Source organism: Lampetra fluviatilis, chromosome 3 (assembly GCF_964198595.1).
Source record: "Lampetra fluviatilis chromosome 3, kcLamFluv1.1, whole genome shotgun sequence".
Taxonomy (NCBI): Eukaryota; Metazoa; Chordata; class Hyperoartia; order Petromyzontiformes; family Petromyzontidae; genus Lampetra; species Lampetra fluviatilis.
Genome location: NC_136277.1, coordinates 24,733,851 through 24,878,029, shown reverse-complemented (window position 1 = coordinate 24,878,029; position 144,179 = coordinate 24,733,851). Strand labels below are relative to the sequence as shown.

General features: G+C 45.3%; 2 protein-coding genes across 3 annotated transcripts in view; both read right to left on the bottom strand.

Annotated features, from left to right (window-relative positions):
* Positions 1 to 9,311, bottom strand: part of LOC144955708 (CREB-regulated transcription coactivator 1-like) — a 22,167-nt gene extending 12,856 nt beyond the window's left edge. For both annotated transcript variants that reach the window (XM_078885863.1, XM_078885859.1), the window contains exons 1-4: positions 8,436 to 9,311; positions 5,697 to 5,801; positions 3,096 to 3,227; positions 304 to 368 (exon numbers count right to left, since the gene is read on the bottom strand). In XM_078885863.1, coding sequence (XP_078741989.1) covers positions 304 to 368; positions 3,096 to 3,227; positions 5,697 to 5,801; positions 8,436 to 8,549 — 416 coding nt within the window. In that variant the 5' untranslated portion in view covers positions 8,550 to 9,311. The remainder of the gene's footprint in view (positions 1 to 303; positions 369 to 3,095; positions 3,228 to 5,696; positions 5,802 to 8,435) is intronic.
* A 13,611-nt stretch (positions 9,312 to 22,922) lies between these two features.
* On the bottom strand, positions 22,923 to 133,801 carry LOC144955698 (ras GTPase-activating-like protein IQGAP1). The gene is made up of 38 exons (XM_078885849.1): positions 133,669 to 133,801; positions 128,922 to 129,021; positions 122,826 to 122,982; positions 120,175 to 120,252; positions 118,945 to 119,021; positions 116,511 to 116,578; positions 115,330 to 115,443; positions 112,718 to 112,896; positions 110,284 to 110,377; positions 109,734 to 109,897; positions 109,107 to 109,194; positions 106,865 to 107,022; positions 103,100 to 103,260; positions 101,813 to 101,937; positions 99,505 to 99,668; positions 97,079 to 97,169; positions 96,052 to 96,228; positions 94,153 to 94,304; positions 90,567 to 90,737; positions 88,865 to 88,948; positions 88,506 to 88,577; positions 87,273 to 87,342; positions 83,765 to 83,973; positions 82,883 to 83,035; positions 78,783 to 78,946; positions 76,355 to 76,579; positions 74,602 to 74,742; positions 72,258 to 72,342; positions 70,089 to 70,324; positions 64,728 to 64,860; positions 62,555 to 62,657; positions 56,679 to 56,811; positions 47,614 to 47,701; positions 40,169 to 40,381; positions 27,550 to 27,716; positions 26,822 to 26,950; positions 24,297 to 24,405; positions 22,923 to 23,421 (listed from the first exon to the last, which is right to left on the bottom strand). Exons 1-38 carry the CDS (start codon positions 133,715 to 133,717, stop codon positions 23,308 to 23,310), a joined length of 4,995 nt encoding a protein of 1,664 aa, XP_078741975.1. The 5' UTR covers positions 133,718 to 133,801; the 3' UTR covers positions 22,923 to 23,307.
* Between the last annotated feature and the right edge of the window lie 10,378 nt (positions 133,802 to 144,179).

Genomic DNA, 144,179 nt, shown 5'->3' with positions numbered 1-144,179 from the left:
TAACAGAACTGGCAAGTAACTTTGCATGCATGACATTATTGCAGCCTTTGGAACGAGCGTTTATTCATGAAACCATGCATCTATTCATCCCCGAATGGAAACTTTTTGTCAGAATTTTCATTCACGTCTCTCTTATGCATTATTTTTTCTATTAAACGCGATATCTTCAACAACAAAAAATTGTAAAATACCCCCAATTTTAAAATAACCAAAGCAATTATCAACATAGTACCGTTTGTTCCAAGTCACTTCTTACGTATTTACATATGAAGGGTACATTGGGAAAATGTGAAACGTGCTTACCTCCTCCAGCTGGACGTGTCTGGTGGTGGGGACAGATAAACTGAGCCATATGGCGAACTGTCGATGTAAAAATCAAGGTCAAGGAATACGCAATCTATAAACAGGCTTTGACATAAAAAGTCACATTAAGGACATTGGCAGCATGAACAGAAAAAGGTCCGGAGCAAATTATACGAAAAGTTTTTTTCTATTTTTGCATACACCGCTTTATGGCGTACTGTAATTTTCACAAAAGAGCAAAGTGGACAACAACGTTGAGAATGAAAGCTGTGTGCAAAGGGGATATTTTTGGGGGGGTGGTGGGTGGGAGAAGGCTTATCTACAAGATCCAGCCATGTCCAGACCGCTGTGCAATGGGGAGACCATATTCAAATGGCAAACAATCTGTGTGTGAGGCACAAACACGCACCCAGCTCAAGATAGCCCAATGAGAATGCCGCAATGGCTTACTACAAAGCATAATTTACAAGGCTCATTGACATGTGGATCCTGACAAAAGTTTTCCATTTTTATTTCACTAGTCTGCAGTGTACCTGTATGTTATCCAAACACAACCGTTTAAACACGTACACAGAGTACCAAGTCTTGTCAATTTATATTCTACGAATTTGTTAATAAATTATATTTGCATAGAATTTTTGTAAACATAAAACAGCATTTTCAAGAACTGATATAAAGTGAATTTTTCATGGGTTTTTGGGCAAAAATATTAAAAAGCCTTTAAAGTTAAAGCTAATACTTTTTCCTGCCAAAAGTAAGCGGGAAACAGCTGCCCAAAAATACAGTACTGTACTGTATAAATTTACAGAAAGTAAAAAAAACATGGAAATAAAGTCCTGCTGGTCAAAAAGTCCACTCATCTTACTCCGTTTAGTGAAAATTGTTTATATTTTCCTTGAAACATACATAAAGCATGCATAACGACAGAGTAGACGATTCAAGATCGAAACATCAAAAGGGCACATGTCTTTAGAATATCCAAATATGCCACAGCATGCCATTTCACTAATATTTACAATACTGTACTACAGCTAACCCAAACCTAAACACACGACCAAATGAAGAACACACTTAACATTAACTTAGTACATAAGCAAATGTCGACAACTGTGAATCATCAACAAACTTGCACGTCTTAAAAGATGGATGTATGTTCGATTAAACATGAGACAGAAACACATTTTAATTGTCTAAACAATGTAACACATTACTGTTTGGTTCTTTCGGTAATGTAACACATTTCCAATATTGCCTGGAAAATATTCGTCTATTGTTTTAACAAAGGGAAAACTCTCATTCTGATTTCATCCCTCATGGCCAAATGGTAGACGAGCATTCCAACAAGATACATGACTAATAGGCAAATACTATTGGGGATCTTGCTATTCACTGTTTATGAAACTGTGTTGATATACAAGTCACAGGAATATTCAGCAAAATGGCGATTGCACAGCATCTTACACAGACAGTACTATGTAATGATTTTAAGAAGGTTCCAGCAAAGCAAAGGCCATTTTACTATGTAACCTTTGGAAGCGTTTAATATTTAATGAGTGCGAGTGCAGTGGGCAGCATGAAAAGAGTTTACAGTTATAAGCAGTCCCTAGGCTTAAGTTGCATCATTCTACGCGAGCCAAGAGTTTCAGGCTAAAAGGACCAAAATAATATTTAAATACAAAAGAAAGACAAAGCTGTTATGTAATCATTTCCATTGGATCTCATTTATACAAGAATTAGTGCGGTACTTATGAAGATGCACAGAGAAATACTGGTAGCTCCTTCTTGCAACAGACCATCAAATGCTGTCACTGCACGGCAAGACGCGACTGCCAAAAAGCTGCTTTAGATTCTAAAAGCAATTCCCGGAAAACCAGATCAAGCCAAAATTGCCTGTAACGAAAGATCCAAGGCTTTTTGTTGCTCATTTAAAAGACAGGCAGAATTGGCATACATTCCCTTGAAGTGAGTCTAACCAAAACCTATTCCCTGATGAAAACATCATCTTGAATTGCTTCTGCTCCGCCAGGACAATTTCAGAAATATTCTATTAAGCAATTTTTATTATTCTAGTAATTTTCATATTTGCTTCACGGTTAGACTGAAATCATATGTGCATGGAAATAAGGAATAATAAAAGTATTTTACAGAATTACCAAATAGTTGGCACCTCACAAGACCTCAAAGGACAATACTTATACCACTACATGGTAGAATGCCATGCTATAAGCTATTTCCAAGTACTAGCCATTATAATGCACTTAAATTGCTGCCACTTATTTACCTATAAGTTATTTACTTCACCGAAATTAAACTGCACATGGTAGGCACTTCTACAGGCCATATACAATGTTTTGTTCCAATACTTTAATGGAAAAAATGGCTATTATATTGACTCAAGTTATAACTAGATAAAAATATAAAACTTACATTAAATGTTGCTAGTAACATCAATAATGTATTATCAATTATAATGAAATCCAGAAAAGCATAGGCAAAATAAACCACACACTTTTTAAACACCAGTCACATCAGCAGCTTATGCCTACCCCCAGACTGCTAAGCCTTTAACTGTGGAATTAATGACGCAGAAACACTAACATAGATATTAAATATTAAATTAACAAATGAAAATCCATTATTGAACACAGATTAAAGAGGATTTTCTACCTTCCTTTCTTGGTGAGAGAAGCCGAGCTTACATTGAACAAAATTGGGTTGCGGGGACAGAACATAACAAAAATGGAAAGACAATGCACACAGCTGACAGAATCTTGACGTTGGTAAAAGGATATTTGTCGCGCATGTTTGTCCAGAGGGAACTGTCGCCGATGAGGGGACATAAGGCGAGCCCGGCTGGGACGGTCCACCAATCCGTGATGTCTTGTTGCAGCCCTGTTTGCGTCGATTGCAGGATAAAACTGTCCCTACAAAACAACGAGCAACCGAAAATTTAGCTGCCAATGTCTTGTTAAAAAAAAGGTCTTTGTCGCAGAATAATCTTCAATGCCTTTGCTAAATTCAGTTCACACCATTTCTTTTAAATGACGGCTTCAAGATCACGTATACCATGATCATCACGTATACATGCTTTTAATTATTTAAAATCGACAAATTAAGTTTTTATTTATTAAGCATTAATTTATCAGTGTCAAACAGTCCTAAGCACTTGTATCCAATCTTGCAGATTACCAAAATGTAATTTCCTGGTCCAGAACATACATTTCCAGATTTGACCATACATCAAACACAACTTCATAATTTGTTTTGTAAAAACTTCCTTTTTGAATAATGTTCGGAATGTTTTTTTTATAGAAATTATGTTAACAGTTATTAATATTTAGATTACAAAAACATCTGTTTTATAAAGAAATCGCATAACAGCCTTCACAAGAATAAAACATACTTTAATAATAATTTCTAGCTGGTGGACTTAGGCTCCAGTAAAATAATACTTAATATTTTAATGATGTGCAGCACTGGCACATTGGTTAACACACTGAAAAATGTAACCAGTAACGCGAATTCAATTCCTGGCCGTAGCTACGATGATGTGACGAGTTATATTTTAACTAGTCCTGGGATCCAACTCTGACCAGCAGGGTGAAGTATGGCAAAACAACCCCCATGACTGGCATAGATGTATGGAGACTATCCAGAAGCAGAGTGACAAATGGATTGTGTATTTTTTTTATCATGACATACGGCAGTTTCCAACACCCATACACCAGTAACAAATGACAAAGGTTTTACATGTTTCCCAATTTTAAAGTGACGTGCATCCCATCCCGTAAATGGAGCTGTGCTACAAAATTGCAAGAACAAATTTGTGAAAAATATCTCATTAAAACATGTATGAAAAGATGTTGAATAAAAATGACTTACATTTAAATCCCTTATCCAAAATACCATTACAATAAATTGTTAATATTTGATTAGTGAAAACTTGTGATTAATGTAAATTGCAAATTTGTTCTCTGGTAATGTGTTGACTTGACACCATCATGAAATCCAATACTTCCCTTTTATATGACAGTAATTGATACATGTTTTATACTCATAATTAAGAGGGTAGAAGGTAATGTGGACAGTAAATGTATTTCCAGGTTCTACATTTTTCATAACAAATAAACCCTCAAAATATAACCAACACAACAATTGAAAATATATAATTGGTAATGTTTCAGACAATGGCCATTTTTCAAATCACACGAAATAGCTTGGCTGTATATACAACAGGTCGGTTAAGCAAACTCAGCAAACATGATACAATCAAGGAAACACTGGATGGGTAACATTTTATAATAAAGCCCAAATTCATTTGATGTCTATTAAACACTAAAATAACACAAAGAAAATGCTGACAATGGTTGGAACTTGATATTCGCAATAAAACACGTGCAGACAAGTTAGCCACATTCTATGCATTGTCAAGTTTGTCAACAACTTTGGAACTGTTCACTGTACTTTGCTTGTAAATTGAAACCAAAAATGCTTAAGTCATGCCTTTCCTGATTACTGTAAAAAAAAACTCTGGTCAAAACCCCTCCAAAAATGAGGGCAGGTTTCAGTGACAAGAGCCCGAGGGCAGAAAGACTTACAAAGCAGCCTGCAGTGCTCTTAAAGTGTATTATTCAACTCGTGTGTGTGTAAATGTTGCTTAAAGTATCACTGATACCTAGAGCCCAACACGGTCTCATCGGTAGGAGGACCTTTGTGCAGACAGCACAGTGCACGACATCAAACCTTGCCTACAAATCATTCATAAGGACAAATGATTTGTTGGGTCAGCCAGTCTTAACCACTGCTTTGAAATAAACAAAACATCCCTTGTGTCAGTTTTGCATTGTCAACTGCTCCTCTTAATTAGGATCTCAGCATATTCTAAATATTTCCAATGGCTTGTATAAGACTTGTTACCCAGTGCTAAAAGTTATTTAAACTACTCAAACTTAGTGTACAGCAATTACATTGAACCGACAAGCAGAAGAGTATAATGTTTCATTCGAACAAAATCCTCTAAAACTGGTATTTTCTTTTGCATGGAGAGTACAAAAGTGCCACTCCACACATGCTCAACAAATGGGCAACCTTTTTATTATACCAGCGAAGGCTTGGCAACAATGGCTAAACTTCTCACAAGTCAGTGTTAAAGAAAAAAGAAGCCATGAACAGATTGCCACACTTTGGCAGATGACGTTTGATTTTACCTTTGAACAAACAAAGACGCTTTTACGACTGTTCTTTGAGGCCTCACTAGACAGTGTGGATATTGCCATTCCACCTCCCACAAGTATATTTACGTAGTATGTTTGATACGCACAGGTATAGTTCACATCTGTGTGCCTAAAACAATTCCTTACATAGTTATATCCTAAGCAAAGTGACCATCGTACCTGAAGCTCGGGATTGTTCACCATTTGATTGACATTTGGCAGGGATCCGCCGTAGTACTGGCTACGGCTTTGAACCAGCTGCAGTTGGCGAGACTTGTACTGCATCTTTAGGGACAGACAACACACATTCACCGGTGTCAAACTTCAGAGCCACATTAATGGACAAAAACATTGCTTGAACATGTTTTAATCAAGTATCATTAGTTCATGACGCTGTTAACGTGTGCATGCACACACAGTTTGTGATTTAAAAGCGAGTATCCACGATTAACAAATGTGCCTGGGTAGCTTAATCTGCAGCATTCTGAAATACCTCGGGTTCCTTGTCGTTTACAGTGCATAGTTTTTTTTCTAATTTCACCCCCTGTCCCCTCTCCCAGATTCCTATTTCATGGCGATGGTCTTTCACGTCTCATAAACAAAACGGTCTCCCACCTAACCAAATCCAGAGCAGCAAACAAGCAAGCAAGCGTGCTTCAACACTGTTCCGTTATCAGTCCGACACACGCCGCCACTTCTTTAACGCCGCAAGGCCATCTGGCACTACGAGATCAACAGCGTAATCATCAACAAGCCCCAACAGCATAATCACCAGCATTATCATCATCATAAGCATCACTATCACGAGTATCACGGACAAGAGGACCTGCAGCATCGTCAGTCACCATCATGAACACAATCAAAATTAACAGCATCGTCACCAATAACGAGATCAAGAGCATCTTCTACTACCACACGGCATCGTTAAGGGCCAACAACAAGATAATCATAATCCCAATTAACAATATCGTCAACAATAACAACACGGGATTCATCATAAACCGCATAACCGCAAACAGCTTCAAGGGGACATCAACAATAATGTCATGGTTCGGGCCAAATGTCTGACGACCAAGAGCGAAGGGGTTGGGGGTGGGTGGAGGAGAGAGGGGAGTTAGTCCTCAATGAGGCCACGTTTCCCACGCTGCTCATAGGGGTCAGGGTTGGACCTGGGGTCACAGGTCAAGCGAGGTGGTGAAAAAAATAGTCGCCGGGGTCTGTTACGGCTTTGGGTTGTATTCGGAATTAGGGGGGGGGGGTGTGGGTTATTGTAATTGTTATAGTCGGGATTGCCATGAGGGTTGGTACCAAGAGCACTGGGCGTTAGGATGAGGGATGGAGACGGAGTTCTGGGTTTGCATCGATTCTTTAAACTACTTTTATTTTATTGATTTGATTACTGTTATAGTCGAGGTTGGAGTCAGTGTTGAACTCTTTTGAGTCGGGGTCTTAGTTGGATCAGTGGGTATTAGTTTTTTGTTGTTCGGGCTAAGGTCGGGGTTGGTGTTAGGGTTAAGAGTTGTGGTTGGATTTAGAGTTTGGGTTAGTAATGTTGTCAGGGTGAGCGTGCGAGTTAGTGATGTAGTCAGCGTTTGAATTGAAATTGTGGTCAAGGTTAGGGTTTGTGCTTGTGATGTAGTTTTCTGGTAGTTATGCAATTAGGGTTTGAGATGGGGCAAGGGTTTGGTTTAGGGTTAGCGTTTCAGTTGGGGTTTGGGTCAGTTTAAATTAGGGTTGGAATCAAGGTTCGGGTCAGGATTAGAGTAGGGTTAATGTCAGGGTTGGGGTGGGATTAAGTGCAAAGTGTGAGTAGGGGTTAGAGCGAGGGTTAGGTTTTGAGTAGGGGCTGGGGTTAGTTGGGGTTTTAGTAGGGGGAGTAGGATTGGAGTCGGGGTTAGGGTTGGAGTCGTGGTTAGGGTTGGAGTCGGGGTTAGGGTTGGAGTCGGGGTTAGGGTTGGAGTCGGGGTTAGGGTTGGAGTCAGGGTTAGGGTGAGAGTCGGGGTTAGGGTTGGAGTCAGGGTTAGGGTGAGAGTCGGGGTTAGGGTTGGAGTCAGGGTTAGGGTTGGAGTCGGGGTTAGGGTTGGAGTCAGGGTTAGGGTGAGAGTCAGGATTAGGGTTGGAGTCAGGGTTAGGGTGAGAGTCGGGGTTAGGGTTGGAGTCGGAGTTAGGGTTGGAGTCGGGGTTAGGGTTGGAGTCGGGGTTAGGGTTGGAGTCGGGGTTAGGGTTGGAGTCGGGGTTAGGGCTGGAGTCAGGGTTAGGGCTGGAGTCAGGGCAAGGGTTGAAGTCAGGGTTAGGGCTGGAGTCAGGGTTAGGGTTGGAGTCAGGATTAGGGTTGGAGTCAGGGTGAGGGTTGGAGTCAGGGTTAGGGTTGGAGTCAGGGTTAGGGTTGGAGTTAGGGTTGGAGTCAGGGTTAGGGTTGGAGTCAGGGTTAGGGTTGGAGTCAGGGTTAGGGTGAGAGTCAGGGTTAGGGTTGGAGTCAGGGTTAGGGCTGGAGTCAGGGTTAGGGTTGGAGTCAGGGTTAGGGTTGGAGTCAGGGTTAGGGTTGCAGTCAGGGTTAGGGTTGGAGTCAGGGTTAGGGTTGGAGTCGGTGTTAGGGTTGGAGTCGGTGTTAGGGTTGGAGTCGGTGTTAGGGTTGGAGTCGGTGTTAGGGTTGGAGTCGGGGTTAGGGTTGGAGTCGGGGTTAGGGTTGGAGTCGGGGTTAGGGTTGGAGTCAGGGTTAGGGTGAGAGTCAGGGTTAGGGCTGGAGTCGGGGTTAGGGTGAGAGTTAAGGTTAGGGCTGGAGTCGGGGTTAGGGTTGGAGTCGGGGTTAGGGTTGGAGTCAGGGTTGGAGTCGGTGTAAGGGTTAAAGTCGGGGTGAAGATTTAGTTGAAGTCGGGGTGAGGGCTGTGTGCTCTCTCTCGTGTCTGATGTGTCACTCACGGCTCTCTTGTAGGTGATCTCTCGCATCACCTCTTCAAAGGCGGCAGTCTCCTCAGCCTGCTTTTGCGTGTGCAGGGCGATCTTCTCCGCGAATTTCCTGGGGTTGGCAGCCATGATAACGACGATAACGATAACACCAACGAAGAGAACGACGATGGTGACGACGACGAAGGCCCAGGAGGAGCGACACAGACCCTCTCCCCTCCACTCCTTCCGCTTCTGATTTCCCCTACTTGTTGCTCGTCGTATGTTCTAGTTTATGTTGCTCGCTGCTGCCGCCGTCTTCGAACACTCGTGCTGGCAAAATAAAAATCCCGTTCTGCCCCCGCCTGTTTATTCTTCAACTAAAGCAGTTATACAAGCGGGGAAAACTCCGCGTTTCTCCTCTGACACCTCTTCAACTCAACCACCTCCAAACTCCTGTACCACCACCACCAATAGCAGCAGCGGCGACACCAAACTTCAGCAGCAGCGGCAGCGACGACGGGGGAAACTTTGTAAGTTGTGTTGACGAAACGAAAAGATACACAAGTGGAGACTGAGAGACAGAGAGAGAGACAGCGCGAGGAGCCGTGGCCGGCCTCAGCCCCCCGTCTCGCCTGGCCGCCCCCGCGGCCCCGTGGCTCTCATGGGCGGGCGGAGTCTCCCCCCCCCCGCCACCACCACACCGAGCGAGCGAGCTAGCGCCGGTCGACTCCGCTCACAAAACTCGGCACCGCGTGGCCCGTGACTCCGCAACAGGTGGCGAAGGTGCTACGTCGGCAGCAGTGGCAGGCAGTCGTAGCGGTCGTAACGAAGCAAAGCGAGAGCCGAAACCAACTCCGGCCAATCCAGCATCAAATCTGTTCACTTGACCCTCAAAATGGCGGTGCCCGCCGTGACTCACTTCGCGGGTGGGCGTGGCCCGCGCGTGTGATTGACAGGCGGTGGGCGGAGCCCCGGATGTGTTGGTTGTGATATGGGTGGGCGTGGCCCGGCGCGAGTGATTGACAGGCGGTGGGCGGAGCTCCGGATGTGTTGGTTATGATACGGGTGGGCGTGTCCCTGCGCGAGTGATTGACAGGCGGTGGGCGGAGCCCCGGATGTGTTGGTTGTGATACGGGTGGGCGTGTCCCGGCGCGGGTGATTGACAGACTGTGGGCGGAGCCTCGGTTTGGTTGGTTGATATTTGCGGGCGTGGTCATTGCGGCTGATTGACAGCCCGTAGGCGGAGCTCCGTTTGTTTTTGGTTGATACGGGTAGGCGTGGCCCACGTGGGTGATTGACAGGCAGTGTGGGGGGGGGGCTCCAGCTTCGGTGGTGGTGGTGATTCACAGGAAGCGGTGCTGGGCCTCGGCTGCACCGGGGCGACGGTGAATTTGCGCGTTGCCTCCGGGCATTGATCGACACGTGTGGGCGTGACCTTGCTACGTAAGGTATCTTTGACTGTCATAACGCAGTGGTGCCCAAGCATAAATGATCATAATAATAAATAAATAAACACTTCTTCTTGGTTCTTTCGGTAAAGTCACGTAGAATGGAAATAATAAAATAATACAAATAAAACATAATAAAATAATTCTCACGACGTTTCGGCCACAACGCAAGTAGCCGTCCTCGGGTGGAGAACAGGTCTGTCGAGGAGACAGTCATTCAGACTTGCGTTGTGGCCGAAACGTCGTGAGAATTATTTTATCATGTTTTATTTGTATTATTTTATTATTTCCATTCTACGTGACTTTACCGAAAGAACCAAGAAGATGAATCCCTGCAGTCACGAAAGCTTTAAATCGAAAAATAAACACTGCGTATACTCGCCAATAACACTGCCCGAAAAGAGAAACAAAATATTTAGATAGCAGGAGACGTTTCGGGCAATGGCCCTTCTTCAAAGGCACACCGAGAGGGGAAGTAAGTTGCGCGGGGTGGGCGTGGTTTTAGGTGATGATTGACAGCGGCTGGGGCGGGGCGTGGCTTCAGGAGACGATTGGCCAGGAGTGTGAACGTTCCCCTCGCGATGATTGGTGGATTGCGAGCGTGACGATGATGACGATGGTAGGGGCGGGGATGTTTAAGCCACGCGGGGACCGTGGGGGGGGGTGCTAACGAGGCGTGGTCTGTTCCGTTATCGATTATGACGGTTGCACGCACATGGGGGGCGGGGGGGTGACAACTCAGTGCGCACACAAGCAACGCTTAGGTGTTGATAAACGACGCATGTGATGATCCGTTTACAGATACGCCCACTAAAATAACCGGGGTATAAGGTAAAGAAAGCAATACATTTCATGAGAATAGGTTTTTCATTCAGACGCTGTCTTCCCGACAGACCTGTTCTTCACCTGAGGACGGCTACTTGCGTTGTGGCCGAAACGTCGTGAGAATTATTTTATTATGTTTTATTTTTATTATTGTATTATTTCCCTTCTACGTGACTTTTCCGAAAGAACCAAGAAGATGAATCCCTGCAGTCACGAAAGCTTTAAATCGAAATTTAGGTGTTTCCCCTTTTATCTGGCAACAAAACAGGTGTGAAGTTGTTAAAACAACAAACTGAAACCTTTTACAAGGAATCATGTGTGCATTAACCACAATACTTGTGGTCAGAATGCAAACAAAAAAACTCTGATAATATATGCATTGTCTTTTAAACTGATTGGTCCACACCAGAGACAGCTTTCTTTGGAGCCTCGTCTCAAATGGTGTTAGACCAGAGGACGCCAAAAGGCGTACACAGCACAAAGACAATGTACTATCAGAGTAATGAGAGCTCGAGGTGAGTAGCTCCATCATGGGACCTCCTTTGTCAGGACCACAATATGAGAAGAGGTTTTCCCCTTTTTTCTGGAAACAAAACAGGTGTTAAGATGTTAAAACACCAAACTGAAACCTTTACAAGGAATAATGTCTGCATTAACCACACTACTTGTGGTCAGAATGCAAACAAAAAACATACAATGCATTTCATTTCAGGGGTTCTACATATGTCCCACCAATCGCAATAATGTTAAGCGTATTAAATGGTTGAACACGCACGTCTGCGAGATATGAAGGCCCATCACTTTCACAAAATGTGATTGCCTGTTGAGAAATGAGGAAGAGGATTATTGGAAAATCAGTGGGGTAGCTATAAATGGATAGCCTGTACGTGTCGTGGTACTGTAAGATAAAGTTTTGGGTGAATGGGTTTGGAGCGGTGGCGCAATGGTTAGCGCACTGGGCCAGAAACCCGGTCACCTGAATTTGATTAATTGGCGAGTGATGTCTGAACCGGTGCTGGCCACCCTATATCATCTTCACTAACTTGCAGTGACCAGATTGGTGAACTCACGATACACTTTTTATTTTACCAGGTAAGGCCCACTGAACTATTTATCTCTTTTTCATAAGCGACCTGACTCAACGAAGTGACTTGTGTGGAAATGTATAGCAGGCAAACTCTAAATGCATGATTCAAAAATATGGAGGGAAAAACCGGAGGACCCGGAGAAAAATCCACGCGACCACGGGGAGAACTTGCAAACATGCATCAGCGTCGGGATCGAACCCACGACTTCATATATACTAGCCGAGGTAGTTAACATCTCACCACCGTGGTATAGTCAAACATCCTCACAGAAACGGCTTGGTAAGGCCCTAATCCAGCAGTGGATCATGGCTGGTAATGTTGATGCCAATAATTCGGGAAAATAGCCCATTGTTGCACAAGAGAGCAAAAAAAATCCCAATTGTAAAACATTTTCCAACGTGGTGACCGAGGGTGTGACATTAGACAACCTTTGAAATATTAACTGAAAATATGAATAACCTTCAAAACAGACTAGAATGTTGAAATTGTTCAATAGTAATCATTACCTTTTTTTTCTTAAATGTACCCTTTACACATTGTAATGGATATGTACATATATGATTTTATTTCATGTAAATTTTAATGACTGCTTAATATTGTATATGCTTTTGAACAAATTTTCTATTACATTTATAACAGTTTGAGTCACCATATTGCAATGAGTAAGTATTGTTCCCACACACGAACCACCAAACAAAACACTTCCACTTTGGAAATAATGTACTGCAATAAAATATGTAATATTGCAGCACTTTTTCAATCCACTGCTGGATAAAGGCCTCCCCATTACCAACAGGGCATGAGGATTGTTTACACATATCTAAAAACATTGGTCATTACGGGTTGGTGAAGGAGGAGCCCAGGACTAATTAAAATACCATATCCCATTAATGTTTACTACAATAAAATGTAGCTTATGGTATGGTTTATGAAAAACATATTTTTGTGATTTATAATTTACCGATAACTATTATGATTGTCAGGATTGTTAAGACTCCATCACCATTTACATCAATATTGTGGAATGTTTATACAACTGAATAATGCCAAATAAGCATGATCAGGTTAACAGTGATGTTATTATCTGTGTGAATCTGTCGTCTCACGTATGGGTAGTGGCATATGCTATCGAGTGTGCAGGCAGTACAACTGCAACAGAGCCCATGGGCTGGAGGGGCCCAATTTATGGGCTAAAAAGAGGGGAGGAAATTGAACTGGACCAGTGCCCATGCCCACTAAAGGCATCAATCAAGCTTTGCTTTTATAGAGTAAAACTAATCTCTTGTGATATGGCTGATTAAATGACATACAATAGTAAATTTACACTGGCATGTTTGCTCTCCCAAGTACAAATCTGTCCTTCAAGATCCAAAGGTCATGTTCCTTTTGACATCCCTGACCTCATCACACTGAACTTCCACCCACTCTGCTTCAGCAACCACACCTTCCTCTCAAATTCCTACCGTTATACCTCAGCTCGGTGGGAGGTCACTCCTCTACTGCCGACCCCATTACCTTGAACATCCTCTTCCTGTAACACACTGTTCGTGTCTACATATTACGAAAATCCAAATTTGTGACCCACGTCTTCACTTGTTTCTAATCTATATTGTAAAGATCTTCTCTATTTTTTATCAAATGCACTGTATATAACATTTTTATACTCTTTTGTATTAACTAGCTTTACAGCTTGGACCTTAAGTGGTTTCATACTTATTTTATTCGTTTTTCTCTTGTAAAGCATGTCACTGGTTGATTACGTCTGTGAATGTATTCTTAGAATACGACAGTTGTTCACAGTTGTGATAAATACCTCTGTTGTCTTTTCGGATTTTACCACGTGCTGCATGGCATGATGTCCGACGTTTAGATCCACATGCCGAGAGCTTCTGCAGAAACTAAATTGGAATTTAACGTTGAAACTATTAACACATCGTGTGCAGTACCTGAAGATGCTGCCAGCACAAGGAGCGAAACATCGGACATCACCCTGAACAAGATGCGGTACAACCCAAAAACTCGGCAGAGTGAGGCCTGTGCTATGAATTGCGCATTAAGATTAGGGCAATGGATTCTGACATTCCCATGCAAAAACGTATGCGATATACCCATATAAGTTAGAATAACATACATTACAACCAATCCTCGCCGTAACTTGTTGACATTTCGCTTAGCCGTTGAATGCTTAGCTATTGAGAAAACGCCACTCATCAAATGTTGCTTCTTAGATCTTTTTACCTGCCACACCAAATAAAGACGATTGATTGCTACTTTGCTACAATTGTAATCCCTAATCAACACCATTGTGAAATGAAACGTACTGTATGACAATCTAACGTTTCCAGACGATGGTCATTATTAAGAGTGGAGAGGTGGGTACGATCTTCTTCTTTATGTGGGTTCAGCAGGGCGATCTGTGAGAGCGGCCATATGGTTGGCAAGTGGGCGTCGTGTGAGGGGGGGGGGGTAGAGACAGGCTCACGATTGAAACCTTCTGCCTTTGTGGCGTCGTGCCTGGCTGGCCATTCAAAGCACCAGGTGGATTTTCATCCAAAGTTACAGATTCATTTGCTCGAGACCCGTTTATAGACCTCAGTTTATGCTCATATAACCTCTGGGGAAGATCTTCGTTCAGTGTTTTGTTTTACGACGCACAACTGCGTTAATTGTAATGGTGTCTGGATAATTTCCTAACATGGGTAGTTAGGGATAATGCATGTCTCATTTGCAAAAAAGATGGAGGGGGTGGGGTGTCTCAATATTCACCTCGTGGAAGAGGTATTTACATGTCTGGTAGGCTAACAAACATATTGCACATATCACGTACTAACATTCAAAACGATGTCAAAAGTTTGTGATTTGCACAAAATAAATAATTAACTTTCTATACACTTTACACATACAGCTAGATAGTGTTTTAAAGGAACCACACAGGGAAAGCTGGGCTGGCATTAAAAAAGCAACTCATGTACACACTACGTATAGCAATAACAAATACTCATGAGTGCCATGCTGATGATCACTAATGGATAATGAGCGTACAATTGTGAGAGTTATTTTGCAGCCATAAAAATGGTGATTGGTTACCTTGGCTGGATAAAGCTACGAGAACCGACCACAGCTTTGACTTGCATCATTATCTTCCAAATTCCATCGTTAGGCTTGTGACTGTTGCATATGGTATACATTTGAGTATACAGTGCATGCATAATTCACAAAAAAGTGTGGCTTTAAGAATAATTAGCCAGCTGCATGACCAAAGCCTCAGTTGAACTCAAAATAAATGTCAGTAAATTTAACTTTTAACATCTGAAAGACGATGTGAAGTGCAATTGTGCAAGATGAGTCACGACCACACTAATACAACAAAAAGAACCAAGCCAGAACAAAGTGCTTTTAGAAAACTAAACTGTCTTCAGGAGCAGCCAGGATGTCGTTTGCGGAGGACAGCGTTTCAATAGATGTGCATTTACAGCCATGAGTTTTAAATCTGAGAAATAGTCACTTACAAGGGAAATGTTACATCATTTTGAAAAACCACACACAAGGGCATGGTAATTACAGATAACAAAGTGCAAGAATTAAGTAACAAGAGTCCAGGGTAAAGTTAATACAAATCAAAACGAGTGCACACGAGATGTGCAGATGTACATGTGTAGTGAACTACTTTAGAGACACGAGTAGGAGGCACGCTCTCTTGTTTATTCCGACCTTCACAGCCATAGGGTATAACTACATACCGGGTCAGGACAGCCAACATGCGTCCAGACCCACAGCTTGAAGAGGCTAAGACCACACCGCCGACGATCGCATGAGTTCCCTCGGCCTCCAGATGGCAGCAGCCCCGACCGTGCATCGGAGCTCGCCTTTATCCTCCCCAGCGTGGCCAGGCTCCGCCCTCGACCCCGCACCCCTCTGGATCCCCCAGAAGGCTCCGTGCCTTGCCCACGGGTCCAACTGGTAGAACGGGCTGTTACCCCCAATCCTCTTATCTACCAATCTCCCAGCGCCACGCGCTACAGTGACTCATTCAATGTCACTCCACATGTTTACATGATTCCTAACACATTCCTGCGGAGGGAGCTGGCAGGAACGTTGGGTTGCACGGTCAATGGCCAGGGTCAACGGCGGCGTGGTGTATTCCACAAATATGGCCGGCTGTGAGGGCGGGCACAAGCCGGCGTGAGTAGGTTAAACGTTGAGTTTTATAACGGCACCACGGGGTGACCAGCCCCTCCCCACCCAGCCCCACCCCTCCGACCCCCCACCCAGCCCCACCCTCCCCAACCCGCCCCTCCACACCCTCCCCACCCAGCCCCTCCCCAACCTCCCCTCTCCACCCAGCCCCACCCCTCCCATTTTTGGATGCACGACGGACGGACGGACACAATAATCTCCTGTGGGCTGGTGTAACCAGGAGGTTCCTACCAGTGTTATCCCAGCCATTCTATAATCACAGGATGCATGTTAATTTAATAATATATTAATTAAAGATTTAAAGTGTCACCCCGTGAGGTTCAGCTCACAAAGTCCATTTATCACAGCTGCAGGTGCACTGAAACATATAAATTAACAAATTGTGACATTCAATTAGCAGTGCTGAGAATTATTTAGCACAGAATTTGTAATCGGAATCGATATTACATTACATACGCTGTGTAGTTATATCTTAATTAGACCCGTAATCCCTACACATTCTCATTCATTAGATTTGCAAAACTGGCAATGCGTGATACTAAAGTCTGGAATTCATACCACCCCAAAACACACAGCTTATGCTCTTACAATGTGGTATGCAGTAAGCCCACAACATTGCAATTGTGCTCATTGTCCTTATCCGTAATTAAGAGTAATGCAAACACGGCAGACATAACAGCAGGGATTTGCTTCCCACGTAATATTTAAAGAGCACCACACTGGGCTTTCTTGTGGTGTGCTACCGGTGCATGTCGGTGTTTTGACCACCGGATGATCTGACAATCACGGCAATCGCACCCAACGATGTTGTTTTCCGACCCTGTGATGTTAAAGGTGTGAGGCCATCAGGGGCCAACTGTTAGTCACAGCAAGCGGGTGTGGGGGTGCTGAGGGCATGGAGATGAGAGGGGGAAGTGGAGGGGGGGGCAACTCGGCACACACAAAACACGAGATGGAGCCGTTTCCGTCGGACGTCACCTGCCATGGTCAAGGAAATGCAATTTAAAGGAGGTCAATAAATGTTCAGATGTCCAAGCCAATGTCGGGCTCTTTTATTTATCGTTTCACGTTTTGTGACCAAAAGGGAAATCACGTTGATTGTATTTGGTCTCCGTGTGGTTTATTTGTCTGTCACTCCTCCTGTCTAAGTCAGCCCTCGCTTGCTTAACCACAATGCACAACGCCGCATTTGCTTATCCCCCCACCCGTTCACGTCGCAAAAAATACACGTGAATTTACAAATACTGTGTGACAATGCAACACATTGAAGACAGAATACATTATTCAATTGCTTAATTACACTTGACTTGCTTTACTGCGGGCAGGAGCGCGTGTGCGTGGTCACACACGCACATCCACACAATCACATTACGTAGGAATCCAGGTGGATATTTTTTGAGGTTATGTAATTTATTTTGGCCACTCATCCAGCTATGTAGTAATTCTGGCTGGTTTTACTGCTGAATTGGCTCGATTTCAAAATAGGGGACCATTAGAGTCAGGCAGATCCTATAATATGCCATTACGGAATGGTTTTCCCACAGCAATGACAGAGGCCGTGATAACAATTGGATTATGTGACCAAAAATTGATTATTTTAATAATAGCCCGCATGTGACATGCACAATAAATACGGCACTAAATAACATTTTTAAAAAATATGATAAAAAAATATGCCATTAAGCACACACGTTTTTGAGGAAGTGGTTTTTATTCAGTAATTAAATCCTATTTTAATCATCATACAAAAACTAAAGTTAATTCTTCCTGTCTTAAAGCTTTCGTGACTGCAGGAATTCATATTCTTTGGGTCTTTTGGTAGAGTCACGTAGATAGGTTCAAAGCAAATAAGACAAAACTACGACGTTTCGATCGCAACACAAACGGTCGTCATCAGGAAAAGGGGGGGGGGATCGAAACGTCGTAATTTTGTGTTCTTTTATTGGAACCTATCTACGTGACTTTACCGAAAGACCCAAAGAATATAATTATTCCTATAGCATAACCTTTATTACAGGAGTCATTAAATGGGGGGGGGGGGCATTGTTAGGATTGCATCGATATTTCACAGAATCCCGTCATTGTTTTCTTTCTTTCCTATTAACAATCCGTGATAAACGTTGGTGCTGATTACCACCACAAGCGCATTTCCACGTCCACGCTATTTCCTTGTTCGCATGATGCAAAGAGAAAAAGTCATACTTAATCAATGTTATCATCCAAAAGTAATTGCCGATCACGTCACACTCAGAGCATTTGCATAAACTTTGTATTTATATTTAAAAAGCCACTGTTAGCTGCTGATTAATGCGCAGTGAGGTAACATTTACTGTCCGACTCGACCTGCCAAAGTCACATTGGGAATAGAAGTGAAACACATCAGTATTAAATTAATAAAATCATGCCACTTTCACGAGTGCAAATTCAATGACAGATACACGATATGTAGTTTTTGTTCCCATATTCATACAAAGGATATGCATGCCCCTTTTAACCACCGAACAAAGACGGTCACTGCATCGCACGCGCTTTCAGATGCGCTGCTGCAGCCGTCTGGAACGTTTTTCTTTCCAATATTAGGAAGCCACTGGAGCTATGCACTTTTAAATTGAGATTGCAAACTAATTTCTTTAGAACTGCTTTTTGTGTTAAGATGTCATTCTCCTGCACCTCCGATAAACACGGTTGGCTACGTACGGTGCAAAATAAGTGCAACATCCATACATTAAAGTTATAGGTTGACATTTGAGATTTCAAAGCGGTCATTCCAAGACCACTTTGTCATTTCTTTAATTTACATTAAAATTATGTGTGTCTAACTACTGTTTGTCATACAGTGTAGAAGTGTCAGATTATAGTACGAATTGTTGTGTTGATTTTATGGTCTGCGCAATGTTTTCGTATGGAGACCGATGTTGTTCAGAGAGAAACATGAGTCACGTTGGAATTTACCATAAGCACACTTTCATAACATACAGCAATCGCTTGAATGGAAATCGTTACACGTGTGAAGGCAATAATGCAAGGCAGAGCTGGATTCTGGGTAGAAAGTCAATGCGGTTTGTTTTTAAATCTGATAATAAATGATGTATTGTTGAAGCAACGCTGTCGTTCGTATCAATACTCTGTTTATGTTCACCTTGCTTTGTTTCTATTGGGCTATAACACTCAAGAAATGTGGTTATATTCTGGGTCTCCAACATGCACCATTGTTCATAACCAATTTTAATCTTTTGAAACAGCCTCCATTCGCCACTAAGGGGTGGTGACGTCACTACGACGCCTGTGCCAAGCGATGTGCACTTGGAGGCCACGTGATGTGTCGAAGGCTCGCTAGCAGATAATTCTAGATTTGAAGGTTTCGTGACTGCAAGGATTCATACTCTTAGGTTATTTCGGTAAAGTCACATAGGTAAATATAATAATAATAACATAAAATAATAATAAATGAAAATAACTAAATTAAATCACGACTCGCTAGCAGGTCACGGACAGACCCAGATGCCATGAGTTGACTGACCGAGATGACATCACCTGTGCCCCCTATTGTGCCAATTTAATGAGTTTTAGCCAACGGGCGCTCAGCTCGTTGTTGTGAGCATCGCATCGCAGTTGGAGGCCGATCTGGACACTGCTGGTACCAGTCATTAGCTAATCCAATCAGCTCCACATCTTTCTGTACATCAGTCCATCTCTTCTCGAGCCCGTGCCGTGCATCAAAACAAAAGCTGTTTCGGCATGCGGTGGCTGGGCATGCGGGCTACATGACCCAGCCAACGCAGTCTTGCCTGCCAGAAGAGCTCAACGATGGGACTTTGTCCAGATCTTTTAGGATTTGTGAGCTCCTCACACAATCCAGCTTGGTTAAACCCAGGATGGATTATAGGCAGGCCAGCCTGAATGTTTCTAACCGGCACAGATGTATCATTAGGGGGCTCCACATTTCGCAAGCTTAGAGGAGGGCATGATTGTGGCTGAGAAGAACTGAAGCTTCGTGTGTAGGCACAGACAAGGTAGCTTCTGCACAATACTGCATGTATTGCATGTGCAATACAAAGACAAATAACACCCTCATAGCCCCGACATACTGTTGGGGCAAGTGCTGTTAGCGAGCACCTATGAAGGCCGGCACAGCACACGAGCGGATGGGTGGCCAGCACCACACCTAATGGCGATGTTTACACATCGTACCAGGTACTCATTTGCGGCTGAGTAGACCTAATACATGCAGTATTGCACATGCAACTTTATTTTTGCATGACTGAAATGAAGCTACATGGTCTCGGAAACATGATAAGTGGTAACATCTCTCCAGCCAAATGAAACAGTGTCTAACTTAATTCGACATGGCATATATTTATATGTTTTAACATTGAATGAAATAGCTCAATTATGTGTTGCTCTACCACTCTACAAATGTTTATTCAAAGCGGCAATGTTTAACATAGGTGCTTGTACAATGTTTGTAGACTGAACAACAAAGACCACCTTTGAATGCAATCTTAACTCTGGGCCATTCTTTGAAGTATAAATGTACGGTGCACAATGTGTGCCTTCTGCTCATGGCAAGGCTGTTGAATTTAAATTAAGCAATTCCAACATTGAAGGCTTGATTGAACAGATTTCCACTCCAAAAAGGTAACCATAGACTGAACAAGCAACACCGTTTGTACTTGCACAGGCACCGATTAAGGCAAGACTCCTATCATACCCATAAAAGACAGTCTTTTACCTCCAGCACAACCGAGCAAATGTGTACCTCTTATTGGTTCTTTCGGTAAAGTCACGTAGAATGGAAATAATAAAAATAAAACATAATAAAATAATATGATATAAAGTGTACCTAACAGAGTGCTGAATCTGGAGTTTCAACTATTCACGAAGAAAATGATGAGCTTAAACTATACAACAGTGTATATCATTAGTTAGCAAATCCCACACTTGATGTAAATTCTCTATAATCCCCATAACAATATGAAAATGTGTGGAGGCTGGAAACATGTCGAATTAACTATCATGAGCATTGTTCAAGTAATGTGGTGGTCACGTAACATGCATGTAAGGCATGATGGGGAGTCGTTCCTTCCTGGTGATTGTCAGCACACCTTTACATGTTGTTATTTTGAGCATTAGTTTTCGTACATTAAACAGGCACGGCTTGTATTATACTCCATTAAAAGCGGGCTATGCCAACATGAATTTACCAAATATTGACAAAAACAAAAATGTGACCCAAAGGAGTTTGTGTTGATGTCAAGATGTTTTCTACTAAATCTAATTTACACAGATGCCTTGAGAAAAGGCATAGAGTAATAAAAGTTAGCAAAATCACTCCAATTTAACCAACATGGAGACTTACCACTGGCAGGGTATATGTGAATGGCATATGAGAATGACATGATAATTGAATATGAGCATGGTCTGTTTAGTTTGGGGAATGCCACTGGCACAGAGATAAAAAAGAGCTAGGATCATTTACTGGATTTTCAATTCATCTTCTTTTTCAAATATATTGTCACTTATTCCAATAAATTGTAAAATCACGAGGTGGATTAAACAAAATTTTATTTAAAAAATAACACCTCTATACTCCAACAAATACGTGAATTTACGATGCAGGGAATATATTTTAAGTGGTAATAATCTACACATGACTGATTCCATCCAATCAAATATAAGCAGGATGCTCCTGTAAAAACAATGAGTAATTCACAGCACATGCCAACAGTAGTAGACGAAATTCGATTTTATAAAACTGAAAGCTTCTCAACCTACACAAGCTAATGTTTATTCTTAATGAAAGCCCAGCAATTGTTGTGCATGACTCCTTATTAAGCTATCCATTAAAAAATGTATAATAGAACACGATGATACCTTCATAATTGTTGCATGATAATACCTTAGAAGCAGTAAATACGATAAATATTTACTCTTAAGTACAGTAATGTAATGCTGCATTTTCACCAGTAGTTGTAGGTGATGTACCAATTATCAGCAATTGTAAAAACTTTATTATTTGAATCAAAAATATTTTTTTCCGCAAACATCATCATATAAATACACATTTAAGCTAACGTTTTCTTCAACCTTTTATTTTGATTGAAAAAAAATAGAAACTGCCAACAATTTTTACTTTTCAAGTGATACAAGCAAAAAACGTGATTGCAAAAACATATCAATGAGGCTATTTTTCTTTCTAAGACTTATATACAGTATGCACTTGTGCATTTATTTAAAACAGGTGCTGACATGCAGCACATCAATCTTAGCTTGTAATAGATTGAATCATACACGTATTATTTGGCAGTGTATTACTAACGAAATTTGGATTCTTATTTTTTTTCTCTTAATTTACGCTTACTACAATACTGTATATCTGTGCATCGTTCATAAAGAGGATGATATATTTGTTTTCTAATTGAGCAACGATGAGATATCCTTCGACTCCAGCTATACCGTGTCTGTCTGCAAAGTTCAGTCGTCCGTTAGGTGGTGAATTAACAAAGTAAATGTCAGGGGATTAGGGCTTCGGTTCAATCAAATTGATTGAAGCCCAGAGACACAGTAATGTCACATTTTATAACGTGTTTAAAACGAATGTATAAACACGTGGAAAAATGCATCAATGCGCATAAATATTAAAAAATATATAAATTTCCATTATGTAAAACAAATAGTGGCAGATATAGAGTACTTCCGCAACTTCTAAATAAACTGGGACTTTGATAATAATAATGTTTTAATCAAATTAATGAAAAATATCCAATTCAACTATATCCTTTTTTCTTCCAATGAGCATCATCAAATCAAGTGCGATTTCGCAACACAAGTATCAACCATTCGACAATTATTCGTCTTTATAATAACACATTTTTTTAATAATGTAGTTCAATTCTGCTTACCATTTGTTTTAACTTGAACATTATAATAGTGATTATCCTCTTCTTGGTTCTTTCGGTAAAGTCACGTAGAAGGGAAATAATAAAATAAGAAAAATAAAACATAATAAAATAATATATTAAAATAAAACATAATAAAATAATATATTATGTTTTATTTTTATTATTTCCCTTCTACGTGACTTTACTGAAAGAACCAAAAATAATATATTATGTTTTATTTTTATTATTTTATTATTTCCCTTCTACGTGACTTTACCGAAAGAACCAAGAAGATGAATCCCTGCAGTCACGAAAGCTTTAAATCGAAGTGATTATCCTGTTAAACAAAATACTCGTTCCTCTTACAGTCATTATTATTCTTCTACCTTGCAACAAACAAACTGGGTATTAAAAAAAAAAGTATAACCAAAAGTGTTAGTAGATAGGAAACATGCCAATGCAGAACTCATTTCCCATATAACTTCTTGTTGAGGAGGAAGATAAGGAGGTTGACATTTACTCTTGCCCGTTCGAACATCTTCATTACAGCCACTCCCTCGTACTGCAGCTGCAAAAGGTCCTGTCAAGGAATGAGAATTTGGCAACATGTGAATGAAACAATTAACGCATAATGATGATGATATATGTATGGCTCATCTTCCCAATTATAAGCCCTTAAAGTGTGGGACAAGTGCTAATACTTTAATTCTCATACTGTCATTACGTTCCCTCAAACTCGGTGCCAAGAATACATGCAATGGATGTTTGAATGAGTGACTATAATTAAAGTCGCACGCCCTCGCAGAGTTATTACAGTAATGTACTGCAAATGAACAAGTAACAATCATGTAACAGATAATAATCATTTGCAAGTTAAGTAATTGTTCTTGCATAGTTATGCTGGCAATCATTCACCTAGGAAAGCTTCACCGAGTCTTAACTCACTTTTTAAGGAGGGTCCTGCATTGGGATGTTTGGCCAGTTACATTAGTGAGTGTTCGACTTGTATGAGGAAACTGGAGTACCCAGAGTAAACCCACACACGTGAGTGGGGGGGGGTGACCCTCAACAGTGGTGCCTCCTGGCCACTTTAAAGCTCGATGCCTATGAACCCTGCAAACCCTGGCAAGCCCTGGTTGTCATCCATGCAAGTGCCAACCAGGCTCGAGCGTGCTTAACTTCAGAGATCTGATGAGATTGAAAGCAGTCAAAATGATTTGGTTGCCTCGCAGCTCTAGACCGGCTTGGTAAAATAATTACTCGGATCGCTCCGTGGCAAATGAGGGTGGAATTGATCTGATTTGCATCATCCACACTTTTACCGAAAATGTGTTTTACCATACTTAACGCAGACTGCTGGTATAAATTGTGAACAATGTAAAGTGGCCATGTAAACGATGAGAACCAAGTGTAGGTGAACATTGTCAATAATGCAATGGGGCTGGTATATCGTACCTGAAAGTTAAGCTCCACTTTTTCCATTTCAACTCCCATAAACTTGGCTTTCACCTCGAAGATTCCAATTTTCTCTCCTTTCGTGATGTCAAACAAAACATTCTTGAACCTGTAGTGGGGAAAAGAAATCCAGTCACTTTAAACATATCCATCATCATAATCTTGATCACTCATGATCAATCTCCTGCTAGATGATGGTCTCCCAAAGCCGTCACGTGATTAAAACATTCAAAAAGTTCCTGCACACAAGTTGATATCACCGCTCCTTTCCACAATGGATTATCTCTCGGATGGGTTTCCTCCTTTGGTTGCCACTGTAAATAGTAACTGTAAATAGTGGCAACCACCAGTTATCATTCCTTTTAGCAATATGCCCTGCCCTAGCTCTACTTGCCATACTGAACAATAAATATGACCTCTCCAGCTTGTGTATGTTCTCTAATCCATGTATTCCTCTTCCAGTCTGCTTGTGTAATTCCAAGAATGTAAATGTATATGTATCATTATCCAGTCATACATGTGCTTCGCGATTAGCATATGCACATGTGAATTATAAAACAAATGATAAGCAAAAGACGTGAATCCTACTTGCATGCCTGGATCCCCTTCTTTGACCAGGAGCTTTTGAAAAGGCTGTAACTTTGAATGTGTGCGGGGGAATTTCTATAATTGGCTTCAGGGCAGTGCATACTGTCCCTATTATAGGTGGGGAAGGTCATGGAGGGTGGTGAGATGTTTCCGTAAACATTATCAGGCAATGAATACATGTTATCTTCTACTTTCTCCTAAATCACAAACATCTTTAACAGCTCATTTGCAATGAAACTGTTTTAATGAGACGCTACTAGCAGGAGTCATCCGCTTATGGCAGGTGCCAGCCTTATACAAATACGTTCTTTGATCTGCAGAATTGGGTTGAAAGTCCACGTATTCATTTATACTGCGGTTGATATTGCGCAGATTTATTGAGCACACATATTATGTATATACATAAGACCAGGCAGAATATAGTCCACATACGGACCTGTTGATATATCTATATATGTTTATATTTTACCCTTCATTTCTCTCTTTAATGTTTTATAGCTGCCAATCACATCAGGATTTGGTCATAATAAAGTATATTTCATGTGCCACTGTGCCTCTCAATGGCAGTGCACTAAATACAATTTAAAAGGATTAATGTCAATGTATTTAATCGTTCAATACTGTGTCTGCTCTGTGCATAACACAATACAACTGCAATGACGGTAGCAACATGCAAAACAAAGGTACCGATCTGGTTATTATCTTGCAATGTAAACTATACGGAATTTTTATTTCAAGGAGGTAATATTTTGTATGCATTGCATAGACCAATGCATGCCCTCTTCACGTTTCATTTCTACACGTGTGTTTTATTTATTTGTGGGGAGCTGCGGTACAGTCTTGAGTGCAATGCGCTATGAACCAGGCACCTTGAGTTCAATTCCCAGCCATGCCGAATATCATCGTCAAGTGGTGTCTGAATCGGTCCTGGGTTTTCACCCTATGTTCGCTCATCTTAACACGAGTGCCTGGTGTGGCGTGTAAACATCAGCACTGAGTAAGGGCAGTTGGGCTTAGTGTTGACCACACCACCCACGCGTGCATGATCCCAGGCACACCGCCTCCTTGTATGCCGTGCCGGCCTTAATGGGCGCTTGCTATCAGCACTTGCCCAACAATTCTGTATGGCTATAGGGGAATATTTGTCGTTGATAGTCATAACAAGGCAGAACAACTTTGGACACGGAAACCACATAGCATATGCACTCAAATGAATGGTACTGTACTGTACTCGCAACATGTAAAAAGGTACGGAAGGTGATTATGAAATTGTTCCAAAATTTTAAAACACATTGGTTATACAACAGATAATGAACACAAAATGTCCGTTGACATCGGCTGGACAGCCCACTCCCGGAGACTAATAACATCCCCACTATGGTCATTCATTTATTTATTCTCCCTCAATTTTTCCCTGATTTTGCCATCGGCATGAATCCATGAGACAAATAATCCATTCAGATCTCTCACAGCAGTCCAACCTTTCATATTAGAGAATGACCCACAAAAGCAGATCTCATAGAACTACAATACACACTGTCGTGCAGCATATTCCCCCCAAGCTTGCTGCAGAGAATAACGTCTGTACATGACAAACTGATCATTTCAGAGCTGGAATTTAGCCAAATGAAGCACTAAAAATAACATTTGACGTGGCGTTTTTGTTTGTACATGCACCTCCGATTAGCGTGGTTGGCTACATGCGGTGCGAAAGAAGTTCAGCGTACACACATCGACATACATACCATCAACTCGCTGAAATTAAGAAACTAACATAAAAAAAACACGGGGCGAATGAAACCCAGATTCGAATGCAGGATCTCAGCGCTGCCAGTTCAGCTCTCCCGAGGAACGCGGCCACCTCTGAAACACCACAAATGTTATCCAGCTGTCCCAGTCAGCGTGGCCATCGTGGCCGAGATGAACGCAGCACGTACTGGTTTAAGGTGACGTCTTCTATCTCCAGCAGCACTCCCTTCTCGTAGAGGCGGGCAGCTGTGTAGTGCAGAACCTGAGGCTTTCCTTTCCGTCCTGATTTTTCCTCGGCTTTCCCTTTCCGTCCGCTCCTCCAATGAAGCACGCGCACGCAGATCAGAGACAGTAGAGCAGAAAAAGTGACGTTTTTTGTATGCATAACGTACCAGTTTTAATTCGATTATAAGGTTACAACTCCTACCCATTAATATCATCAATGCTTTATCATTTAATACTGCCATTGATGGGATTATCCTGGAATGTACATCTCGTCTAAAAACACAGCAGACTGTTCTACTGGGGAGTTTACTTTATGTCCATAAATCCAGAAAGATCCTCTTAATGGAGCTTGAATCCACAAAAGGATCAGGGATCATTCTCTAAAGGTCCCTATACTAGAATCCAACCTGATTCACAAGAACAGAAGGGCATTGTGTGACCTCGATGCAGCTTCGATTCAAAATCTATGAACCATTCGCACAGACTCAGTCGATATTTTTTTCCCCAGCCAACGATAAGGGTCTCTGAGTGCGGGAAAACATACGTATTGAAGAAAAAACACTCAAACACCCCCCCCCCTCCAGGCTTGTGTAGTTTTCCTTACACCACAATCACCTGAAGCCCAAATGATTCACCGGCGTGAAGAGTGACTCAGGAAGCATTCCCGCGCGAGTGACTCGCGGTGACCTACTTTCCCTTGTGGGCCAGGTTGTCGAGGCAGGTCTGGATGTACTGGTTGTAGTAGTTGGTCTGCTCCTGGTAGAACGTCGTCTTGGAATTGAGGGCGACGAGCGTCTGCTGCAGCTTCACCAGCTCCGCCTTGCGCCTCTGCCGGTACCGCCGCTGGTTCCGGATGTCCTGAGAACACGGGAGTCCAATAGCTGAAGGCCTGAAGCTTCTCAAGTGTGATCTGTGACAATGGGACCTCTATAAATGTGGCCATTCTGAAAAAGGCAGCAGGCTCAGAAAATGGCAGTGCTTGCGTAACCATCCCCCAGCAGTGGTCCAGATTTCCATGTTCGGCAATGTTCTCTGTTTACAATGAAATTCAGTCACGAACAGTATATTGCACAACAGGGCGTAATTTCCCCATTAATATTTTCCAGGTTGCTGGCTGGTCGACTGGAGTAGGTTACTCGAGACGAGCAACAACAACCATGTTGATAGGTATACTGGATGTGGTGCGTTAGGTGCAGAAATATTTTCGGGGTCACTGACCCAGACAGACCCGACTAAACTCAAGCCTTGATTGCGCACATTTATTCATGAGAAGACAAGGAAATCCGGAGCAGTGCTCTCATGGGTCTGGAAGAATGTCTCCAGTGCAAAATATGTGGAAGTTGCCTGGTTTATTTTTTTAAGGTGTACAATTGTTTGTACTATTTCTTGACCGAGAACATTTTAACCTCGTGACATGTATATTCTACCGCACTTTGTGCAAATCTCTGCTTTACGGTGCCCTGAAATGTACGCATTACTATACAGTACAGTGATGTGTTTCCATTCCATAAAAAAGTATTTTCATTCAGGTTATTACTTCTCCATTGAACACTTTACAATTGTTATTATTATATTATTATATTATATAAATTCTGGCTCCTGTATCTTGTCATAGCGGACTCTCATGAAAGAAAAACACAGGAAAGGCTAAGTTATAATTTATAGCAGCTGGTTTTGTATTATAAATCACTTTTCTGTCAATGTGTTGCTATAAACACAATTATTCTTGGATTTCTACATGTGTGGCAAAGGTTAACTATGCCTATTTTATTTGACCGGAATTCTCTATATATACTTACCCGAAGTACAGTAACAAAGTATAAAACATTGAATGTTAAACAAATATCAAACTTAGCTACGACTAAACCGAAAGGCAGAACCGTAACACCAAATGTTATGTTTTGGAAAAAAATCCATTTTCACAAAAATAGGCTTTCCTTGAAATGTGGAACGCATATGAACCACTCGATGAATCATCAACCTGTACTTCTTACTCTCATCGGCCAAAAACATTGTCTGTGAATGTGCCACAAGAGATTATTTCAGAAGCGTGGAGAGCGTTTAATCATATCTTTTTTCATTAATTTAAATAAAATGGCTGCGAAGTAGCGCCTGCCGCTTGTTACGGGAGGGTGCAGGGGGTGCGGTTTGGATGTTGGAGCCTATCGGCCACCCTGGTTAATGCTGGGGGTGTAATATATACGAAAAAATCCATGCCACGTCTGCTTCACAATAGACGTTAAAGATCTCATGACATCAATTCAAAAACAATAGGCCCATTTGTGGCAATATCGTGGTACAAATTTGTAAAAAGTTATTTTGCAAATTATCTAATTGGTTAAAGTCACATTTCAACATACTGAGAAACTGCTGCAGACGATAATAGTCTATCAAAAGTGGAACCTTCATGATAGCAGCCTTGCGCGATAAGAATGGCACAGCTATAAAATGTACAATGATGTAGTAAAAACAGTGAAAGGGTCTACCTGCTAGAACGAGCGCGAATAAGATGGTGCTCGTCTCTGCTTGGGCATTGCTGTGCCATGAGCATCAATTCCACATTTCCACCGCAGAAGCCAATTTTGGAGTCAAGCGTGGGCTCATTCTAACCGTACGAATTGGGCATTCGACGACGGCATTAGATCTGACCCATGCATCACCTTTGATATTTGAACAAGATTTAAAAAAAAACATGACCATCTTCCTGACACCGTGAGTGTGGCACAGCGTGCTGGATCTACGTGAGTATGCAATGGGTGTACCGTCCGCCACAGTACACAGCAGGTGAACACACTGCATTAGTCGGTCGCAGTTAAGTGGTGAGTTTCTAGGAAGTTCATCTTGTGACTGTGAGTGGGATGAGATGTGATTGGTTAGTGTTTGTTGAGTGCGAGCGGTGAGTGTGATTCTCGTTGCAGGATGGGCTGCTCTCTAGTGGGCTAAATTTTAATAAGACTGGAGGTCAAGTTCGGGCCACTCATTCTATGGGAGTTTGGTCACAGTGGACAGTAGCATTTTTTAATATGACGTGCAGACTAAATCAAATAAAACTCACAAAAACATTAGGATGTTTTCAAAGCCACATAAACAGGACGTATCAGCAATAGCATTGTGACATTATTAATTGCTACTTTAATACTCAGTCTTTTTTATATTCCTGTATTTCACTACACATGAAGTTTAAAGTAACGTATAATGCATGTGACAAAAGATGTATTCACCTGGCTACTTTATTTTGGAAAGAAGAAGATGCCATGAATTTCATTACGTGTTACATTCAATCTGAACAAGATACTGCAATACTAACAACACACAAAGATCCCCCGACATAGCTTTTAACAGACTATTTGGGCAGGTTTTGTTTGCGAGCACCGATTAAGGTCAATGCGGGGTGGTGTGGCCAGAACCACATAGGGCGGCCTTTTTCTCTTCAGTGCTGCAGTTTACACACTGCACCAGGCACTCATTTAAGGCTGAGTAGACCTAGAGGAGGTCCATGATTAGTTCAGATAAAGGCCCACATATATTAGGTCCTGAGCAGGGAATCAAACGCTGGTCGTCGGGTTCACAGCACAGTGCACTAACTGCTACAGTTTTACTCCCCGTGATATATTGTTTACAGACACGAACACCCCATTCACTCTGCTGCCTTTGTTTTGAAGAGAAAGCAGGGCGATCTGGCTGGAAGAGTGTCATTTTTTTGCACCCTAACGCGTGTTGCATGCCTCCTCTAAAAGGTTTACCGGAGGCTGTCAAAAAGCTCTGCGGTAAGGTCACAGAGCAAGACATTCCAGGGACCATTATAAAGCATATGACAGACATTATCCAAAGCAGTGGCATGCATGGCTATTAATTTTGTTGATGTAAAACTAGATCCCTTGCTGCCTATATTTAAATGATCTTAACGTTTTGCTATTAGCACTCTGACTTGCGTTAACCTATCCGGATGAAAAACGGTTTGAAAATGCAGAGCTTAAAATAATACCTAAAATGTACACTGTATAGAAATATTTCGATGTCTCAAAAAAAAAAAATTTCTCCAAAAAAATGTATTTAAAGGATAAAAAAAATGTCAATGGCATCGCATGCTGCTAATCGAAACAAAAATGTACATACACTACCGGCAGGGTGATAATTAAGGCTTAGGCAGCTTTTTGGAAACAGGTTATGGCTTAAAAAAAACGTTGTAGACAGTTGAAAAAGCATATTTAAGGAGGCCGAGGAAAAGGAAAACCAGACGCAGCCATGTATACTGCAGCTTTAAGGCACGACACACGGCTGCATGAAACAGATGTGATTGCCAAATTGCCTGCAGGCAAAATATAACAAATGTGTCTGTCTGTACTTTGCCGAGCGGGTTTTTATGTTACCACGATACAGCCTTTTCAGGGCATAAACACGGTTTGTTATTAAAAATATATATAACGTTTCTTTGTAATGTCAGTGTTTTTTACAAATGAAATACTGTAAATGTAAAGTCATGTTTTTAAGACATTAATTCTCCTCGGGTTTTTTTTTAATCCTTGAAGATTACACTACTTCCTGTAATTCTGACCGGGTTCGCTAATGACAGAATTGGATTACTCACACAAAGTTCTGGGGAGAGAGAGAGAGAACACATTTGGTACTCATTTCTTTCCCAAATGAAGACTTGGGAAATCCAACTGGCCAAAACATAAGCCTTTCCCTTCATTCGTTGTCAAAGCGCATGCTTCACTTTGCAACGCATTACAGCATACTTTAATTGCGTTAGGATGGGCACGTATTCACAGTTTGTATATGCGAGGTCTTGCTGACAGCTGTTTCCTATACCGTAGCGCTTTCTCAGATACCAGGCCGGATAAACATTAGTTACCTCCTTGCATCAGTGCCTGCCCCCTAGGGAGCCTCTTCCCTGACCACACACACACTAACAGATCCATCCAGTCACACACTAATGAACAAAGGACGAAAACAAAGATCAACCCCCCCCAAGTAAAACCGAAGTAAGACTGCTGAGGCCAGTCTTACTTCGGTTTTACTTGATGTGGCCAGCGTTGTACACGACCGTCTTTGTCTCCCCACAGTGATGATGTTTACACGTGGTACCAAATACGAATTTAATGCTGAGTCTGCCTAGGGGAGGCCCAGAATAAATTCAGATGTGACACCCCACTGATCTTAGCCAAGGCCGGGAATCAAACTCAGGTTGCCAAAGTTTTGGTACTGTGTGCTAACCACTCACTATACCAGCGGTCCACAGACGAATTAACTACAGTAGCAAAGAACAAAGCCGAAGATTCCCCGTAGAGCCTTAACAAACTTTGGGGCAAGTACTGTTCGTGAGCAATTATTAAGGCCAGAACGGCACACGAGGGACTAGGTGGCCAGCACCACGCCCGACCACCTTTGTCTCCCTTGCACACACGCAGGCACATTTAAATGTTGCACACATGCACAACACATGCAAAATATTGACACAAAGAGACACTCACGCGCGACCTTGTACACAGGCGTGCGAACGACCACATGCACAAACACACACAGAACCACGTGCACATGTCACGCACACAGAAACGAACCTACAGTTACACCCAACCATACCACACTCATACAGGCCACGCACACACACACATCACCCTATTTTACTTCTACAGGAGGCTAAGTGCTGTGAGCGAAAACCTATTGCAATCTGGCAGGGCAGATGATTAAGATAGGATGGTATGGCCTGGACTACACACGGCTAACTTTGCTTCATGCTGATGATGACACTGCACCAGCTATTCGTTTTAGACGACGTTGATGAACACCACGTATACGTTACGTAAGCCACTGATGATATACCGCTAAATATCCAGGAGTTGAACCCATGTCACCAGGATGACAGCACGGTGCCGTGATCTGCTACACCACTTCTTTCCCGCATACGCACAAATAAGTAGCATGCCGGAAATCCGACGTGCAGAGATTATATTTATCATTGCACACAGACACACAGACGCACATCATGCAAACGCACGTACATGCCAACACACAGGCCACATTACTAGGGTTGTGCAAACCCACCAAAATGTAAAAGCCCTGTTTATTTGTTTGCCCGCTAACGTTCCATGCTCTCTGCCCCTCTAAAATCAAAACAAACAAAAAAGAAAACAAGTGAAATATTCCCAAGGGACGAAGCATTTAAAGCTGTGACATTTTGGGATTTCCCTTTATTCGCTTCGGTTGAGTGTGATAATTACACACTTTGCAATATAAAATAAAAAACAACGACAATAATATTAAAACCAAGAGCTAAAAAAGGGATTATTCAACAAAATAGACCCCTGCCAAAAGGGCACCAACAAATCCTGTGCATTAACCAAATAAGTCCACATGTTTGAGTTTTATATTTTTGGTCGAGGAATGAACTGATCTGTTTTATTACAGCAGTACTTGTGCAATTCATAAATACGTAGAAGGGAATACCAGATGTGCATACTCGATACAGTACAGTTTGTGTTTTCATCCGCCCAACTTTGGTAAACATGTCCAGGATCACCTAACCAAAGCCCAACAGCTTGTGAAGGGAGGGATGTGGTACGAGAGAATGTGATTGGTCGGCTGGTCCTCATAGGGCAGGAATTATTTACCAAACATTACATTGCATAAAAATGTTATTACAAATGTGTTTTCTCTCGTAATGACCGCACCGAGGCTCAGTCCAGAAGAATATATATGTTTAATCGGATGAGAACAAAAATCCACATTTCAAGTAATTAAATGACATCTATGATTTAACAAACATAAATGTGTAATTAATGCCCTCTGCTAAATAGCTGAAACAAAGCACAGCAGCATAAACGAAACAGCTTCTGTTGGGTCAGCAGGCAGCCAAATTTGCTTAAGTTTTAACCCTCATAAGCATCAAAGTGAGCTGTGTTTTATTAAGTAGGGAGAACAGTTAGGGTGCTCTCTTATTCGAGAGTGAGGTGATCCTCATTGCATGTTTACTGTCCTGAGCGAGACGTGTAAATTCCACATTCCTTTGGCTGGGGCAAGTTATTCCACAGGACAGCGGCTGTAAATCCGTGCTGGAGTGATGAAGAGCTGGGTGAACCCTCACTCATTACTAACAACAAAGGCAACTTGTCAAAATTAGCTACGGTTGAAATTTATGAATTCGTTCATTCCAGTATTTTAGAAACAATAACATGGGAGGGGGTGGTTGTGCAGTGGTTAAGATCACTGCACTATAAACCCAGCGGCCTGAGTTTAATTTATATTTCCATGGCTAACATCCGTAACAATGGAAAGTGTGAACCAGTTCTGGTCCTCCTTCACAAACCCGCACTGTTGTCCAACAACCAACACGGCATAGATGAGGCCTGCTTTCAGCGGTTGATTGACAAAGGGCTCTAAGTTAATCATTTACGAATGACATGGTGACGTAAACCAGTGGCGTTGCTTGTGGATGGCATGGGCCCTGGTACAGTACGACGAATAAAAAAGTAGGGCTACCAATCTCTGCCTTCCCCTTTCTCTTCATAGCCCGGAGCATGGGCCCCCTCTGGCTCGTAAGCCTCAGAGCAATAGCACCTCCTGCTCCATTATCGATAACCCACACCACTGATATGAACATAGAAGCCCCCCCCTTCCCCTTCAACTTTCAAAGTTACCAAAAAAACCACGGCTAACTCATCAATATGTCAAGGAAGACAGACCACACTGCGCTATGTGCAACATTGCACATGCCCTCAGTGTCCTCCCCACGCACCGGCTAAGACCGTGGCTGGTGTGCGCGGTGCTGTGATGATCGCTGCACAGGCAGGTAGGTAGGTGGCTGTCAGGGACCCGCGGTAAATATACTTAGGTTTTTTCGGTAAAATTCGCGTAGGTAAAAAATTAAAATTAATAAAAGTAAAATAAAATAAAAAATCACGACGTTTCGGAGGCAACACAGCTCTTTTTTTTATTGTATTCTTATTTTATTTTACTTTTATTAATTTTAATTTTTTACCTACGTGACTTTACCGAAAAAAACTAAGAATATGAATCCTTGCAGTCACGAAAGCTTCAAATCTAGAACCCGCGGTGAAGCCAATGGGGGGCTTTGCTGCGCTTCCTCAAGGCGGTATAACGGAGGCCCATGACCAGCTTCCACGTAGCAGCAGCATGAAGCAGCCTCTTGTGACCAAGAATGCACGAACCTTGGCACCCGCCTCGCATGGGGAATTCAATTACACTTAAAAGTTTCTGAACCTATTAGATTGGCTTATACGAAATAAATTATTAAAGCCACCCCACACTTTTTTTTTTACAGGGGGCCATGGGTTTTCTAATTAAATGCAGGTTTGGCACCGGAAGGAACATGAATAAATCTATAAAACCCATTTCCCATAATGATTAACTGTTTAATCAATTCATTGTGATGCGTCGTATTCATTCAATGATCAATTTTTTCTTCTTTTGGTAGGCCTATTTATTTATCTATTTACTTATTCACAATCGTGATTTGTTCTCGGCGATGAAGCGGTGAATCCGCCCGCCTTGCAATTTAAAGAACGCGTTGAGCTTGAACGTTTAAGCACGACTCGGCTTTGTATTGAGCAGCTCTTAGAAAACGTAGCACGCCGTGCAACGATCAATACTGGTCTCAACCATAATGTAATCATCATTGATTGCCATGATCTGTATCATCGGACATGATCTATCCACTGCTGGATGAAGGCCTCACTATCTGGCTCACGGTCTCACAACGCAACGGTCCATCCACCTCCTCCACACGAGCCGATCTCATCGCTCTACCTCTGCGGTGGATGTCCTCCTCTAAGATCCGTTCCCACCTTTGGCTGCCACACTTGCGTGAGTCTCGACCCCCAGCCGTCATCCTTTACAGTCATCCCTTACATTCCCACTTACTTTTATTAACAGTCAATATGATAGAAATCTACAACTAATGTATCTTCTCTAAAACACCTCTCAAGACAGCATAAAAGAAACATTACAATTTTTAATGAATGGGGATAGCAATTTTAATTACATTGTAAATATTTTTGTGATGCATTATAGTTTTGTTGTTATTATTATTATTTGTTATTGTTATTGTCATTTGACGTTCCTGGGTATACCATTCCCAAGGGGGCCTCCTCGGCAGGACAATCTGCGTGGCAGCCCCACGGCTTTGGAGTTTTCAAAGAGCAAAGGTCAGCCTTGGTGTGACTGTGGGGGTGTCACCCCCACCTGGCATGGGAACCCCCCTGGAACTTGGACTCAAACTGCGCCACACCTCCTGCGTCCCCACACCATCACCCTCGCTTACCTTTCTTTATCGGTGAAGATTGTGACCAATGGCCTCCTATGGGAAATGTCCGCAAGAGGTTTGCTTGTGATTTTATGAAAAATATTTTGTTTGTCTGTTTCCCCAACCGTATCCTGATTGTGCGTTTGACATCATGTAATTCGAGTAATGAGCACGCCTTCAGAACTCTCGCACAGCAGAGCAACTCCCCCGTGTTTGAGAAGGGTTCCGTGGAAGCAGATATCACGGAAATATATTTATCACCCCCTCGAGTGACCTCTTTGTCCGTACTAGGAGCCAGCACTTTCCCTTCCACCTGCTGCAGGGCAATGTTCGTTGGGATTATTGCACGAAAGTCAAACAGATATTTTCACATTCTTAGAGCTGGAATTGGCCCAAATTTAATGAAAAACCAAATGTAATACGACGGGGGATTATCTGTGTAGTCATTGATGACCAGGCTGAGAGCATCAACTCGCTACACTTGAAAACCTGCTTGAATCATGCAGCGGCAAGATTTGAACTGCCTTGCCTGGTATGCGGAAGGACGTGGGTTCGATCCCGACACCTGTATATTTGGAGTTTGCATGTCTCTCTCCCCGTGGTCACGTGGATTTTTCTCTGGGTCCTCCAGTTTTTCCCTCCACATTTAAAAACATGCGTTTAGAGTATTTGGCTGCTATTCATTTCTCAATATCCACATGATAAGCCACTTCACTGATCAATAATTTGTGGCTAGGTCACTTCTGAAAAATAGTGATATAGCTGAGTGGGGCTTACCTGGTAAATTTTTAATAGTTTAAATAGTTTAGTATGAATTCCAAACCAGAATCTCTGAAATGTCAGTGTGTTTATTATTTTATAGCCACAGAATATGCTGCATACTGGTGTGGTAAGTGCTTCCATGTCTGTGTGTATTTGTGTGTGTCTGTGTACAAGTGGTGGTGAGAGGTCGTGCAGTGGTTAGTGCACTGCATGACCAACCCCGCAAACGCGTTTGATTCTCGACCACAGATGTCAGGTGAGTAATATCAGAACCGGTCCTGGGCCTTATTTAAATTAACTCAGCCAAAAATGAGTATGCAGTGCAGTGTGCAAACATGCTTGGTGTGTGCATGTGTACACGTATGTTGTGTGTGTTGATATAGTGGTGGCATGGTTGTTATCATCCTATATGAAGATCCTTGTAAACCACTTCATTTTTTATCATGCCCATCAGTTGCAAATATAATCTGAAACCAGCCTGGATCTCCTTGAAATCAATTCATCCCATCACGGGTAAAGTACCTGGTGTAATGTAGCACCATCACCAATGGGAAACAAAGGCGGCCAAGTGTTACATGTTGTGTTGTGCTTGTCACAATTTTCATAATTTTTTACTTTTTTCCAATGCAATCTAGTAGGCTAAGATGAGTCTATATCAGTGGGACAGTTAATTGTGTGGTGAGGTAAAGTTTGGGTGCTGCCAGATATTTCAAGATGTCTATCCAGCATTGAAGGGTCGGCCAATATACCCTCTTCATGGGTCTTATAGATCTCGTTCCATCAGCAGTGGCATGAGCAACCAATTGTAGGGATGCAGTGGTGCGTGAGTGTCTAAAGACATCAATATTTTTTATTTCGGATAACATTCCCACTTTCCTTGGAATAATAAAAAAAACTACGGTATACGTCAAATAAAAAATAACTAAACGGTAATAAATCACAACCGACCATTTGATACACGCCCAAACTTAACAAAGACCTCCTTCGCCATGTCCAATACTGTATAGTTGTACTTCTACTTATGTAATGTTTCCTCTCATACTTTAGCTCTCCGTAAGCCTAAAGCTTTTTACAAACTGGTAATCCACCACCTATATCTGTACGGGTGAGTTAACCGGGCAGGATCCATCTCGTCGGTGTCCCACTTGATGTCGCCGCAGCGGAACCAGCGGCGGTCTAATAGAGAGGAGCTCACTGCCGAGTAAACATTTACTTGGTCATGTCGGCTCAGCACCGTCGCCACTCACACAACGTCTCGGCGGCCCCCAGCATCTTGCAAGCGGATGATGCCGTCTGGCAAACAGTCGGAGCCTAATCTTTGAGCAGAACATCACCGTAATCAGATCACCGGAGGTCAGTAACTATGTGCCGTAACAAAACCTGTCAAAACACTGTTGTGACAACTAGTTTATTTCATTGCCGTCGAGCCGAGATGTCGTTTACGCGATTGTAAAAAGTAATCATTCACGGCTCTTTGTCAACTCACTGCTAGATGAAGGTCTCCCCACGTCGTGTCATTCATGGAGGGTTGCTTGACCATACTTCACCACATACTGGTCAATGTGGGTTGGTGGCACAGGACCCGTTGAGATATCACTCACCACTGATGTTAGCCGTGACAAGAAATGTAACTCAGGTTGCTGGCTTTATAGTGCAGTGTTCTAGGTTTACTCAGCCTTCATTGAGTACCCACTGGGATATGTGATATGTATCAGCGCCGGCCAGACAAATGTGGCCGGGCTTGGTGTTAGCCACACCATTCCCTCATGTGCCGTTTCAGCCTATAAGGTGCTCACCAACAGCACTTGTCCCGACAGTCTATACACCAATATGGGAATGTGTGTCCTTGCATGTATGAAACATTGCAACTATTTTTTTATGCAGGAGAGCCGAGTTTCAAGACCTCTTGGAGGAGTGTTCTGCTTGAGATATCTGGTCAATTCCCTGAGTAACGTTTTAATGTGGGAAGAAATCTTAGGAGCTTTGCATGAGAATAAAACTCACTCAGCATTTATCAGTCACGAACCTACTTGCTGTTACGCCTCCTATATATATATGCACCGCTGCTCCTACATATGGGTGTTTTGTGTACATGATCTCAGCAGGGTTCACGTAGATCTCAATTCCAACTCGTTGTATTACAGATGTGTGCAACCATCATTTGATCAATGTGCACAGTGATGCACACGTGTTACTTTTCACAAATACACAATACTTTAAATGGTATGTGCAAAACAGAGAGAAAGCGTCTGTTAATGTAATCCAGGTGATTAGTTATGCAACTCAATACCAACCAGCCAGTGTTGCTCATATCCGTTGGTGACCCTGACCTGAGAGAGTGGTGAAAATTCCACATTCCCATGTCGGGTTTCCCTGAGACTGCAACCGTTCACTTTTCGCAAAGCAGTGTTTAGCTTGATTCTCCATGCGTCGAATTGACCCCCCCCCCCCCCGCCCAGACAAGATTTTAACTCGCACCCTTCTGAGTCGAACGCTTTCGTGACTGCAAGGATTAATATTCTTGGGTTTTTTCGGTAAAGTCACGTAGGTAAAATTTTTTTATTAATAAAAGTAAAATAAAAATAAAATAAAAATCACGACGTTTTCGGAGGCAACACAATTTGTCATTTACTTGATACAGCTATCGTGCTGTGACGGTTCCACCTGAAGACGGAAGCTTGTGTTGCCTCCGAAACGTCGTGATTTTTATTTTATTTTACTTTTATTAATTAAAATTTTTTACCTACGTGACTTTACCGAAAACCTAAGAGTATGAATACTTGCAGTCACGAAAGCTTCAAATCTAGAATTGTGCAATCGGCATTGTGGGACAGAACATCCATTCACATCTCATGCATGGCAATGCAACTCTTCGTGTTAGAGATTTGCCCATGGAAGCGGATATCACAGAGTTACCACTGACACCCCTTCAAGTGAACTCTGGTCTACACCATAGAGGGCTGCACTTTCATTCGCCGTGCCACAGACAGTAATGTTCATCACATGACAGTCAAACTGATATATTCAATGATCAGAACTGGAAATTAGTCCAATGAAGCACAGAACCACATTAACAGTTCCTGTTTTTTTTATGCCAGTCATAGGTGACAGAGCTGACACCATAAACTCACTACACTTGAGAAAGGGGTTTTAATCACAGGCAGCTGCTTGGATTTCAGCGGTGGTAGCTCATCTCTGACCTCCAAGCCATAGGGCTACACCTCACACGGCCTACTAAACCCAGAGCAAAACGGGCATCAAACGAGAACGGCCTCTCGCCCCGTACCTTAGCGATGTCGTTGATGAAGGCCTGGTACTTGTCGGCTGCGCACACGTGCTCAGCCTTCTCGAGCGCCTCGAGGCTGCACAGGATGCGCTCCTTCTTGCCGGCGAGGGACAGCTCGCACTCCTGCGGGCCCTGGGCGTCACGGCGTACCTTCTCAGGGGCGCGCGCATCCTGCACGGCGCGGCGCCGCACCACGCGGTCGTGATCTGCCTCCTGCACGCGCCGGCGCAACAACAACAACAACACGCGACTGTCAGCGGCGACGGCGGCGCCAAACGCACAGTGCCAACGCGGAGACTGGGCACGAGCGGTGCTCCCGGATAACATTTCGGGTACGTTGGGTGATTTAGCCTTCATCGTTTTATTTTTTTTGTTATGTTTTTTTTTTATCCTGTTTGTAGTGTTGGCGTCATGTTATGAGGCAAAGTACCCACTTGGATTTCTCACAGAGCAGGACAACCTTTCGTGATGGAGAATGGCTCATGGAAGCAGATATCACAGAACTACTTCTGAGATCATTTTAAGTGACCTCTGGTGCCACATGCGATAGAGTTGCACTTCCCACTCACTCTGCTTTTGAGAGTAATGATTATCGCAAAATAGTAATCATATTTCGAGGTGGAATTTAGCTAAGCAGAACACGATGTAAAATGAATTTTAAATGGAAATAAATTGTGTTTTTATTAATATACTTTTTGCATCCACCCAATGGCTACTAAATTCACCAAAATGTCAACAAAAATGTTTTGATCTTGACTCAAACCATCTTGATCCATCAGGGACATGCATCAACAGGCCTTCTACTGGCCGCCAATGTACCCCAATGCCTGTGCGATCCACCAACCCTGCCTAGACCTCCACAGCAGTGGATTACAGGCACGCGCCACCAGAGGCACATCCAGGGTAGAGGGGGTAGTTGCCCCTAGTACTCAATGTTTTTAGAAGGCCGTGATATATGTTAGACCATTTTTGAGATTTGTCAAGAATGTACATCTTTAAATCAATAACCATTCTTGATTCAAATATCATCTTAGATGATTCCTGATGTATATTTAATATTAGATGCATTCAATATTATAGAGTGAAAACATTTTGTTTCTGGAAATTATTTCCCCCCTGCACCTCCGTTTAGACCCTCAGGTTTTGAATCCAGGGTCTGCAGACACCATGAGGGCATCTACGGAGCAACCCTGTGACCTTGTTTAAGTGCTAAACGGAATGAATGACGATACGATCTGCTTGTGCCTATCGTGCATTCTGCTCTCGCTCTCACCCCCATTGTGTGTATGAGGGCAGGCAGCGGTGTCCGTCGCTTGTTGTGTTTAATCTGTTGTCCTTCTCCCCCACACCTCCGATTAGCACGGTTCGCGAAGTACAGTACAAAACAAGTTCAACATACGTACATACAACTGTACGTACTTTAATAATTTAGAGGGGGGGGGGTGCTGTGCATTTATCAGAGGGGGACTTTGCCCCCCCTCCCTCCATGCTCGGTTGATGCTAAAAAGGTTTGAGGGCTCTGATGGGGGCATGAAAATTGCCATAGGGGGGCCATGGACCATGGACCACAACAGCAAACTTCCTTGACCAGTGCTACAGATGAGCTGGGCGTTTTACGCATTGAAAATACCAACTACGTACGACATTTAGATCGAATGTGTAATAATGTGCATACAATTGTCGCCGCACAGCTTGAGTTTTCACATTAGAAAAAAATCACTGACGCGAGTGCGGTGAAGGAGTGGTCACATGATCTCCGGTATATATCTGTGAGGGGGTGTTCGGTCATGGAATAAAACGCTCTTGAAAGGTTCTCATGCAGCGGCTTTGTTCAATTGTTTGAAGTAACGTTCCAGCTCAATTTAAGATTCTTGTTCTTAATGCATGCCATCGAGGTTGACATTCAAGATTGTACAGTATTTGATCAAATGTACTTGTGCCATCAAGGAAATGCTGTATGTTACCCCCGTGAAAATAAAAAAAAAGTATTCACATGATGTTAAAAGTTGAGGGTAAATCATTCAACAATCCCAAAACCTCATCTTCAAGGCTATCTATGCCTGATACACCACCCTGCCAGACTGGCTTCAACCTGAGATATGGTCACAAACAAGTTCTGATACTTCTGCATTGATGACTATACAGCACGGCTCATTATTCCAACAGTCAATGGGTTCTTAATAGCAGTTATAATGGATCCTCAGTCAAAGACATTGCCAACCACAAAATCAGTGCACATTCCTTCATGCTAAAACACACGTGCACACAAGAAGAGACTTTCGTGACGATGGTTCTGTAAGAAAAGCCATGTGGTTTGGCATCTGTATCAGATTGTGTGGGTCGACTTTGTGATTAACACAAGCTTATAAAATATAATACTCTCGGTGTGGTCTGTGCAGACAATTCAAGGGTAGTTGTTTAACAAATAACGATATCCAGCCCCTTTTCAATCCACTGCTGGCTGATGGACTCTGGATGGTGTTTCAGTCATGGAGGTTGTTTGACAATATTTCAACATGCCCAGCAGTGCAGCAGGTTGGGGAAGAGGAGGCCCAGGACTGCTTTAATATATCACTCTCCACCGATATTAGGCATGACCGGGAATTGAACTCAAGTGACCAGCTTCATGGTACAGTGCGCTAACCACTGCACCACCGCTCCACCTACCATTAAAGGGTGGCTGTTTATAACAGTACCTTTACAATGAGTCAAACGAGCACACCCGTCATGTGGAATTTTAATTGTGTCTCTTAAATTAATTTGTGGGTTGATCCATATCGCGCCTGTGCTGAGAGGTAATTATCTGTGATGCCAGTAAAAGCTCACCTAAATCAACACACATCAGCTCAAGGAGGCCATAAACATGAATCTCTCAAGCCAAAGTATTGATTAAAAAACACAATTACACGTAAACTTTCAGTGATTAATATTTACTCCTACAGCCTCCACAAAAATATTGTGTGTGCATAAGTTTTAAATGTACTCAAAGTACTGCATAGCCTAGAGATATATTACATTTACTACGCATTGTATATTGAAAATTCATTAAGAAGAAGAGTTGGGTTGTAACATATTTCAACCTCATGTTTTCTAAATATAAAACAATGTCATATAATGAGTAGAGCTGTGACAATTTGCAACCCTCGCAATTGCATGAATTGTCATGCTTCAGGGTTGCGGTTCGATTGAAGCACCAATGTTTTTGTGCTTTTCACATTGTTGTGCATGTGGCATTTCCAGCGTCTGCAGGGGGTCACGTGAACCGATTACATACAATATACACATACACAAATCACAATCGATTCGCACATGCATGGGTCCGGTGCATTGTATCGTTGAGTGTATGATTCAACGATGATTCGATGCATCGTTTCAAGCCTAAATAGGAGCATCCTGACTGCAGAACGGTATCCCCTCATTATTTGAGGGGAATACGGTCCGGAGATGCTTGTGAATAGCATATTTCGCGGATAATGACATTGGCCTACGAAAAAACCCATGATTTTAATGAATGACCTTAAATAAATACGTAAATGAGCTATTAAATACGTTAAAATTATAACATAAAACATACAAAATGGTTATAATAAACGTAAAGAAAAATAAATATTAATAGTTTCTAAATTAACTTACCTAAAATTATGATGCTGCACAGTAGAAGGTTTCAGTAACGATGATCTCATCACTTTATCTCATCAAGTCGTGTAGAGTTCCAGATGCGATCCGCAGATAGCCAAAATTGCGGATAGCAAGATCGTGGATAACGAGGGAATACTGTACCCATTCACAGAAGGCTGTCATGTAAAATAAAACATAGAAAACCTCTTCCAACTATATTTTGGTACTTTGTTAAAAACATTTTGTCAAGACTTCAAAAAGGCTAATTATTTTATCCTTAAACATTTAAAGAGCCTTCCACAAATCACACTACTACATCACCTCCCTTTAGCATTTCACCAATATTAGCTTTTTATTCCTTTCAATGTTATTCAGGGCTTGGGTTTTTATTTTTTGGCAAATGGCTCCCGAAAAACCAATATTCCTTAGAGACAACTTTACTTTCAAGACATCCTGAAAGACAACCACAGAAGTGATGTTTGTCAAGAAATGCTAACCAAGGCCAAATATATTCATTTCCATAAAGGTAACACTCATATAAACAAAGTGTATTTGTTCAATAAATACACTTGTTTATGGCAGCAGACACAAAGGAGCTATTCTAATAATAAACCAGACAACATGGCCCTGTAGGGGCCACAGGTAGTCGCGTTGGTACTTATTGCTTTCACCCGAATGTCTTCAACGCTGTGGACAGTAAATACAACCATGAGACAGAGCGTCGCTCTGTTCGAGCAATGAGGCAGCGCCTTTCTCCGTTTGTGACCCTGCGTCATAAGTGTAAATCCACATTCTTACGACCAGGGCTGTATTAAGTTGTTTGATGGTCGCCCAAGACGGTTATAGACTTGGGGGCCCTTTTGTTGTTTTCTTAAAATTGCTTCCCTCTGCCGATTCAGCACCACCCATGCCCAATGCCAGACACTGAATTGTTATTCACCTTCATAACAGAGGTTTTTTTGGGGGGTTAGATCGCGTCAATATAAATGTGTCATTAAACCACCCGACATAGCCAATTAGTAAGTTTGTCGCCTAAACAAGAGATTCTAATTCGTTATTAGTTCAGCACACTGGTGTGTTGGAGAGTGAACCCATAACATTTACAATTCCTCTATTATGTATAATTAGCTTTTTTGCCCGTCCAAGGACGGGTGTATATTGCAGTAAATCTGAAATATGAAATAGAAAAATTGTTCAGCTCATGATTATTAATGAGGTGGGGGGGGGGGGTTGCCCCATGCGGAGTGACGTCACCCATTAATGGTTATTGTGGAGGGGTGCGGCAAGTGGAGTGACGTCACCCGCTCATGATTATTAATGAGGGGAGGGGTGCAGCATGTGGAGTGCGCGACCGTCTTGTGCGTTAGTGTAAATTTCCACGCGGGCATGAATATTAATTAGGGGGGGGGGGCTCTTTGCAGTGACGTCACGCACGGATGTAGCACTGTGCTGCTTAGAAAAAAAAATTACCGTCACTTTCTGTAAAGAAACGTCATATTTGAAGCGATTTTGCGGAACATTTTTTTTCATTCAGCTCGACCTTCCTCTGCGTTAGTGTAAATATGCACCCTCTCATGAATATTAATTAGGGGGGGTGGACCTCATGTGGAGTGACGTCACGCACGGGACACACATTATTGGCTTATTATAGTAGCAATATTGGTCGCGAAAGCCTACGTGTTAAACTGTTAATCATCTTACTTATTTGAGTTCTGCTTTTCAAATGTGACATATCAATTGTAAAGCTAATCCGAGCTTAAAACGAGAAAACTTTTGAACTTGGGCACATAACTGGTCATCATACACATACGTGATGCTATGCCTTCAATTACCAAATTACCTTTCAGATTCATCATAGTACTACATTATAAAGCGATACATACATATACATTTTTGGAGACCCTAAAAACTCCGAGGCACGAGGCTGATGCCCCATAAAGCCCCCTGCATTAGCCAAGTTTTGCTTATGACGGTGGAGGGAGGGAGAGGGGGGGGGTCAGGGTACCTATGGGATGACCACCGCCAACTCCTCATGAAGAGAAACCCCCTGACTGAGATTTGAATTCACAGCTGTCCAACCGTTGTGCGCCAAGCACTCTTTTCCGCAGCGCTGCTGCCCCTGCCGAACGACGATGGGTCTGAGCGTACACACACAAAGCTAGTACTAAAAATAAGTTACTGTACATTGAAATAACCTCAGTGAGAAACGCAACACTGGTGGCGACGCACCTGCTCGGGTTTACGGCCAGCCTCTATGAAAGAACCGCTGTGTGGGAGTGCTTTTTTTTTGTTAATCAGAAGCATTCTACTTATTAACAGGAGTAACTTTTGTCTTTGCAATGGCTCATAAAGAACAATGAAACAAAGCGATTTTGACTGTCGCCCTGAAAAAAGACACAGACGCACCCATAAACCAATGCAAAGCCCTTTGCAAAAGCCACCAATATAATCCCTGCCCAAAATTCGCCCTCCAAATGACGCCACCGCACCCCCATCCTCAGCTCGTGTTTCCTCGAGGCTCGACCCTGATTGGGGGTGTGGGGGGGGGTGTCACTAACGATGACGCACCAAAACCCCTTTGTTGTGGATTTACCCCATCTACAAAGCCCTGTTCCTGTGCGCCACACTTCAGCCACAGCTGCCAAGTCACCTCTGGGGAGCCATCGGACTGTGAGAGAGGTCTCTCCAACCTCCTGCAGGGGTTAACACTCGCCGCTGCTGCAGAGGCTAAGTGTGCCAGACTCACAATCCAGAGGCACCGTGCTCCAATGCTGATCATCGTCATCGTCGTCGTCGTCGTCATCATCAGCGATGACCGATCCACTGCTGGATGAAGGCCTTCTCATGTCGTTTTGATGACGGGGAGTGTTTTGACCATACCTCACAATTCTGGTCAATGCGAATTGGTTAAGGGATTGGTGGGAATCAGATACTTACCTGCTACTGATGCAGGCCATGGCCAGGAATGAAACTAATAAAATATCAAACTGAGGTTGCCGGGTTAATGCAGTGTTGTAACCACTGCACGACCGCTTCCTCCTGGCCACTCTTTACCTTTATTTAAATAATTATACATTGCAGGTATTTGACTGAGAGAGAGAGAGTTATTGGTAAGTTCACAACCCTGGTCAGGGGTTAACCCAACATATTAACCCTTTGAAGTCAATACATTGAAGTACCGCTTCGTGGAAAAACTACAGCGGTCGACCTGAAAATTGAAACTGTTCCCACCATAAGAACGTGGCATTTACATCGCCAGCTCAGGGCAACAAAGGCAGAACAGCACTGCTCCAATGCTCATTTTATCCTTGATTCAACTCTGTAAAAAATGCTGTGAAAAGAAAATCTTGAAAAAAACAAATGAAAAAAAACCCAGTGAACCCTACTCACAAAATGTTATATCAAAAGCTAAAACGTTACGAAAGGAATGGTGGATTAGGCGCATGCTTGGAATTACACTGAGAGACGTAAAGAGGAACACATGGATCAGATAACAAAAGCCAATTCAGGGAAATCATATTGGCTTTAATGAAGAGTATGTAGGCATGGGCAGGACACATCACTAACAGGAACGATGACTGGGGTAAAAGACTAATGTCGGACGGCAGCCAACATAGGGAATATCCCTGGGAGAATGACCACCATGGAGATGGATCGACGAAATTGGCTCGTGTTAAAACCGTGAGAGATGGCGACAACATTGGGGAGGCCTTCATCCGGCTGTGGACTGATCGAGGATAACAATGATGACCAATGATGATGGGTGCTTGGTGCATTCTGTGCATCTCTGGCAGCAGCATGAGCAGCCAGTCGGGAGGGTCGCTCACCTGCTCGCTGCTCGCTGCTGTGGAGAGGATCTCGGTGAGGCTCTCCCCGGGCTGCGCTCGGATCACATCCACCACCAGCTTCTTTGTCCTGCCCAGGAACACGACGCAAGCGGCGCTGTGATGTATATTTCATCACAAGCTATCGTCACGCAACGCATCGCTACAAAGAGTGCTGGCCCCCAGGACACAGCCACACACTGCGGTGCATTCCTGTAATGCAGCATTCGTATGGTTTTGCATAATCCAACGCTGTCAACAAATCTACCATACTGCCTGCACAAATCTGCATTGAGATTAGTATTATTATTATAAACGTAAATTTCTTCATTCAAAACTAGTAGGCTGGGGTGGAGGGTAGGTGGGGGGAGGCAGATATCAGCACAATGCACTCGTGTCAGCCAGGCAATCAGCGAGCAAACCTTTTTTTAAATATAGTATGATATAACAATTATACGCTGCCAAGCCTGGTGGTGCCCATTCAGACGCTGTCTTTCTGACAGACCTGTTTTTCACCTGAGGACGGCTGCTTGCGTTGTGGCCGAAACGTCGTGAGAATTATTTAATTATGTCTTATTTTTATTATTTCATTTCCCTTCTACGTGACTTTACCGAAAGAACCAAGAAGATGACAATTATATATATATATCAACGCATTTTCATTATTATCCAGTTAAAATGCAATGATGTACTGTATTTTGATTATTTTAAGTGTTGGGTAACTGCTAACAGTGTACATGCATCACGTATTCACGACCTTCACAGACGCATTCCTAAGCAGCCCCATTTCTCCTGCCCTAGTATTGTTCATTCTAAGTCATGCACGACACCTCTGTGCTTATGGCAAGCTTCCTTGACGGATATCTGCATTCATAGGCAGACGTGAAATGCTCAAGAGAACGAGAAACTTGCAATAATTTACAATGAATCAAAACTTTTTTTGTCATTTGCCCAATGTTGATTTAATTCCGCACAGGACATTTATAAAACCCCACTTGCATTAAATGACAAAATAAAAGGCCTGAAAATATAAAATGTGGAACACGCTGACGAGAGCTGTAATGTTGTAACAAAAATAATATTTTTTTAAGTATAAGTTGGGGAATCGTTTAATCTGTGTGAATTAAATGTGAGTGGGAGGACTTTCAATGTCCGAAAAAGGGGCCATCAAAGCTAATTTATTGCCAAGCTTCAGTGCTCTGTGTGTGTGTGGCATTTGAGGCCCGATAACAATTGCCTCCCTAATGATTCATTGTGGCTGCCGGTGGTAATGGAACCCTGGAGCCCCCCCCCAGGCCAGTGCTGACGTCTGACGCTGTAATTTAACGCCAGGTTTAGGTGTGTGTGTCAGTGCGTGATTGTGGGGGTGCGCGTGTGTGCGTGAGTATGAGTGGTGCATTGGCGCATGCGTGTCTGCGTGCGTGTGTAAACACGTTACGTTGAGTGGTAGTGCAGTGGTTAGCACAATGCGCTATGAACCTGACGACCCGACTACAATTATCGCTCACCGCTAACATCAGTGCCGACTTATCTGGCTGACCAGTCCTGGGCCTTCCCTAGATTGACTCAGCCTTAAATGATGTAGCTGGTGTAGTATAGAAACATCAGCACTAGGGAGACAAAGGTGTGGTTCTGGGCACACCGCCCGGCCCTGCGTTGTTGCTGCTGGCCTTAATAGGTGCTCGCTAATGGAAATTTCCCAAAACAGCCTGTGTCGGCTATACGTGGGAATCTCTGACTTCGTCATTGTGTGAACACACACGAGCAGGGGTATTGGTGCGTGGGTGTGTTGTTACGAGAGGTGTGCGTGCCAATGCGTTATGCGTGTGCGCGTGTAAGGGGGGGGGAGGTGTGTGTGGGCGTCTGCGTGTTTGAACTGGAGTCTGAGTACGTGTGTACGTGTGTGTCCACAATGTGTGCTCCGGTTTGTTTTTCTACATGCTGCATGGGCAAGTGCTCTTATTTGCCCGTGTGCGAAACCCTAAGCGTGCAATGTGCTTCTTCTCCGTGTCTGCGAGCGCTTGAGACTATGCAAAGTGCTGTGACCATTAACAATGCACAATCTCAACCGGTCGGTGCGTGGATTTGCGTGTTAACGAGCGATGGCAAAGCGTGGGTAAATTAATGCCAAAATAATCAGATTTGTTTTTCTTTCCCCCGACCAAATGTGCCAGAGGCAGGATAAGCGAATGTCTTTTCAGAGAGAATTGTATATTAGCGCTGGCCGCTGTTATGACTCTGAAGTCCGCTTCTGCATGACCGATGCTGACACAACAATGAATTTGTAGCTCTTAGAGGCCATCAAAGCAACGAGGAATGACTTATACACACTTCTGTAGAAATGTGTGTGTGTGTTGGGGTCTATAAAGCACAGGAGAGATGTTAAATCAATAAATCAAAACTGCAAACTAATCAATACGTCTTCAGTGACAGTCGTCCACTGCAATGGGTGTTTGTGTTAATAGCAGGGTACTGCCGTGTTTACCTTGACTAAAGGAATACAATATTCTGATCATGTCAAACGATGCCCATCCTCTTGTATGTTTTACTCAATGTGGGTAAGTGTAATAGATTGTGCGCCTTTGTGTACGCGCTTTCTTACACTTGTGTTTCAAGTGGACAAGCCCGTACGTAGATCTGTATGTGCTTTCATGTGTGCGCGCATGTGCGCACGTGCGCTCATGTGCGTGTTGTGTTTGCTATGCGTCGTGTGCATGCTTGTTTCTATGTGTGTGTGCGTACGTGACCTCCTGCCAGCGGGCGTTCGACACTTCACGTGGCCTCAAGGTGCACATGGCCTGGCACAAGCGTCGTGGTGACGTCACCGCCATACGCACGTATACATACGTGCAACAGAGTGGTGACATACTGGTGCAGGCTAACAGCACTTGCCCCAACAGTCTGTTAAAAAGCCACACTTTGCCTTTGTGTGTACCAACCATGGTGATCCCCTACACTACGCCCGGTTGTCCTGATTTCACACTGCACTCAGTACATATTTCAGGTTGAGTTGATCTAGGGGAGACCCAGGACCCGTTCAGATATGACTCATCTTAGCCATGGCCAGGAATGGAACCCAGGTCGTCGGGGTCCTAGCGTAGTGAGCTAACCACCGCACTACCAACTCCCCAGGTGCTCGCTAGCAGCACTTGCCCTGACAGTCGCAATGGCCTATGTGGGGGATATTTGTCTTTTTACCAGCCATATGTCCGCATGTTTGTGTGTGTGCGCGTGAGAAGTGGTAGCGTAGCGGTTAGTGCGCGACGCTCCGAACCCGGCGAACTGAGTTCAATTCCCATTCACGACCAACACCAATTACGATTATAATCTGAACCGGTCCTGGGCCTCCCCTAGTTCGATTCAACCTCAAATGAGTACTTTGTGCAGTGCGTTAACATCGCCACTGGGGAGACAAAGGTGGCCGGGCGTGGTGCTGGTCACCCACCCCCCTCGTGTGCCGTGTCATGTTCGCTATAACAGCACTTGTCCCAAAAGTCTATTCAGACTATACGGGGGGGGATCTTTGTCTTTGTGCACGCCAGAGTCCGAGCGTTAAGGCTGGGACCCCGGCCCACCGCCAGGAGACAGAGCTTCTGGCCTACTGATTGCATTTCACCCAGGAGATTACTGGCTGCCGGGAGTGGGCGGACAGCTGAAGGCAGCCCGCAGCAATTTAAAGCCACAAGCGGCAGCCTCACTTTGTGTCAATGTACGCCGGGGCAATCGGATCACCGCTCAAAATCACATTCTGTTTTCTATTCATAATTTTTATAAATGATTGAAAAACTCCACAATGCTCAAGCAGCTTATTGGAGTGGAACGCTTTGGTGCCTGCAGTGCTAGACCTAACGCATTAATGTTTAATGACACTTCAGTTGGGCAGATACAAAAAATAAGAAACAGAGAATAACTATCTGAGCTAAATCCATGGGAATAAGTTAAAACTACAAACTAAACACATTGTGAAAAACGTACATATAATAAAAGCACTCTTTCAATTATATATTATATTAGAATAGGTTTTCCCCTTTTTTTATGGAAACAAAACAGGTGTTAAGATGTTAAAACACCAAACTGAAACCTTTTTACAAAGAATCACGCCTTTTGGCGTCCTCTGGTCTAACACCGTTTTGAGACTAGGCTCAAAATAAAGCTGTCTCTGGTGTGGATCAATCAGTTTCAAAGACAATGCATATAGTTTGACTTAAAGTGTTCGTGACTGCAGAAATTCATACTCTTTGAACCTATCTACGTGACTTTACCAAAAGACCCAAAGAAAATGCATATATTATCAGAGTATGTTTTTTGCTTGCATTCTGACCACAAGTATTGTGGTTAATGCAGACATGATTCCTTGTAAAAGGTTTCAGTTTGGTGTTTTAACATCTTAACACCTGTTTTGTTGCCAGAAAAAAGGGGAAAACCTATTCTCATGATGATATTTGATATTGTATCAGTTGACGTAAGAACGTATTTATGCTCAACAACTATTGATGAGCTGCAAGTGAGATTTGCTACCTGAACATTTATAGAGAAACCTCATCAAGTGTGTGCTCAGAAGGGAAGTAAGTTTGTACAGGCCATTCCCCTATCCAAGACATTCATGCAATTTCTCTTTAAGTGTATTTTTTATGCTACTGTATTTTTTGAGGCCGTAATATATGTAGGCTAAAAAAAATGGAACAGTGGACATCCACCAAGGAAGCAGATTCTTCTTCTCGTGTCCTGCCACCACAGAGGAGCGGGAGTGATGAAATAAGCTCATGTTGCAGGCGCTCGGTAGATAATTACATCCCATGATAATGATGTAAATGGACATGCAGAAAGTTTTGGTAAATCGTCTTCTGCAAAACAAAAACATGAAGCCTCCGCCAAGGGCCTCAACCCCTGCCCACGCAGCCCCCGGAGCCTTGGGTACTTCAAATCCGTGCTTAAATAAATAAAATCCCCAAAGCGGCACAGACAAAGAAATTCAGGCCGGTAGATGTGCTCATCCTACAATGAAGCTACAGACTAAGAATGGGGCATCAGTGGTGTCAAGTGGACCACGCTTTTATGGCTTTCATCTTTCTTGACTGGTAACAACCCATCATGCATGCCAGTGCTGTACACAAAATACGAACTTTCCAACACTTTGGTTGGAGATTTCTTTTTAAGGTTCTGACAGCTCCCTCACCTCACCAAAGCCTAAACACAACATTATTCTCCCATCCAACAACTCATCCTTGTCTTAGTCACCTCCCCCCGAGCAGTTTCAGTCACATTCCACCTCTGTAAGCAGCTCCCGTGTCAGCAACAGCCACGGCATGGATATAATTTGTTTCATGTATCCACAGTTCAGTGTGAGAAGAAATGTTATCCTTCGAGTTTCAAATATATATTTTTTTACAGATGGGACTCGAGATAGTTTATCAGAATTCTTTGCAAAAAAATTTTAACCGTTGATGCTATCACTTTTTTATATTCTTTTTTGTTTAAACGTTAGAATTATGTTGGCCTGTGAAAATAGCAACGCATAACTCATTTCATGTTGTGTGCTCAAAAGGCAAGCAATGGACACTTGGTTTGTTTGTTTGGCTATTGTATCTTGGACAGGCTCAAGATGTTCCGTTTTCTTTACCTATGACTCACTGCCTTTTCCCATAAAGTTCGCAACCAATATCATCCATAAAGCGTTTTTTTTTTGTTAGATCGCGTAAATATATAATAAAATAAAAATCCCAATTTTTCTGTACAGCGTCTTGACACGCGAGCGTATTTAGAAGCGATATAAATCCAAATTGTCATTTTTCTTTTTTCACGTAAGGATAAAGTGGAAATGCAGTTTATCGACTTTACAAGCACAACGATAACAAAACATTAAATTTAAATTGTACGTTTACAACAACAAAATTAAATTAAATAACCAACAACAACAAAGGAATTATTGATGTTTTACCACAAGAGGCCCTGCTTAGCGCAGATCTTAATGAAAATAAATGCAAGGGGATAATGGCATTCTAAAGTTGAGGTATGCGGAGGAAGTAATCTTACTGGTGATGAGTAGAAAATTACAATGTGGCTGCAATGTCAAAAAACTGTGCCTGCAGCCAAAATCACAATTCAAAGGCGTCAAACAGGCAGGGCTGCATCCACTCGGGAGGGGAAGAAAGGCAGCGGGAATGATTGTCAAGGAAACGTGAAGCATAGCGCGAAAGGAATATCAGTGGGAATGTAAACTAAATGCGTGCCCACCATATAAGTCTCGACAAATATGCACCACCCTCTAAAACCAAAGTTTTGATTTGACTTTATCTCAAAACAAATCGAAACAAATCGAAACTTTTCACCCAATATTGGAATGGAGCCCAAGGTGTGATTGCTATCCAATTCCACACACAAGTAGATTGGAAAGCATTGGCACGGGGAAAATAAATAGGCGGTGCGTTGACTGAGTTACAGTCGAGGGCGTGGGCGCCACGGCTAATTGGAGTGCCCGGACGTCTCGCGTGTGGGCCGATTCAGCGTCCTGACGGCAGAGGCTACGTGATGAGGTTGCATAGGGATTTCTTTTTTTTAATAAACATGACACGTGCGATAATGGTATCAGTTCGCAAAAGAGAATTATTTACTCGCTGGGATCTCGCCTACTGAAATAAACATTACTCGAGTGAGCTGAGAGTGTCCGGTTTGGAATTGCAAATATGCAGGGGACAAATTAAATTTGTATTTACTTGACTTCAACTCAATGATTCGGAACTCTTTATATAATCAGCTGGAAAGCTTCCTGGTTTACATCACCCATATGTAGGGAAATAGTATACGTATTCGGTTACAGCAAATATTTAGCGTACTCCAGTTGTGGGTCATTTTTACCGATGGGATATGAGCGATTACACCAATAAACAATAGTGTCTGTTTGCAAAACACATAAAAAGGGTCTTTAACATCACCTTCATAGCAAACGGCATGTTTTGACAACTCTGTAAAAGTAACTATGCGACTGCAGGAATTTAACCATCAACTGCAAGACCCGGCTCAGCACAGATCCAGATCCGGCAGCTTGGCCAGCCAGTGACTCACTCATTATCATAACACGTGTCTCTTTTGCAAGAGAGACAAAGAAAACGAGGCAAATGAGGAACATCCGAGCGTTTAGAAACTTCGTGTTCTACGTTCCTGTTGCATACCTACACTTAATCGTATATGCCCTTTCGCGACACATACGACTGAGAATTACGATTTTAATTATTATAAATAGTAACGTTACCATAACTACACGTCTGCATATCGTGGACATATTTCTGGCATTATGTGTTTTATCACGGAGATGTGTTGAGCACCACCGCTGAAAATATTGTTACTACATCGATAATGTTTCGATTTAAAGCTTTCGTGACTGCAGGGATTCATCTTCTTGGTTCTTTCGGTAAAGTCACGTAGAAGGGATATAATACAATAATAAAAATAAAACATAATAAAATAATTATCACGACGTTTTGGCCACAATAAAAGCAGCCGTCCTCAGGTGAAGAATGAAACACTACCAAGCTTCTTCACCTGAGGATGCTGCTTGCGTTGTGGCGGAAACGTCGTGAGAATTATTTTATTATGTTTTATTTGTATTATTTTATTATTTCCCTTCTACGTGACTACATCGATAATGTCGCTGTTACGACATTTCTGCACGTTGCGGACATATCTCGTGCGGGCCTTAAAGGTGCCCTGACTGCCGCGCCTCCTTGGGAAACTCAACGGAAGGACGAGAGGAAAGACAAAAGACAGAGACGACGTGGTTTTGGGTCGACATCGAGGAGTGGACCAGCTGGGCACGGGGTACATCACGAGATCTTGTGCTGACAGGGAGCACTGGCACGCACTGGCCACCGACCTCCGGAATTCCGGGGCTGACACCATTAAATGAATTGATGCATTGTCAAGCCAAAGTGACTCTGATCCAACTCAACTACACTGGCGGTGGCTGCTTTGAACAAATAGATAGAAAGATGCACACTGTCTTGGTATGGAGAAGTTTTGTTGGAACGACTACCACTGCTGTGAACATCTCCCATACTAGAGGTGTGTTGGGTTAGATCACGTAATTATAGATTTGTCGTTAAACTCGCTACCACCCAAGACAGCTGTTGTCTGATGAGGCTGGTTGTAATTTCCGGAGAAACGTCATACTCGAATTGTAAATATCGTAGGTTTACTCCAACACACTGGTGTGCTGAACTCTAGTAATTGGCATGTTTTGTTCACATGACAAACCTTACTAATTGGCTGTGTCACGTAATAGCGAGTTTAACGACACATTTATATTTGCACAATCTAACCCAAAAACCTCCATTATGAATAATATTGGTCGCGAAAGCCTATGTGTTAAACTGTTAACATCTTGTGCAGCAAAATTATTTTTACGATGCGAGAAGGATGATGATGATAGCTAAGTCAATGCCCCACATGCATTATAGCCACAGTGCCACCCACCAGATGTAGCACAGTATCTATGATTTTATTGTTTTTAGCAGAATTTTGGTCCGTTGTTGTAAAGCCGCTCCACCCCCACTGTAACCATCCACCACCTACCTCCGATTGCTGCACCCCGCCCCACCTTTCCTTCCCTTCCACAACCCTTCTGTGTGTGGGGTGGGGGGCCGGGGGGCTAAACAGAAAGAGGTAGGGCCCAGAGAAAAGGGGTGGGTACTAAAAAGGAAAGGTGCAGAGCCAAAAGAGGAAGGCCTAATCAGGAAGTAATGCGGCCTAAGCAGTATGGGAGTGGTGTATAGAAAAGAGAGAGGCAGGGTCGAAATAATATTTCAGAATGGGAATCTTTATTTATTTATGCTGGAGGAATACGACAAGCAATAAAGCTCTTTTTCACACATGTTCAGTAGGGGGTGGGTCTAAAGAGGAAAGGCCAGGACCTAAAGAGGAAGAAGCAGGGACCTACAGAGGTTAAACTTCCCTGTTGATTTAAGCGTGGAATCAAATGCGTGCAGCCGATAGCAAACCTCTAGTCAGCTTTAAATGTTTTTGTCCTAGTCACGTCGCAACGGCTGCTCAGAGGGAAGCGGGAGGAGACCCACCTGAGTAGCAGGCCCTTGGTGTCCAGGTCGTCGTCACCCATGACATCGAACTTGTTGGCAAGGGTGAGAGACACCTCCGTCTTCAACAGCTGTGCTTCTTTGTTGGGGTCGCTGTTTTCTCCCTCGGTCTCGCCTGCGTGACAGAAAGAGGGTAGCTACTGCTGCTTCACAGAGGTCATCGGCTACATCGACGCCCCCCCCCCCCCCCCCAGTGGCCCATCAGGCTTCACATTCAAAATCTATTTCCAAAATTGCGACGAGTTGAATTTCAATAAAAATAATAATTAAGTCATTTGTCAATGCCATGCCAGAGGAAGGGCTTCTCGCAACGTGTCGGTTGTGGAGGTTGTTTCACCGCACTTTATATCACGCTGGTCAATGTGAGTTGGTGAAAAGCATGGTGGTTGGACCACTTCATATTTTACTTGTCAAATGATGTTAGCCGTGACCGGGAATCAAAATCAAGTTGGCTGGTTCATAGCGCAGTGTGATAACCACTGCACTGCTGCTCCTCTCTCTCCGAATAAGTTGAATTCTATGAGGTTATTAATACTGTTAAACTAAACGAACTCTACTGTTTTATTTTACCACATAAGGCCCACTGAGATATACAGCTCTTTTTTAGAAGCGAACTGCCAACAAATGATAGCTCAACAAAGTGGCTTATTATGTGGAAATGTATATCAGCCAAATACTCTAAACCCATGTTTCTAAATGTGGAGAGAAAAACCGGAGGACCCGGAGAAAAATCCACACGAGGAGAACATGCAAACTCCAAATATAGAGGCGTTAGGGTCGGGATCGAATCCACAACATCCTGTATATCAGACGAGGTAGTTAACATCTCGCCACCACTCGACTCCAGTATCTGTGAACCGCTGACACAAAAATAAATTATACCATTTGATCCAGACCCAGGTTTTTGCAAACGTATATTTGGAATCTTGATTTGAAGCTTTCGTGACTGCAGGAATCCATCCTCTTTGGTTATTTCGGTAAAGTCACGTAGGTAGAAAAAATAAAATAAAAGTCGTGATATATAATTTTTTATTTCATTTTTTCTACCAACGTGACTTTACCGAAAGAACCAAAGAGTATATATTTGGAACAGAAGAAATAATAGAAATGACTACACAAGAGTGCAAAGCAAATATCCAGCACCGTTGAACAAACTATGATATTTTATTCCAATAAAATATCACAGCTGTGGACAATCCACTGCTGGATGAAGGTCTTCCCCAAGCATTCACCATCTCTTCAGAATCACAAAGTAACAACCTCTCCAGCTCCTGAATGACAGCTATTTTTACTTCTCCATCTTCATAGTGCGCTTCCTTCAGGGGGTTTCCTATGGCTGCCACTCCACCATGAGTCTCATACATCAGCTATCACCCCTTCTAACCATGGCTGTATGTTGAACTCCTTTCCATCCGTAAGTAGCCAACTGCGCTAATCGGAGGTGCAAGGGAAGGACAATTAACTAAACACAAAAAAGCTTCTAAAGAAGCGAGTTTTCAATCTAGATGATTTAAAAGTGCATAGCTCCAGTGGCTTCCTAATATCGGAAGGAAGAGCGTTCCAGACGGCCATCCAAAAGGGCGCGATGCGGTGACCACCATCTTTGTTCGGTGGCTAGCCAAGAGCCGCTGCGATGAGCACTGCCCAAGCTCAATTTACTTTATTTGACAGATAATGTAAACCACAATACTGTATAACAGCAAATCCTAGAGTCAAATAGCTGACGACAAATTTTGTTGGTCAAAAAAAAATATTTTGAGATGTTGCGAGCAGCTTGAGAGAGCAATGATGGCAGTGGCTCGCTGATGGGAATGTGCCAGTGGGGATATTATTCGGGATATTCTTGTAATCAGCTATGTAGCTTGCAGTTCAGGAATTACAACTGTCACACCCCTCCCTGGCCCATCCCGAAAAACCACAATCGCTCTTAACATATATTTCCGAGAAAACACAAAAATGCTAATCCTGAAGTATTAACCTTACATCTCATACACTCCATAACCCCTAATTACTAACGCCTATCCATAATCCAGTACAATAATCCCGCACACTAACCCTTAACCTCAAAGATTAGGCCCTGATAAAACCCATGCCTCTACTCGTATTTCAAGCCCTCTGAAAGAGTGACTGCATTCAGCACAGAAACATTGTAACGTCTTTTATAAAGCATTCTAAAATTAGAATCCTCCGAGGTCATTAACTTTCAGGCAGCAGAGTTCCAATTACCATACAGCAGGTACGTATGTGAAAAGGGTTTGGTCGAGCAGATGACACAGGTTCTTGAAGGGAAAGCCCATTTTGTCGCTATTAATAATAAGCTTCAACTCTGTACAGGCACGTGTACATGTGTGTGTGTGAGCTCTGTTATTGTGCCGGGTGACGTAGCAGGTAGGGCCCGAGGCTTGGAAAGGGCCTGGCCCCTGGTACGTCTTTGGACTTGCATCAACGCACGGTCGTTTTGTTTCTGGTTTTGAGATGACACGTTCGGCCCGTTCTGCTCCGCGTAACCACAACACACCGGCTCGCCCGGAGCACGCGACCGCGGTCACGCTCACCCAGGCCCAGAAAAAAATGTACAGCCTTCACCGACTGGGCACCCCCCCACCCCCCCCCCCCCATTTATTTGACGTCGCGTGCGCACTTTCACAGTTGCGTGCAGATTTGACATCAGCCCTTACAAGATTGTGGCAAAGAGTTCCCAAGGAGGGTCGCCCTCTAACGTGTTTCCTCCGGCTACAGGGAGGTCACATTTTTCTCAGGTTGTTCGATCCCTAAAGGCGAGAAACCGTCATAAGATGCTACTCTGCGTAAGCAAGAAAACTGCACGCGCAATGCATTATGACACACTACTTTGCCATTCTCAACACTAACTCGCAATAAAAGTGGCTGACGAAAATTAATTATAAATAGTCTAGGTGACTAACACATCAGTCGTAAGTTTGAAAAAAAAGTGGGTGGCACACTGGTTAGTGCGTTGCATGACGAACATCGACCTTAGTTCAATTCCAGGCCAATGCGATTCGGATTTTTGTCTGGAATGTTCTATCCTCCGATATAAGGAAGCCACTGGAGCTATGCACTTATAAATCTAGGTTGAAAACTAATTTCTCGAGAACTGATTTTTATGTTTGGTTTGTTGTCCTTCCCTCGCACCTCCAATTAGCACGGTTGGCTACGTACGGTGCGAAAGAAGTTCAACGTACATACGTACGCCAAGTGATACCTGAACCTGTCCTGGCCGCCCCCCGTCACTTTCGCCAACATGCAATGAGTGCCGTGGTAACGTACGATCAGCCGGTGCCCATGACCGACGCGGCATGGGCAGTCCTTCATCCCGAGGCGGATTTACAAGGGGGTTGTTCGCTATTCATAAGCCAAAGTGAGAAAATAATAAATAGTTATTCAACAACAGCACCGTTTCCCTTTTACAGCTGTTGGTAATCTATTTGAGCTGTTCGGGTGACATTGTGAAGATTTGTGAGTCCTGTGAGGTCAGGGTAGCGTTACCTTGAGCACATCACTGTGGCGTCAGTGATGGCTTAATGGCATGCTTCAACCACAAGATCGATACTTCAATAACCACTCCAATAACCAAAACTACAATAGCCAGGAAGAGACAATAGATTGGGTGACATGTCAATATGACGTGGTATTAAAAGAATGTGTTTGCAAACACCGATATATTTATATGTGTGTATGTATGTACAAGAAACAGCAAACGCCCTCTTACAAGTTAAATATTTTGGTGAGCCAACTTAATCCTGCTTGAAAAGCAGACAGAACTGCCTATGAATAGCTAACATGGTCCACAAACAAATAACAATGGTGTTACTGTTCATCAGTAAAAATGCCCCATGCTCTCTCCACGGCTGGATTAAGGTCTTTCCCCACACCGTCACTATCTCTCACGGTCTCGTGATGCAACAATCCAGTCAACCCCCGCGCACGAGTAGATCCTGATCCTATCTCTCCCACCTCCGCAGTGGTCACCCACACTCAGGTGTGTTCCGTCTTTCAGCTTGCGACTCCGTCACCACTGTAATCGTCGGCCATCATCCGTGACGTGTGCTGCCCAAGGCCACTTTCTTTCCTCGTCAGTCAATGTGATGTCTCCAACTCGTATTCGTTTCTCGATCCGTGTACTCGTCTTTCTGCCTGTCGGTGTATTTGTAAGCATGTTTCTTTGGGTGCTTTTCCGCTTTGGTTCTAATTTATTCGTCGGCTACGTTGCTTCAATTCAGTATTCCAAATTGCACGACATCCTACCCTCGTGTATAATATTACAGGCCATGTGGCCTGCAATCCAGCAATGTGGAGGGGGCGATGATTGGTGGATCCCGCAAATGTTGTGAAACTCCCTTCCCGTGTACATTGAGGTGCCATACCCTGGCTTGCCAGGAGACAGCAAGTGGTACTAATCGCCACCACCCATTTACATCTATACGGGGATAGAGTGTTGCCCCCTTGTGCGCAAGGCATAGTTTTTCTCTGGGTGCTCCGGTTTCCTCCCACACGTATAATAATAAACACAACACATCATCAATTGGCTCAAAACATATTAAAATAGAAAAAACCCAATGCAGGACTCCTGAAAAAAGAGTCCCACGACAGTGCAGCACTCCACACCGAGTCCACAGTCATAACCTCAACAGTGCCCTATCCCTAGCTCACATGGGGCCCATGGTGCAAGAATTCACATTGGGCCTCCCCCTCTCCATTTCCCCACCATTCCCACCCCCCCCTTTTCGTAACTGGACCTGTCCATTCCGTGGGTCCCAGTACAGTTGCATCCACCTCGACACCCAACAGCTATGCCAACGAGGTGTTTTAAAGAGCGTGAAAGTTGTGATTCCTGCACAGGGCAGTGACATCTGCTGGTAGAGGACCATTTAAGCAGCAACATGGGCATCAAAATCCCATTTCCCTGCAATCAAAACACAACCTTGGTTTTTTTTCACAAATACAACCCAATACCACAAACGGGTTTTAAAAATGTGTTAAACTCTCACCACCTATTTCACCATTTGTCTTCCCGAGCCTGACCGCTCGCCCTCTCTCTCACACGCAAAGCGCGTGCCTTTGCAGTGCCTTGTTAGTATAGGCTTTGCTCAACAGGGCAAGCACAGATAGTCCAACATGTATCAATTACATTTAAAATGTGTTTTCCATCCTAAAATAAGCTTCAGTAAGCATTACAGAAAAAAATCTTATGAAGAGGGATTGGATAAACATTGTACCATCATCAGCCACGATCAATCCACTGCTGGATGAAGACATTCCCAAGCCGTCACCATCTCCAGAATTACGTATAAGTGTTGTTTACACTGGGCCAGGCAATAATATAATATTTTTAATTTATTAAGCACCCAAAAAAAATCGTTCTCAGGGCGCTATGCATGGAAAAGCGGGAAATAGTTCAACATCAACCAAGCAAATAAGAAGTGAGAAAGACGGTTGAAAATAACTAAAGAGAGAAAGCCATTTTAAACATGATTTTTTAGTCTAGATTTGAAGATTTGTAAAGTGTCTCGGAAGTCCTGACCTCGAAGTGCAACGAGTTCCAGAGTTGAGGTGCCACAATTGCAAAGGCACCTTTGAGACAGACTCATACAATCTGCTACTGGTTTTGCAAACAGCTCGCACAAGGTATAGAGACGGTGTGTCAAAAATGCTGCTTTGCTTGCTTGCTGCTGCATGCACGGGCCACTACTCGGCAATTTTTTTTTGTTTTGTTCTGCACCTGGTGCAGGAAGGGAATTCGTAAAAGCCACTGGCAAATTACTGGGCTCGCTCCAAGTGGAGCGCAAATGAAATGCGGATGTGAGGCAGTCCCCGGGGGAAGCGTTTCCGCTGCGTACCGCCGAGCGAGCAGATGTCGGGGACGTCACCCAAGTCCTCAAGGAGGGCGATGAGCGGATCGTTGTGGTCTGGAGCGATGGCCTCTTGGTGCTCCAGCAAGAGCTGTAGTGGAGGAAGAGAAAAAAATTAACAAACGCAAAGACAAAAGACACACACGCACGGACACGCACACGGGTGGGCGCACACGTTAAACGCATGCAGATGAGGCAGCGGATGCACGCCGATGCCTTACATCGGAAACACATGCAGAGGAAGATGAGTGTACATACTGTAAACAGACATGCATGTGTGTGTTTGAAAGCGCGTATTATGCAGCAATGTAGGAACACACACACACGCAGCACTGTAGACAAACGGGCCTGCTTGAGTTATATTGGTCGCCAAAACATGTAAAGAACACAATAAAAGATCCCACGCCTTCCCTTGGAGATTGTGGGAGCAAGTGCTGTTGGCAAGTGAGCGCCTGGTCAGGCCAGCGTGACACACCAGGGGAGTGGAGCAGCCTGACAAGACTCTTTGGAAATGCGCAGTTAGCGAGCACCGATTATGGCTGGCGCAACACAAGAAAGTGTGGCATTATCAACTGCTGCTGATGATGTTGACCACACCGATGCACCGAGGATAACATTTTGAGGCTGAGCTGACCTAGAAGAAGAGACTAATATAACGTAAAAAAACAAACTGGGAGCTGATGTTGTTCGTTACGATGAATTGAAGCCGGGCTGTTGTCAGGATGATCCCAACGTCCGCTGAAAACTGAATCTCCTCTTGATATGCAAATTATTTTGTCAAGGCGCTCTTCCCCTTCCAACCCAGCTTAAATATACGCTCCAAGCGTGGTGGTGTTTCATTCAGACGCTGTCTCCCCGACAGACCTGGTCTTCACCTGAGGACGGCTGCTTGCGTTGTGGCCGAAACGTCGTGAGAATTAATTTATTATTTATTATTTGTATTCTTTTATTATTTCCCTTCTACGTGACTTTACCGAAAGAACCAAGAAGAAAAAAAACTGAATCACCGTTCACTGTGCACGCGCAATCATTTGAGTCTGACCCTGCCTCCTCTTTGTTAACACATTACAAGTCTAAGACAACATCCACTCTAAATAACGCCCCATTGCATCAGACCTTGGAAGCTAAACACGATTTTAAGCCTGATGAGCAAATGCATGGACAACTACCGGTGCTTGCCAGATGTTATAGGAATGGGGTTGAGAGACTTAGGCGGGAAATGGTGAGTGCTGTGTCACCCTCTCATAATGCGTGGTGGGTTGTCTCCGGGCGATCGGTTTGCCTCCCACATGAATCTAAACAGTGAACGATGGAATTTGCCAAACATCCATTGATGGAATTTGCCAAACATGTAAATGATGCAGTCTTGAGATTCAGTGAGGGCTTTATTGGGTGGATAATTGGCATGAAAACGATGTTAGAACATATTGCTCAACAGTAGATTATTGTTACTTGGCAGTCGATTAGAATCTGAAAGTTGGACCTTCCGGAAACAAGAGTCTGCCGACTCGGGGAGTCTGGAGAATATGGGGGGGGGGGCACGGTGGCGAGATGTTAACTACCTCGCCTGCTACACAAGAAGTCGTGGGTTCGATACCAACCCTGATGCCAGTATATTTGGAGTTTGCATATCTCTCTCCCCATGGTCGCGTGGATTTATCTCCAGGTCCTCTGTTTTTTTTCCTCCACATATAGAATCGACATGCGTTTAGAGTAATTGGCTGCTACAAATGTCCACGTGATAAGCCACTTCATTGAGTTATCATTTGTGGATAGCCAGTCGCTTCTTGAAAAAGAGCTGTATCGCTCAATAGGGCCTTACGTGGCAAAATTAAAAAAAAAATTTAGTTTACATCTTCTTGGTTCTTTCGGTAAAGTCACGTAAAATGGAAATAATAAAATAATACAATTTAAAACATTATTAAATAATTCTCACGACGTTTCGGCCACAACGCAAGTAGCCGTCCTCAGGTGGAGAACAGGTCTGTCGGAAAGACAGCATCCGAATGAACACCACCAAGCTTGGCAGCGTATATTTAAGCTGGGTTAGGGGAGGAAGAGCACCTTGACAAAGGAATTTGCATATCAATTGATTAGTTTACAGTTTACGTTTTAAACCGAGAGGAGGGAGCGTGGGGGCACGGTCGCAAGGGCATCTCACAGTGTGCGTATCGATGATCTCGCCGATGGAGATGTAGATGACGGGTTTGCTCAGCGTCACGAGGTCCGAGTACTCGTCAACGTTGAACTTCTCCTCCAGGCCGGGGACGTCGCACGCCGACTGGAAAAACTTCCTGGCAGCCACGACGAAAGGGGAAGAAACCGAGGCGCTCGCTTGAAAAAGGTCAACAGTGGATTCTGATATTGTGGCAGGCTGTGCGTTTAACCAGACACTGCACGTGTTAGGGTATTAAGGCATTTAACTCATTCAACCTGCCCTTACCCCCAACGATATGATGAATTGTCGTGATTACATTTTGCGATTCAATTCAATTATATATTCTGTTTTGTTTCACATTTTTATTATCTTTTTGGATTGCGTCTATTTTTTCTATCTCATTTGTACAGTTTCTTTTTTTCACTTCATGAGTCTAAAAGTAAAAAAAAACATAACTTTAATTACCTATAATTTGCATGCAGTTTAATTAATGGATTATCACACACGCGATTCGATGCCTGTGTCATGAGCGGAGTCATTTCTTTGAGTCAATCAATCAATAGATGCAGTGCGATTTATCCATTAGAAAATGTTTAAAACAAGAAGTTGAGGTGCAGCCCAACAATTCTTCGCTCATGCCACTGCTGGCGGAAGGGGCCTCAACTCGAAGAAGCTCTCAAGAAAGCCCCTATAGAGGGTATCTGGCCCACTCTTAACACACTGGCCAGAGGTCTTGGAAGAGAAGTGTCAGGCATAGGTATATCCTGGACTCGCCAATCGAGATGAGTGCTGTCAAAATGCTTGTTTGAGCAGAGTCGATTGGACACTTTGACTTTTCAGTCGAGACCTCAGCTGTTCAATTTTACGAGTCAATCCCGCCAGGCATCACCCATCAGCAAACCAACATGTTTCTGTAATCCCACCAGCTTCACTGCACTCTCCTCTTCCTCCCAAGACATCTGGCTCAAATTGGCCGAGGCCATTTAAAATAACAAAAGGTACGTGTCATAAAATTAAGAATATTAATCTGTTTTCACTGTTTTGAGAGCCTAACTGTAAGGTGTGCAACCCTATCCGACGAATTCTTGAATCCTCAAACTCTGGGTGTGATTTCCGGAGGAATTGCACGTGCTGGGTAGATTGTTGCATCCCAGGACTTTAAGGGATGGCGAAGGCATAGGGAGGCTTTCATCCAGCAGTGGATCGATCATTGCTGTTGAAAATTATGACGATGATTCAGTTTTCAAAATTAAATCTTTGCCAAATATTTTTGCAGCCCCTGATGCTTATGTTTTTTGTAGCTTGAGCATCGTTATTGGAGATTATTTAGTCGTGCCTAATAAAAGCTCAATCATCAGGATCAGTCTCATTATGTAATTATATTATAATGAAAACGACCATATATGTATACAGCATACATGCTACTTTGTATAAAAAATAATTGACGGCGATTTGTGCAATATGTATTTTTCATGATATTCAGACATTTATTACAGGCACATGCATAAATACAAGTGGAATAGCACAGAAACACACAGATGTTTGGATGGAATGGGCAGCAATCCCCAATGCTTATTATCAGCATCAGCCATAATCTTTCCAGTATTGGATGAAGGCCTCTCCAATCCATCTCCATATCTCCCGGTCTTGTGGTGCAACGATCTACGTCGCTTCTGCACACGGGCTGATGTCATTGTTCCATCCCCAAGTACTTTGGGGCACGTTCTCTCATTTGCCGTTCCGCTCCATGGATAGTATTGTCCATCGGCCATCATCTCTTCTAGCAATGTGTCCGACCCAAAACGCACTTACGATGTCGAACTTGTATTTGCTCTATGAGTCATATGTTCCGTTTTCTGCCGCTTAGTGCAATTTCAAGCTGGATTGTCTGCGTACTTCGTTGTGCATTTTCAACTATTGTTCAATTTGCTGTTGTCAATGTCTATGTTTCTGATCAATATATCATAGCAGGTAATATAAGCTGATTCCTTAAGCACGTTGGTTCATTGCTTTTCATTATCAAGTTAAATTTCCAACCTGGTCTCGTCTGCCTCCTGATTTCATCGTTTTGATTCCGGTCGGCCTTCGATAAACAAAACCTGTATTTTTCAGGTCATCACATCCCATTCCATTGCATAGTCACTTGGTGTTTATCCAGCTGTTGTTTACAATGGGGTTTAGGTCACTCATTATTTGGCCTTGTGGCTGCATATTTGCCGGGCTGCTCTGTTTTATTTCTGCAATGAGCAGCTCCATACAAAGAATATGTCATTGTTTTTATTATCGTCTCGAGCCCTGGTTTATCCCAGTCCTCGCAATTCCCCTTCATCCTGTTTTTCATGTCCCGCAATCAACTAACACATGGAATTGATTGGTAGGCACTGGTAGAATGCAATGTATAATTGGCGGATCATTTTCTACGTAGTTTTAGTGTGAATCAACAAGCCGGCTGGCTTAGAAAACCAAGGCACTGCGGCCAAATTGGGGGCCAGGAGGTTCGTATACGCTGGCCTACAATATTCGTACTACCGAACTGCTTTAGTGGAGTCTTGGGTTTCTTCCTGTGAACACAGTCAGCTTCAACGCCACCGCTGCTTTAGGTACAACAGAAAAACAGTCAGCCTTTTTAACTGCCCGCTATCTAAGTGACTTTCACTGCACTTATTCGCTGAAGCCAATCTGGGTTTAAAGTACGTCTCAACAGAAATGTCGAACACACATTCCACCGTTTAATGAAGCCTAAAGGTTTTGGTTGCGTAACACTCTGCAGGACACCTTGACCCACGAGCCCATAAAGAGTCGCTGACAGGTGGATCCGTGTTTTTGTTGATACAATGCGGTTCGTGCCACAAAAACAGATTCGGTTACAATGTCGTGCTATATACATGTAACAAGACGTGACGAACGCTGCCCAACTTTCCCCTGCCTAACGTGAGCGCCTCGTACATCTTAACCACGCTTTTGGCCACAGGCCTCGAGTTCTGCTTTTTTTCCTTAATTTTTTCTCTTTATTTTTATTAACTTCCTCCTCTCTATTACCACACCCCGTCCCAGAGAGGCCACAAAAAGCTATGTAGCAGCGCCAAATTTTTGGGTTTTGTTTTTCTCAGTATTGGATTTCTCTCGCTCTCTCTCTCTCTGCAACACATGCCACAACTCGACTCTGCCTTACGTGCGGGACCGTTCATTACAGTGATCGAGTGCAGCCCCAGCGCTCCCCATTAGCGCCTGGTTTTGCCAATCATCGCTGTCAAATAATGGTCGCCGAGGTGAAATGCATTCAGGCCGCACGACTTCACGGGAATAATCCCAAACCAACTCGCAAGCGCGCTTCGTGGAGCACGCGTCATTGTGCACACATTTACGGACCGCACCGCCAGGATTTCGTCCCCCCCCCCCCGCCAAAGGGATTTTTTGTTGGCTCAGAAAGGAAGACTTGTTGAACTATTATTGTTTTAATTTTCGATTTAAAGCTTTCGTGACTGCAGGGATTCATCTTCTTGGTTCTTTCGGTAAAGTAACGTAGAAGGGAAGTAATAAAATAATAAAAATAAAACATAATAAAATAATTCTCACGACGTTTCGGCGACAACGCAAGCAGCCGTCCTCAGGTGAAGAACAGGTCTGTCGGAAAGACAGCGTCTGAATGAATTATTGTTTTGTACTAGCACACGTTCATTCAAAGATGTACTTTGATAAAAACGCTGCTATAATGATCACATGATACATTGTTACATGGGAGGATTGTGAGAAATGGCGACGGCTTGGAGAGGCCTTCATCCAGCAGTGGATAGGTCATGCCGAGCTTTTGAGTAACACTGAGCTTTGCTCCGTACCTCAGAGTTATGGGCATTTGTGTCTGTGAAATATTGTACACGTTACAAATTGCATTATGATGTTGATGATGATGAAATGATTACTTACGCAAAAAAACACGTACAGATGAATACATTTATAAACAAATAAAATGATTGATGTTCACAAACTGATGGATGGATTGGTTGAGATGTAATTCCCATTGGGAATCACTAAATATCATGAGAAAAAACCCAGGTGCCTTACTATCCAAACACAACGTGAATACACGTCTGTTCAAACAATCTATCAATGAGCTTTAAAGGTAAAGTCTGATTTTTTTTATTATAGGTCAAGAAAAATAAAGCTACAATTGTAAACCAGCTTCACAAGTATTATTAGCACGGTTGGCTAACGTATGGTGCGACAGAAGTTCAACATACATACATGAATCATGATCATCAGTAAAATATATCCTGTCTGTCGGAAAGAAAAAATCCTCCCCCATAAACTAGAGGGGAGGTGCTCCATACAAAAAAAGCAAATGGCACAGCCTGAAGTCTTAGCTTCAAGTTTTGGTTTTGACCAAACTTCACCAAGCTGGTCAATGATGGGTTGGTGAAAGGGGTGTACAGGAACAGTTCGGATATCGCTCGCCACTGACATTAGCCATGGCCGGGAATCAAAACTCACGGCAACTGGGTTCACGGTGCGATGCACTAACCACTGCGCCATCGCTCCATCAATTATAATCAATAATAACGTTCTTACATTTCCTTCTTGAGCACTTGTTGTCGTTTGGAAGAAATTGGGAGTAGCCAGAGAATGCTCACACGTACTCAGGGCTAATGCTCGCTAAAACTCATCACAGTTCATTTAAAAAAAAACTACTTTCTGTGCAAAACCACACAGACACGCTGCCACCTTGCACGTGGGAGGTTCACGCAACGATCCATCTCGCCCACCCTCGACTCGCTGGATTACAGCCGTGCATCACTACGCCCACCCATAAAAACAACGCAAACACCCTACACAGCCAATGACGATCCATGCTAACAGGAGAAAGAGCGTGCGGAATTTAACAGAGAAGAGGAGGCAAAAAATGCGGTGAAACAAGTTAGGAAAAGCCAAACATAATCGTGGCTATGCTTTATTTTCCAGCGTGTGTTTGTCTGCGGAGGTAGTAGTAGGATATTTGCATATTTGCAAATGGTCCTTTTCGTTCTAGTCTCAATGTTTTTAGGAAACTCAACGTTCAAAGTTGCCAGCTGCCATTAGTCCCCAATAGCAACACAACTCGAAAGTTTGGCTCGTATTGGACCAGGTTTGTGAGAGTTGTCATTCCCCCTTCGTGCCCCAGTCCCACCCCCCACCCCGGATAGATAGAACGGATATACGCGCAGACAGATAGATGGACGGACAGACAGATGGGTGAACGGACGGACAGACGGACGAACAAAAACACAGACTGACAAACAAATGAACAGACACAGCTCGTGCATAAACACTCTCGAGCTCAGTCGAAGGGAATGAAAAAAACGCTGCGGCCATTCCCCGTGCGACCCTCACTTGAACTTGGCGAAAGCCTGCGTGGTGTACTCGCTGAGCGTGCCCATGTGCGACGCGTCGCCCTCCTCGAAGCGCTGGTTGGCCGCGGCCGACTGGAGCATGCGCGCCACGAAGGCCAGGCTGCGGCGTTGCTCCGGCCGCAGAGTCTCCCCGGCGCCGAGCTCCAGCACGTCGAAGGCATCCGGCGCCACGATGGCCGGGTTCATGTAGCGGTAGTACAGCAGGTTCCCCACGATCTGCGGGAGCGCAAGGAACGCGAGGACAAGGCACCGGGAGAACGAACTCACTCAACCGTTATCGGGAGGGGGTTGCCTACCATCCGAAGCGCAAAACCAAAAAAATGGGACGTGTCGTGGGACGAGTGATACCTCACGATGTGTAAATGAGCGGTGTCTTGAATGGTGTAACTTCACAAAAGTGACAATTCCTGGGACAAGTGACAATATCCTGGGAAGACTTACGGATTACCCAATTTAGCTACCTCTAAAAGGTGACAATCCAGGATAAATCCAGAACAGGTGGCAACTCTGGTTATCGATAATCACGAGCAAAAAAATGGCAGCGCATGGATCTGTGTTTAGAAGTTACAAGGGTGTGGTTCAAGGTGATCTCAGAAGCATCTTCAAATGCTTGGTGCGTTCCATTGCTCTGAGCCGTGTGTGTGTGTGTGTTTGTCTGGCATCATGAGGGCTGGGGAGCGGTACTGTAGCGATTAGCGCGCTGCGCTACGAACCCGGCGACCCGAGTTCGATTCCCGTTCATGGCCAACACGTTGACGATTAACTGAACCAGTCCTGGCCCTCCCCTAGGTCGATTCAGCCTCAAATGAGTACCTGATGAAATGTGTAAACATGGCACACTAGGGAGACAAAGGCGACCGGGCGTGGTGCTGGCCATCCACCCCCTCGTGTACCGTTTCGGCCTTCATAGCTACTCGCGAACAGGACTTTATGGGGGGGTGTTTAACTTTATCTGGCATCATGAGGGCTGCCGTGACAAGTGATTAACACAGCGTTTGCTGTTGCGGGACAGATCTGCTGGCAGGCGTGCTCGGGGTTTTTTAATAGTAAGTATATATGTATGTATGTTGAACCTCTTTCACACCTGTACGCAGCTAACCGTGCTAATCGGAGGTGCCAGTTATGTCACAATACATCGATCCATCAATCAAAAACATTTCTTACACTCACAATATGTGCGTTGCATCACGTGTGTGAGAATCTACTGCAATACAATACAAAATTAGAATACAATTTGGATTTATATAGCAACCAAACGTCACTGCATCTCAAGATGCTGTGCGGGATAATAAAGTAGATATATTTTTATACAAAAATTATACAGTGAGTGAAAATGTATGCATATTTCACAAAAAGGTCACATTTAGGCTCGAAGAGCCAACCAAACTACTACATGTAATAAAAAATAATCCAAGAGAAAAAAACAAATGAGTGGGTAAAAACGATACAAAAAGCAGGAACTCGATTATAGAATTGATTTTCGAGCCCCGGCTCATGGAAATTCATGACATTGCTGGGGTGGAGAGGGGCAAATCTTTCCATACCTCGTGAATAACGTCGCTTATGAACAATAACGGTCTGTGGAGGCAGTGCACGCACCCAGAGGTGGTGGCGCACACCGAACCTGGCGCCACCAAAGCAGGGTTGGTGGCTCGGCCAGACATTAAACCATCATACATGTGAGACGTGCGTGGGTTTTCTGGAGGAACGTGGAAACTATTCTCAAAAGAGGAACCGGTGAAACATCGCGACGGGAGCAGGGCCCTCCTGAAAACATTTTCGAGACTCAATGGGATGTCATCACTGCCAATGTTACGAATTCTACTGCAATTCCAGCATCCCTCCCTTCCTTCCTTCTGTAGGTTCAGCATCCAAATTCCAAGGTCTGTACTTACAGTATAGCACCATCTGGTTTAAGCCAATTCAATTATTTATTGCGTTATCATTATTATATTCTCCTGTGTGTTTAGCATATCAGTTTCACAAGGTGTGGCCAATTGAAGTAACTGAAGCCAGACTGAAAAATAAAATTCTGGTATGACTTAATAAAAAAAAAACACGATGGAAACCACACAGCGGGCACGGGCAGTGATATGAAGGGAAGTGCAACAACAGACGGCACTTTTGCAAGCAAGTTTCAACGACTGACCTTGAGGAGGTCATCCTCTGTTGCATCAGGGAACTTCTCTTGCAGAGAGTTCTTGAGCACCTTGGCAATAAATCGCATGCCATACCTGCGGTGAAGGAGAACGAGAAGGTCATCCCAATAAAATGGTCAACACTGTTATTGTGCCATTGCAGGTAAGTAATTTCACGATGAATAAAAATAAGTTCCCACCCCTGAGTCAACCCCACTGCTGGATGAAGACCTTCCCTTGGGGTGCCATTCATCGGAGTGGCTGTACTTCACCACGCTCGTCAATACGTCTTCTTGGTTCTTTCGGTAAAGTCACGTAGAAGGGAAGTAATAAAATAATAAAAATAAAACATAATAAAACAATTCTCACGACGTTTCGGCGTTGTAGCCGAAACGTCGTGAGAATTGTTTTATTATGTTTAATTTTTATTCTTTAATTACTTCCCTTCTACGTGACTTTACCGAAAGAACCAAGAAGATGAATCCCTGCAGTCACGAAAGCTTTAAATCGAAATTTCGTCAATACGTGTTGGCGGAGCGGTGGGACGGGGCCAGGACCGGTTCACATATCGCTCGCCACTGACGTTGGCCGTGGCGAGGAATCAAACCGGCCAGAATCACACTGCAATATGCGCTCACCACTGCGCCGCCGCTCGACCGCGTACTGCAGAGCAATGTGCACCAGTGAATGAAGAGCTTTGTTTAATAATTGAAAGGTAAACAACTCTGGACACGGCAGGTATTGAATTCGGATCACCGGGTTCATAAAAGCTCACAAACCACTGTGGCACCACTTAGAATGTGTTGCATTTAACGAAACGATTGTACAACAATGATGTGCAGTGCGTGTACAGTAGCATTCCTTTTTAAGATGTCCTGTGATCTGAATCGGATAAAACCCTTCTGCGAATTAATATTTGTATTTAGTCTTAAGCTAAATAAGTCTTAAGCGTATTTGTCGATTTGCTTCAAAAGCAATCATATTCTGCAAAATTAGAGTTTTATATTGAAACGGAGTGAATTTCCATCGGTGAAGTTTAGTGGTGCGCTTTGCAGCAACCGCTGCTAACTCGGGCAAGTTTGGTTTACTTAGAATGCAGCCATATCGAAAGATTATCCAATCTATTAACACAGAACTACGTAAACATAAAAGTAAGTGTGGGGGGTTAGGAGATGACACTGAACTTGAGTGCAGTGATTATTCATCAGACGACCGAGCTGTCATTTTGCCTGCTGTGCAAAGACCAGCACAGCAAATTATTATGTTTAAACATACATACTTATCTGGGTCGCTTAAGGTCTATTGCTCATATCAGAGCACCAGGATAGGAGGCCCTGGGTTCAAATGTGGCCAGTCGCTCGTGCTTTAAGCAAACTCTTCAAAAGCAGTGGTTTCTGTCTTGTCACCGATGATTACACAAAAAAGTATGATGTGATCTTTGTTTTACTTAATTCAGCTTAGAGAAATCTGAGAGGTAAAAATATATAATATGAGGTAATGTACACAAACTACTTGTTGCAGAGCATCGTGGAATGTTAAGTCAGAGGAATCAGTTAAAGTGACCAGAGAAGTACTTATCTATATATATAAAAGGGAAATTTGTGAATGTGTCTGTTCGAAATGTTTAGCGTACTTCCCAACATGCAACAAACTTGAAATTTGGCATGTGGGTAGCTTCCAGACTGTACACAATGCAAAAAGTATAAAAATAGACGTTTATATTTTGATAGGTGAGGGGGGGGGGCGCAATAATGGATTTCATATTTTGTACGCCAAGTGAGCGGTGACGTCACATCTGTGATGTCACACCCGCATGTGGCAGCGTCACACAGTGTGCCTGCTGACGTCACGCATCCCCCCCACCAACCCTCCGCGTAGGCCGTGGATTAATCCAAGACAAGAATCCAAGTCTCGGGCAAAGCCGGGTAGTAAAGCTAGTCAATTATAATATCGGCTTTAATTGTAATGTATATTATCTACGGTAAATTGCTTTACTTTTTCAACTAAATATTTTGTGTCTCATATATATCTGAAGTGTTGGGCATTCATGTAAAAAAATATATGTAAAGTGCTCTGAGACACTTTTATTGAGGTGAGGTGCAGCATTGGTTTATACAAGCCTAACTTTGCTGATGAGAGCCTGAATGTTGAAAGTGGACCAGAATGTCCTTGTGTTATACCCATTCTGCTTAAAATACGCACTTTCAGAAGGCAATGTTGCCGATGGCTTGTGTACAAAAAAAGGTTTTTTTATTTCTTACGTGGAGATACATATATGGGAAGGTCTATTGTCTGCGTATTCATCTTGTGTCAATCAATAACGACCGAGTGACTGAATGAACGCGAGGCTCTCACGGGATTTTGTCGAGGGCGGCGATGATGGAGGAGAGAACTTTGTCGGTAGCCGTACGCAGGCTCTGCAGTGAGGCCTCGAGCCTCTTACGCACCTCCTCGTGCGCCAAGGCCTGCTCCGAGGTCACGTCATATGGCAGATTGCTGCTCGCAGAGAGCAACACCAACACACACAGCGCGAACAGAACCGAGCGGTTTTGTCAGGACTTTTTGGGGTTTGCCCACGCGACAAAATATTGTCAAAGTGATTGGCGACGATTCTAACTGCTCTCTGGGACAAGGACATTGTGTAGATTTGGGAGCGATTCCAGTCATGCATTAAGGATCCTGCATCAGGTTCCTATCCTTAATATTTGTTACATTGTCGAGTGATACTTCTGCTTCCAGGAGTTGGCAACAGGGCAAACACAACGCGGTTCAGGAGGCCCCCACAAGGCTGAGAAGGGAAGCTGTCAAAACAACAAGGTCACAGCAAGGTCAACCATTCTGAAAGTCTCAGTTACAAATAATTTGGAGAAAACCTGTTTTCCTATTATTCAAGGTGACAATATGAGAAATGTATCCACGTATGTGGAGCCGGTCTACCCTGTCCATCTCCCCCCATGGTGAATCCTTGCAAGTGGGACAGGTCGGCGAAGTAGACAACAATAACAATGATGAGTAGGAACTCTGCGTTGTGGTCTGTCCCTCTGGAGAAGTCGGCGACTCCACAACAGCAGAACACCAGGGGTTTGTGAAACGGCAAAACTTTATTTCGACCACCATTGCTTTCTCATATAATAATTTTAAAAAAACACACCTGGCCACCCTCAGCCACACAACATGTTTTCTTAGCTTCCCATATGCTACAGAGTGCACGATTGTACGTGAGATTAATCACAGGTGAGCTCACACTGGCAACGTATGCCTAAGTTGGTGGATCAAGCAAAGGTCATCATTTGTGTAAAAGACTACAGGGGCAGAACAATGTCAAGATGTTAAAGAACTACAAGTCGGCTGCTGATCTGTCTGTATGGATTTTTTTATGGGCGTTATCTTCTTACATCCGTGAGTTTTCTCAGGGCACGTTGCTTTCCATCCACGTGAAATGTCTCCCAAAGGAATTGGCCAAACACCACAAGCGCCTCTCTCCGATGTGCTTTCTGGTTGCACCGTACATTGTTTGGCGTCAAGTCCTACGTCTCACATCTTCTTTCATTAAACAATAACAACAACAATTTTCTCGAGCGCCAACACATGGCAAGCCGTTACACAGGCGCTGGCAAGGCGATCTTTCGGAGCTATTGTCTTACGACAATATGTCCATCTCTGGCGCACGAACTGATCTCACCGCTCTGTCTCCACCGTGAACGTCGTTCCGAGCATTGTGGCCACTCCTTCGTTAGTCTCAACCAGCAGCCATCATCCCATCGAGCGGCGAGTTCTTCCCCCAAGCCCACTTATTTTACTTAACAGGCAATTTTCAAATTGGCCATGAATTAAAGTGTCCCAAGTGACAAATATGAAAGCCGTCTGCAATCAAATAAAATGGGTTCTTTAACCCAATATGAGAGAGCGAGCAATATTTGTATTCATATTAACGTTAATGTAAGTAAACCCGCAGCTATTGCTGAAGAGACTTCACACAGAATCTCCTGTGTCATGAAACTGAATGCCTCTGTAAATAAAAGTCTGGGCAATTATTTTCATACTTTCGTTTTTTTATAAGATGAGCAAAGAGTATCGCGTGTCGGTGTTTGAGAGCGCACAACGTTACCTCATCTCTCCCGTCTGGCTCTCCATCTGGTTGACCCAGGCCTTGTAGATCTCCACGGGGTTGGTGTTGACGTTGAAGGACTTGTCCTCGATGATCTCCTTGACTAGGGGCCCCAGGAGCGTCTGCATGGCGTTCTGGCCGCGCACGCCTCGGTGGAACGTCACCACCATCTTGATGACGGTGGGGTTTCCCGTCACGATCTCCTGCAGGTGGTCGACTTTGGACCTGGTAGGAAAGGTAATACAGTGGTCCCTCGGTTTTACGATGCCATCGATTTTCGATATTTCGATGAACGATCCGCCTCCCACAGGGTCCCAATGTTTCTATTAACGATACATTTTCGATTAACGATATGTTTACGATATCACGTGGATCCGCCAATTTCGGCCAATCAGAGTGCTCCTAACTGGACTCAGCAGAGCTAAGCCAATCAGCGACATGCCCTTTAATGAGCATTTTGATAGAAATTGGTTAGTTTTAAGCCATCCATGTTCTTAGCTGAAGGTAAGAATTTCGATTTCATGCTTTTTTTTATGCACCTTTGTATGCTCAATTTACTAATTAATTATTTTTCTCTTTTACTATGATTTTCGAACGTTTATTTATCAAAATTGCATGTTTAAATATTATAAACTGTGTTTTTAGGGTAATAAAGGTCAACTTCCAAATTAAGCTTTTAACATGTATTTCCTATATTCGATGAACGATAATTTCAATTAACGATGGTTTTTGTGGAACCAATTAATATTATTAACCGAGGGACCACTCTATGTATGTATGTTGAACTTATTTTGCACCGTACGCAGCCAACCATGTTAATCAGAGGTGTGTGGGAGGAAGGACAACAAATTAAACATGAAGAGCAGTTTCAAAGAAATTTAAAAATTACTTTCAATCTATAGGAGTGGCCCATGTTCAAGGTCCAAGTTGATGTTGTTTAGCCAGGTGAGAACTCAAAGTAGAACTCAGGACGAGTTGCATTTGCAAGAGTGACCCGGGTCACCGAAAAACGGCAAAAGCAAAACAAATAGAGCACGGCAATGAAGCAAACAGAAATCAGGGCGGTCAACTGAAGCATCACGTGAGCATTCGAAAATACTCCACAAATATGATGCCTGCTGTATATTTGGAGTTTGCGTGTTTTCCCCGTGGTCGCGTGGAATTTTCTCCGGTGTCCTTTGGTTTTTCCCTCCACATGTAGCATCATGCGTTTAAATTATTTGGCTGCTATAAATTTCCACATGATAAGCCACTTTGTTGAGCTATCATTTGTTGCCAGGTTGCTTCTGACAAAGAGCTACATAGCTCAGTTGACCTTACCTGGAAAGGTCAACTGAGCTATATCGTGAAAGACCCAAGGAAAAAAAAATTGTTTACCATAAAAAAATTGTTTAGTTTATAGTTTTTGTTAAGCGAGGCACTTGTGGCTCTAAAATACGTGCCTGCTTCGAAGTCCATGCCTCTCCCCTTCCTACTAAAAAGGTAAAAAGTAAAGGTGCAGCACTGCATTTGCCTGCTCTGCGCCACCACTGGCAGAAGGCTTCCACTAAAAGGGATATCAAGACAGCCACTCTCGAGGGTTTTGTTCCTACTCTTCTACAATGGCCGCATGTCTTGGAAGAGGTGGAAGTACCCACACTTTACCCCACCACACGTGACCTGCCAATCAACTAACTGCGATGTAACCGTTTGTGCTGTTGGGTGGATAGAGTGGCAGCGTGCTTGGGATTCAAGAAGCTTGTGCCAATGTTGAAACTGCCACGATGAGAAATTTAAGTCCAGTGTGCTCACCATTACACGTATATACGTATATATGTTGAACTTTATTCACAACGTAACATCGGGAGCCGTGCTAATCGGAGGTGCATCACAGCAGCAGCCCCCTCGTCCAATATTGTGAGATCGTCTTCTTTGCTTGGCGAAATCGTGAGATCGTTTTCTTTGCTTGCCGTGATATGTCCCGCTTTTTTTCCCCCCTTCCCCATACCTCAGAGGTTTGAGGAAACCGAACGAGCTCGGCCACCGCTTACCAGAGGTCGCAACCGGGTACCCGATACCCGTACCCTACCCGATACCCGGCTACCCGTACCCGGCCGGGTACGGGTACGGGTACCCGTTTGCGACCCTGGTGCGGCCGAGTACGGGTACGGGTAGGCCGTGAGTCACTGGTGAGTAAGTGTTTGTCACTCATTTCCCAACGTCTTGTCTCTTCTCACAATTCAAGTTCCTAGAATCAACCCACCCGCACCTGCAACATGGCTTCATCCCAGAGGTCACAATCAGGTACCCGATACCCGTACCCTACCCGGCCGGGTACGGGTGTAGGGTACGGGTACGGCCGGGTATGGGTACGGGTACCCGTTTGCGACCCTGGTGCGGCCGGGTACGGGTAAGGAATCAAAACCCGTTTGCGACCTCTGCAGCTTACTTGATTTCCTCCTCGAGCGCCGACTTGAAGAGCTTGAGCAGTAGGTACTCCTCGCGCTGGTTCGATGCGTAGTTGTACAGCGTAAAGACCACCGAGTCGACGAACTTGGTCGACCTGTTCTGCGGCATCAGGAAGATGAGCTTGGCCAGGTAGGACGGATTCGTCTGGTGGAATAAAACACAGCGGTTTAATTCACCCGTGTTTATATTCATGTATGTACACGAGATATATATTCTTGAGTCTTTCGGTAAAGTCACGTAGATAGGTTCAAAGAAAATAACAAAACATATGACGGACGCTTGTGTTGCGATGGAAACGTCGTGGTTTTTTGTAATTTTTTGTTATTTTCTTTGAACCTATCTATGTGACTTTACCGAAAGACCCAATAATATGAATTCCTGCAGTGACGAAAGCTTTAAGTCAAGATATATATACTTTGAAACACAGAAACACTGTATGTTAAGTGATTGAATGTTTCTGCAAAATTAGTATGTGATTATATATAATTAACATGTATTTGTTATGCGTGCTGTATAAGTAATGAGTGTTTATTGTCCCGTGTAGCGGTAGAGTGCGTGACTTGCGAGTGGAAGGTTGTGAGTTCAAGTCCCGGTCAGAGGACGACTCGGCTCGTCATCCCTTTGGCGAGGATAAAATAGGAACTGCTTCATAGGGACGACAGCAGTTGTCGTTCTATGGAAATGCTCACCTCCATCATAGGAATGTGGAATTTCCACCTCTGGCTCAGAGTTGTAATGAGTACTGCCTCATGCTCAAATGAGCAGGAAGCCACTGAGGTATTGACATTGTATTACATACACATACAAAGCATTCAAATAATGCCATCACTGCAGATGGCTTCCCAAAATGTAGTCACAAGCATGCAATTAACTCTATTTTTTTTAACTATTTACTATATTTATTTTACCAGGTAAGGCCGACTGAGCTATTTCGCTCTTTATCAGAAACGACCTGACCACAAATATGATAGCTCAGCAAAGTAACTGATCATGTGGAAATGTATAGCAGCCGAATACTCTGAAACGCATGTTTCTAAATGTGGAGGGAAAAACCGGAGGACTCGGAGAAAAATCCACACGACCACGGGGAGAGCGTGCAAACTCCAGATATACAGGTGTCAGGGTTGGAATCGAACACACGACCTCCTGGATACCAGGCGAGGTAGTTAATATCTCGCCACTGTACACATTCATACTCTTTGTTTTTTTCGGTAAAGTCACGTAGGTGAAAACTTATTAATTACATTTTTTTCCTACGTGACATTACTGAAAAAACCAAAGAGTATGAATACTTGCAGTCACAAAAGTTTAAAATCTAAAACTGTACACATTATTTGGTAATATTGCGTTGGCAGATGGTGCGGCATTGGCAGTGGCATGCAATTATGTGCTATGATGAAGGGCCACTGCCCGAAACGTCGCCTTTTATATATTTTTCCTTTCAAGGGCACACGGTGTAATTGAGGAACATGTTGGATTTGTTATATTTGTACAGGTTGCTCTCTGAAGGCTGACTGATGGTGGAACTAGCAGAACAGAAGGCATTTATCAGATGCTTCATGTAATGTTCTGGGAAAATAAGCACTGCATAAGCCATTCCCTTAAATTAGGGACCAGATTTCCTACTCAACATGCAGAGCATTCCTCTTCGGAGTTTCAAACTCAACAGCCAGTTATAACATGCCCAAGGCAGCCCCCGGGTAAGCCAATGTGAATCCATTTATTATTTTACACGTTAAGCATGAAGCCGGCGTGAAAAACAAACATTCCCTCGCCACGCTCTACCACAGGCAGACAGACAGACAGCCGCTGAGCCAGATCTGTTCATGTTTTTCTGGTCGGGCCGCAATAAATAACGAATTTTTGAGGCAACTCTGGGGTTTTATACGGAGGGGTGACATCAGAGTAGAGGGCAAGGTGATAAATTACAAGAGAGCGAGAGAGAAAATTCAACCGCTCCAGTAGTAACGTTGGCGCGTGTACGCAGCAAGGTGGTTTTTTTCTTTCTTCTGGGTCTTAAACACACAAACTAAGTTTTATAGCCCACAGACATCTCATTGCTGGAAATGTCCGGGCAACAGCAAACAAATAATGTTATGGGAGGTGGCCGGGTGACTCAGGGACATCAATCCCCCCCCCCCCACTGTGAAGATGCTGGGTTCGAATCCTGGATTTCAGCCAACTGTGATCTCAAGCCCCCAGTGAAATGGTGGTCTCAACCTGGTCACAAATGAATGCGCAAAGAACCATCGCATTAAATTTTGGTGGGATTGACTTGTAACAAACAACCTTTTGCAGGGCATATACAAGGTTTGTCTCCTGTATGGATAACAGGCTACTGAAGTGCTTTCAGAAGTGCCTTTGTGACAACCTTCCAAAGCCATTCTCCAGCACAGCGGGTGATTGCTTCACGGCTTTCTGCAAGGTTACAAAGACAAATGTCTGCATCTCATGAAACAATGCCGACAGCACAACGGTAAGTCAATGAGAAATGTAAAAAATATATATATATCATCCGTGTAAATTCCTGCGTGGAATTCAACTTGCACTTTCTTCCGCATTTACGTTCTATCCAATTTCGCCACACGATTGCTACTCTAAAGGGGTTGCCCTCCTTTCACAGCGCTCTTTCCACAGCCAGAAGTGGTCTCAAATGAGCCATGCGCATCCTGTCACGGGGGGGTCACCATCCGTGTGAAGAAAAACAACGCTCGCGTGAACCCTTGTTGGAAACCGGAGGGGTGGGGGGGCGACGAAAGGCGTCTTCCACAAGAGGGAACTCCACGGAATGTTCACTGATTTTCTCAGGGCGCTGCCCATGAGGGCACGAGGCTCATAAGGGAGTGGAATGCTCTTCACGCTCGCACCTGTTAAGCCCGCAGCGGCCACAATAACGGCGCTCACGTGCACGAGTAATCAAGAGCTCGAGGCTCAATATGCTACCTCACCTGATGAGCGTTGCCACGGGTCTTCTCCTGCAGCTTAACATTCTGTGCTATCGGTCGATTGAAGTGAATCCGAACTCTTGAAAATTGCTTTGTGTTGAGTCATAAATTATGTCGGTAAGCTCGTGGCAAATTATGCTACCGCACCTCGCCATTGCTTCATTTCTTCTGCCAGAGTTGTTATTGTTGGACAACTAACTTTCAAGGTCTGCTATTAAAGTCTCATCACCACCATCCTGCTGTAGGGCTTGCCCTTGGCCGCTAACGTCTTGGTGCCACTCGGTTGACTGGGTAACCTGACCTCCATCCTGCACACATCTAAATTCTAAGCTGGAAACTCATTTTCGCAACTTAAAATCCCACTCAGGGATCAACTCACCATTTCATACCTTTGCGGGATTCCAGCAGAGACTCGGCAGGACTGCTCATTAAAAGTTCGTAAAGCGTGACAGCCCGTGGAGAAACTTCGGCATTCCCAATTTGGTCCGCGCTCAAAACAAGTTTCACTCTTCTGTGATTTGCTAACGAAAAGCCCTTAGACGAATGAAGCGAACAAAAATTAACTAATCGCAACCCCCCTAAATCTTGACAATTCATCATGTCTCTGGGTGGGTGAAATCATTACATTCCAAATCATTGTATTGTCCACAAAACTGCCTCCACAATCCAAATGTAGAATATAGCTCTTACGTAGAGATGGATTTTTGCATGTTTTTACAATACCCAAATCCATGACTGATAGCTACATCCAAGGCTGAATGTTCATCAGTCAAAACTGGGCTTAACTTCAGTTGGGTTTGTCTGTGTTGGTGACCCAGCTAACATTTTGGCACCACATTCAGTATACCTCACGTTATGCCTGCGACTAAGAGTCACATGCATGCTGCAGTCTACCAGCGACCCAGATAATCTCCATGAGAAATTTAACACACAAGCGGTTTAAATGACCAGGCCATACAAAAACCATCTGCACGTTTCCTCCGAAAAAGGGAAACCCAAGGTGGTGTTTGTAGCACCCCACCCTGGAGCCACCGCACTGGAGCCTGGAGCCATCGCTCCGCTCTGCCCGGTGGGGTCGCCGCGGAGTTGGGGGTGTGCTCGCAAAAACGGATGACGCGGACGCTCGGCTCCTCACCTGGAGAAGGTAGAAGAGGTGCTGGTAGGCCTCCAGTCTCTTGCGTTTCTCCAGGCTGAGAGACTTGAGGCCCTTCTGCTGGTCGGCCACCATCATGCCCTGCAGCTCCTCTCGGTTCTTCTTGTTCAGCTTCTTGCTGTGCATCACCACATCCTTTGCGGAGGGTAGTGGGTGAGGGCCACATTAGGAGGCTCGGTCGCACGAGACGCAATCAGGGGAAACATTGGCCCCTCCTTGTCAGTGCTTTCCCACTATGGTTGAAAGCCTGTTGGTCTGGCCACGTGTCACTAGCGGGCACTGTAGTTCTCATAAATATGATTCAATATGACAGTATAATGTTGCGTTACTGTTAGAGACCTTCATTATTGAAAACTGGTCACATTGGTCAAAGGTTTTACCGAATACTTGAAAACACATTTCAAACAGCCTTTGATCGGGCGGTGTTGGCTGAATCCCCGTCCCGACTCGAGTGAGAGAGCTTGAAGAGACAGCCAGTAGGCTAGCAGTAGAGAGAGCTAAGGGTCCACGGAAGGACCGAGTGTAGGACACCTACCCCTGGTGGTTACTTACTTTCTTTGTTAAAAAACCGGCGCAAGCCCCTGACTTGAAAACCTGCCTCAGCGTCGTCATTTACAACGCAACATATGTTGAACTTCTTTCGCACCGTATGTAGCCAACTGTGCTAAACAGAGGTGCAAGGGAAGGACAACAAACTAAACATAAAAAATCTATTTTTAAAAATGCAATCTAGATTTTAAAGTGCACAGCTCCAGTAGCTTCCTAATATCAGACAGAAGGCGTTCCAGATGGCCGCAGAAATGCATCTAAAAAGCGCTGCGTTTGCAGTGACCATCTTTGTTCAACGTGAAAGCGGTCAGAGACCTGCAGGGTGATGCGGTTCTTGACAAGCAGCCCGATCTTGATGTCCATGGTGTTGAGGTCCTGCTCGAGCTGCTGGTTGGAGCGAATCGTGGTGACGACCTCCTCGCGCAGCCGCATGATCTCCAGCTCCTCCTGGATGTCCAGGTCACTCTGCTCCAGCAGATGCACGAACTTGCGCAGCACAGGCAGCGGAGGGTTGCTGGCGCCGACTGCAATGGGAGCGTAGGAACAGTCAAGAGCAGAAAGAAAAGCGGAGTGGCGAGGTGCCTCAGAGAGATCATTTTAGATGCTACAGGGCGAGCTGACACTTCCGAGCGCCTGGTCTCAGCCGAGTCCCCCAATGTCTGTTCAAACAAATCAAAACCAAATAATCAGTAGTCATATATGTATGTATGTTGAATGTCTTTCGCACCGTACATAGCCAACCTTCCTAATTTGAGGTGAGAGAAAGGACAACAAACTAAACACAAAAAGCAGTTCTAATGAAATTAGTGTCCAAACTAGATTTGAAAGTGCATAGCCCCAGTGGCTTTCTCATATAGAAAGGAAGAGCGTTCCATACTGCCGCAGAAGCGCATCTGAAAGACCTGCCCAAGGCATCACCATCTCGTACGGTTTGACGATGCGACAATATATCTTAAACCTATACGTGAGCTGATGTCATTGTTCAATCCATATGGCCATCATCCCTTCTAGCTATTAAACTGCCGAAGTCCACCGACTTTTCTAAGCAGTCAATATTAAGCCTCTCAAGTGCCTACGTTCTCTCTCATCCATGTGTTCCTCTTTCTCTCTCTCGGTGCAATTCCAAGCATGTACCGCACCATGCTCATTAACAATATTTCCAGATATGGCATATCGATCAAAAACATTGACAGAAACAATAGGACAAAAGCCGCAAAAATATGCAATATTTCCTCGATAAATGTTGCATTGTATAATCATTTAATTTATTCATCACGCATAGTCAGCCATTGTGTCGCTCTGAGGAAAAAAATATCTGATTGATTGCCATGTAACAATACGTTTTGCAGGACATGTGCCACCCAGTGTGGATAAGAGGCTTACTGAACACAATTAGGAAGTGCCTCTCACGTCATCTTGCATAGGCCGTTTTCTGACAAGACGCGGGAGTTGACAACTCACTGGAGAAGTTGCTGATGGAAAATGTACTTGTCTAATGGAATGATGCCAGCATCGCAATTGGATGTGATCATTTATGTGATACGTATTTATGGATTTCTCTCAGATAAAAATAGTTAAAATATTGCAGTTTTCTATTTACCGATTTTAATATATCTTATACTACAGGACATACATTTTTCCGTCTTGATTTTGATCATGAGGAAGTGATATTGTAGTTGATGATGACAATGAAGAAGTGGTATTGTTGATGATGACACTGATGTGATATTGTTGATGATCATAATCAACGTTTTTGGGTTAGATCGCGTTATTTATAAATGTGTCGTAACCCTCCACCACCCGACACAGACAATCAGCAAAAAAGTGTCTCGTTGACAAAAGACAAATAGTTGACTACTTTAGCCCACCGGTGTGTTGAAGCGTGAAACCACAACATTTAAAATTTTTGAGTAGCACGACGTTTCGCTAGTAATTGCATCCAGTATCATCGGGCAATTCGCCAGAATGGTGAGGCTCTGCTCTTGCTCCCAGTCTTAAATAGAGCAGCAGCAGGGTGACGTCCTCATTGATGATGATGATAATATACATCTGCGTTTGGCTATAAGTGTCATGTGGATGAGATGGTGCTGTAACACGGGAACGGAAGGACGAAATGGAGCTTAGGTGGCCAGCCGAGGGCCACACACATTCAAACACAGGCTTACCCACTAATCCAGCTGATCCTTATACAGTATTCCATCGTTATTCATGAAATTGCTATCCACGATTCTGGCTATCAGCAAATCGCATCTGGAACTCGACACGACGACTGCATTGAAAGGGAGAAAGTGATGAGCTAAAGCAATGAAAGAGAATGTGATACGAGAAAATTATGAGATAAAGTGATGAGATCATTGTTACTTTACAACCTTCTACTGCGCAACATCATCATAATTTAAGGTAAGTTCATTTATAAATGTAATATTTAGTTTTATTTACTTTAAGTTTATTACAACAAATGTTTTTGTGTTATGATAATTTTCATGTATTTAATAGATGATGTATGTATTTATTTAAGGTAATTCATTAAAAATATATACGTTTTCGTAGGCCAATATCATTATCCCTGAAATGTGCTATGCACGGCCCTCTCCGGAACTTATCTCTCGCGAATAATGAGGGAATACCATACACGTTCACACCACCTTTGGCCTTCTGTGCTGTGAACTTTGTGTTCGTCACAATAGCTCCACTTCAGAAATCATAAGGCAAGCAAGCAATGCAATTCAGTTTTTTGTGCTTTAGCTTTTTTTGTAATCTCCACATTTAGTTGCGTCCGATCGAGATGCGACGTATCATTTGGCACTCTTCATCTCCGCTCCTACTGGCAAGAGTTCACACCATTTTCCATGGCAGTAAAAGGGGTGAAGAAGTTCAATTCGGCGGCCAAATTAATCGCAACATAAAGTGTCAGGTGTGGCATTAACCGTACAACTATTAAAATAACAGAGGTGTCACAACCTCCGTTCCCCCCATGAGAATGCAATGTCAATAATTATTTTTGTAATTTTTTTCACATTGCGGTGCATGATAGCAGCTCTAGTGGCTGATGGTGGTGACATGAGGGTATTCCAATAATGTGTACGCATTGAAACATATCAATTCTTGTAAATACGATTCCACGCATTTATTCGCGAGCTTCAGAGTCAATATTAATCAATGAATCAATGCACTATAATTCCAACAAAAACACCCTTTGTAATAACAGAATGTGTTTTGCCAGGAGTAGGCCTTTACTATTTTACCAAGACTAGCTAGACAAGTCAACAGAACTGGACATTTATATTCTGACCAGAAGGAACCTGAAACCTATGGTATTGATGATGGCCTATGCATGACCTATGACCTGTGATTTTTTTTTAAACTGCAACCAAAATTTCCCCATGATAACTTTATGGCATTGAGAAACTTCGCAGGCATTGACATCTGGGCTGATGCCACCAACCTGCTCTGCACGACAGCCAGGTGTAATCACCAGCACTCCTATGGAAAGGGAACTGTTTTCTCATGCTGTATTGATAATTTAATGTTTGCAGCGCCATGGACAATAAAGCATCCATGAAGGCCAACGCAGCACACGAGGAGGTGGGTGGCTAGTATCACGCCTGACCACCTTCATCTCCCCAGTGGCGATGTTGACACACTCCACCAGGTACTCATTAGAGGCCTAGTCGACCTAGGTAAGGCCCAGGACTGGTTCAGTTAATCGCCACTGGTTGTTGGGCGTGAGCAGCAATCGAACTCAGGCCGCTAGCTTCAGAATGCGACCCGCTAACTACTGCACCACCGCTCCCCAAGAGAAGAGGCTCAACTGCATACTTACTCAGTATCCTGTAGTCTTCCCTCGCCTTGTTGGCACGCAGGAAGGCTTGAATCTTCACTATTTCTGGTATCTGAAAATGACAAGCAGCAATTCGCAAACAAATCATCATTAGCCATGATATATTCACAGCTGGAAAAAGGCTTTCGCAAGCTTCACCAACTCTCATCTAGCAACGACACAAGGACATCATTTCATCACTCCATCTGTGCGGTATGCGTCATCATCAGGAGTCGTCGTTTCCTTGGCTGCCACTCCCTCGTGAGTTCCCGATCACCAGCCGTCGTTGAACCATCATGCGAACTGCAGTCAAGTGACTCGCTCTTACTGCCTCGTGAAGACGCCCTCACAGCCCTGCAGTTGGCTGTCTCACATTCGTGATAACCTCTGTGTCACCCCCCAGAGTTGGCGATGACCCAATCTCATCAGATATCAGACGAAAAGCTTGGATGGGCCTGGTTAGCACGTGAATGGGACACTGCCAGGCAGGTTCAGGTTTTATAGACTTAGGCTGCGAGGAAGACAGGAGATGGGAATACGGCAATTGATTCTCGAACATGTTTTGCGCAGAGCTTAGTGTGTTCCCCCCTCATCTGCATGGCCAAACATCCCAATGTAGGAGTCTCATGAAAGAGGGTCTTGAGACTCAATGAGGTTTTCTTGGGGCATTTTTATTTATTTATTTATATTAATAACCTGTTATATTACAGGCATGTTCAACCATAAACCCACCTCATCAAAGGACGTTTCTGTGGTGGACATCCACTGCAGAGGTCGAGCGATAAAATCTGCTTGAGTGCTGAGAGCTAAAAGGGGTCGCTGCATCGCGAGACCATGAGAGACGCTAATGGCTCTGGTAGAACTTCATCCAGCTTGAATAGACCACAGCTGATGATGATGATGATGACCACACTAAAACTAAACTATGTTTTGAGCCGTATAAGCTCTTGGCTATCACAAATGATAGCTCAAAGAAGTGGCTTATCGCGTGAAAATGTATCGCGGACAAATACTATGAACGCGCGTTCATTCGAAATGTGGAGGGGGAAAAAAACGGAGGACCCGGAGAAAAATCCACGCGACCACGAGGAAAACATGCAAACTCTAAATATATTGGCGTCAGGGTCGGAATTGAACCCACGGCCTCCTGTATACCAGGCGAGGTGATTAACATCTCGCCACCACGGCGTCCACTAATCGAACTTTACATCACTAGGTACTGCACTCCGTACTCACGTGGTCTCGGAAGAACTGGAGGCGCGCGCGGTAGCGCTTGGCAGCAAGCCACATCCGCACCCACGCCTGGATCTGTACACATGAACGTGGACACGGGGATGGTGGGGTGACAAACGCACAAATGTCACCATTGCAGGGGTTAGGGCAACAAAACTTTCGCCCCCCCCCCATTGTACCACCGAGAGAAGGAGAACTATTGGCATAAATCTGTTTGGCCCCATTATCGCAGCCGTCACTACTGAGCTGACGGAAGGAACAGACGACAATGATGATGAATGGCAGGCACGAAGGAATCGGAGGGTCCACCACCAACCCAGATAAACCCGCACTCTGAGCAGCGTCCGAGCCTCGAGCATCACCTTTACGACTGCTGGCGTGTTGTCACGGAGCAGCTGCAGCCGTGCGCGGAAGACCTTCCGCTGTTTGCATCCTCGCCAGTAGGCCTGAGAGTGACAACATGAGCACACGGCTCACGCAGGAGCACCGCGGACGTTGATCGTGGAACAACACCGCACACAGGCAGCATATACGATGTGCCCTGATATATCACTGACGGGAATGATATGCAGCAATGAAGACTGATACGTCTTGAACAGGTACAATATACACACAGAGACGATACACATTGACAAAGAAGTTTCAGGCACAATATGTTAATCATTGGGGGAGCGGTGGTGCAATGGTTAGTGCAATGCACTATGAAGCTGAAAACCTGGATTCGATTCCCGGCCACCGCTAACGTCATGGACAAGTGGTAGCTGACCAAGGCCTGGGCGCTACCCCCTGAATCAACCGGCACTGACCAGCATGGTGAAGTGTAGTCAACCCCCATGGCCAACGTGGTACGAGAAAGCCTTTATCCAGCAATGGATTGACAAAAGGCTCGAATTCATTATTATTACTCCACAGGATCAAGGCACATTGCACATTCGATTGCCTTGATTATAACAGGCACTGTCCAAGTCAATTTGCCCAGTGCTGACAGTTTTGCTGAGCATGTAGATTCTTGGTAAAGATACCATGAATGTTGACATGTAAAATTATATTAACAATTCATAATTTAGGATTACAACTTAAAACTGACATGGGTTGCTACATATCATTTGTGTAGAACTCTTCCTTCTGATATTAGGAAGCCACTGGAGATATTAACTTTTAAACCCAGATTGAAAACAAATTTCTTTAGAACTGCTTCTATTGTTTGGTTTGTTATCCTTCCCCCACACCTCCAATTAGCATGGTTGGCTACATATAGTGTGAAAGAAGTTCAACACACATACATTGCAAATTCATATATTTAAAAGTCTGTAGTGAATTAACACACGAATTGGGTATTGACTCACCTCATCATCCCTTAGGGGTCGGGAAAATAAGAATGTTTTTCTTCACCATGGCAATGTGGAATTTATTCCACTGGTTCATGAATCACAAATGAGTGTATCACCCCACACTCATTTCAGTGGAAAAATATAAAAATTTCTGATTTGAGAAAACATAATTCAGACAGCTTAAAAATAAGGTCAATTGCAATCACCAACATACTTTTACTAGCCTTCTGTCCATCCACTGCTGAACGAGGGCGATCCCAAGCCATGTCAGTGATGAGGGCTATTTCACTTTACCTTACCACGCTTCACGGTACGGCTGTATGAGCATAACTTGACAAAAGATAACTTTTGAACTGGCCCTTGCCAAAGGAATGTGAAATGGTGAGCACTGTCCAAGGACCTCCACAGGAGAATCACGCCACGCAGCTGCTCGTTCTTTAGAGCACAGTTGCACATCGGCAAGCTGTGAGCAAAGGGCAGCGCAATCCATCGTTGTACTGTTCTAAGCTTCACCTGCTATGCTCGCCACCTTCACCAAACCCACAAGATCCGGCGTTTGTGAATTACGGTCAAACAGCCACCGCTGTGTGGGAAGGCCCTCATCCACAGCGGCCGACGGACCAAAGGTGCCCGAAAGTGTCCATGTGCACTGCTCTGGCTTGGCTGGAGTCACACAGTGGCAGGAATAGCGGTGGAAGGGTGTCCGTGGTTGCTAGTGGTTTTTCCGCCGCACCTGCACAGTGGTGATGGCCGGTTGCTGATTGGTGAGGAATTCCCGGCGGGCGAGGAGAGCGCGGCGCACCAGGTACCCGCGTCCGCGCGCCTGCAGCCGCGCCACCAGAGCTTCGTGCGTGAGCCACAGCCGCTCACGGTTGTACACGGACGTCACGCGGCCAACCACTGCCTGCAACACCAAACGCACACACACATACGAAAGGACCGTTGGGGCAAGTGCTGTTAGCGAGCACCTATTAAGGCCAGAACGGCGCACTAGGGGGTGGATTGTGGCCACAACCGCGCCTTTATCTCCCCAGTGTTACTCGTTGAAGTCTGAGCCAACCTAGGGGATGCCCAGCACACACACAATCGCTAGCACACAGGCACGCATACATGTACACACACACGCATGCTAGCTCATGGGCGCATGTGCGAAGGCACACATGTTGTCGCTGTTGGTTACGCTACCTGCCGGCTCGAGTAACATTAATTAACACTGCACAGGTGTATGTGCATGCAAATGTACACCGCACGCACGCACGCATCCGTGCGAACGCACATGCGATTGTACACGCACATACACATGCACGCACACGTACAAATGTACATGCACGCGCACATGTACACGGGCACGCATGCACAGAGGCAGGTAGCTAGACGGTGAGTCTCTAGGGGTGTGTGACACAGTGCTGTGTTGGGAATCTGAAATTCTATAGCATCCGGAAATTATGGACAAGCAGTCAAAAACAATGACGGCATTTTTATCCGAACTATGCATCACAAAGTGAGTCCATGATTTTCATTGGAGCTGAATGAGAGTTCATTTTCAGATTGATTTGCTGCTTTCCGATCCTCATAACCAAATAAAAGGACAATTGGGTTCCCTGGGTTTTTGTGTCTCACCAAAACACAATAACTGGTTTGCGTGACATCACCAGGGATGACAATTTTGTCTTCTGATCCAAGTCACCGTATTGATAGAAAGTCGCCCCATAAATGAAAAGCCGGTTTAAGTCTGTAATGTGAATTTACCGATACTTGGTTAAAAAAAAACCTAATAAAGTTTCGGAAGAATCGTGCACAGCGGTGAGTTTCCCGTATTCGGCAAAGGTGTTACTGTATTATAATAGTTGTGGTCCATGTTCACTTTCTTATTTGCATTGGACTGAGGTCATCCATGGGCAGCGTCGAGTATTTGTAACTTTCGTTTTGTTTATTCATGGATGCGTGTGTTCACAAGATACCGGCACACAAATGCGTTAGCTAAGCAGAACAAAACAGTTGTTTTTAAATGCCATATTGAATTTACAAAAAAAATACATTTAGCTCTGACTTGTGATTTTTAAAAAGATTTGAAAAATAAATACAGCGCTTTGTTGATATAATGTGTTTTCTTAAAAGTAAATTCTACAAATCCTGGCAGATCGGATTTTATATTTTCAATGTTCCCTTTGTATTTCATCGAGGTCTCTCTTACAAACGAGACATTGTACCTCGCTGGGTATTACCTGGTTTGTACGGTTCACATAAGTGAACGCCTGATTGATGTACGAGTTTGTTTCGTGAAATTGATTTCAATCTCATCGCGACCTGAGTGTTATACATTACAGTTTAATACCGAGATCCCACTGGCAGGAGAGGGCCAGGGGAGACGGGAGGGTTATGCTGTACAAATCACACCGCAGTGCCGATGTATTTAATAACAGGTCACGGAGTTTACGTGGAATAATAAAGCCTTGTATTCCAGTGTACACAACTCATTGCTCAATGCAGTGCGGCACTTAAAGCATTTGCGGCTCACACAACACAAGCCATTGAGCGGCGCGTTATTACACAATTACAGTGCCATTTAAGGGAAATGAGCCCCTGAGAACCCAATTAACCCGGCGACGTACAAAAAGAGCCTTTCTTTCCGCGGCGACGCAGCTGCCGAACATCAGTTTATACACGGGCCAAATGCCCCAGCACTGTCATTTGTAATTGTTGTACCAATTAAAATACGAAAAGCCACGATACGTGCGGCTCTAACGGGTACTTGTGAATGCGGCGCGCACACGTTCGGCTATTTACCGACTAACTTTATTGTGCTCCTACATGAGGTTATTCTGGCAGGACGTCCGTGCATTCTCGCACAATACGGATGAAGCTGTGCCCTGGTTTGTTTTGGCGAGTGCCTCGCGCCACATGTTGTGGGGTCGTGGGGGTGTGAAACTGGTCTCGCGGTGGAAAAGGCGGTGGCTATGTGTCAGCTTAACGTGCCACTAAAGAGTCGCGTATACATGCACATATTACAGCCCTCCTGTTAATCCACTGCTGGATGAGGGCATCCCCACACCGTGCAGGGCCTGAGGGTCATTTGTAAATTCTTCGCCACGACGGTCAGTGCGTAAGTTGTGAAGGCATGGAGCGTAGATGTGGGAACACAGGAGTACAGTACAACAATTGATTGTGCTGTACTGCCCTCTGCTGTCCATCATTATATAGCCCCACAGCCTATAACAACCTGTTACGAGTGGTGGCCATCCATCCGAGGTATTATCCAGGCTCAAATTTGGTTACTTTTTCAAGTCAGATGAGATTGGACACATTTTTGGTGATTTGGTTATCGGCAATGCATGAATAAAAATCTGAAAATATCAGTTTTCCTGCTAAAACTAGCAAGGAGCCCTGCTCATCTCGATTGGGGGCCATGAGCCAGAGATGGAAATTCCACTGTTTAGATGTCACGCCCCACTCGTGTTAGCTGTGGTCGGGAATTGAATTCAGGTTGCTGGGATATACCATGCACGAACCCCGACACCCACCACTCCTCCCAGGGTAGTTGTTGTTGTTATTATTATTGCAGCATCATTTCAATGGGCCGTCGTATACTCTACACAGGAAACCGTGGTGTGTTGAAATCCCCCAGCACTGGCTACAGACGTGAATCTCGCGCCGCGTTTGTCCCCCTGCTGGACGCAATCCCCATGAGCTCCACGCGCAACCGGTGGGAGTACAACAATCCCTCCCAGCTCCGCGAGCAGCACTTGGCAGGATGTCGCCAGCGACTGCCAGACGGCGGAATGTGGAATTTCCCGGGCAATGCCGCGGTGTCGTCCTCTCTCCTCCCCTTTCACGTTTCCCTGCCCTGACCCTGTTCCACACAATAAGCCACTTCGATGTGCTATCATTTGTGGCCAGGTCACGTCTGAAAAAGAGCGATATCGCTCAGTAGGCCTTGGTTAAAATATCTTCTTCTGCAGCTGGCGTCCGTCTGCTCGGCAGCGAGATTGGCCAGTCCCCTCGGTACCGCGTCTTCCGTCGCTTTATCAACACAGCGCATTCAGTATCTGCCTGCACCTCGATACGAGCGCAGCGCAAGCGGCGAGAGAGGCAGCGGTGTGGGATGCGCACCTGTATTTCACCTGCATCTCACTTGTATCTCACCTGTATCTTGCCTGTATATCATCTGTACTTCACTTAAATCTCACCAATATCTCACCTATATCTCACCTGTATTTCACCTGGATCTCGTTCGAATCTCGCCTGTATCTCGCTTGTATATCATTTGAATCTCACTTGGATCTCACCTGCATCTCACCTGTATCTCAGTTGCATCTCACCTGTATCTCGTCGCGGCTCAGCTGCCCCGTGCTGGGCATCACGCCCTGCGGCGCCTCCCATCTGCCCTCGCCGCTCTCCCGGTTGAAGAAGAAGTCGGAGCCGTCCCTGAGCCGGTGCCGGCTCCACGGGCCGTCGCTGCTTTCCCCCTTGGCTGCTCCCGCCCCCCCCCCCCCCACAGAGACCACACAGTTAAAGAAGAAATACAAATCTTGCATACGCGTGGATTCTGGAACACTTTCTAATATGCGGTTGTCCTCGCAAGTACTTACATGACGATAATAGCGCCACTGTTCGTGCCACACGGATAACAATCAACGCGGGGCATGCAATAGATAGGCTCTCGTTGTAACCGTATGCGTTGGTGGGCTTCCTCCATGTGCACTGGGTTTCTCCCACAAGCCAAACCGCCAATAATGGAACTCGACAAACATCCCAATGCAGGACCCTGCTGAAAAAGTCTTGAGACTCGGTGAGGCTTTCCTGGGTAGATAGCAAAGTTTTACTGTCATCAATTATCCACAGGCGTCAGAGTTGGGATCGAACCTACGACCTCGGGCATACTAGATGAAGGAAATAACAGCTCACCACCATGGCGCCCCCCATTGGCCACACATCAGCTACAGTTCCTACTCGATTCTATTTTTCTTTGCCACTTACCTCCTGCGCAGAGGTCGCAACCGGGTACCCGATACCCGTACACTACCCGATACCCGTACACTACCCGATACCCGTACACTACCCGATACCCGTACACTACCCGATACCCGGCTACCCTGGTGCGGCCGGGTACGGGTACGGGTAGGCCGTGAGTCACTGGTGAGTAACCGTTTGTCACTCATTTCCCAACGTCTTGTCTCTTCTCACAATTAAAGTTCCTAGAATCAACCCACCTGCGCTGCAACATGGCTTCATCCCAGAGGTCGCAATCAGGTACCCGATACCCGTACCCTACCCATACCCAGCCGGGTACGGGTAGGGTACGGGTACGGCCGGGTACGGGTACGAGTACCTGTTTGCGACCCTGGTGCGGACGGGTACGGGTAAGGAATCAAAACCCGTTTGCGACCTCTGCTCCTGCGGCATCATCTCTACTTCCCTTCATAAACCCCCCCCCCTAGCCGAGTTCGTTGGCCACCTACCACCACTTATAAACTTGCAAGCCCCACTGCCCAAGAAGTACACAACCAAACTTGGCTGAAAGCTGGCAAAAGTTCCTGGATACACTCCCACGTGTGTCCTACTAGTGGCGTAGCTACTGGGGAGGATTGGGATTTGAGTTTATTTGATTGTTACATGGATAGTCCCATTAAGCTAGTTCCCTGCCTGGCTACATTAGAAGAGATATCTTTGGTGCGTGAGCAGAGCAGCAACAAAAACAAAACCAGCAATATTGCTGACTTTAGAAAATGAGTACAGGGACCTTAAGGAATATTGCACAAATAACAAATGCAGTATTTTACAGTTGTAAATGAAACACATGCAAAAAAGTTAGGTGCAGGTGCAAGTAAGCTCCATATTATAGTCTTATAAGGACATTGTTCGATGGCTAGTCATCAAACAAAAATGGTCACCGCATTGCCGTCTGGAACGCTCTTCCTACCGATATTAGGAAGCCACTGGAGCTATGCACTTTTACATTTTTTTGAACTGTTTTTGTGCTTAGTTTGTTGTCCACCTCCGATTAGCACTGATGGCTATGTACGGTGCGAAATAAGTTCAATATACATAAACAGGCAAATGCAACTACAGTGGGTTCCACAGGCTGGAGGGGCCCAGGCGCGGGGCTTTGAAAAGTGGGTTAAACTAAACAGGGTAGAGAACCATTTCATTTCCTGATGCCAGGGCCCACGGCCACCACGCCAGCACCCCCCCACCCCCCAGGTGCGCCTCTTTCTCACCTCCAGCAGCCTTCTCGCGCTTGGCGTCGGAGAGCTCGAGGTGGTAGGAGGCGGTGCACTCGGGCGTCACTCCGCGCAGCGCCAGCCCCGGCGTACGCAGCAGGCCCAGCAGCGTCTCGGCCACGCTGTCACCGGCGTCCCCCAGCGCGGAGTTCACCGCCGCCACCGCCGCCGCCACTGCCACGGCACGACCGCGTTGTGGCACTTTACGCTCTGACGCCCCGTGCCGGTGTATCGGCAGGCGGACGGATTTTAAATGTATTTTACCACGCGCCAATGATTCACGAAGATAATCACACCGCCTTGGAAAACATTTTTGGGGAACGGGGAATAAAATAATGTTGAAGCAATTTTCGCCGTGAAAAAGGGTTTGAAACGAGGCAATAAGGTTGGCAAGCGTGCTTTGCGTTGTTTGTGTAATCCACACGGACAGACAATCACCCTTCTGTGGAATTATCCACGGTGATGAATTCTACTGCATCTATCAGCTGATCACCATCAGGTGTAGTGATTATTACATGTATATAATATAGTCATGTACAGCACTTTATCAAATGAATGCCATGTCGGTCGTGTGTGTGTGTTATTTAATCGTACAGGACCAGTTCATGTCTCACTAACATGGTTCCAATGGCCCACAGCATGGTTCTTCAACTAAGGGACCACTGGCCACATTTGGCTCTTTGAGTGTCCTACCTCACTACGGTCTGCCCAAATGTATGGCTCATCGAAATATAAAGAGACAGCGATTAGCCACATTAAAAATAGATAAACAAAATGCAGACGAGACATCTGGAATAGATGGCAAAGCGGTCACATGTAAAGGCGTTATGACATCACTCTGCCACGTGACGTCGTAATGCCTGTACACGTGACGCACGGTGTCCCGTGGCGCCGCCAGCACGTGCTAGTTTTATGAATATTATTATTTGGCCTGCTGGAAAATATACTCAGAAGAAGCTTGGCTGAGACAGAATCAAAAGAACTCATGCTACCGCCAAGTGTCACGTTAAGGATGCTCGCATACTGCTGTTGGCGGCCTCGTTGTCCTTGTTGGCCGCGTGGACGCCCTCCTGGATCTCGTCAAGCCACAGCACCGCCGACTCGTCTGCCATCTCCTGTGTGGGGAGAGGGGGCAGCAGTCGTGAGGCAATGTGTGTATGTGTGCTGTTGAACTTCTATCGCACCGTACATAACCAAATGTGGTAATCGGAGGTGTGGGGGAAGGACAACACACTAAACACAAAAATCTGTTCTAAACAAATAAGATTAAAATGTAAATTTAACAGTGCATAGCTCCAGTGGCTTCCCAATAGCGGAAGGAACAGCGTTCCAGACGACGGCAGAAGCGAATCTAAAAAGGGCGCGATGCAGTTTTTGTTCGGTGATGAGCTAAAACCCGCTGCAAGGATGACCGCAGTTCGCATGATGGTTTATGCCCCTTGACGGCAAGGAGGAGGAGCAGGAGACGTGTGGGCAGTGAGGGCAGCAGTGAAGAGAGAAGTACAAGACACTGCTGCCTCAGATCTCAGGTGAACCCAAGAGCAGTGGTTTTCACCGCGTGACGACAAGGCCCGAGGTGTTTCCCACTCGATTGAGTGCAGGGACAGCAGTCCTCATCTCCTGGTCACAACTCCTTTGAGTTGGGAGACATTTTTTGGCTTTTGAAATGAAGACTAGAATTAAGACAAAGCTTTAAATTTGCCTTTTTGTAATACACATTTTAAATGTACAGCCCTTTGTCAAACCACTGCTAGATGAAAGCCTTGCCAAGCCATAGCAGCCATGTGATTGTTTAAAACAATATTTCACCATGGTGGTCAGTGTGGGTGTATGGCCTGAACCGGTTCAATTATCACTCGCCACTAATTTAAACGCAGGGTCAGGAATCAAACTCAGGTTCCCGAGTTCAAAGAGCGCTGTGCCAGCCAGTGCTGCCTCTCTCCCTCCCCTGCTCCTTAATAAGTGGGTCTTGACAAAAGCTAGTAATGCTGTCACTAATTACGCTACATTCGTAAATGCCGGTAATTGCACGAAATTATGCAATTGCTCATGGCAGTGCATCGTAATGTTTAAATCCCAGACGTTACCTGGGGCCTATTTGACCTCTCCAGAGAGAGAGAATGCCGCTCTCCAGCCTCTCAGTCCATAAGCTCAGCTTTTAATTCACGCTCGGTTTATTTGTCATTCTCGATTCTTTCTTCTCCTCCCCAGCCCCCCTCCCCGCAACCCTGATTTGACCAACAACTTTGCCTTGGGAAAATTACATTCAATTGTCTTAAATGAAAAAGCCATCATTGAGCCATAATGAGAGGGGAAAGAAACAGTTCCATACACAATGCCTTCCTGTGGGTCTAACTGTACGTCCTTATTAAGCTCGCATATTTGCTGCCGTTGTTTCCGAGATACCGAGTGTTTGGAAAGGCAAAGCGAACGAATAAACGTGCCCATTGACAAAAAAGAGAATCGTTTGTGAATGGCGCCTTTTGACTACTCCAGATGCTCGGAGAGTTTATTAAATTCCTCTGCAGCAGCTGTGGAGCTCTGGTGGGCACCCAAGTGCTGCTTCAAGGCAACGCGGGCGATAACACGACAAGCGCGACAGCTCATCTTTGTGTTCCCACTGCGTGGCCTCTCAGTTCGGCGTCATCAACTACGATGACTCAAGCGGTCAGTCGAAAGACGAATGAATTGGGCTACGATTTCTCACGATTAACGACTCGCAGTGATACAGTGCACGCCTTCAGTATATTGTAACAGGGCTTTGCTTTAAGGCTGTGCCTAACTTCGCCTCTGTGTTGTCTCCCCCCAAAAAAATACACTAAATATTCTTTCTTTTTTTCAAGTCAAAAGTCCCAGTTATCCCCCATTTCCCAAATCAGCAGTGAGTGGGTGGTTCTCATCTCTGCTTGCAGTCCTGAAACAGTAGTAGAAATTCCATGTTTCTATGGCAGGAACTATTCTTTGTTGGGTGACAACTGAGTAATACCCACCGAGTAATGTTCACCGAGTAATATTCAGCAGAATGATGAGCTAAGTCAACCCTGATCCGGCATTGAACACCTAAAATTCGGGTTTTCAGCTACCACTTTAGACTAGTGGAATCGCTAGAACGGGCGAATGGCAAAACTTAAGCACTGGAAGACCATGTATGAACTATGTTAGACTTCTTTCGCGTGCTGTACAGCCAACCGTGCGAATCAGGAGCCGCGGGGGAAGGACAAGAAACTAAACGCAAAAAGCTGTTCTGAAGAAATTAGTTTTCAATCTAGATTTAAAAGTGCATAGCTCCAGTGGCTTCCTCATATCGCAAAAGGAAAACAATTCCAGACGGCCGCAGAAGCGCATCCGAGAGCGCGCGATGCAGTGACCGTCTTTTGTTCGACGGCCAGCCGAAAGCCGCTGCGAAGTGCGAAGACGGTCGGTTGCGCTGGTGCGACACCGCCCTCTGACCTTGGCCTTGCGCCGCTTGCTGGCGCGCAGCACGTCGCGGTAGCGGAACGTGAGCGCCGGCTCCACACCCGACAGCTTCACGGCCGGGAGCTGCAGGGCCTCCAGAGTCCTCACGGGCTCCTCTTCCTCCAGCGCCTCGTTGATCTGCCCGATGGCGAGCACGCCTGCGACAGAGCCGCCACGATTGCGTAGGTCGTGAACTCGTTGCACGCAGGAAAAGGCAGCAGCGGTTCCTTGTGGCGATCACTTTTCACGGGGAAGTAAGTGTTATTTCTTAATTGCTTATGCCTCAAAAGTACAGAAAATGGCTGTTATTCCCCACAAACTTTGCTTTTGTGACCAGGACAGTGATATTTTGAAATGTAGGTTCATAATCAATCAATGATCTACTCAGGTATGAGCCCATTGAGATGCACTCATACTTTTGCACAGGAAGAGCTGGAAGGATTTGGTACGTTATGTAGTAATTAAGTTATCCTAAAATTATAGACCTTCCTCACTCGTCCACTCAACAAATCTGCGAGACAATTTTTCGGGGGGTATTTTTGTCCAATGTCATTTCATGTTCTCTGTGCACTATGCCTATGTGGGGCTCTTTGCAGAGCACTGCAAACCTGTACTTTGGAGGACAGCCGTGGAAGGAGAGGTCACAGAACTGCTGCCTTGATGCCTTCAAGTGACTTTTATCACCCACACACTGGGGTCACTTAACTTTCACACGTACTCCGCTCCAGAGAAATGTGTGTGAGTGACATGACATTTTAAGTAATATTCTACAAATCTCTGAGCTGGAGCGTAGCCAATTTAAATATAACCGAACTGAATGTCATAATGTATCATGTAGTCATCAGTGACTTATGCCGAGACCATGAGCTCTCTGCACTTGATCGTTTTAATCACGGACAGCTGTCTGGTTTCAAAGCTACAATCTAAGGGGTGCTGGCTAGGGACTCTGATTCCTGAGCCACCCAGTTACTTCAACGATCTTAAAGCTTTGGCAGCAGTGTGACAGAGCATTGGTGGCTCATTGCGAGAGATACAAAAAAATTGGTGGAAGGGATTTTAATAGTCAATTCTTTATTTATGCAGGAAAGCTTCACTGCTAAATATCTTTGGCCAGTTTATTATATGAGATTAAACGATAGGATGTTGGAGTAATTGTCCTGTACGTATGCAACTCAAGAGGCCACAGAGCAGCTGAGGACTCTGAAATGGTCCGACCGGTAAATTCCCTGTTGAGTAGTTTTCGTGAGAGAACAGGGGGTTATTCAGAGAAAACTTTGCACATATGAGCAGCTAACACTGAAACAACCACACAGATAGTTCAGGAACCTACTTTCTGTATTCTCGTCCACTGGGTGTTTTTAAGCCCAAAAAATATTTTCACAATTCACGGGCCTAAAAGACAGCTGACTCAAGGCACGCGCGACCAATTACTACACACGCCACAGGCAAGCGGCCACACAGTGAGAGCCACGGTTCTCTCGTGCCCCGGTGTTGGGAATCATTAACAACATCGGCAGCTTGCCCAGGAAGGTCTAATGCACACACTTTGTGGCTTTAATGAGCTCATAAACACACCCTCGCCCTGAAGCTCCCTAAAGCCCCAAGCAGGCTCTGGGGGGAGTCAAGTGAGGGGTATCCTAGGCCACAGAGCAGCTGACCTCTTACCACATGGTTAAGTCCTGTAACCCCCGGGGATTACCTGTTAGAGGCCCCACAAAAACACAACAAAGTGAGCGGGTGTGACGTCATGCTTACCATCAGAAACGCCCCAATATTGCTCTCCCATGCACAGAAGCCTCTAACATTCACATGTTCAGTGTAATATCTCATGGCTGCTGTGACACAAACATAAATGGGGATTTAATTGATCTTCACATAAAGTCTGACATTTCAAGATGACCATTTCTTTATCCCATGAAATAAATCAAATAGAAGTGGCATTTTTATATTAATCTGAAAAAATCATACCTAAGTATACAATTATTTCTGTTTGATCCGTTAACATGTCACAGGAAGTAACACCCTTTCCACGACATCACATCTTATGACTTGTGCAACACCAGTCATATCTGCCTCTTTCCTGTCAAGGATGGTGCCATGGGAAACTGAGTGTTTAAAATCAAGACTCATCCCTAAAGGATGCAATTGATGCTAATGGGAAAAAATAACGGGAGACAAATACATCAAAGAACCACTCGCTAAGTTGCCTGCTCTCAATATCACCTGATCCCTATGCTCCTTATTGCATGCAGGCAGGTGGCCGGAGGAGCCGCTTTGCAGAGAAAAGACCACCACCACTCACGGTCGTGCTCCTCCTGCACGGTGACGTTGATGTCGTCGACGCAGGTGCGGATGTCGCTCCACAGGACGTGCTCACGCCCCTCGGACAGTGCCTGGGCCTTCAGCTCCATGAGCGCCTCCACATAGCTGCGAGACAAGGGGGGGACCATGCGCGCACAGGGCAAGCTCGCACCAGCCTCAACTACGAGCAGGAACCGCCGCTTCGTAAAACGATGGCCATGCCATTGTACAAGTGAGGGGCCTGACTTGATGTGTTTTTATACTCTTAGTTCTTTCGGTAAAGTCACCATGTAGGTAAAAATGAAATTAAAATTAATAAAAATAAAATAATAAAATCACGACGTTTCGGAGGCAACACAAGTCTCCGTCATCAGGTGGAACCATCACAGCCAGATTTGCTGCATCAAGGGCTGTGACGGTCCCACCTGATGACGGAGACTTGTGTTGCCTCCGAAACGTCGTGATTTTATTATTTTATTTTTAGTAATTTTAATTTCATTTTTACCTACATGGTGACTTTACCGAAAGAACTAAGAGTATGAATCCTTGCTGTCACGAAAGCTTCAAATCTAGAATTGATGTTTTTTACCCTACTGAGGCATCAATGCCACAGTGGTGCAGCGTGATCGGAGCACTGAACTATAACTGGGGCAGAGCACTGGACCAATGGCAATGCCATTGGCAGGGGACCCAAAACTGGACATTGTCAGGATTCAGTCTTGTAACCTGAACAATATGTTAATTTCCTATATTAGCTGGTTCAAATACAAGTAGGACACTAGATAGATCTACGTCCCACTAGCTTTCACAAAGACATTTCATGACAAATATTTTTAATGCTGAGTTTTCCCATTTCCATGAAATGGAGGTTCTGAGCCTTTTTTTAATTCAACACTGAAGTAAACTCTCAAGTGAAAAGGCTCTGTTGAGAGTGGAACACATCTGTGCCTGCCATGCTTAAATGTTGGACACGGTAGTTGTTTGATAATGATACTTCCCCACGTGAAGCAGGGAGGCCAAGGACGGATTCAGATATCACCCGCCACCGATATTCGCGATCGCCAGAAATCAAACTCATGGCATCATGTTCATAACACAGTGCGTGAATTACGAAGCCACCGCTCCCCCACTAAAATAACATATCACTGAATATTCAATAAATAAATAGGCTCCCAGCAGATGGAGCAAAACGTCAGACATCGTGGCTAACAACACGGCAGTACAAACACATCGGAGAGCAACAAGAGGCCATGAGAGCAGTCTTTTTTTTTTGCATGATATTATTTACCGCTGCAGGTTGGCCTTGTCGAGGCTCGCCAGCACAGCCGACTGATTGGCTAGCAGCGTCGCCACAGCGACCGTGTCACGCGCGTCCAGGGCCTGGTTGACGAGGGCCAGGGCGGAGAGGGCCTGCAAGGACTCACAAAGGGCCCCGTGGGACAGCTCGCCCTAGGGGAGGTGGGGGGGGTAGAGGTGGGCGATAGTGGAGTGGGGGAGGGGAGGGAAGGTGGATTTTTATTGGATTCGTTCTTTTTAGACGATGACTTTGAATTCATTTTTGTGTTGTTACAATTGTGTCATCGGCATGTCATAAAAGAAGCATTGATTCACCCCATGTTAGAGAACAGCCCGCTGAAGATAATAGATAATTTCACATAATATAATAAATATCACATCATATAAAACCTTCATCCAAATGATGCACTTTCCCACATGCCCTGCTTTAAAGGTGTTTGCCAAACGAATATCTTCCATTTACAGAGGAGCTGAAATATTTGTGGCAGAGACAGACTATGATGCCACTCGTTGTTTGAGTGTTAGCTGGTCATATGTACGACATACTCTCCTGTTCTTTTACAAAAACTACTCAACAAGGATTTGGCCGGTCGGATCATTTCTGGGCCCTCAACTGCTCTGTAGCCTCGTGGCTCGCAGGGCAGCGTTCGTGCATACACTGTACATACAGGACAATTACTCCAACATCCTCTCTTTTACTCTTATATAATAAACCGGCCAAAAATATTTAGCAGCGAGGCTTTTTCTGCATAAATAACTTGGATTTGAAGGCACTTGGAGGAGGGGGAATGTGAAGGGATGGCATCTCTTCAAGAGTAACATGCCGTGCAGCTCCCTGGAATATGTTTCAATGAGCCACGATGTGCGTGGGGGTGCAGTTTGGCACCCCATGCTAACTTTCATCAACAGCTCTCCACTGGAAGCCTTCACTTGAATCTGGTTTAACCATATCCGCTGAACACATTCAATTTCAGGTGCGATATCATTATTTAGACATCGAACAAATACGGTCACTGCGTCGCGTGCTTTCGGGTGCGCTTCTGCGGCCGTTTGGAATGCTCTTCCTTCCGATATTATGAAGCGACTGGAGCTATGCGCTTTTAAATTTAAAAATGCTTTTTGCATTAAGTTTCTTGTCCTTCCTCCGCAACTCTGATTAGCACGGTTGGCTACGTACGGTGCAAAAGAAGTTCAACATATTCTATGCATTCCACGTGTGGTCGCTGAGCGCATTCCGCTATCAGCCCGGCGACCCAAGTTCAATTCCCAGCCACAGCAAGCACCAGTGGCAGAGTGATAGCTGAAACGGGGATCTAGGCACCCCTTTCACGAACCTGCACTGACCAGTGTGGTGAAGAATGGTCAAACAACCCACCGTGGCCAAAGGCATGGGGAGGCCTTAATCCAGCAGTGAATTGATCCACTAGAGACCTGTGAATATACGGTAACTTTACCCTAAGTGCCTGTAGACATTTGAAACAAACAATACATGGAATCATCTTCTTGGTTCTTTCGGTAAAGTCACGTAGAAGGGAAGTAATAAAATAATAAAAATAAAACATAATAAAACAATTCTCACGACGTTTCGGCCACAACGCAAGCAGCCGCCATCCTCAGGCGAGGATGGCTGCTGCTTGCGTTGTGGCCGAAACGTCGTGAGAATTGTTTTATTATGTTTTATTTTTATTATTTTATTACTTCCCTTCTACGTGACTTTACCGAAAGAACCAAGAAGATGAATCCCTGCAGTCACGAAAGCTTTAAATCGAAATACATGGAATGTCGGACAATGTCCCTCTTTAGTTCCATAATTGGGGCAAGCTTTGTAAATTAAGTGCCAAAACCAAATGGAACATGGTGGATTTTGTGCAATCATTGGTGACTAGCAGAGGTGGGACAAAGTCATTGTTATGCAAGTCACAAGTAAGTCTCAAGTCTTTGCTCTCGAGTCCCGAGTCAAGTCGAGTCAAAGATGAGGCAAGTCCAAGTCGAGTCTGAAGTCATCAAAATCATGACTCGAGTCTGACTCGAGTCCAAGTCGCATGACTCGAGTCCACACCTCTGAGGTGGGACAAAGTCATTGTTGTGCAAGTCACAAGTAAGTCTCAAGTCTTTGCTCTCGAGTCCCGAGTCAAGTCGAGTCAAAGATGAGGCAAGTCCAAGTCGAGTCTGAAGTCATCAAAATCATGACTCGAGTCTGACTCGAGTCCAAGTCGCATGACTCGAGTCCACACCTCTGGTGACTAGATTGAGACCATTAACTCACTACACTGATAACCCAGTTTCACAAGCAGCTGTAACCTGGATTTGAACATAGGATCTCAGTGCTCTGATCCCTGATCCACCCGGCCACCTCTGGCAACATCAGTAAGACCAAAGTGAGAGTAATAACCCCAGTACACATTCAATTGTAACCCTTTAAACTATTGAATTCAGTGAATAGCAACAACAACAAATGACAATGGCCTTTAATCAGGAAAGCCTCGCCTAATCTTAACATAATTTAAGGAGCATTCTACATTGCGGTGAGTGGCCAATTCAATGATGAGTATTTGGAGGAGATAACACTCAAGGCTCCATACTGTCAGATTAAATCCATTGCTGTATTACCATCTGGTTACCTCGCAGCCAACGCATTTACGGTCTGGCACTGCTTGGCAGTCTCCCATCCAGGGACCAACCCGGTCCACCCTCTCTTTTTTTTGTTTTCGGGTTATACCACGTGTTATTCGACTTGAGGTCCGACGTTTCACTACGCATGTTGGGAGCTTCTTAAGGTAACTGAACGTCATGCTGAACAGCACGCGGCAAACGACCCAAAAACGCATTAAAAAGAGGATCAGGGTTGACTATGCTTGGCTCGGGAACTCCGATGAGAAAGCGCGCAGTCAAGCCGATTTGGTCCATAGGTTTGGCCACAAGGAAGACAGCAAAATTCAATTTGTGGGGGGCGGCAATGGGTGCAGGATTTATTTACAACAGCCCGACCTCTCTGGAGGACAACAATGCTCTTAAAGCATCCAGCTCAGAGTAGGATTGAGCACAGGGCCTTTTATGATGGCAAAGAGCTGCCCCGTGCACTTGCGCTATAGCCGTGAGCCGTTTCTCAGGATCAAACATAGGCCCCCTCTTGACGATTACTATTTTGTTGCACTATGTTACTGCCTACGTTGCTTACTGGGTAGTGCACGGATACAAAAAAATTGGCTGGCTGACAATCACAGGGTTGATTTTAAATTGCAGCCTGTGTCAAGTCATCCTATCATACCTCTGAGGTTGGTAAAATGAGTACAGCATTACCTCTGGGACCCTATTGCCAGCATTAAGAGTATTTGTCAGAAGTCAAGTGTTGATGTCCTATGAAGATATTGTTGCCGTTCAGTCATCTCAAGTTCTATCCCGTCCCTCACAATTCGATGAATTGTCACTATTCAGGGTCACAATTCAAATTCAATCATCGCGATGACCTTTGCCTGTCCCAGGTCTCACCAACAGCGGCGGGGTGGATATCGGCAAATAGTTTTTTTACATTTAGTTTGTCGTCCTTCCTCCGCACCTCCAATTAAGCACGGTTAGCTATGTAGAGCGCAAAAGAAGTTCAACATACGTACTTGCAGGTGAGAATGACTGCTAACCACTAACGCCACCCAGTGGCATTTCCCAAGGTTCCCCCGCCAAAACCTCTAACTTGCTAGTGGGGGAGGGGGCGGCGGAGAGGGTTGGGGGCTGGGGAGTGGGGGTGGTGCCACTCACTCACCATCTCACTCTGCAAGGCCCCCAGCTCAAGCTGGTAGAGGGAGGCGGCAAAGGGGTGTATGGGCGGGAGCCGAGCGTCCGGCTGTTGCAGAGCGAGCACCGTGTCCTGCGCCTCCCCGGCGCCGATCGCCGCATTGATCTTCTCCACCGCCTTCAACACTGCAGCAGCAAAACAAAAAAAATCATAACATCTCCAGCAGTGTGCGACTATGGTCATCCAGAATAGATCGTGCAACGTGTAACGATGCAATGCCCCCGATCCACAAAAAAAAAAAAGGAGACATCATGCTGATACCACTCTGCTCCTCCTGACACGGTTGTCTGGCTTGACCACCTGAACGTGAAATTGTAGTTGTTGCTCTGCATCTACATCAGCCGCACGAAGGAAGCACACTGCAGCACCACGGTGCGTTGTCATCGCCATCGGGCATCATCTATCTACTGCTGGATGCTGGACGTCGCCAACTCTCAGGGTCCCATAATGCAACATGCTCTGTTTCTGCGGCGGACGCGCTCACTCATATGATCCTTCCTTCGGCTGCCACTCTGTCATTAGTCTCAACCACCAGCTGTCATCCCTTCTAAGTGATGCGTGCTGCCCAAGCCCACTCATGTCCTTCTGACGTCATGTCCTGTCATACATAATAGCGTGATATGCTGTGTTGAATGAGCAGTAGCTAGACAGTGTGGAATTTCCACCACTGGCCCAAGGCCACTCGTGGAGTTGAATACCGCTGGCTCATTGCTCTTATCAACCTGGAGACGCGATGCACTAACTGTAGTTAAAGCAGTTCAGGGACAGGCCAATACACTGCAGCAATCTATGCCTTCACTTTCATGGATTCTTGTCTCTTCCTATAAGAGAGTTCCGTTCCCTTGTGTGCTTCATATAAAACAAATACATAGCGGTGACAGAAGAAGGCAAATGCAGCCACATACAATGAATATTTATAAGTGAGAATTGATGATGATGAAGAACAACAAAAGGGGGTGTGGATTTATCAATGCCTTCTTAAAGGTATTAACAGAAGCTGCTTTTTGAAAAATGCCCAAATTGGAACTTCAACAATCGATCAAAGTAAAGGACGGCATTGATTTAAATTAAGCAATTAATTATATTGCAAAAACACAGCCCCTCGGTAACCTACAGCGAGAGACCAAAAATCAGGCACGGGGACAAAACATTTAAACCGTCCTGACCCTTACACTGCCAGCCTCTCTACCCAACTGCGACGAAGAATTTCGACAAATATTCAATGCAAAGCAAAGCTCGCGTGTCGTGAGAGTCAGCGAAGGATACATGGCCAGCAGGGGGCATGAGATTGGCTCGTCTTGGTGTGAGATTTGGTTGAACTCAGTGGTTCTTCACCTGTGGTGCACGCTGCACCCCCTGGGGGTGCGAGATGCCCTTTCTGGGGGTGCAAGACGTGGCCAGATTTTTTTTTAGAAGGTAAATCATCGAAACACAAATTAAACACGGACACGTAAGTACAACTACCTTGTTTCTTCAAACCTATGTATTTGTTAACATTATACTTTTTTACGATTGAGAACCAAAGGGTTGCAAGGCTCAGGTAAATGTTAAGAACCACTGGGTTAACTCGAGTCCTCACGGCTCAACCCCCCACGGTACAGCTTTCCGCGATTACTAGCCATGCAGTGCGAGGTGGCTTAACTTTAATTGAAAATAGAAGTGAGTTGTAATCGTGAAAAAAATGGACCGCAGGGGATTATGAGGACTGGAGTTGAGAAACATTGGATTTAACAGATGCCAGCGGGAAGGAGTTCTGTCTTCGTGTCGCGTATCATCCGTCGGCAATAAGGGAATGGGAGAAATGTTCATATTTTAAGACGTTTTCCTCCAAGAACACAAGAAATTGGGTTCTATATATTATCTAAAAAGAGACCTGTCGTCTCAATTGGCCTTCATATAGTTATAAAGAAAGCATTATAATTTCTTCTTAACGATTTTCCAGTCCTACAAATGTACGAGATTTCACCCTGCCAATTTCTCGAGACTCAAGAGCTCCACTTCATATATATAATCAACTTCATGTATATGAATATATCACGATAAATTAGCACCACAGTGCTGTACAACACACCTACCGAATTTACAGGTCACGCATCAAAGCGCCCGGGCCTTTAGCATGGCCATAGGGTCCCCATAAAAACTGGCAGATGATGAGGCAGCAGCTGTTGTTACCCGTCCCCCATCCTCTGAGCAGCCTGGCGTCACTTACTCAGGTGATGACGTAACGCCTCCGAGTTGGCCCTTTCCACGCCGGCTTGCAGATCCTCTTTGCCCAGTTGGCATTCCCTCCCTGTATCCTGTATGCCCGGATGGACATCCAGAACAACAACAGCAGCTTTGTTTCGGTGGTCACAGTGAAAGGCTTTGAGAGCCTCTGTCAAGTCCCGTGTTGTCTTCCTTTCAATTATAAACAGACAATTTTTTTATTCACATACAAATTACACCACATTTATACAGAGTATTCCTTTTATGACATTGTTATACATTGTTTGAAACATTTTGAGTACCTTTTCTTTCTAATAAAAAATGAAAGCTCAAAAGGACATAATGGCAAATGTTCATGTCATGATAACAAATTGTTGGCAGTGGTGCACAAACACACATTTAAAAAGAATCTCCTCATTCATCATTAACACTGCCTCGGACATTTAGGCCCAAATGTCGGAAATGTTTCACATTACACTGAATGGTGACACTGTGAGCGGTGTGACAATTTGAATGGTGACACTGTGAGCGGTGACGATGTGGACAGTGACACTGAACGGTGACACTGTGAGCTGTGACGCTGTTCGAGGTGACGCTATCAACGGCATGAATGAGAGAGGGAGCAGCGCACCTGTCCCCTGGCATCTCGATCCGACGAGAGCCGCTCCAGGTACCAGCGCGCGTTCCCCAACTCCACTCCATGCAGCGCCAGCGCCCGGGCCCTCAGGGCCTCCATCAGCTCCTCGGGGCTCTCCCCACGCAGCGCGGCATCCACACGCTCCAGGGCGGCTTGGGCTGAGGAGCAGAGGCGGCATCAGCACGGCTCGCCGTCACGATAAATCGCTGGCGATATCCCCATCGCACCACAACCCCCACCCCGGCCTTCCGTTCAGAGTGGCGTGGCGCGATGGCGCATTGCGCTGTAAAACTGTTGACCTGAGTTGAATTCCGGGCCAAGGCCAATATCAGTGGCAAGCGATATATTTGGACGCCAATTTCACCAAGCCGGACTCACCAGCGTGGTGAAGTATGGTCAATAAACCGCCATGACTACACAACATGGAGAGGCCCCTCATTGAGCAGTGAATTGACGAAAGGGCTGTACATTTCCACATAACCAATGTCACTTTTAGTATTTATAACCCGTGATGATTATCTGTGACACATCTGGGCCTCCTTACTGTTGACTGTGTTGATGTTGCCCTGGATCTCGGCCTGAGTGAGCAGCTCCTCATACACGTCCTTCTCCTCAATGGAACCGTCGTCCACCATCCCCTGAGAACACACATCGGGCCGTCAGTGCAAAGGTGATCATGGCACAATGCAAGCAAGCGATGTGATTGTTTTTATAATTACCTTCATTTACTCAGGAAAGCCTCGCTGAGTATCAAGCCACTTCTTTCCGGAAGGTGCCACATTGGGATGTTTAGCCAAGCGCATCTATCAGCGTCTATCGGTAGGAAGTATTCCTAAATACAACTAGATTCGAAGCTTTCGTGACTGCAGGAATAACTCTTTGGTTCTTGCGGTAAAGTCACGTAGAAAGAAATTTAATTAAATAATAATAGAATACGAAGTTGCGATTGCAACACAAGCAACCATCATCAGGTACAAATGAATGAGAAGACAAACATTGTAAACTTGGAAATATAATGCAATACAACACAGAGAGTCGGCCAACAAAACAGTCAACACCCCACCTGGTTGATTACATTCTTCCAAAGATTGCTAATTTTGAGAGAGAGACAAAACATAGACACGGAGACACACAGACAGACACACAAGCAGAGAGAGACTCACACAGAGACAAACATCTCTCTATGTTTGTCTCTCTGTTTGTCTCTGTGTGAGTCTCTTTCTGCTTGTGTGTCTCCGTGTCTATGTTTTCTCTCTCTCTCAAATTTAGCAATCTTTGGAAGAACGTAATCAACCAGGTTGTGTGTTGACTCTTGTGTTGGCCGACTCTCTGTGTTGTCTTGCATTACATTTCCAAGTTCACAATGTTTGTTTTCTCATTTATTTGTACCTGATGATGGTTGCTTGTGTTGCAATCGAAACGTCGTATTCTATTATTATTTAATTTAAGTTATTTCTACGTGACTTTCCCGAAAGAACCAAAGAGTAATTCCTAAATACCTACGCAGTTATCGGCAAATACCAGTCGATAATTAAGATACATTTCCTGCCACTGTTGTGGGTAGCTCTTCCTATCCATGGATAAGCAGGGATAATACAAAAATGTACTCCCACTTCTTGGCGATTCGTTTAATCTATGAAGAACGGAAGGAATCGATACACGGGGAGAAGATGCTGCAATTGGAGTGCTGAAGTGCAGCAATAGGTTGGCATTAGCTGCCCCCCCACCCACTCCCGCTCCGATGGATCGGTCAAAAACTGAGAGGGAAATACGAGACTGAGATAATGGGTAGGCATGGCACATGGTAAGAAGCGGACCCATGCAGCAGGCAGTGGGGAGTGAATTGGCATGTAAAGGTGCATAGGTCAATTGAATGAAACATATTCTTATGTTTATGATGATCCACGCATAAAAGCATGCATCTGTGTGTGTGTGTGAGAATCGATTATTTATGATTGAGTCTAATGTCACATTAAGAATGATGGAAGTAAATACAACTGTACAAAATGAGATGTAAGAAAGAATAAACGTATTCTTCGGTTTTTCGGTAAAGCAATCGTCATCTGCTGATGACGATTGCTTGTGTTGCGATCGAAACGTCGTAGTTTTTTGTTATTTTTGTTATTTTCTTTGAACCTATCTATGTGAATTTACCAAAAGACCCAAGAATATGAATTCCTGCAGTCACCAAAGCTTTAAGTCAAGATTTAAAGAACAAACGATCGGAACTGAACGGTAAAAGTTACACAAATAAAATATATAATATTTTTTCCCGCCCGCAACTTTATCCTGATTTTCCCAATAACAACGTGCCATGAAACAAAGAATCCATCCAGGTGTCTCACAATGCAGCGCAACCCTCCGTGTTAGAGAACATCCAACAGAAACAGATATCACAAAAATACTTCTAATAGCTCTTCAAATGACCTTCGGTCAAAAATGTAAGATGCAGCACTTTGCCCACCTAGCCAGCTACAGTGAGAAATCTTCATCACATGACAAGTCAACCCGATATTTTAATATTCAGAGCTCGAGTTTAGTTAAATAAAGTGTGGAACCAAATTTAATGTGATGGGATTTTCCTGTGCAGTCATTGATGACTGTGCTGAGACAATCTACACCCTAGACTTGAGAACCTGAATTAATCTGCCTGGATTTGAACTCGGGAACTCAATGGTGTCAGCTTAGCGCTCTGACCTCTGACCCAGATCCTGTTGCAAAAAGGGCAATGTTTGCACATGTCTCGATGGGTTTATTTCAATTCCTGGTTAAATGCATCAAGAATACTGAGCCACCTGGCCACCTCATGAGACGTGATTCGTCAACCGAATCGCGATCCCGAATCGTGAAAATGCATCGTATCACTGCGAGGCGTGCGGTTAAATTGTCACATGTCCTAGTGGCGTAGGAGTCAGGAGAACGGGGCGGCATGAGTGACGACCACCGCCGCCGTCGCCGCTACCGTGTGTGGCCCTCACCCGGTTGCGGGCACTGTTGGCCTTGTCAAGCTTGGCTCGTTGCAGCATGCTCTGGTAGGCCTCGGCCAGCTCCTCTTCCAGGCCCAGCAGCATGGCGCTGGGGTTCCTCAGGGCGGCCACCGTCTCCGCCGGGTCCCCCTTCTCCACGGCATCGTTGATGGCTATCACTGCCGCGTGCACTGCCCGCGACAGACGCCACGGCATGCACAAGCGGAGCGTTTCCCGATGATCGTCAGATATTGGAGATGTGCGTATAAAGTCGACTCTCGATTGTCAGGGGTAATAAAGAAGTTCAACATACATACATAGATACGTAATAGGGGGAGAGGGGTGGTCCTGAATAAAACAAACACACATAATGCAGTATATACATAAATTAAGCACATACACGGTTCTCGTAAATTCCCAGTGGGGAGAGGGGCAGTCCTGAAATTGCAAGAAATTTTAATGGATTTGTACATGAATACAAATTTATTTTCTCTCGTAGCTATATATGACCACACATAACCTCTGGTTGTAACCTCGCTGTGTTCTTCCTGGTTCAGCAGTTTCACTGCTGAATTATTATTTTTTCCGCTTGAGGACGACCGCTTGTGTTACGATCGAAACGTCGTGATATGTTATTTGTATTTCATTTTTCTACCTACGTGACTTTACCGAAAGAACTAAAGAGTATAGCACACCACACATTTACACGTAATTTTTCCTTCCGTAAATGAGAGATGTTCTTCCCATTAAGCGTCTTGATTTTTGAAGCAACCCTCAGAGGTGGCCACCCTCGTTTGCAACCACATGCGCGTTGGCAATGGGCTGGGCAGTGGAGCGTGCTTTTTGAGGACCTCTAGTTTTTATTTTTGAGCCCAGATATAAATGACATCAACCACCACAATGAATAACTCCCCGCTGCCAGCCACTTCCTTGACTCACCACCAAGGACCACACCCAAGCGACAAACTTAAAACTGCGATAAAAATTCAATGTGCACATTCGACCTTTAGAAATAACCGACTTGATACAAAGAATTACTTGTTCTTATTTAAAGTTTTCGTGACTGCAGGGATTCATATTCTTGGTTCTTTCGGTAAAGTCACGTAGAAGGGAAATAATAAAATAATATAATATAAATATAAAACAATAAAAATTCTCACGACGTTTCGACTGCAACACAAGCAATCCCTTCTACGTGACTTTACCGAAAGAACCAAGAATATAATTACTTATTCGCTTAGGGTGTGGGTTTTTTATTATTATTTGTCATTATCTTGTAACGAAAATCTAATTCCCCCCGGATAAATTTATATATCTGATACATCAAACTACTTAAGAAAAAATGCTACATTTAAGAAGAGATAAAACCCAAATATCCATACAGATAGGTATCAACTACTGACAACCCTATACAGTATCCCCTTTGCCTCCAAAGCGCAGGATGAGTCATGCACCACCAAGTATCAATAATTGGCAGAAGTTGCAGGGAAAATGATACTCGCTAGGCACAAACAAGCCACTCCTCTAGCAGTTCGATCACTTGTCAAGGCTGCAATTCGACCAAAGGTCTCAGAGTACGCGGGGGTTAGGTTCCGTGTACCCCCCGCGTGAGCGCGAATCCTCGTAAATTGTGGTTCGCCTATACGAGTGTATATACAATGTAAGAGTGTATATAAAATGTATATAAATGTACACGAATGTTTAATAAAGTACAGCACTGTACAGTAAATGATGCACTAATCATCGGCAGCATTCAGGTCAATTAGAACACTGTATATATTTTTTTGACTCGTTTGTTGTGCGGGCGATACAATTATACGCCTTCAAATCCACGTTCGCGTAATGGCGTGTTGCGAAAGTACGAGTCACAAGTGTAAGTACGAATCGGGGTCGGTCGCGTATAAATGAGCGGGTCCGTGTACTCTCAACATCTTAACTGCATACGCATTAATTTCTGCCTTTGTTTTCACCGTCTCGTTCGCAACGCACCGTGGGGTTTTTGCATACATTTGTCCTTGCAGTTCCGTTCGCTGCACCAGCCTAAATGTGTGACGTCCGCATATCGTTTGGCCTCTGATCTGCACGAAACGTCAACGAGAGATTCTTGGCACGAGCGTATCAATTGGCCGCGATCGGCGAATCGACGCACCTTTAACGTCCTAAGGGGGCCGTCCATAAATGACATCACGCACCTAGGGGGGGGTCAGACATTTGTGACGATGTGTGACGAGGGGGGGGGGGGTTTGAGAAATGTGACGTCACGTAAAAATGCGCAACTTTAAATAAATATATAATTGCTCTAACAACACTAATTGTTATAACAACACTCCTACAACATCAGAGTGCAGCGCCACATTAAATACGCACTACAATGACCATCGTTTAAAGCGATTTGAAGCATGTTTTATTTTCAAAATGGAAATATGGTTTTGGGGGAGGGGGGGCAGAGCTTTGTGACGTCATATTTGAGGGGGGTCTGACTTTTTGTGACGCTGTGTGACGAGGGGGGGGGGGGTCAAAAATCGTACAAAATCGCGTGGCGTCATTTATGGACGGCCCCTAACGCCAATTCTCCGCAAACTAAACCGGGGTCCCCCCCCAACCCCACAGCCTTCCCCTCTTACATGCAGCTTCATCCACGGAGAGCTCACTGGCCAGGATCCCGCCGATTTTGCTGAACGCCGGCATCTGAATCCCGTACTTCTCCAGCTCCTTGCGCATGTTGTCAATCTCCTCCTCTGACGGGGGGTGGAGAGAAGTCAAGGACACCCATCATCACGCCGCCTTGCTGCAACAGTAAAGCCACGAGCGGTGGCACGTCAATTTACGGCAGAAACAAGGAGATGCATTGCTAGCTTGTCCTAGTGTCAATGTTGTTTATTTTCACTTGAGACTCTTTCTCCATGATTGTCATTAATATTGTCATAAAATGGTCACATGTCGCTTCCACTCCTGATGTAACGCGTGTGGTGGCCTTCACTCAGCAGTGGAGGGAAAATGACCGTCGATGTGAGATTTAGGTGACGGGAAGATGTAATTTTTATGTATTTGCGCTGTGTGACATGTTTGGTCGTGGAGCAGTGGTAGTTCGTTCACTGTGCTTTGAATCTGGCGACCTGAGTTCAATTCTCTGCCATGGCCAACACTCGTGACCAGTGACATCTGAACTGATCTTGGCCCTCTCTTCACCAATCTGCACTGACCAGTGTGGTGATGCGCGGTCAAACAACGCCTATGGTCAACACAATAGGGAGGCATTCATCCAGCAGTGGATTGACCAAGGGCTGTGAATGTGCACTGCTACTATAGCTACCCGGTGGCCATGTTCTATTCTGGACATTGTGACAAAGAGCTTTGGAGCTCAAAGATTCCGCTTCTGAATAGCTGATCTAGCCCAAGGATTCATACTTATATTCGTCGTGTTCAGCATGGTAGGGTGGGGGGTGGGTTGTAAATACTGTATTATTTTTGACAATAAAGGGATTATGAGAACATCATCTGTTACGACCGTTTGTGAGTTGTGCAATATTTCTTCAGGACCCTGTACTCTGCAATGTTTTTGTTTTGTTGTCATTGTAGTGCTCACGCGCCATGGATATCCCTCGTAAAATAGCCGTACAACTGACTAAACAGGATCATGTGTAACAAATAAAGGGAACTTACACTTTGTGTATCGTGAACATCTGCGAATCAGTGTGGTTAAGTCACAGCGGGTAGAAACGCGTTTTAGAAGACCCATACGTCGCTCAATCCAAATGGAAGAAAACCGTAGCAATTAAAAAGCAAAACCAGCAAGCAAACCAACCTGTGAAATTGACTTTTCCAAAGAGGTCCTGAATCTGCGGAGCCAGCCCCAGCTTAAAGAGATACAAACTGAGAGAGAAACAGAGGCACGTTGAGTGAATCGTGTCATTTCCATGCGCTTCGCTATCTGCGCTGCACAACGATCAAAGTAGCAGCAATGCTGCATAAAAAAGTATGTATACAACAAATGCCATATTGCATGTATGTATATGTATGTTGAACCTCTTTCACACCGTACGTAGTCAACCGTGCTAATCGGAGGTGCGGGGGGAAGGACAACAAACTAAATACAAAAAGCAGTTCGAAAGAAATTAGTTTCAACTGTAATTTAAAAGTGTGTAGCTCCAGTGGCTTCATAATGTCAGAAGGAAAAGAGTTCCAGACGGCTGCAGAAGCACATCTGAAAGCGCTCGATGCAGTGACCATCTATGAATCCACTTCTGTAGGCCGACAATTACTGAATGTAAGTGTTCAGCGGGCAATTTATCTAATTAAACCTATTCATTGGCTTTTTTAGGGATGTTTCCAGGAACTTCCTTTAAACATTCACTTGCCAAACCAACATCATTTGTGCAGGGCTCAAAACTCCAGATGGGCCCAGTAGAATAGTATTGCTTTTATTACTCTTACTAATTTCTGTAAGGGGAGGGGGGTGGGAGAGAGGTGGGAATCAGATACATTGCTCATACCCAGCCCTGCCTATACCAAGTGTAGTGTTGCGCAGCCCTTCAAATGACAACGCCACACTTGTAAGGCTACCTGCCATAGTTTAACATAGTGACGAATAATATTGCAAATTTTGGTGATATCCTGATGATTTTATTATACACTGGATTTGCTGAGTCTGACATAATTGAGGCAGTAGTCAGAGCAATCAGTCCTGGTCTAAATTTGAGGGACACGCTAAAAATAAAAACTCATTTGACTATTTACAAGTTCAAAAAACATTTTAAAGGGACACTATAGAGGAGAAAACACATTTGATCTCTATCAGAAGTTGATGAATATCTCTCAGGAGCCAAGAGAAACTGCACAAAACTTTTTGTTTCGAGCAATCAAATTAAAGGACGAACTATTATTTGCATCTAAAGAAAAAGGAGCTGAAGACCAGTACAATCCAGATTTGGAATGCAGGAAGTTCCTGACATCGATTGAATTGAATAAACAGTGTTAGGGTTAGAGAATTACAAATATAAACTACAGTACATCATCCTTTACAGTGCACAGTGCTAAAACCCCTCCTATTGAATATATCACAAACTAAAAATTCAAAGCCAAGCTTGAAGTCTAGAACAAGTCTAGAACATTTCTATAACAATCAAAAACAACCTTTGGGTCCTTTACCTTTAAAATTCAACAGCACGTGGTGTCACACACAGCAATCCTCAACCGAGTCGCCATTAACCACGTGACTGTTGTACAAGTCCGGTTAATCAATAACCCTGACAGCCACCCACAGGCCCAACTCAGTCATCGCATGCTGGTGTACACACGTGCTTTGATGTACTGCACAGCACATAAGGACTTTCACAGAACCACACTTTACTCCCTTGCTGCACGAGGAAATAATTAAAAGAGTGGTCCATTCCTAATGTGCCACACAAGGTTGATGCATTTTAAAAATATGCTAGCTTAACTACAATCATACAACCTAAAAGGATTGATGAAATATCATATTGAGAAAAAGATATCTACAATTTTATTCACGTACAAATATAATAAGAACTTTTTTTTTAAAATTACTAAGCAGGATTGTACTCGGATCGTGTCAATATCCGTTGTGGAATAATACTGATAATACTTTCCTTAAAGTTTTTTGTAACTTTATTGCCTTTTTCCCAATTGTATTCCAATTCTCCTTATCAGTGTCATGAGATTAAGAAATGTCTGGTCGGAACGGTAGACCAGTACCCGCTTCATCACTGCATGTTCGATAATGGCCTCTGGAAGGTGATAGCACAGAACCATGTTACATTCCTAATACATTTGTTTATTACCCAAAATGCATCTGTTAATTACCATAGAAGTGGGGAAGGTGAAGATACTGGTTAGGGCACTGACCTATGATCTCAACAATCCCGGTTCAATTTGATCTTGGCCACGTCTAAACCAACTCAGCCTAAAATGAATACCAACCACGACGTCTAAACAGTATCTGAGGATACATAAGCAGTCGGGTGTGGTGTCGACCACCCCACCCCTTCCTTGACGTGTCGGCTTTAAAAATGCGCTCGCAAACAGCACTCTCCATTGCAGTAGACGCCAGCGAAGTTTTGATCTTTCTCTTTGTGTGTATAAGCGTTGTGAACACAAGATGAACCAAGGAAAAAGGGAAGAAGTGCTCGGTGTTGTGACATGACACAGCCATCTGTTGTGGACAGTATTGCCAAACTTGGGGGGAGGAGGGGAGTGAGTTTCCTGTTTGTAGCCATTACCTAAGAGCATGGATGCAGTAGATTGTCTTCGGCATGTTCTTGCGGTCGTAGATGTCCGTCGTTTCAGGGTAGAATATCTGCATGAACAATCAAAGATGCACCTGATTTACAAGAATTATTTACGTCCGTTTACAAAAACAATTGCCGTGATTATAAATGTTTTTTTAAACGATCTGTTGTTTGATCGCCGCACAACCAAAACGAAAAAGATATGTTCTGCAACAAGCATTTGCCATTCATGACACATTTACATCCGCGACATATGTTTGCAAGTCTTTCAGGAAGAATGCGTGCAGAGATTAAGAAAAATAAAAAAACGTAGCCAATTGTTTTAAAGGATTTAAGAAACGTTCCCATTGTTGCAACACGAAAAAATGAATAGCAAGCATTAATAAACACATCTGCTAATTTTCGATTTAAAGCTTTCGTGACTGCAGGGATTCATCTTCTTGGTTCTTTCGGTAAAGTCACGTAGAAGGGAAGTAATAAAATAATAAAAATAAAACATAATAAAATAATTCTCACGACGTTTCGGCTGCTTGCGTTGTCCGATGTGGAAAGTTAGCATTTGTCCAGCTCATAAAGGGGTGGAATTTTGTTATTCTTTGACTGAGAAAAAGTTTTTTGGTGCCAATAAAAATTTCTGGAAAGCCTAAGAAAGAGTTCATTACAACTCCTTTCCAATTATGGTATACTCCTCAGCTGGCAGAGTCAATAATGTTCCACAAGCAGAAATCGTGTGATCACGCTCACTCACACGGAATTGATCCACGTCTTCTTTTTAGGGGTGTTTTAAGTGGCAACTTGTTTCGAAAGCTGAATAAGTTATATACCATCCAGCATAGAGAAGCGTTTAAGATTTGGTGTTTTAGGATGATAAGAATAAGATGGATAAGAAAAACTGATGAACAAAAAAGTGTTAAAATAATAGAATTCCAAAAAATGGTGACGGTGTTTGTCATACAGAGGAAGATTACATCTTGTGGACATGCAGGGTGAGGATCACAGGGCGCCCTATTGCCGGGCCTCAGAAGGTCAAGAGGAAGACAAAGACGGATGTGGCAGTGGGACGACATTGACAAGTGACTCCAGCTGAGCGTGAAGAACATCACGATAATTTATTGCGAGAGGAAATTCTTCCGTATGTTGCCCATCGACTCCCAAATCCTGGAGCTGACACCGATGAATGAATGGATTTGTGGACAACATCGGGGGCTTGTCCTTGCATACCTTGGGTAGCCCAATGGCAACCATGGCAATTAGCCAGTGGTTGATGTTGTCGGTGTGCCGAAAGTGCAGACCCATCGCCTAGGAGACACATAAATGTTTCACGTTGAATCATTGTAAAAATAATATTCGCAGAGTGTCACCGAGGTGTACAATGTTCACTAGTAAAATTCACACTTCCTCAAGATTCTTCATTGCAAACAAACACCATGTAATGCAATGCTTGCCCATTTGGATTTTATATAGCATTTTCATGCGACCACATCTTGAGACGATGTACATCAACAGTGGGCTTAATTGGTCATTCATAATAGGCAGAGGCAAAAAAAGGATATCCTTGAGGCTGGCTGCAATTGAATAGTCCACATAACGTTTAAAATCACCCTGATAAGTGTGATTGTCAAAATCCATCCGTACCTTTATGTAAGTAGATTACAAAATGTCCATCCCATTTTATTTTTCCATCTCAATTTGTCATGAGATGAAACCTGATCTTTCAAACTGTCACGTTGGTAGAATTATTGAAGATGTGACCAAAAAAAAATGACAAGCAATTGCCATTTTGTGACATACATTACTTTTCCCCAGGCATCACGATCCTTTTTAGTAAAAAAAATGCTCTTAATTTCTCTGAAAGCGAGACGTGTGTGGTATAATGAAGCTGTCTTGTGTAAAGGTATTACATCAGGCAAGAGACGTTGTCTTTGCCGAGCCAAACACATTTTAATGGTCCCACTGAGCATGCACTAATATTGTAAACATGTAAATGCTCATAAATGAGAGTGACTAGCAACCACAGGCAGACTTAGTCATCATTAACATAAGAAACCCAGCCTCGTTTTCGACGGAATTATAGGGGGAGGGGAAGAAAAAGGTGAGAATCACTGACCTACTTGAGTCGATTTTTTATTTATCATATTATATGCAGCATATACAATCATAATATTTGACATTTCTTTGTCAATCCACGGCTGAAGGCCTTTGAATAACCATTTTACAGATTACAACAAAGCCCTTTGCAACCAAGACCATTAAGTCAGCCAGAAAATGTACATGTATTCTTTATTTTCAACGTTTTTTTACGGGATTTGTGGCACATTGGCTAGCACACTGCACGGTTAAATTCAAAATCATGAAACCTACGACACAAAGCCTAGGTGCGTAAGGGCCATTTGTGTCCTTGGGTTGTGTGTTCCTCTCAGTGAAACGTCTGCCTTTTATAGCACAGAAAAAGAGTGAGCTCAAGCCGCCAATCCGTGTGGGTGACACCCGGCTGCGGGGATTTTAAATGCGTTTGGGCAGATCATCACCATCGCCGCTCTCTGCACGATGCGCACATCTCCATTGCGGGCTCTGGCCTCTCACATCGGGCATCTTCAGGCGAAAACAGCGCACGCAATTACATCATCACGCGAGTAATTTCCCACCAGGGAACTGCCATTCAAACGTCAAGGTGATGATGCCAATGGGAGCAAAGCCCCCGTGCCACATCTAATTTCATTGCCCATTTCGCTGCACTTTGCTGCATAATAGCGGGAAAGTGCCTGTCATCCCTATAATTTATTTTTAAGAATCCCACCAAGTTGAGATCTCCCACAAAATACAGGAATGAGTATTTTTAAATTCGCGATTAGTTTTTTTTTATGTGTGCCTTGCAATTGAACGATAATGTTTTCACCTTTTTAGCCTCATTACATGACATTGGTATGGGATCATGTTTTGTCAAATGTTGAAAATCTTCTCTCATCGGCAGACAACGATAAATAGCATCCATCTAACCATGCTCTCAGAGTAAATCTACATACATGGCTGTCAGTTACAGCAGAAACAACTTTATGCATTGTAATCTCGTATTTTCATGCCAAAATGTTTATGGTTTTTATGTTCACTGCAAATACACCGACATTATCAACATTACTTCATTTATAAAACAGTGATCTATTTACTTGATAATGCCACAACTGATGTAACAAGTGAGGAGGGCTTCGCCCTGCAGTGGATATAAAATAATTGATGATAATAATGAGATGGGATTAGGATTAGATAAGACATGATGTAATAATGATAGGTCAAGTGGTAGAATGATGGCGCGGTAATCAGTGCACTGCACTCTTAACCCAATAACTTTCATTTGATTCCACGCCACTGCTAACTTCAGTGGTGAGTGAGTTCTGAACCAGTCCTGGGCCTCCCCTTGACCAAGCCACGCTATTGGGGTAGCGAAGTATGGTCAAACGACCCGCATGGCTGACATAGCATGGCAAGACCTTCTTTCCTCTACAGATTAATGAGGGGATTCAATTTTTTTTCATCATGATTTTTTTTTTAATTCTTATTAATAATTATAAATAATTAACATCCCTTTTTGAAGAGCAATGTCCACTTTGGCAGGATGAATGAACATTTCTAGCTACTGTTGGATCGATCATGTTGTGTGTATGTATGTTGAACTTCTTTCGCACCATTCGTAGCCAACCGTGCTAATCAGAGGTGCAAGGGAAGTGTTGTATATATGCCAACAGAAGGACAACAAACTAAACACACATGTCAATTCTAAAGAAATGAGTTTTCAATCGAAATGTAAAAGTGCACAGCTCCAGTGACTTCCTAATATTGGACGGAAGGATATTCCAGACGGAACGTGTTCAGGGCACCTTGTATCGCGTCTGCTCCCTGTCGTAGATCTTCTTCAGGGACACTTTCCCCGGCATGAAGAAGTGTCCCAGCTTGGCGAGGATGACCCCATTCCTCAGGCTCTCCTCCAACTCTGTGGTGGGGGGCAGCTCCTCCACAATGCAGGCCTCCAGCCAGCTACCGGTCAAACAATACGGACAAACCGTCACGAAGGCGTTCTGCGTTACAGACTTCCAAACGGTAGCGGAAGATATCGAGTGTGTAGGCGGTGCGGCTGCACTGGGGCCCACGGGCCAGAGCGGCCCAGGCACCGGGCTACAAAGAGGATGGAAATTGGGCAGGTTGTCTTATTTCTATTTCGTGCACCAGGACCCTTGCCAACCATGCTATGCCACTGGTTCAAGCCGCCCGTGCTGTTAACTCACTCACTGCCCCTGTTCAAATCCAGGTTCAGCAGCTTCCTTTTTTCTCTCTCTCCATGTGACTGACTGCCCCTTGTTCTCCAAAAAGTAAATGTGCCCGCTTGTTTGTGTACAGCGTCTTGAGATGCAGTTGCATTTAGACGCAATTATAAATCCATATTTATTTGTATTGTAACATTGTATGACTGGCCACATGGCTCAGCGGTAAAGGGAGTGGCTCTCAATCAGAATGTTACGAGTTCACTTTCTGATTGGGGGTTGATGCAGCCCATCATCCCTCTCAGTTTGATCAACCGCATTGTTGGGAAGTAAAAAAGTGATTGTGCTAATGATAGACTCATTCCTGCCATAAAAGTTTGGAATTTCCACCAGTAGCTTAGGGCTGTAAACAGGAAACGAGCAGTCTTCGTGCTCATTTGACTTTTAAAAATCACTTTGACTTTCTTTGAATATTGTATACAGCAGGCATCCAATAAACCGTGATTCCCTATAATTATGGATTATTGGCAGTTCACAATTTGCAACCTTGTAACCTCATTATCCGCAAATTTATCATACATTAAAATACCCGCTAGTCACATGCCGTGCTTCTCCAGTAATCCACAAACTTTTCAGAAATGGATCGAGTCACATGGCTCTTTCCTCCCATAATCCCTGGCAACACCACGTCGGCACAAAATACATTTAAGAAGTTATTTGATCTAACCTCTGCAGTGCTCCGCGGATTGCAGGATCCACGATATGATTGCCCCACCATGTCAACGCGGATTATTGTATTTTTGCTGTCAATACAAAAATGAGCTTCCAGGTACTAAAAATTTAGCAGCAGCAGCATTTGAATATATTCTTTGGGTCTTTCGGTAAAGTCACGTAGATAGGTTGAAAGAAAATAACAAACCTATGTACGTGACTTTACCAAAAGACCCAAAGAATATGAATTCCTGCAGTCACGAAAGCTTTGGAATATGTTTGCACGTTTGAAATATGTTTATTAACACGCTGACATTTTCACAAATACTGCAAAATGCAGCACTTTCCGTGGTAACTTTATAGCTCCGATGAGGTGTTTTTTCATGCTTTTTAAGAGTTTAAATAAACTATGACATGGCATGTGATTTATCACCCACGGTGACAACAGTCTGTGTAATTTTGAAAATGTTTATCCCAAAGGAACTACAAGCACCATCACAGACGACACCGCACTAAATGCGACGATCTTACTCGACAGAGGGGGGAAAAAAACATGCCCATATTTAGTAACATTGAAATTCTGTCCATTTCCTTCCAGCGTGTTAAATCGTTGAAAATGTTGACGACTTGCGAATTTCTGGTAAGACGCAACCGCCGGTAGCGGAACGTTCGCACGGTGGAGAATGTCTTTCGGTCTGACTCGTGGCATTGGCGAGAAAAGTGAGCAATGCACGGCAGTGCCGGCATTGCTGGCAGACACCGGGGGGTCGAGGGGGCCTCAAAGCGATGCTATCGACAGCATATTCACACCACAGAGACACCATCCCCTCCGCCACCGCCACACCCCGCGTGACAACTCTTCCCAGTTGCTGCTGCTGCTGCTGTGCATTCGTTTGGAGAATTAGATATTTTTTTCAAATGCACACACACTCGCACACACGCAAACAGCACAAACCGTCGTACGCGTTTCAGCTCAAAAGCTACGCGTGCTGTAAGCACAGCGGATAGCCAGCGAGTACAGTTTGACTAGTTCTGCATCTGCGGTGGTGGATCTTATCGGGCATCCGAAACCACTGGAGCCACTCACTTCCCCCGTCAGCGTGCTGCGCTAAGCCTGCTTCCTGCAGCGCTGATTAAGCTTTTGGAACGGTGGAACCTGGGGCGGCACAAGCATGATTTCGACACAGAATAAAAATGAGAAGAAAACTGAAGAGTCATGGGTGACATGACCCGAAACTCTAGCGACTCGAGAGAGAGAGAGTTGCCTCGCAGAGTTTCCACGCGTTCGGCTTCGTTTGTTTGACCGTGGCATTGTCAACGCAACAAATTCAGCCCTGACAACGTGATGATGATGATGTCTCCATTTCCTGCCACAATCTTGCAACGGGAAGGGTAAAAAAAATGTGTCTTGATGTGCATTTCTATGAGACACGGACATATAATAAAGCAAAAGGATTTATTTCGGTTCAATTGTATTGATCGCAGAGATGATGGGTACATTTCACCAACCACTGTTATTTTTGCTGCGCATACGCCTGCACTTCGTATTTTGGGAGATAAAAACTTACTGAATGATATGTAATAATTACTTACATTTACCAGGACCGGTTCATATATCACTCGCCATTGATGTTAGACGTAGCCAGGAATCGAACGCAGGTAGCTGAGTTCATGGTGCACTGTTCCACCACAAATCGAATGATAATACAGTTTTATAATAAATTGCACTGAAAAATACAGAATTGTCCACACATTCAAATTAGCTCTTGGCGACATCTCTCCATTGGGAATTCTGAAGCAGTGGTGGAATTCTTCATTCCTATGGTGGGGTCGGTCCAGAATCCCCGCGGTTTAGCGCGGTTGTCACCTCCAATTATCACGGTTCGCTATGTACGGTGTTAAAAAAGTTCAACATGAATTGCATAGATCAAAAGGTATAGATTTTTTATCATTTCACAAAACAGGAAAAAAATGTGGCACGAGTTTGACCCTGATCTGCAGTTGAGCTTACAATTCCATGATTAGGAGGGCTGGCTGCTGCTCTAGCAAGGTGGCTCCTGATTATATTCCAGCCATGAATGCTGTGACGTGGACTTTTAGAATGGAGGCGTTAATCGCAACTGACAAGTCCCTTCCCTTTTAACACACCGGTCATTCTGAAACATTCCATAACGCCCAGAAAAAATTTCTGCATTAATAAATAAAAAAATGTATATTTCAGGGAGGCACCGATTTCTCCACATTAAAATCGTTATTCGACAATTAGCGTACCGGCCTTCCAGACTAACGCTATCCAGATACAGTGTATTTGTTTTAGAAAGCAAACTCTGGCCCAGTTTCAAGCTTCTGGATCTCATCAGCTTCTTAAATAACCGATAAGTCCGGAAGACTCGCAGGCTGATATACTAAAGAAACATTTACATGTTCGCGTGGAGAAACAGACGTGTGTCTATATTTTACTACTACCCATAATCCTCCACAACAGCACGTAACGAGCATTTTTCAGCAATGATAAATTACGCCTGTTTATCCAGTATAGCTCATTCGAGTTTGTTTCAAAGGCAATTTTACCACGTTTTCTGAACTGGTACAAGCATTACATTTATATACAGGTGTTAAAATGATCATACATCTCCTTATTAGGAAGAAAAAAAACAAGGCAATGAGATCACCTTCTAATCAGCATTTCACAATTTCCTCTTTTTATTTGTTTTCAATAATGACGCGGTTACTATTAAACCAGCCAAGTAGCTCCCTGGTAGATCGAGCGGCTCGCAATCGGAAGGGTGCGAGTTCAACTCCTGATCGGGGATTCACTCAGCCCATCATCCCTCCAGGACCGGTTAAATAAGTATCACTCTATAGGGAAGTCAACAGTCATTGAAATGCAGAATGTCCGCTTCAATGCTCATTTGGGCAGGAAATCACTTTGACTATTAGGATCAAAATCAAGTAATGTATATTATTTGCTCATGAGATGGCCACATTTAATTCACAAAAGATGCAGTTACTGGCCTTATGAGGGACATCAATTCCGTTGTGCTTATATAATTGACCATTAAACCCGCTGAAATCCTTGAGCAATAGATAATAAACATGAGTGTCAATAGCTTAGCATGAAAGTCACAACAGCAGATTCAGATTATGTATCCTCTCAGGAACATGGGATTAAATTCGATGTAAGTTTCACATGAATCCAAATTTTCACTTAATACCAATACTATGGGGATGTGAGGGCATAATCATACGAATACAGTGCAGTGTTATAATTTTTACTTCCGATAGTCTTCCCAGAATGTGTTGCTCATCGTGTAGCAACAGAGTGGAATAATTACATAAAGACGGTCCACCATTTTATGCTATCGAGGAAGCATGTGGTCTGTTGCAGATATAATGCACTTCATTAATTCGACTACTTCATTCAGCGGTTGCTCTATTCTGAAGTGGCCAAGAAAATGACAGCAACTAAGGGCAACATAACTTCCTGCCACTCCTTCTTACACATATGCCAACGCCTTCCTTCTTGGAATTACTTTCCAATCAGCAACTCCCTCTTAACTGCAAGAGGTTGCACCAAAACACCACGCCTCCTCCGATGATACAGTGCAACTCTCAAATCTTCAATACATTAAAATCGTGCATGAGTAAAGGTAGACCAACGATCCCTACCAGTCTGGCCGGCCTTTGTGGGAGGATAGAGAAACATAGGCTTTGCATTTCCCACCCCAAAAGGTAAGCGTTTTGCTTGTGGTGGTGTAACTGCTGAGCGGTAGTGTAGAAGTTAACATGCTGCGCTACAAACCCAGCGACCCAAATTCGATTCCCGCTCACCGCCAACATCGCTAACGATTAACTGAACCGGTCTTGGGCCTCCCCTAGGTCGACTAACCCTCAAATGAGTACCTGGTGCAGTGTTAAAAACATTGCCACTAGGGAGACAAAGACGGCCGGGCCTGGGGAAGGCCACCCACCCCCTCGTGTGCTGTGCCGGCCTTCATAGGTGCTCGCTAACAGCACTTGCCCGAACAGTCTGTTTAGGCTATTTACGAGGAATATTTGTCTTTGGTTATACAAACCACGAACTACTACAGACAACACCCAGCTTTCATGCATTGTTTTTCCTCTCTACTATCGCCTCCTGCCCCCCCCCCATCCGTTGCTTAGCTATTTAGCTCATCTCCCATGACATAGGAAATATCCCAGTCAACGAGCAACATTGGGCCAATGTAGCTCGTTTACTGGGATCGTAGCCTGGGACTACAGTAGAAGATGTCCTCCAAACTCCAGAACAGCCACATTACTCTACCTCCACGGACTTGTTGATGTTTTTATTGTTGAACATGTTACAAAAGTGTTTTTCTTTTACTACTGGCATCGGACCATGTGTGTGCTATTGCATACATTTAGATTCCTCTGTGTTTTGCTTTCATTAAATTCCCAGGACTTTTTAAGAATGCATTTTAAGCAGGTAAATAATGCAGACGATGATGTGCATCTGCTGCAAGAGATCCCCGTGATGCGAAAACAATCAAACACGGGCCCTCTTCCTATTTCACACTCATCCGCACAGACCGCTGCTTCACAAACGGCAGCTTTCACACACTCTGCTCGGTCTATCGTTCCCCACTTCTTTGTATCCTCTCCATTCAGACGCTGGCAACATGCGTGCCACGTGTATGGAAAGTGAGATCATGCGCGAGCACAAAGCCAGTGGTTATAGAACCCCTTCTGACACAAAGCCGCCTTTGCAGCCCCAAAATCTTCAACCACACCAATTCAACGGCCACCTTTGTTTCAATCGTTCGCCAAACCCACACTGAACTTGGTCAAACCACCATTGGAACCTCCTTTGCCAGTAGCAAAACATGATAATTGTTTTTTTACCTTTTTATCTGGCAACAAAACTGACACATTTTACCCTTTTATCTGGCAACAAAACTGAATTTGGTGAAACCAATTCTGCTCGGATGGCCCCCACTCCACCCCCCCGTGGGAGAACGCTACCGTTTCGCCTCCTCCAGGTGGCACAGGTACTCGTAGGCCACGTTCTGGCGCCGTCGCGCATCCATCTGCTCCGCCGTCATCCGTTCATCGTCCATGATGGCTGCAGCAAAAACAAAATGGACAAGGGTTATCAGCAACAGGCAAAGTCTCAATCGGTGTTATTATCACTCGCAAATGGCTGACGCCGACGCCAGCTTCACATCTGACAGGAGCCTCTTAATTAGGGGTGGATCTCCGAGGGCCATCCTGAAATATGATGATGCAGAGGTGTAACAGCACCCAGGGCCCACAACCCAGAGATCACTCGTTCGATGCAATCTCCTGGTGCAGTAGTTGAAACAATAAGCCAAGCATCTTAAATCCCGCTGCCTCTGTCCACCCAGTCATATAAATGGGTACACGACAGTTGATTGGTAACATGTGGGTACTCCCATCTCTTCCAAAAACTTCATCCAGCGTGGAAGAGTCGGTCAAATGCCCTCGAGAGGTGCACTGTAGAGATCCCCTTAGTGGAGGTCTTTCTGCCAGCAGTTGTGTGAGCAAGCAACTGCAGGGCTGCACCTTTTGCCCGTCAATATTCAGATGTCATAAGTGGCAATGCTGCATTGTAATTTTATCTCAATCTTAATTTTCAAAGTGTCCCCTTGCTGAAACGAGTATGAGGCTGTGCTTATCTGAATTGGCGGTCCTGATACGGTGGTGGAAATTCCACATTCCTATGTTGGGGCCAGAGCATCCATGACAACTGCTGTTGAATCCTCCATCAACTGGTCTTTACCTGGTGGTTCTCAAATATTGGTCATGGAGGGCTGGAATTAATGTGTCGCAGGAAACGATTAGATCTCTGACATGTTTTCAGGTTGTACCGAATGTTATTTAGCACGATGTCTGAAGAAGTTTTCGCCCCACATACTGGGAGCTTAATCTTCAAGAACTGAATTGTCCAGCATGTGGAATAAAACGTCGGACATTCCTACTGATAAACACGCGGTGCAACTTTTTTGCAAACACATCGAACCGTGCGGCACAACCGCCGAAATTTACACAAAGAAGCAATGCGACACAATCGGCACCTGTTGAATTGAGTGTGTGAAATGTGTACCAAATGTGTGGGACATGAGAGGTCTACACATTATTCGTACAGCCTACAATACAATGCTGAATGAGGGCCTCCTCCATCTCGTACGGGTAGTAAGGGGGTTATGTAACCATACTTCCACCGCGCTGGTCAATGCAGTTTGGTGAAGGCGGGCAGCATAGATCTCGAGGCATTAATGTACAGCACAACAATGGATATTTCCTGCACTGCCCTCTGCTGCCCACCACGTACCCGCACAGCCTATAACAATCTGTGGAAAGTGACTGCCCATTCAAGCACTACCCAGGCTCGGCTTCTGAGATCTGACAAGAACGAGGAAGGGCACTCGGCTCGCTAGGGTCATAGGCAGGCATTAATTTGTGTTATTATATAAATGCCCTCTATTTAGCCAGAAAAGTCTGAGTCTCAATTCTTATTTCAGGAGGGTCCTGCATTGGCACGTTTGGACAATTCCATTAACTCAGTGTTTGGCATGTGGGAGGAAGCCAAGTACTTGGAAAAACCCACACATACCTGGATGAAACTCTCAAAGTCCTGCACAGAAAGTTGCAAGAATATATTTTTGTAATGCCATTTCCTGGATACCTCAGTTATTCCGCAGCTAATTTGTGTGTAAGCGTACTGTATCACTGGTGCATGTACAGTATATTGAATGACAGTATTGTGCCTGAAATAGTGTGTTGCTTGTGATGGTAGGCAGCAGCTAATGTGAACTTACGACAATTTAATATCAGCAGCGACAGCCATGTTTTTGTTCAAATGCTGGATGAGGGCCTCCCAACACTGTTGCCATCCCTCTGTTCTGCAATGTCAGAATCCATCTCTCTACTGCACGTGATTGCATTCGTCGTTAGTATCACTCCTGGTAAAGCCAACTTACTTTTCTTAACGGTAAATATGACTGCAATTTGCAGTTTGTTCTCTGATTCGTGTGTTCATCTTATTGTCAGTGTATTTCCCAGGATGCATCTCTTTATACTTCTGTGAATACGTTTCTGCCTTTGTTACCTTGTTATTTGTAAGAGTCAATGTTTATGACACAAACTGTACGTAACTATAGCAATCTAGTATGCAAGATTAAAAATGTACATTTTTATGGCACATTGTTAAGATTACTTTTTATCAATAAAAATGTTTTATCATTAGCCCCGCTTTGGAGGATTCTTTGTTTTGTTCTGAAATCTCTCCTTACAGTTAATGGACATTGATTGTTATAATGACCATGGCATTAGCAAGTCTGAGGTATTTAATACTTTCGCTATTCATCGTTATGCCTTTACTCCTCCAATCCAATTTCCTGAAATTAGCCTCCAGATTAATTGTACGTAATCTTGGTGAGAGCATAACTCCTTGTCCGAGTTGTATTATTTAGCTAATTAAAACATTGCAATCTTAGTGTAGCAGTTCCTATTCACAAAATGTTTATACGGAAATGAAATACCTTCAGGACTGAATTAGGCCTCAATAATCCTTACATTCCAAAGGGGATACAAAACTGACTTGAGAATTACAGGCCCATTAGCCTCTTATCACACATATATAAAGTACTCAAGAAGATCGTATAGAAACAGAAAATCAATTGGGAGGCTAGTCAAGCAGACCAGCAAGCTAGATTTCATAGACAGTGCATGCTCTCAATCACAGTAAGGCTGCCCTCACCTTAACTGCTCAATATTAATTTCAGTTGTACTTCTACTAAGATTAGTCGAAACATTTTCGGTCCGAGGCAATTGCGCTGGACAGAATATACTATTTTAGATTTATATTTGCTTTATTGTTGTAGTGTGCTTTATTTGTTTTGCTCTTGTCGTTTTGGTGACACAGGTCATTCTTGCAAATTAGATTATCCTGGTCTCATGAGTTCTTACCTGGTTGAATAAAACAAGCTAAACACATTCTAGAAAAGAGAAATGAATGTTGATCAATATATAATCGCCAGCTTTTGTTGATTATGAAAATGCATTAGATTCAGTGGAAACTACTGCGGTTGTCCAAGTGTTCACAAAATAAGACATCGATAAAAAAATGTTTGGAAAATTGTAAAACCATTCGTAAGATTGGTACAATTAGACGACTGGAAATTTCAGAGCAGGTATACGGTGCGTTTCAGGTCAGGATCATTTCAGGTCACATGACAAGGAAAAAACCGGACTAGTGACAGAGATGACATTCTGCAAGATATTGTTAGATGACATGCATAACAAGATGTGAATGAAAATAACATTTACGGGATGACCAATAATGAATTGTACTTTAATGTGTATATAATTAACTTCAACATGACATCCAATTATTCAATACGGCATCCATGTGTGATAACAAGTGGCTTTTTTCAAAATGTAAACTCACTTCTGTATTTAAAATGTCTTGTAATGCTCGACTCCCTATGGAAATGTGTCACTTTTTTCAAGAAATGTGGATGTAAGTAGACATATCAAATACAATTTCCATGTCTTAATGCTCCAAGGGGAACCATCATAAGCATGTTTTTGAAAACTCAATGAGACTTTCTTCGGGTAAATAATTTAATAAAGTACCGTATCATCATCAGCCCTGATCTACCATCAGCTGGTTGAAGGCCATCCCAATCCATCACCATCTCTGACGGGTTTCAACAATCAAGTCTTACACTACGTGGTGTGAATCGTGCTCAAGTTAATACATTGCAACACCTGCTAAAGACAAATTACAAAGCTGCAAATATTTTAAACATTCCGGCAGACCAGTAAAATGCTACACCTACATGCTAAATGGTTTAATTGAAATTTACACTTTTTTGCAAGAAAATATGGATTTGCTAAGCTCCAAAATCAGCCACAACACCCAGCCTTCCACCCTGCCCACAAAACCCACCACTACCCACGGCTTCCAGGCCAAGGCGAGGAGGATTTCCATGGGTTTGTGGTGTTTGCTGTGAATGACGAGCGAGTGTTAAAACCCGCCACACTATGGAACTCCGACTGAAGAAGTGGGATTCAGCTCAGCAGCCACTGTCACGCCCGTATAATAGAATGAGTGTAACAGTATTGTATATGCCCACGGATGGCCATTGGTATAATCAGCATCAACATCTGCCATGATCAATCCACTGCTGGAATAAAGCCTCCCAAAGCCACCTCCATACCTCACAAAAATAAAAGCAGGGCACGATGACCATGATAATACAGGGTGTTTAAAAAGATGGACCCGATTTGAAATCGCTATATCTCTGAAATTGGGTCCATCTTTTTAAAACACCCTGAAATTTAAAGCCCTTTGACATGGCGGTTGTTCGACCATACTTGACCATGTTGGTCAGCGTTGGTTGGTGAAAGGGGTGCCCAGGTGATAGGGCATGATGGTACCATACAGCAATGTAAGGACATTCATTCTAACAGCAGGCTTTTAAAGTCTCTTTAGTCTATCAGTTCGTTCAGTAAATATGGTATCACTCCACTAAATGTAAACATGATATTCTTCATACAGAAAATTATACATGTAACCTAACGAGGTGAATGAAAACATACACAACTGTTAAGTGTCAACACATTCCACAATTATACTCACAAAAAAACAAATGAAAGTATGCAGATATTCAAAATAACATTGAGTCACAAGCAAACCAAGTGCAACATTTCAAGCGCTTTTTAAAAAAATATGTACACTTACATCCATAATATGGTTTGGCAAATCCGTCCGCGTCGTCTTGCTGTGCCATGATCTCCTTTTTGAATATTTGTTTTAGTTTTGTTCGTTGGGTAAACGTTGAGGGCCGGTGAGGCCGTTCAAAATGCGCGGCTGATCCCCGAGTCTCCCTTGCCAGTAATGCAAGCGGCTCAAAGGCGGCGCGTGTGTGCGTGCAGCCGTGGGGTGGGGAAGTGTGTGCGGTGTGTGGTGGGGCTGTGGGCACGTGTGCAAGTGTGTGCGTGTGTGGGGGGAGCGGTAGTGTAGCGGTTAGCGCACTCCGCTGCGAACCGAGTTCGATTCAACACCTCCCCTCGGTTGACTCGGCCTCAAATGAGTAGCTGGTGCGGTGTGTAAACATCGCCACTGGGGAGACAAAGGCGGTGGGGTGTGGTGCTGGCCACCCACCACCTCATGTGCCGTCCCGGCCTTCATAGGTGCCACTCGCTAACAGCACTTGCCCCAACAGTTCTGTTAAGGTTATACGGGGGATCTTTGTCTTTGTGTGTAAAAGCGCATGTGCCAGCCATCCCATTAAATGACGTTTCCATCAATTGGATTCATTCAAATAAGAAACGTGCTTCCTTTAATAGATCGAATTTTTTTTAGATATATATAAAAGGCATTGAAATTAGTATCAGATATAATTGTGTGTTTTGGTTATTGTGTTGACTGAAATAGCATAAGGCATTTCAAAAGTCATTTTTTAAAATCACGTTATGTTCATAATGAGTTAGATAATAACTGTTTAAGTTTATTTTCGTACTGGCATACGAAAAAAGCATACACACATGTCACGGTCAAAGGTCCCCATTTTATTTGTTCAAGAAACTATTAATTGCCTAACCAACTCTTCTTATAGAAATGTATTTAGTAAAATTTTGTTGGCATAATCATCCATGATCAATCCACCGCTAGATGAAGGCCTCCAGAGGCCATCACTATCCCTCACAGTCTTGCGATATAATGTGGTGCCACGGCCGCGGAGAAACTCCGCAAGCGCCGCGACTCCCCCCTGGCCCTCACCCCTGAGCACACACGCAGCGCACACACGTAGTAGTGTCCTGGCGGAGGATTGGCTGGCACAACGGGTTTTAATCCAAAGGGTCCCACGAGGGAAAGTCCCACGGTTTCCCGGTGCCAGGTGATTGGCCGACCCTCGCAGAACAAGCCACATTGCGGTGCCCTTAAATTGGCTTGCAACAGAGGTCGCAAACGGGTTTTGATTCATCTTGATTCCTTACCCGTACCCGTACCCTGCCGCACCAGGGTCGCAAACGGGTACCCGTACACGTACCCTACCCGATACCCGGCTACCCGTACCCGGCCGGGTATCGGGTAGGGTACGGGCACGGGTACCCGATTGCGACCTCTGGGATGAAGCCATGTTGCAGGCGCGAGTGGGTTGATTCTAGGAACTTGAATTGTGAGAAGAAACAAGACGTTGGGAAATGAGTGACAAACGGTGACTCACCAGTGACTCACGGCCTACCCGTACCCGGCCGCACCAGGGTCGCAAACGGGTACCCGTACCCGTACCCGGCCAGTGGGGAGGATGGGGAGGGGCTGGGTGGGGAGGGTGGGGAAGGGCTGTGCGGGGAGGGTGGGGCTGGGTGGGGGGTGGGAGGGGTGGGGCTGGGTGGGGAGGGGCTGGTCACCCCGTGGTGCCCTTATAAAACTCAATGTTTAACCTACTCACACCGGCTTGTGCCCGCCCTCACAGTCGGGCATATTTGTGGAATACACCACGCCGCCGTTGACCCTGGCCATTGACCGAGCAACCCAACGTTCCTACCAGCTCCCTCCGCAGGAATGTGTTGAGTATAGGTGCATAGACAATAGGTCGTGAAGTAACCGTCACAACGCTCCGTGTAAGGAAGGGGAAATGAGCGAGAATCACAGGTAGGCGCACAATTGGCCGTGCGGGATAACGCGACCCCGGGTTTCTGAAGTGAGGGGGATTAAAAGGGGAACCCGAGGCATTCAAGACAGGACTCTTCTTCAACAGCTTCGTCGCAAAGCCCTTCCCGCCATCCTGCCTCCTCGAGCTGCTCGCAGCATCCGTGTGATGCCAGCGAGTGCTGCTACGAGGCAGTGATAGGCGAGATTTTTTCGTCATCCTCCCTCCAACTCTCACAGCATCCGCGCGATGCCGTGAGACCAGCTGCGAGGTACGTGATAGGGCGTGTGAGTATTTGGGGACTTGCGTAGCAGTAGGCTAGGCTCTGCTCGTAGAATATTCCCTCCAGGTAGTGCGGGATTTGCGCCGTAAATAAAAGTTAGCACAGTGCATCGGTGTAGTGTCTGTGATTTGTGTGTGGAGCGACCGCGTGGGGAGACGTGCGCGTTCGCGCCGCCGTGATAGCATTAGCTGTGGTGTGTGATCGTGTTAGGATATAATCACCCGCAAGTGCGCGCACGTTCTCGCCACCGCGTTAGCGTTGACTGTGGTGTGTGCACGTGTTAGGATATAATCGCGTTCTCGCCGCCGCGCAAGCGCTGCAGCAGCTAAATATGCATTTGGATGGGCGAGCAGCTGACTTTGTGGAAGCGCTACCCACAATCGCGCAAGCACATTGGGGAGAGCTAATACACCGACTCGGCCAACGCTTCTGTGCGTGCGACCATGAGGAGGCAAAGGCAGCACTAAACGTGCGCCGCCGCCAGCCTAGCGTGGACCGCTGCAGCTACGCCGAGGACGTGCGCTCGCTAACGCAGAGCGCACGTCCTCGGAGATCATTGATGACCTCGCCGCTGAGAAAGTTCAGCAGTATCTGATTAACACGACATAGTGGCAGCCAGATGCAAACTGCCCGTATCCCCCATTTAACACCCTTGTCGAGCGCGCGCATGTGTGTGAGGGATTCTGCTGGACACGGGGGCGGTAGCCTCACTCATGAGCGCAACACACTGCAGCGTGGTCGGGGTTGACGTTGGCCGCCTACAGCCCCCAGACTGCGCGCTGCACACTGCGAGTGGAGCTGGGATGGGACTGCTGGGGAGGGTCACCCTTGAGGTCCGCCTCGGACACCAGGTGTGTAACCAGGAATTCTATGTGTCGAGCGTGTTATGCCACGAGTGTATTGCAGGGACCGACCTCCTGGAAAAGCTGGGGCTCAACGTGTAGCTCCGTCAGCGATGCGCCACCATGGAGGGCAGTGAGGAGCAGATTCTGTTCTTGGGACAGGAGCCGGATCGTCCCCGCTTCAAGCCCGTGGCCGCTATCCTGGCGTCGGCCGTTACCATTGGCCCCCTCGCGGAGATGCTGGTGCCGATGGCAATGCCCTCCACCGACCCCTCACACCGACCATCGGACCTGTTGTTCGGCGTTCCCCCGCCACAACCGGAGGAAGGGAGCCAGCCCGTAGAGCACCTGATGGGGACCCTGCGAGTGGCCCCTGGCCGGGCCTACCAGCAAGGGGAGGCCACCCATCAGCGGCAAGAACAGGGCGCCCGCCCCCATGTGGAGCCCCCCTTCTACTCGGCGGGCTCTAAGGAATGGTTGCATACCCCGTGCGTAGGGGCCGGACAGGTGGGGAAGCTGACCACCTACTGGCGAGGACCCTGGACCGTGGTGCGGCAGATCTCGCCCTGGATGGTGCTGATCCAAGGCGGGAAGAGGGGTCGAGAGACGGTGGTTAACGTCCGCCAATTAAAACCCTGGAGAGCGACCCCGGCGGGGGAGGCGCCCGCACTTCGGGCACCCCAAAACCCCGGAACCCCTGCACCCCCATGCCGCCCATACCCGATGGCTTCACGCCATGCATGGGCCCCGCTGGGCCCAAGTTCGCAGTGGGCCCCGGCCCGACAAGGAGGCTGTTGGGGCCGCTGGTCCCCGAAGTCCCTCCCTGCTCCGTGCCTATGGCAGGGGCTCTGCTGTTCGTCGACCCCTCGCTACTCTGCGAGCAGCTGCTGCCGTCGATGGGCTCATCGCCCGACGGCTCCCCTCCCTTGTCCGTCCCTCCGCGAGCTCGTGTGAGAGGCATAGCTCGCCGCACGCTCTCGTTCACCTGTAAACGCTGCGTTGTCTCTCCACGGATCACGCGCTATTAAATGGGGGTCAGGGGTCGGAGGGCGAATGACGCTGCCCTCACACTGCGCAAATCCCTGCGGCGACAGACGGAGCGGGGACCTGCAAACGCACCGACCCCTTCCCCCACACTACGAGCGCACACACCTGCACACACGCGACACCCACTCATGTGCCGCTCTACGCAACGCTCCCACATGGCGAGCCGCCGTGTACACCGCACCACACGGTACTCGCCTCCACGTCGAATAACCACGTGACCAATGCGCACCCGTAACCGACACGTAGCGAACGTACGCGCACTCACATACACAGCTCCCCGCTGGACTCACTCACCACTGAGCACTCACGTTGGGATCGCGCACCTGTATCATACACGTAGTGAACACACCCGCACCCACACGCGCAGCTCCGCGCAGCGCTCACTCACGTGGCGAACCACTGTGTACACACGCGCACCCACATGTTCACACTGCTCGACAAGATCACGCGAGGCCACGCCTCGCTATTAATGATGTATTATCTGCTACCTGGTAATTAATGTTAAATCAGTGAGTCGACGAGGCTGGCCTATTCCACTAAACCTGTACCTATTCCCTATTTATCGGTTATGACCCTACTTCACCTCCTTACTCACTGCTGGGTGCCCACGGCGGTTTGCTACTCCCTGTGCTAACAGCGTACCTCGATGCGTCGCACGGACGTCCGGGTCGCTGGCTGGAGCCTCGTCTGGTCCTCTGGTGCTGCAGTAAGAGAGCCATTTCCCCTTTGCGCCCCCTATTTATCCTCCCTACCTCAAAGGGATGCGGCTCTGAACAATGGGCTCGCGCCCCTCTGGCACGCGCACGGCGGTTCCGGTGATCTCCTCCTCGCAGCGTACCGCGGTGTAAATCCTAATTAATCCCTTACCCTCCCTAACAATGGGGCCTGCGTGCTCAAGCACGCGCACCGCGGTTCCGGGCGCCTGTGATATGTTAATCAATGTGCGGCGTTGCGCAGCGCAAATTCCAATCAATCCCTTTCTCACGCAGGCCCCCATTATTGAAGTTCATGCGGCGGTGTCCATCACAAAGGCCCGTCGTGGGAATCTGTGCACGGCTCCCCGCGCGCCTTCCCTCTCCCGATCTATTCATACCTTCAGCTTAATCATTTACCCTCCCCAACAATTGTGCCTGCGCGCTCAAGCGCAACCATCCCAACCTTCCGTGACTATGCGCAAGAGCCCCTGCGGTCCTGCTACTCATGCTGTCCCGTCCTTCCCCTGCTTGACTCGTCGACGCGTGGGGGGGGGTGTGTGTGGGGGATGCGTCTCAACCGTGGTGGCCGAATGCCCCTCGCCGCGGCCACACCATCCTAAGGCCGGTCGCAGCGCCGCGGTGCAACGTAGCGTCGGGGGAGGCCATCCAATTCCCTGATTGCCGGAAACCGTGAGAGTTAATCCCGATAAGGGTTTCTCGGATAAAAACCGGTTGATCAGGTGTCCTCCCCTTCCAGCTCTATGGGGGGGGGGGGATGCGTGCGGGTGTGTTCATGTGAGGTGAGGTGAGGGGGACGTGGGGTCGGCTCTGTCGCTTGGTGGTGGCGAGGCCGCAGATGGGGCGCCTGCTGAACGGCTTCGTGGTGGCGGCATCACATAGCCCCCCGAGGTGCCAGTCCCCGTCCCGGGTTGACTGGAGCATCTTGCTTGGGCCGCGCCCACGAGGAAACGTTGTGGGGTCCGGGGGATCCGTCCAGACCTGGTGGCTGGTCTCGGGGCGGGTGGCTCCGTCCTCTGTAGCTCCTGCGGCGGCCTCCTCCTCCACTCCAGCGGCTCTCCCCGTCCTCCAGCACCTGTGGGCTGGGGCACAAACTCAGCAGCGGAAGGGTTTAGGGGCCGTCGTCCACGTCGTCTCCTGACTGGATCGGGGCGTCTCGGGGGCCCGGCGGGGCCCATGTAGGGTGCGAGGCCCCCCAAAACGAGGGGTGCGGGTACTCCGGGATTTCGGGGCCTTCGGGTGACGGGGTTCTCTCTCGCCGGGGCCGCTTTCCACGGTTTTAAGTGGCGGACGTTGACCACCGTCTCTCGATCCCTCTCCCCGCCATAAATTAGTACCGTCCAGGGGGAGATCTGCCGCACCACGGTCCAGGGTCCCCGCCAGTAGGTCGTCAGTTTCCCCACCTGCCCGGCCCCGACGCGAGGGGTGTGTAACCACACCTTAGCGCCTGTCAGGAATAAGGGGGGTTCCATGCGGGGTCGGGTGCCCTGTTCCTGCCGCCGATGTGCGGCTTCCCCTTGCGGGTATGCTCGGCCTCGGGCTTCTCGCAGGGTCTCCAACAGGTGTTTCACGGGGCGGCTTCCCTCCTCCGGCTGGGGGGAAGGGACGCCGAATAGCAGATCTGCGGGTAAACGAGACTCACGGCCGAACATCATTAAAAACGGGGTTTGTCCCGTCGACGTGTGTACGGTGGTGGCATAGGCGAAAAGGGCGTAGGGGAGGTGTTCGTCCCAATCCCATTGATTTGCGGCCGCTATACGTTTGAGAGTCCCCGCTAGGGTCTGATTCATGCACTCTACCATACCGTTCGCTTGGGGGTGGTACGCTGTGGTTCGGTCCTTCTGGATTCCGAATTCTCGGCACAGTGCCTGGAACAGCTCGGCCTCGAACTCGCTACCCTGGTCGGTGAGGACTCGTTCTGGGATCCCGTGCTTCAGTACGTAATGTTCCCCAAATGCCCGGGCCACCACCAAGGCCGTTTTATCAGGGATGGCCACTGCCACGGGGTAGCGGGTGAAATACTCTACTACGACCAGGATATACCGGTTGCCTCGATGGGATCGCGGGAATGGCCCCTGTAGGTCGATCCCGACCAGCTGATTCGTGCGGCTGACGCGGAACGGCCTTAGGGGTACCTGGTATCGTGCCGGTTTCGGCCCGCACTGCTGACAGGCGCGGCAGCCCTGTACCCAGGCCGCCACGTCTTGTGCCAATTTGGGCCAGAGATATTGGCGACGCAGGGTCTCTCGAGTGCGTCGTTCCCCATCGTGGCCCCCGAGTGGGTGGTCATGCACCAGCTGTAGCAGCTGGGGTCGCACCTGGGCAGGAACACAGATGCACCCCGGCTGGCCGGCCTCGGTTAACTCCCGTACCACTCCGTTCTGCACACACAACCGGGCATACAAACCGCTCCAGGGTCCTGGTAGGGCGCTCTTTTCCTCCCGCAGTGCCGCCTCCACTGCCGCCAGATCCGGATCTCGCTGCTGGGTCTGTCTCAGCTGCTCGTCGTTTAGGCCCGGGAAGGCGCAGCCGACGTCCTCCTGGATCCGTCCGATCGGGTCCCGAGCCGCGGGTCCCGCGCTTGCCGGGCGGTCGACGGGATCCTCGGTGCCACCTGTGAGGGTCTCTGTGGCGCACACTGCACTCTCTCTCGCTGGGGGGGGGTCAGTGGCCGCGGCCTCTCGGGGGTCCGTTGCCTGCCGGCAGCGTCCCCCCGTGAAACACGGGCAGGCCTCCTCCGCCCTTGTCTCGGTGTACACCATGGGCCGCCTCGACAAGGCGTCCGCGTTTGCATGCGTCCGGCCAGCCCGATACTCGATTTGCAGGTTGTACTCCTGCAACTGCGCCAACCACCGGGCCATCTGCCCCCGCGGCTCCTTGAATGTAAGAAGGAACTGCAGAGCATAATGGTCAGTGCGTACGCGACATTTCCTGCCGTACAAATACGGCCGGAACTGCTTACATGCGAAAATCACGGCGTACAACTCTTGGCGGGTCACGCAATAGTTCAGCTCGGCCCCACTCAAGGTCCGGCTGGCGTACGCGATGACTCGTTCCGTCCCATCCTGTACCTGTGACAACACCGCGCCCAGCCTGCTGCTGCAGGCGTCGGTGTCCAAAATAAAATCTGTGATAAAATCGGGGAAAGCGAGGGTGGGGGCGTGGGTGAGGTGGTCTTTGAGAGTGGTGAAGGCCGTCTGGCAGGCCCCCGTCCACTCATAGGGGTGCTTAGGGGAGGTGAGTTGGGTGAGGGGGCGTGCAATCTCGCTGAATCCCTTTACAAATCAACGATAATAGGTGGCGAGCCCTAAAAATGATCGGATCTCCGTCAGATTCCTTGGCCGTGGCCACTCCACTACGGCGCGTACCTTCTCCGGATCGGTGTGCACGCCTGCCTCGCTGACGCGGTGCCCTAGGTACCCCACCTCGCGTTGTGCGATGTAACACTTACGTGGCTTGAGCTTGAGATGAGCCGCTCGCAGTCACTGGAATACCTCCCGTAACCTGGACCAATGCTCAGACAAAGATCTACTGAACACTATCACATCGTCCAAGTAAATCAGGCACTGTTCCCATTGCAAGCCCCGCATCACCAACTCCATCAGCCGCTGGAACGTCGCGGGCGCATTGGTGAGTCCGAACGGGAGTACTCGAAACTCGAATAGCCCCATCGGGGTGGTGAATGCGGTTTTCGGCCGATCCTCCTCCGCCATCTCCACCTGCCAGTACCCGGACGCGAGATCGAGGGTGGAAAAATATTGCGCTCCGGCGAGGCTGTCGAAGGTGTCGTCGATGCGGGGTATGGGGAAGGCATCGCCGAGCGTGACTGCATTCAGTTTACGGTAATCGACGCAGAACCGGGTTGACCCATCCTTTTTCGTTACTAGTACCACTGGGGCTGACCAGGGGCTCGCCGAGGGCTCAATTATGTTATCGCGAAGCATGTCCCCAACTGCCTCTTTGATTTGGGTGCGTTCGGGTGCGCCCACTCGGTACGCAGGGAGTTTAATGGGTCGGGCTGCACCGGTGTCAATTTGGTGCTTAACAAGGTCGGTCCGACCCACGTCCGAGTCGTGTTCACTGAATACGTCGGCATACTCCCGCAGTAACTCGCGCAGCCAATCGGCCTCTCCCTTAGGTAAATCCGCCCATGGTACATGTAACGCGTCGAGCAGGGGAAGACCTTGGCTCGGGGAGTCGGGCCGACTCGCCAGGCCAGGTCCTGGTCACCCTCAGGACCACCGGGGTCCTCAGCCCAGAGTGCGAACACCGAGTCGTTAGAGTGGCGTGCGTGCAGGGGGTGTACGGTGGCTATCGGGGTGCGCCGTCGCAGTATCGCTGGGGTATTGTGGGGGTTAAACATCCGCATAAACAATCGGTCCCCATCTGCGTTTACCAACGTGGTGGATCCCACGACCCCATACCGTTTTGCCAATTCCGGGTGAGGAGTTAGCATTACCTCCCCGGGGTCGGTGGGGGAGGTTGCCACCGGCACCAGCATCTCGGTGAGCGGCCCGATGGTGACTGCCGTCGCCAGGATAGCGGCCACAGGTGCGAAGCGGGGGCGCGTTGGTTCTCGTCCCAGGAACGGTATCCGCTCGCCGTTGCTCTCCATGGTGGCACATCGCTGGCGGGGTTGCACGTTGAGTCCCAGCTTTTCTAAGAGGTCGGTGCCTGCGATACACTCGTGACACAACGCACTCGACACGTAGAACTCCTGGGTGCACACCTGGCTGCCTATGCGGACCTCTAGGGTGGCTCTCCCCAGCAGCCCCATTCCGGCTCCGCTCGCCGTGTGCAGCGCGCGGTCCGGTGCCTGCAGGTGACGCACGTCGACCCCGATCGCGCTGCAGTGCGCTGCGCTCACGAGCGAGGCCACCGCCCCCGTGTCCAGCAGGATTCGGGTACGCACTCCGTTTACCTCCCCTTCCACCAGCGACGTGGCCCCCGTGATTCCCGCCACCAGCTCCCGCAGCCAGTCGCCAGGAGTCGCCGCGTTCCTTGGTGTCGTGGCTGGAATCTGTGTGGAGATCGCTCGCTCGCCATTATCATTACAGCTGGTTTGGGTCGGGTCTACGTCGATTTCATCCCCCGGTGGTCCCCTCTCTAGGGGGGCCTTAGTGTTTGACCTATACATCTGCCTCGCACGGGCTAGCTGAGGGCAGTCCCTCCTGAGATGCCCTCGACGGTCGCACACATAACACGTCCGGGGAGGGGTGGCGGCTCCGTAGTGGGCCCCCTGCCCGCTCCCTCTCCCTGTACGCAGTTGTTCTAACTCGGACTCTAATTGGGATACCTTCCCGGCCAGCCCCCCTACTGTGGAGTGTAGTTCACCCATCTCAGACTGGATGGTCTTCACATTTTTATTCGCTTCCTCGCGTACTTGGGTTACCTTACCGTCCATTCGGTCTACCCAGCCAGTAATATCTCCCATGCCGGTCTGTAACCCGGCTACCCACCCCGGGGTCGTCTCGCGGGGTCTCTGGGGCTCTCTTGCCCGTCTCCTTATGGGGCTGGCGGGCTCCTCCTCATCCTCCTCCTCGTCAGGGATGAGGCTCGCCACGGTGCACTCCTGTCCCGACCCTCGGAGCTGCGCGTGTTCGCTGGAGAGCTCCTCACACTCCAGTGCTTGCTCGACTAGGGTATCGAAGGGGAGGCCTGCGCTACCCCTTTTGGGCTGCCACCATGCGGTGCGAGCTAGGTACCTGAGT

What these genes read in the sequence shown, in the direction of transcription:
- LOC144955698 (XM_078885849.1), bottom strand. Translation starts at nt 133,717, where the DNA reads ATGGCACAGCAAGACGACGCGGACGGATTTGCCAAACCATATTATGGA. An exon ending in ACACGCCAGCAGTCGTAAAG is followed by an intron (nt 88,578 to 88,864) that starts GTGATGCTCGAG and finishes TCATGTGTACAG; the next exon opens with ATCCAGGCGTGGGTGCGGAT. An exon ending in CGACATCTGCTCGCTCGGCG is followed by an intron (nt 56,812 to 62,554) that starts GTACGCAGCGGA and finishes TCTGTCACGCAG; the next exon opens with GCGAGACCGAGGGAGAAAAC.